Source organism: Rutilus rutilus, assembly GCF_951802725.1.
Source record: "Rutilus rutilus genome assembly, chromosome: 3".
Lineage (NCBI taxonomy): Eukaryota > Metazoa > Chordata > Actinopteri > Cypriniformes > Leuciscidae > Rutilus > Rutilus rutilus.
Window position 1 is genome coordinate 25,530,899 of NC_140211.1, and position 144,179 is coordinate 25,675,077.

General features: G+C 38.7%; 2 protein-coding genes across 16 annotated transcripts; both read left to right on the forward strand.

Annotated features, from left to right (window-relative positions):
• Positions 1-1,337: 1,337 nt before the first annotated feature.
• aktip (akt interacting protein) lies at positions 1,338-14,652 on the forward strand. 8 transcript variants are annotated; one of them, XM_084405192.1, is made up of 11 exons: positions 1,353-1,473; positions 2,874-2,977; positions 4,027-4,102; positions 4,597-4,805; positions 5,800-5,864; positions 7,411-7,511; positions 9,694-9,782; positions 10,130-10,228; positions 10,628-10,735; positions 13,342-13,402; positions 13,644-14,652. In XM_084405192.1, exons 3-11 carry the CDS (start codon positions 4,088-4,090, stop codon positions 13,749-13,751), a joined length of 855 nt encoding a protein of 284 aa, XP_084261318.1. In that variant the 5' UTR covers positions 1,353-1,473; positions 2,874-2,977; positions 4,027-4,087; the 3' UTR covers positions 13,752-14,652. The 8 variants fall into 8 exon arrangements, with proteins under 8 accessions (XP_084261316.1, XP_084261318.1, XP_084261319.1 ...); XM_084405196.1 differs by having other exon boundaries at positions 1,391-1,473; positions 13,342-13,442; positions 13,644-14,651; XM_084405195.1 differs by lacking the exon at positions 1,353-1,473 and adding an exon at positions 1,860-2,019 and having other exon boundaries at positions 13,342-13,442; positions 13,644-14,651.
• Positions 14,653-15,841: 1,189 nt separating this feature from the next.
• Positions 15,842-85,750, forward strand: chd9 (chromodomain helicase DNA binding protein 9). Of its 8 annotated transcripts, none has more exons than XM_084405724.1 (39): positions 15,842-16,139; positions 25,958-27,647; positions 44,421-44,836; positions 55,234-55,342; positions 57,335-57,481; positions 57,812-57,880; positions 59,483-59,538; positions 59,735-59,852; positions 60,036-60,122; positions 60,216-60,353; positions 61,998-62,119; positions 62,759-63,002; positions 63,644-63,820; positions 63,920-64,063; positions 64,165-64,420; positions 64,514-64,721; positions 66,123-66,318; positions 66,408-66,581; positions 67,759-67,944; positions 68,766-68,876; positions 69,274-69,470; positions 69,734-69,933; positions 70,043-70,202; positions 72,589-72,678; positions 73,450-73,553; positions 73,633-73,750; positions 73,869-73,926; positions 74,451-74,499; positions 74,614-74,866; positions 75,653-75,858; positions 75,973-76,842; positions 77,390-77,550; positions 77,795-78,025; positions 80,207-80,384; positions 80,504-80,643; positions 80,764-80,985; positions 81,219-81,356; positions 81,448-81,552; positions 84,486-85,750. In XM_084405724.1, the coding sequence occupies exons 2-39, from the start codon at positions 26,091-26,093 to the stop codon at positions 85,371-85,373; spliced, it is 8,883 nt and encodes a 2,960-aa protein (XP_084261850.1). In that variant the 5' UTR covers positions 15,842-16,139; positions 25,958-26,090; the 3' UTR covers positions 85,374-85,750. The 8 variants fall into 8 exon arrangements, with proteins under 8 accessions (XP_084261850.1, XP_084261853.1, XP_084261852.1 ...); XM_084405727.1 differs by having other exon boundaries at positions 80,764-80,967; XM_084405726.1 differs by having other exon boundaries at positions 80,210-80,384.
• Positions 85,751-144,179: the final 58,429 nt, after the last annotated feature.

The window sequence follows — 144,179 nt, forward strand, 5'->3', positions numbered from 1 at the left end:
AAAGCATTTTAAACAGGTATTTCTACTCATGATAAGGTCTAAATGGAAGCACAAAAAGACAAAATAACATCTATGTGCTGAATTTTTGCTCTGTTGACCTCTCTCTGACAGACCTCATTATAGTTGAGCTCAGACATTACAACCCATGAGAGATAGTACCACACAAGTATTAAACTATTTCATAGCAGAATATATTAAAAAATGCATGAAGTTTGAAATCAGATTGTGCCAAATTATGTCATTGTCTAGGCTGTTAACATTATTAACACTTCCAGGTCAGGTAGGCCAGAGGGTATTAGCATTTGAGGCTGAGTGAAATCACCTTTTTCATGTCCAACATTTACATTTTAGAAATGCCACTGGGATCCAGTCAAAATCATTCTGTCAGTGAGTCAGTGACCTTGCTTTGTTTACTGGGCTGGCTGCATCAAGAAACCACAGGCCAATTACTTATATTAACAGACTGTGTTGAAAAACAAAATGGAATCAGATAATGAAACAATAATTAAGTCAATAATTAACTTCCATTTTCAGTCCAGGACAATGTAATTTCCCTCAATTAGGTAAATCGGTGAAGCGGTAAATTACTTTTTTCTTTTTTTCCTCTATGTTCCTCATAAATTATTATTAGGCATATCCCTCAAGAAATCAATCAATCAATCAAGCAGGTGCCAAATTTTACAGTGCAATTACTCCAGAAGTAAACAGGAAAACTCATAAGTTACTGCAGTAGGCCACCATGAAATTGTCTATAAAAAAATTGTGACCATGTAATGACAGAATCAATGACAGTTTTGCCAGAAGGACACGACTACTTTTCAAAGTAAAAGCCTAGTATGTGCCTATTTAGAGAGGACTAAATTAGGCAGTTATTTGGGGAGATTGTTGATTTACTTTAATTCTGAGTATTTGACTCCCTCTGTTGTCCTAAAGGGGGCATTGCAAAACCAGTCACATCTCTTGCCAACACCAATGTATGCTGAACATGTATCCTTCTTTGCTTTATTCTAAAACCCTGGATGTGGAAACTTTCTTATTTTTTTAGTAAGATAACTGATATTTCACCTGCAAAAGACGTGTAAAAGCGCAGGAATATTTGAAGTATAGTTTTATAAAACTAATATAAAGAAAACTATTAGACATCCTATAATTATAACAAGTAATGTATATTAAATGAAAGTAATGGTTAACTTTAAAAGGTTCACTGAGGCTCGTAATTAATTGACCTCTTATTATGTATTAATAAAGATACCCAGGGATATGTTTTATAAATTCACATTAAACCACGATTAAAGGGACCAATCCTAGCTTACTACCTTGGTCTGATATGATATACAGGGAAAAGCACCAATAGAATCTACCGTGCGTCTCTATAAGTCAATGACAACGCGAATCCATTCCGTGCAGTCAACTGGGAGGAGGGAGGATACTACGTGTTTTAAAAACGTGTGAAATGTCCTGAGTTTAAGCACGGTAAGTTTCTCAGAGTCCATTGTAAATGTAGAAATGTTTATGGAAGTTTAACGGAGATACGCAATGTATATACTGTAAGATCAATTTACAAATCGCGTCCGTTCATGCGCTCAGCTCACAACTCGAGGTAACAACACCGGAGGTATTTTGTCAGCTGATTTAAAACAACTTTCCGACACTTTGCGGCAGATGCTATTCCTAGACTTTAAATGATCTAAAATGATCGGTATGTACCTAATATTTGCTGTCTAAACGTTAACCTGGAGACATTTAACCTTGTGGATATCTGTATTTAATATTTGATAGGGTGAAGAGCTTGTCAATCACAATGAAATCCAATCACTGCCCCTCAGTTGTGTTTATGTCCCGCCTTTTCCTGTCAAGTTAGTTAGAGGTGTGTTCAGTATTTGTCGGAGATTATTCGCATAACAGTGTCGTCGGTGATCTGGTTAACGGTGCGGCATTAAAAAACACTCTCAAACTATTTCACATCTAGACAAGTTACTGTGTGAGATGTCTTCAACCAGGTGACAGTATTTGTCGCAGGTAAGTGGAAGCCCGTTTGTTACGGAGGTTTTGCTAAATGAAGGCTAGTCTAGTCCAGTTACCGTGTCAGTACCTTAAACCCTGCTTTAAAAACTGTGTTCTCACATAGAGAACACTTTATTAAACGTTAAAGTGTACATGTCATGAAACAAAGCTGTCTGCAGTGGGTGTCAGGTAAACATGAAGGCAATTGTCTTATGAGTCAGAGCTCTTGTTTCTAGTTAAGGCGGTTCTTCCTGTGTGCCAGGCGTTGACATCTGTCATGTTACAACTGAAATTTCACTCACCTTGGTTATAATTGTATATGTATTTTTAGTTTAGGTTAATGTTTGTTTCTTAAGACCCTGCTAGATCTGGCTCTAAGTCATAAGTGAAATAAGTAAACATTGTTTAATAAGAATAAATAAATACAACATTAAGTAATAAGTCTTAAAGTACTATAGGGAGTAAAAAAATGAGTAATGTAATTCTCTAAAGAATGTTTTACTCACATTTCTAATATTAATTGTTCACGGTATAAATTGGGTCATTATATCGCTGACTGTTAGGATGCTGGTCCCTTGCATGAGGATGATCATATTTGGGGGTCCATGGCATCTGATCTAAAAGATTGAAAACCCCCGCATTATACTGTAGCTCACTGAAGTTCTCACTAGCACCGGCAATAACATGGTTATTGGGGATTGGATTGCCACCAGCTGCCATACAGCATCAGGTTGCCCATTGTGTTCTTCAAATATTCAGGCTCTCATCAGCACTTTCTCTCTCTCTCTCTCTCTCTCTCTCTCTCTCTCTCTCTCTCTCTCTCTCTCTCTCTCTCTCTCTCTCTCTTTCTCTTTCTCTTTCTCTCACAGCGAATTCTTCGGATGCCACCAAAAAGTGGACAAGCATACACCCATCAAGAGCTCAATGAGTAATGAACCCATTCTGGAGCATGTCGACAAACGCTGGTCGTAAGGTAAAGTATGGCAGTCCTAAAAGTCTGAACAGGCTTTAAATTTAAGCCAGAACCTGGCCCGTACCTGAGAACGCTTGACTTGATCCTGCCTGACCCGACCGGTGCTGTTAAATTTGAGGCCTGAATCCGGCCCAAACCTGTCTGCCGTGTTGTGACCGAGAGAGTGCGTTTTAGTTTCATTTTTTCAAACCTGAACTGACCCAAAAATTTTACGTTTTTCGGGACCCGTCGATTTCGGGTCTTGTAGCAGAACTCTAGGCAGTCCACCTCTATGTCTTGTAAATGCCAGTACTTTTTACATGTGATGCAAATATATGAATTTAGTGGGCATATATATAAATATTTTATATATAAATATATTATTTCTTTTTTATAAATCTTGAGGTACTGCCTGACATTGTTATGCAGCATATCCCAATGTCCTTTACCTGAAGTTTATTGCACAGACTAAGAGGAATGGACTGGTTTACAACAGGTGACTTCAATAAGGAACTCACGTGGGAGGCTCAGGGTTTAAAGGTGATTTCACACAGATCAGCCTCTCTAAAGTCACAAGCTTTTGTGGTGGAGGAGGGTGTTTTTAGGCTAGTGGCTCACTCTCCTAAAAAAACATTGATTAGTTTTGAAGTTATGGTTGTTTTAAACTCTTGCTGAAGTCTGAGAATTGCAGTCAATTAATGCTTTTAACTTAGACAAGAAGTAACAGTTTGTTTGTTGCAAACTACAGAGGTGTTGTCGTCCTAACTTTGGTGTGGCGTGGCGTCGCAGCTGTCATAAAGACGTTAAATTCAGCTGTTTCTTAATAGATGCTGACTCATGACCCAACTGCTTTGTCTCATTGATTTATGGTAGACACTTAGACTAGCTGTTTGTAACTTCTTTGAGAGGTGTATTTTGACTGTATTCTATGATTATTCAGCTGTAACTTGTTGTCGTTGGCTTTATTAGAGGCTATGTGCTGTATCCGTTTGCTGTGTTAGTTTCCATTTAGCCCCTACTGCTTGTGAATTTCTGGTGTCTGATATTTACTTTCGTCTCTTGAATTATAGTGAGGCCCAGATGGAGTCTGCAGGGTTTTTTTTCTCTCTGTGCTAAGAGAAATTCTGCATAATGGATTCAAATAAGGTAAAATGTATTAGGCGAGTCTAACAGTGCTAGATCATGCTTATGGTAGATTAACGCATAATCATTAAGAAAAAAGAAAAATTAAGAAAAAAGAAACAAACTTTCAGAGGGTTCTCCAATTCTGAGTTCTGTGATATAGATTTATAGTGGGTGAATAGCATGACTTGACTTATCAAGATCACATTTCACTCAAATTCCAAAGAAAATTAAATATGATATTGTCTTTTTTTGTTGTTATAAAGCTCATTCTCTGATTCTAGTAACTGTTTTACAGTTAAAAAGTATAACTGCTTGTTTCATTAACTAGAACATTTACTGCAATGAAAATTGATGTCTTTGAAGAAATGGTCTAGAACAGTAGCGTTATTAGGCAGGTTGAGTACTAGAGAAATTTGCCCCTGGGAATTCCAAATGTTTAAAACATTAACACTTGCAAACAAAAGGAAAGAGTAAAAAAAACTATAAGTTTCATTTGTTGGTGCATGTGTGTGCAGAGATCTGACGCTGAAGAGCAGAGTGGTCCAGGGGAGCAGAGAGCCAGTCCAGCTCGTCCTTCGTTTGGTAAGAAACAGCTTCCCTCCATCCCGAAGAATGCCATCCCCATCACTAAAGCTGCCTCTCCGGCCTCCTCAACACAGTCTGCCAATGGCACCCACGCCTCGTACGGCCCTTTCTACCTGGAGTACTCGCTGCTTGCTGAGTTGTGAGTGATGCCCCGTTCTTATTCATTGACTTTCGTTGATAATTGTACATGACAAAGTTGTCACACCACAGCTCCATAAATAGAAAAATAAATTATTGCTTGTTCTCACCAAAAGTGACCTTCATTGGACAGACTTGCAGTACCTTTCAAAAGTTTGGAAACGTTACTTTTTTAAAAACGTTTTGGAAAGAAGTCTCTTATGCTCACCAAGGCTGCATTTATTTAATAAAAAATACAGTAAAAACAGTAATACTGAGAGAACAATTACTTTAAGTTGTAATAATATTTCAATTTGAATACATTTAAAAATGTCATTTGTTCCTATGATGACAAAGTTGAATTTCCAGCGTCATTACTCCAGTCTTTAGTGTCACATGATCCTTCAAAAATGTTTTTCAATGTTTTCAACGTTGATTGTAAAAATAATAATACGAAATGTTACTTGAGCACCAAATCAGCATGTTAGAAGGATTTCTGAAGGATCATGTGACACTGAAGACTGGAGTAATGATGCTGAAAATTCTGCTTTAACATTACAAGAATAAATTTCATTTTAAAATATATTCAAATAGGAAAGTTTATTTCTATTTTTATTTGTAATAATATTTTGCAATATTACTGTTTTTACTGTATTTTTGATGAAACCCTCGTTGAGGTTTTTGCCTGCTGGATGTGCACACTTTTTGTCTTCCAATTGTACAGGAGATCAGATCCACAGGCTTCCACTGGGTTTTGGGCAGTAATAGTTGTGACTTCTTAGTAGTGTTGATTTAAATGAAGCTGTGACTATAAAACATCCCAAAACATACCCAAGATAGAACAAGATTTTATGTTAATGTAACCTAACCATCTAAGAATATGCATCACACCGGTTATTCACATTTGTTATTCTGATTTTCCCTGGAGTTGTGTAGCAACATCTTTAGGTTATGCAATATTTAGATTTTTAGGTGTATTGTTGAAATGGACAATTGTGACCATGTCTCTGTTGCAGCACATTGGTGATCAAGCAGAAGCTCCCTGGTATCTATGTACAGCCTTCATACAGATCAGCACTGAGTAAGAATGTCTTCCTCCACTCTCACGCAGAATGCTGCATTCCATTCAACTCCAAAAGAATTTCCAACTTCCTGCCTGGAAAAGTGCAACAGAATGTGCAGTCAGTTAACTTCTACTTAGAACCTTGTGTGGAATTCTACAACTATGTCATGATGAGGATGCATTGACACGTGAATATGCTGGCGTGATTAATGATAAATGCACACATTCAAGGAAATAAAATGCAATATGTTCTCACGTGCAAAAAAAAAGCTAGGATTGGTGGAAATTTGTTTTTGAATGGAATGCAGAAAAAAAAAAAAGCTAGGATTGGTGGAAATTTGTTTTTGAATCTAAATGCAGTGTAAGTCATTGTGTTTTTTTATTTTATTTTTATTGCAGTTTTTGTATCAAATGGATAATGTGTGGAATAGGGATGTAAATTTTCACAAATTCCCATGATCGATCGTCATTTAAATTAACGATCAATTAATCGATTAATCGTTAGCCGTAATACTGCGATATGCGTCTACTGCAGTGGCTATGGCCAACAGCATGACAGAGTCTGCAAATGCTGCTCAAAACACTATGTTCCTCACCAAATCAATGAGACTGGTTATAAATATAAATAAAGGGCTAGTAGGATTGTAAAATGTTTCGATGTGATTGCTAATTAAATTAATTATTCAAATATAACTACTAATACAACGTGTCACCAACGCCTCGTATGCGCTTAGAATGTGTGACAGTTGTGGACGCGCTCTTCCTGGAACAACTGCATGCGCTGAATGAATCTGCTACCGTTAAACTGGAGCACTTTGCTAGCACATTATTTATCTAAAAGAAACGTATCCTATATGAGATTAATCAGATATATTCAAAATAAACATAATATTACAAATTATATCTGCACAAAATGACGCAAATTCATGCACAAGTGAAAGTTACGTGCCATTCATTCAGAACTACTCATGTTGTGGACGTACTGCTCTTCCTGGAGCAACGCGACACGGCAACTAAACCCAAATAATTCACAATGTTTTATTACAATAGTGTTCTCTTTATAATGTTATGTAATATTACAGTCCCAATAGTCATTATTAGTCGTGCACTGCCGTTTGAGCTGCGCGCGCTGAAGCTGACGATTTACTACAGAGTTAATTCTTAACCGAATGCATCCAATGCGAGATAAATCAGATATAGATAGGCATACACAAAATAAACAGTATTACAACTTACATTTGCACAAAACAAAAGGCTGCGAATGCACACGCAAACTTATAGTCATCATGAAGGTGTAAAATGGTCCCAAACATAAGTCCGGCGCGCTCGCTTTACATGTTTCGCGGTTGAGCAGCGCGCACGCGCATGAAGACCTGCTTAATCGATGATCGATAAGTTGTATCGATTAAATGTATTATCGACAATTAATCGATCGTCGATTAATCGTTGACATCCCTAGTGTGGAATTATTAATGTCCAATAACTGAGCTGAAGAGTTAAATTGATTGCTGTATTGCTGATTGGCTCTGTCAGATATACATCAATGTCTATTTTTTTGTTGCAGTGTGGTTTGGTGTGATTTTCATTCGACATGGCTTGTACCAAGATGGTGTTTTTAAGTTCACCGTCTACATTCCTGATAACTACCCAGATGGAGACTGTCCTGTAAGTACAGTATACACTTTACTATTTTTACTCTTTCCGCTGAATTTTTTGCCGTAACATGACCAGTGCACTGCTACTTGTGTTCATTCAATCCATGACTTGTTGTGATGTAGAGATGAAATGGTATGAAAATTACATATCATGGTTATAGTGATCAAAATGATCAATATTATGTGCTGGAAATGTTTAAAAAGTACTGATACACACAGTGAAATCATTTCACCAGGTTTTATATCAAAAGCTGACACACAACAAATAAAATTGGCAGCGCTGTGCACTTTATTTTCTTTTTTCTTTTTTAGATAAACATTAAAATATTAACATTACCAATGACAGACAGGTTTTAAGTTTACGAAAACATGTTTGTTGGTGACTTGTATCATAACATGTTGTCTACCAACATGTACTACATGTTTAAATAAAGTTTTGACAAAGTTTCATAAAATGATAAACCTCACATTTCAAACCATATATATATATATATTTTTTTTTTTTAAGAAAAGAGAAGATTAATTAGTTAATGATAAATGATTTTAGGCATTTCATCTGCTCTGTGAATAATTCTAGTTACCTTATACTGATTGTTTACATTTAAAATGCACATTAGATTATTTTCCATCAGCTGGTTACAATTTACAACATTTGCAATGTTATGTTTGTCATGTATAGGTCTGTAAAAACAACAACAACAACAACAACAAAAAACGTGGTGATAAACAGCTTTTCTATATAGTTTGGTTTCTAGAAAGACACCAGATTCCACCTCTGCAGGCTAATTTATTGCCTAAGCTAACCATAGTAAAGTCAGACCTTGCTGTAGTCTTTATTCATTGTTTTAATGGCAAATGGAATGTTGAAATGCTTCAATCTTAATTCTGTAACTGATGATGTGATGACATCAGGGTGTGTCTAGGAACAGAACATTACTGGCTGCCTTGGCTCTGAACAGGTTCAAGGAATGAAAACAAAAAACAGAAACAAACACAATTTTTACAGGAACAAACAAAAACAAAATCAAGTTTAACTGTTCTGAACAATTTAAAATTACTATTAACAACATAATGTTATTTCATCGTTCTGTTTAATATTTTAATTTGGCAGTCAACCAATCTTGAATTCAAATAGTACGACCTATGCAAATGTAACGTTGATACATCCAATGCGAGTGAAATGCCCTCGCTCAGCTGTCAAGTCATCTAAGGTAAGTCGCAGTAACAGTGTGCTAGCATTAGCTTTTGAATCTCGGTAGTTTTGAAAATGAATGGCAGGTAAAATCCAATGTGGTTGTGTGTGTTTTAAACCAGCAAAAATTGCAGGTTAGTGTTGAACCGCTACTATTCAGGAAATAAATACAAAAAAACTATTTTTTATTTATTTATTAAAGTTAGTAGCGTGGCTTTATGTATGGTCAGAAACTTGCGTGTTATATTATCAATATTTTCCAGCGAATGTTGGAGATTTGTTTTGTTGAGGCAGTAAGTGGATCGCATTACATTTATCAAGTTTATTGTAGCTATGTGGGCACTCCTGTCGTTTTTCCTGTCGTTTAATACACTTAGCCAAAATGTTGTGTTATAAAAGATGACGTGCTATGCACAGGCTGAATTGGATATGACTAGATGGCAAATACCAGACTAAGACCCTCTGCTCCTCAAATACATAAAACATTAGCCTTTACAAGCATCGTGTTTTTTTTAATAAAGAAAATGCTGTACTATTTAAAGAACAAAATGTGTGCAGCACTTAATTCACGATTGAGCCTGGTGGAGCTACTCTGAGGTTTTCCAGAGAGTTTGAGGATCCACTAGAGTTAGTAGTGTTGTGTCCCCCAGCCCCTTTTAGCCCTGCCCAACTTTATCAAGTCAGCAGAGGTGTGTTTTTTATTTATGTTTCAATTTCAATTTCTTCAATTTATTTATGTTTCTTATTCCAGGTTTGAAAAAGTCATATAAATGAATAAATACTTAAGTCATGGAAAGTCTATTGGATATAACAGAATATAGATAAGCTTATTCAGTAATCATGAATGTCGGGAAAAAATGATCCAGAGGGTTCCGAAACCTTTTGAACAATTAATTTTGGAGTTTTCACTATGGCCATATCTATTTGTCCTCTCAGTTTGCAGTCATCAGAAGAGCTAATATATTTTTCTTTTCTGTTGCATTTATGTGTGTTCTTTCAGAGGGTTGTCTTCGACACCCCAGTTTTCCACCCACTAGTGGACCCGGTCTCTGGCGAGCTGGATGTGAGAAGAGCTTTCACCAAATGGAGGTCTGTTTAAAAGGAAATGAAGCCCTGCTGTCATTTTCAATTGTTTAAAGTACTTCATTGGCATGATTGTCTACATATAAAATTTCTAAAGCATTATAGACAAAATAAGTAACGACAAGGAAAAAAAAAAACGAATTAACTAACTAATAAAATTTGTAATAAAATTAAAGTAAGGTGCTTACTTAGTAATGAATAAAAATAAGGTGAAAATTATATTTATATAGACATTTATCATTTTTGCCTTCATGGAGATGCCATAGTCTAAAGGGGCTCAAGGTTATTTGGGCAATTTTTTTTGTGACTATGGGGAAAGGATTTTATTTATGTATATTTCTCTGATTTTGCAGACGAAACCACAACCATATCTGGCAGGTTCTTATGTACGCCCGCACAATCTTCTATAAGATCAACACCATGGATCCGCTCAACCCAGAGGCTGCTGTGCTGTGAGTGGTGGATTCTGTATCATTTTTGTAGTCCCCACAGTTTGAACACTTCAGAGCACTAACACTTGTGACAGTCACTAGATAAGAGTGTCAGCCACTGAATTTGGTTCTGCTTTACAGTGAAATGAAGTTACCACAATCTCTCTTTCTTTCGTGTTTGGGCATTGCCTATGTTAGTCTGAGCTTATTTTGACTTCCTGTGCATCTGAAGACATATGGTGTTTACAAGCTTAGTCCAACCTCAGACTTGGCTTCACACTTCAAGATGAAAGCTTGTTTAGCTTTTTTCCCCCCTGCATTCATTTCCTCTTAGCTGTGCCTCCCAGTAGTTATAAGATTGTTTTGAAGTCCTGTACTTTTGACTGCTTTTACTTACTAATATCAATGCTGTCTGTGCAGGTATGAAAAAGACATCCAGCTCTACAAAAGCAAGGTGGTAGACAGTGTCAAGCTATGCAATAGTCACCTGTTCGATCAGCCCAAGATCGATGACCCTTATGCAATAAGGCAAGTACAACACTCAGATGTTGTGTTGTGGAGTTTTCCTCCATAATGATGGTCTCTTAGGCTATGTTTTTATTATTTGAGACAGATTTGATATTGTTGCGCACATATAAACAAAAAAATCTGCACAAGATATTTCACATCCGTTCAGAGCCTCTGTCAAATGTGGTTTCGGATGCATATCTGATATCTGGACATCTGACCTATGTCTAAATTGGAACTCCAAGCTACCACAAGGTGAGGGACAAAGCGAGGCTTTTCTTTGTTGTATTATGCAGCCAGCGTTCCTGTATGCGCTCGTTAAAACTCACTTGTTTTGAGGTGAAAACGTTATATACTCACCTAAAGGATTATTAGGAACACCATACTAATACTGTGTTTGACCCCCTTTCGCCTTCAGAACTGCCTTAATTCTACGTAGCATTGATTCAACAAGGTGCTGAAAGCATTCTTTAGAAATGTTGGCCCATATTGATAGGATAGCATCTGGAGATTTGTGGGATGCACATCCAGGGCATGAAGCTCCCGTTCCACCACATTCCAAAGATGCTCTATTGGGTTGAGATCTGGTGACTGTGGGGGCCATTTTAGTACAGTGAACTCATTGTCATGTTCAAGAAACCAATTTGAAATGATTCGAGCTTTGTGACATGGTGTATTATCCTGCTGGAAGTAGCCATCAGAGGATGGGTACATGGTGGTCATAAAGGGATGGACATGGTCAGAAACAATGCTCAGGTAGGCCGTGGCATTTAAACGATGCCCAATTGGCACTAAGGGGCCTAAAGTGTGCCAAGAAAACATCCCCCACACCATTACACCACCACTAACAGCCTGCACAGTGGTAACAAGGCATGATGGATCCATGTTCTCATTCTGTTTACGCCAAATTCTGACTCTACCATCTGAATGTCTCAAGAGAAATCGAGACTCATCAGACCAGGCAACATTTTTCCAGTCTTCAACTGTCCAATTTTGGTGAGCTCGTGCAAATTGTAGCCTCTTTTTCCTATTTGTAGTGGAGATGAGTGGTACCCGGTGGGGTCTTCTGCTGTTGTAGCCCATCCGCCTCAAGGTTGTGCGTGTTGTGGCTTCACAAATGCTTTGCTGCATACCTCGGTTGTAACGAGTGGTTATTTCAGTCAAAGTTGCTCTTCTATCAGCTTGAATCAGTCGGCCCATTCTCCTCTGACCTCTAGCATCAACAAGGCATTTTCGCCCACAGGACTGCCGCATACTGGATGTTTTTCCCTTTTCACACCATTCTTTGTAAAGCCTAGAAATGGTTGTGCGTGAAAATCCCAGTAACTGAGCAGATTATGAAATACTCAGACCGGCCCGTCTGGCACCAACAACCATGCCACGCTCAAAATTGCTTAAATCACCTTTCTTTCCCATTCTGACATTCAGTTTGGAGTTCAGGAGATTGTCTTGACCAGGACCACACCCCTAAATGCATTGAAGCAACTGCCATGTGATTGGTTGATTAGATAATTGCATTAATGAGAAATTGAACAGGTGTTCCTAATAATCCTTTAGGTGAGTGTATATATATAGGCAAGATATTGCGCACACACAGAAACTTGTTGTGAGACTCTGGCCCATGAATTTTTATACATAAAATAGCTTTGCTACTGAAAGCTAAATTATATTTTTCAGCAACAAGGTGATAACGTTTTTGATAGGGGTGACACCAGCTCAATTTTTTTTAGTTGACTAGTAGTCATTCATTTAAGCCATTAGTCAACTAATCACATGTTTATATTAATTTAACTATTTTAATATATACTGGGGGGCGAAATATATGCCTCGCACTCAAGCACACATAAAAGCTTGCCGCAAAGCACTGGCAAAATCAATGATTATGAATGTGTTGGTGAAAAAATAGCAAGGAGACATTTTAATTCTTTATTAATAAACTACTGTTTTCTGAGTCTGTGTCGGCTGCAAAGATTAAGTTGACGATGCTGACTCGCCATCTCCGCATTATAGTGAACCCATATTTCATATGGATTACATAATCAGAGAGTTTCTTTTTGATTTGAATGGTTTCATTTAAAAGTAGGCATTTCAAGCTTCCTATAAAAATATTTCTCACTCTAGTAGCCTATACGCTGAGTGTCGGTTAATTTTTGACGTACTCCAGTTCACGGAGAGCGAGACGGCAGAAATCGCATCCGGTGTTTTCTTTTTTTCGACTAGCCAACTAATACAAATTTGGTTGACTACGCCTCTTCTCGTCGACTAACGTTTAGTTGACTAATAGTGGGCAGCCCAAGATTTTGAAGCAATTAAACTCACAGCTGAAAAAAACTAAAGCGATCACTACCAATGGAATTTATTCTAGTTTGTACAGGGATTCATGTAAAAGCAGATATCAGATATGAGTCATGTCTTAAGTGAGTGTAAAAAGGGCTAGACATTTTTTTGGGGATATGGTCAAAAGATCTAATAAGCCTTGCAGTGCAATTGCAGCCGTACTGTTTGAAACCTGAAGTCATTCGTGAAAGTTTGTGTTCAGTGAGGTTAAAAGTTCAGCATTGAGTCATCAGACTGGACCTCATCTCATTTGTTTTTCTGTATCTAATATTTGCGTTTTCTCTCTGCAGCTTCTCTCCGTGGAATCCAGCGGTGCATGAAGAGGCAAAAGAGAAGATGTTTGCACATAAAGTGAGTGTGTGACGCTCCCCTGACTGCTCCTCACAACCAAGTAAAAGCTGGCTTCTTCCTGGTATCTAATGCATGCCTCATTTTAATTCAGTAGCTTGTGTGTGTGTGGAACACTATATCCGCTCATATATCCTGTTGTCTTGTTCTACGTACTAGTGGATTGGTTAAAATGTGAATTATTGTGAAAATATGAATTACAGCCTCTGTGTTTGTGACCAATGGCCTTTTCTTGTTGTTATAGCGGCGACCAGATGATTATAACAAAGGATTGCCGGTGTCTGGGCTGTCTTGGGTGAAGCCTGGTTCCACTCAGCCTTTCAGCAAAGAAGACAACCCCCTTCAGACGTGAATCTTCAGTGCTTCTGTCTGTCCACCAGGAGGGGCGCTATGCTACTGTGGCTGCGCCGAACCACATGTATAGAATTCTGATGCAGTTCTATGAACTTCATCTTCATTTGCAAAACCCTTGCTCAGCTTTAAAAGAAAATCATTTTAAACTGCTTTAATGGGTTCAGAACTATAGACATGTTCCCAGTATAGAACTAAAGACCCCACTCGTTCATTTCAATGCTGAGGCTTGAACGCACAGATGGCACAGAGATGGTTCTAGCCAATAATGTTACTTGCACATGTTTTCAGGCACAACAAACCACCTCACTTATTTGTGTAGGTGATGATCTTCTAAATGATGAACTTGGTTTTCTAACAAATAATTTGATAGATTTGATAGTTTCCTTTGGTTTTCCTTTCCCCACAAACTTGGTTAGTCTTAATGTGAAACGTACACTAGCAGACTGGGACAGAATGCTTTTTTCTCTTTTTTTGCGTCTTGATGTATTTGGGTTGAGGGTTTTTTTGTGTGTGTGTAATATCCTGTGTATGAAACGGTTTTAATGTAAAATACAGAGCAAGACTATTCAGTAAGACTAAGTTAATCCCTTTTTTTTTTTTTTTTGTAATTCACTTTTATTGTGTCCTAATGGTTTGATCTAAATGGGTTTGATGTGTAAATAGTGGAGCAGTTCAATTAAATGAATGGCCTCAATAACAGAGTCCATAGCTCATTTATTTATCTAGAAATTTACGATGGTTGACATTTTTTAGATGATTATTATTTTTATTTTTTGGCTGTTTTACAATGCTTTTCTTTCTTTTTTGTCTATTTTGGGCAGTTTCAGTAAGAATACTGATGTAAATTTTTTTTTTTTTTTTTTTTATCTGTTAAAAGCCAATAAATGCATTAAGAATGAAACTGGTCTGATGTTGTATTTAGTGGGAATACATTTTAGTGTTGATATTTGCAATAAAATTTCCTCCATTTATGGAGAATACATTATAAATCAAGATAATATAATTTAGTTCTGCATGGATCACACATTTGCTGTTTGGCATTTTGTGGAGATAGCACTGCTTTATTATTGGATTTGCATGCACACACACACACACACATATATATATATATAGTCACGTTGATTTTCTGATCCTATTTTTTTTCCAGGCACATTTTACCAATTCCAAAACACATTAATCGTAATAACTACGGTTACATTTTTTTTAACGCCTTCTATTCAGGTGTGCATAATTATTAGGCACGTTTTCTTTTACAGATAAAATAAGCCAAAAAAGAGATTTAACTCAGACTTAAAAGTCAAAAATGATTAAATCCCCATGAGAAGGATGCAATACTAATTCAACACAAATTGCAGTTAAGGCATGACCATTGGAAAGTGAAATACTCATTGGGTCAGCAGGGTCAGAAACAGGTGGAGAAGAAAAGACACATGTTAACTGCAAAATAATTAAGAATTAAGGTGAAGAATTAAGTGAAACCATCAGGAACCCTTAAGTCTCCAGCGCCACCAATTTTACAGAACTGCAACCTACCTGGAGTCTCCAGAAGTGCAAGGTGTTAGGGTCTCAGAGACTTAGGTAGAGAATCCTAAAAAATGACCCCCACTTAATAAGAATCACAAGCTGAAGTGTAAGTAAATAACATGAAGGCTGTTTTTGTATAGGCTTTATAGACAGACAGATTGAGAGTGACTCTTATATATGTAGGTCTATATATAATGTGTGTGTCTATATATAGGCTTATATATTCTATTTTGATGTGAAAAGTGAACTGTGGTACCTCAAACTTTCTGTGATAAACTGGCGCTGGGTAAAAAGAGTCATTTTGATTATACTCCTTTTGCATTTGACATGCTCCAGTTTCTGCTGTATTTGTCATGTCAGAGTGTTTACAAGAGACAGTTCCCAAAAGATCCACCAGAGGTGATCAAATATCAGAGGGACCGACAGCAACTTTTCTCCGCTTCTCTCCTCCCACTGCTTCCACTACCATAGGCTGATTCACAATCGATGTAAAACCATCTCTGATTGGCTGACTTCCCGGCACGGCCATCTTGTTGTTTCAACTCTCTTACTTCCTGTTTTGGTACTGTACAATCATGTTATAGATTACGAGTAACATTTTAAGGACATTATATTGACCTTTGCTAAAACTCAACCCGAGGACTCAAAACGGACGTCCCAGTTATTCCAAAGAAATGAATTCAACGCTAACCAATCACAGAGGACTTAACACATATGCAAATTAACGTTTTATCATCATCCTACGTCAGCAACGCTGGAACCGCTGAGGTCGCCCAGCCGCGATATTAACTACGCCAAAACTTCGCTATTTTATTCCTCCGTAAATGATCGCGCTGTCGCCGGAGGATTTGGTTTCGTTTGGGTAAGTTCGTTTATTTGTTTCCTCTCCTAGACTAAAGATAATGTAGATGGTTATAGAGTGCGACAGTGCTGAAACTCAGGTGGCTGTCAGTTCGGATGAGAGAGAGAGAGAGAGAGAGAGAGAGAGAGAGAGAGAGAGAGAGAGAGAGAGAGAGAGAGACAGCTGCCTGAAGGGAATCCCAGTCTGGATGGAAACACCCGTAGCACCTGAACTTAGGTAGACTGTCACGATATGAGCTCCACGTGAAAAGCACGACACGGACAGGCAGCAAACGGTGGTTCTGAACTAACAGCGACCGAGCACACTCCAGAAAGTAGACCAATTGCTGTCTCCCGACGAACGTAACAGGAAAAAGAACAGTTTGTAACGTTATATCACGGATTATCATGTTCCTTCGCTGTCTTGACAAACTTGAAGAGGACACCCGTTTAAAATTGGAAATGCTCCGGTGACAAGGCTGAAACGCGCGTTCCAGGTGATGTTCTGGATGGTAGCCTACACTGATTTCATCTGTAATGGAGTGTAGATTCATACAGGTAGGCTAATCTGCGAAGACAGAGGTGGGATTACAGGCTCGACCATTAGAATATAATATCAGTAATATTAAGAGTTTTCTGACCTACGCTCAAAGTAGCCTACTGTATTGAGTGATTCTTCAGTTAGAGTCACTTTTGACAGCTTTTTTAATCATATTCAAAATTTCTTTTGATGCATTTTTACTGGAGTAACGTTAAAGATTTGATCATGACGGTGATCAACCTTCAAGTGAATTTTGGTTGGCTATATTTGATGGTGTGGATTTTTATTGATTTCTTTTTTATGATGGTGATTTCAACAGTTGATAACAGCAACTTGTGTTAGAGATGGATGGTTCATTTTGATCTAATAAAAACAAAATGGTTTCTTTATGAATTCAAATTCTCAAATACTGACTGATTTTGTAATGGCAGATCATAATGTAAAAATTGTAAAATAACAAATAAAAAACATCCTTAATTGGAGCTATAATGACATTGTTTTAAAAAGTAGCCTCGTTTTTTAAGGGGAGGTAGAGGGTGGGAGTAAATAAACATGTATTAAAGCTCTAATAATATATTCCCCTAATTGAAGGATCCATATTCATGCACATGTATAGAAAACCTGGTTGTACTATTGCACTTTTTTTGTGTTTATGGGACCTCCAGAGCTCAGTTAGATAGCCTATTCTTCTCTCCAACACTTTGTTTATTTCTGCCACATGCTTTTAGTCTATATAACTCACCTTAGTTATAGAGGCAGCGATCAAAGTCTGCAAATATTCATTATTAGTTTCAGCTCTATATTTTCGAATCAGAGACCTCGTCACTAGTACAGTGAGGTCTCTGCTCGGTCGTTAGTAAAAGGTAATGAAATCTGAACCGAGATGCTGCTGGCACTCTGTGGCTGGTTACAACTTAGTCTAGTTTTGACGTATAGGGTCACCAAGTTAAAACTTGTGCACTACTAAATATTTTTGCGTTGTACCATTAAACTTTGATAAAGCTGAACTACTCTACAATTAAGCTAAATATTTACTGAAGCTTCCGATCAGGAGTAATGTATGGAATAAAATAGCAGACTGACTGAACTGCATCAATAGACATTTAGGCTACACTTGCTTACATTTTAAGAGAGAGAGAACATGATGCATGAATAAAATCACTGTTTTAGCGGATCTAAAGCATCCTAAACAGCACACCTCTGTGTGCATTGGTCAATGTTTTGCATGTCAAATGAAATCAGTCATAGTAAATAAATATGATTTCTTATGTTTTTTTTATTTTATTTTTTTATCAGCATTTATTTAATTATTGATCCTCATTAATTTCAAATAAAAGCTTCTGAATGTTATTTACATATAAAATATCTGTTATGTTATTCGTAATATTAGCATCGTATTTATCGTATTTATTTAATGGAAACTCACACATTTAAACGTAACTTCTGCTCATGTATTTAAAATCTGCTATTGGATCATTGAGGGTAAACGTCATATGCGACTACGCATTATCTTACGGAGAGCTTACGACCTACTAGCTACGTTCTGCCTTAAGAACAAATGGTGCAACCAAATATAGTACGACAGAGTTAGTTACAAACTAGCTAGTAATAATTACTAAGCCGCTAGCCTATATTGTGGACTTTCGTTCCAATTTATTTAAGTAAGCTTACAAATGACTGGTACTGGTGTTGCTTCCATTTAGCCTTTAATATGTTCAGATAGACCACCTTGAATGCACTGTAAGGGGTTGCTTACACAGGAAGTAATCTTCCATGTAAAAAAAAAAAAAAAAACTAGAACAGTGTACAATGAAGTGTTGCTTTTGACTTGACACAGCATTTCAAATGCATTGTCTGTCTAGTGCTCTTGATCTAGAAAACAATTCAAAAACCAGATGGACACAAGAAAGTATGCTGTGTGAATGACCCCTAAGTCACTTTGGTGTGTCTGCCCATAAGTGCTCACATAAAAGGAAATATATATATATATATATATATATATATAATATTTCCTATATCAGTGTAAATATATATTATAGTGATGGCAAGGTGGGATTCACAGTAAATAAACAGAGATGTGCTTAAACTCCAAAAACATACCTTGTGCTTGTCCTTGACACCCATCTCCATCTGAAGTACTGTTGAACTTACACCAGGAAGCAAAATGGCGTTCAGTGATGAGTCAATGGAAGCTCCACCAGGGACAGTATAATTTGAGCCCACATACATTTTCCTCTGCTTTAAAAATCATCTCTGAGTATCATGAGTCATGATAGAAGATAACTGAAGTACATTTCCTTTAGTTCTAGAGAAAGTCTTGTTCAGCCAGCTTTACATTCATTGATTCATTTTGTACATCAACTAAGAACTGCAACCGGTGCATTGTCAGTGGTTGGTACATGAGTATACTGTTTAGACTTTTCTGCATCAGAAAATGTGAATTTTATGATAGTATTATTCCCTATGCTGCCATGTTGTGCACCGGCAAGCAGCTGTTTCTTTCTGCTTGTCTTTTAAAGAGTGGCTTTTGTCATTCCACAATTAAAGCTGGTTCATTATTTGTCCAGTCTTACATAAGATTGCACTGGCCCATATTTCTGTTTAGAAATATGCTAAAAATAGAGAAAAGTTTGCTGAACATAATGTAACGATCATGAATTGCATCTGCAAAACCTGAATGGCCATTTGTTTTACATGCAGATTAAGCTTATAATATGTATATATATATATTTTTTTATTTTTATTTTTATTGTATTTTTTTTTATAAATAAAGTTAGTCTAAGACTAGCCTTATTCTCATGCTAGAAGATCTAGGGTACCTGAAGTTTTTCACTTAAATTGTTTTTTTTATTTATTAACTAGCTATTAACTAGTATTTAATGGACCCTTTTCACAGACACTGATAATGCGTTTATTAACTTTATAAATATTGTATTTTTCATATATATTTACTTTTCAAAATTTAATGAACATTTATAACACCCTTTGTGTTATATTACCTTGGCATTAAATAAATAGGCCTAAATACCAATTAACTGCTACGAGGGTGTTTCTAATACGACTGAGAGAGTGATGGTAAATTCGATATGTTTTGATAATCAATCTCTCTATATATATTTTTTTTTGCAATTGGAGCAAACGGGAAAGCTAAAATCATAATTACTGTAGTCTTCCATTCACCAACATGCACTTAAACTTAAAAACACTATTTAATAACAGTTAAATGTAATCTTTAGCAAATTGCATAATAAATATCCATTTTTCATACTATACAATATAATGTTGTAATGCTTCAATTAACTTGTAGCATTTAATTTTTTTTTTCACAATTTACCGTCTGTCAGCCATAACAAGCCGTTTAGCAGCTTGATCATATCAGTCAATATTGTTGACTATTGTTGTTCCTACAGGGATCAGGTGCAAGAAATTGCAGAAAAAGACAAAGTCGTAGCTTCCTCCAGTTCCACTTTTGATGTGGAAGTCGTTGAAACTTCACTCGCCACCTGTCATGTTGGTTAAAGCATGCTGTGCTGTGGGAAAATGAATCACTAAAAAAAGAGGTTACTTGATAGGGGTGGTCCAGGATCAGCTTCGCTCATCCAGAAAAACCCCTGACCATAGTCAAATACAGCTCTGAAACTGGTCTCGGGTCTCTTGCACCAGGCAACCTCTACAATACCTGCTCTTTAGATGAGTCACAATTCAGCATATATGACTTGGCTGCTGTCACAGGACAATTTCACAACGGAAATTGTGCTGTCCAAGACCAGCAGCGCTGACGCTCAACCTTGCCTCATCTTGTTGAAGTCACACTCTCTCACTGACACTACAAAAGCCAGTGGATTCGCTTTTTTAAATGCATTGCATCACATCATTGACTCATGTTAGTGACTTTTTCATGAACCAGTGCTGTTAGGCATATTGCAAAAATGTAAATTGAATGGGACATTGTAGGTTACTCTATGAAAGAGACTTGTGTAAGATCTAATCTTTGAAGAGTGTGTGCTGGGGGAGGGGGTCACAGTGTTTTTCAGTAGTAGGAAGTTGCACGTGTTTTTGCTTGTACAGATAGTGCACGGCTAATGGCCTGAGACGGCAGGGCTCTTATCAGTGTGTCTTTCAGCTGTGGACTGATGCTGTTTCCTGAAGACACTTCTTGCCTTTCTTCTCACAAGAAATGTTTCTGGCCTAATGCTTATCCTATGAAGCCAGCGGATATAAATCCGTCCTCACAGCCAAAGAGTCTGATCAAAACTGGTAAGCTATCTGGGCTTGGAAGTTTGACAATGAGTGTTTACAGTACATAAATCTTTTCAGGTCTGTTGTGTCTGTGCCACAATGTTTCATAAGAACCACCGGTAAGCCATTGCTACTCCAGCTGCATGAATAGCCTATTAAAAAAAAGTCACAAATAATAATCTTAATTAATAGAATTTATAATAAAATAAATATTTTCTGTATGGCACTGCATGCAATATTCAATGCAATATGCAGTAATCTACACACCAAAAATGAAATGAGAACCGTGTTCCTGAATAAATAGCCTAGCTATTTTATACATTATATCAATTGTGAAATACTATTACAATTTAAAATATTTCTTTCTATTTTAATATATTTTAAAATGTCATTTATTCCTGTGGTGGCAAAGCTGAATTTTCAGCATCATTACTTCAGTCTTCAGTGCCACATGATCCTTCAGAAATCATTCTAATATGCTGATTTGGTGCTCAAAAATCATTTGTTAATATTATTATTAAGTTGAAAACAATTGGTGCTGCTTAATTTTTGTGGAAAGCATGATTCATTTTTTTCAAGATAGACAGTTCAAAAGAACAGCATTTTTTTAAAACAAATCTTTTGTAACATTATAAATGTATTACTGTCACTTTTGGTCAGTTTAGTGTGTCCTTGATGGATAAAAGTATTAATTCCTTTTAGTACTGGCCTAGGCACTATACGGGGTCAACATACCAGTTTCAATTTTCGCGTATGATATGTAGCCTATTTTTCAAATACCGCCATACCGGTGCGAAGCTGTCTGAAACAATTGCTGCATCTATTCGACAGCCATGAAGAGTGCTATGTAGTGTGCATTGAGAGGAGACCTCTATTAACTGCATACCCTTCTTCTTACTAATGGTAATAACTTTATATCACAATAAACAACCCACTCAACTTACTCTCTTTAACATGGCATATCCCACGTAGAGCCCCGACAGAATCACGGAATCCGGAAACGGAAACAGAGCTGCTCTAAGTTCACTTCACGAGCATTTCACCATTTAATTTGATTAAACTATCATTATATATCATATACACACAGAAACACAAAGGTCTTCTCAACAACCCTTCAAAACAGGTCGGTTACTCGGTTAACTTAACGGTGTTACATGGTGTTCAGCCACACAACGATTACATCACTTGCCCACCGCGGCACTGCCCCCACCATCGGTTTGATTTTTATGGTAATGAAAATAATTTTGTTCAGTTAGAGAACAGACTGTAGCCTACAAAACTGAACGTGTCTGCTCAAAGCAGTCTGAGCCGAACACAATCGCAGAACAGATCAGCAGAAATAGTGAGGTGAGCTGACTGACAAGACGATGCTGGTTAAATACAGATTTGGTTTAAAAACTAAATGTAAAAGAGATTATGCAAACATTAATGAGGCAATCTGTAAACTTTGCATGATGAAGGTGGCAGCATCCAGAGGTAACACTTCTAATTTAAACATACACCTTCAAGTGCACAACAATGCATGGTGTATGCCGTGCTTATTCGTTTTTAAGTCGTCTTATTCGTTTTGTTAATAAAAGTTCGGTTTAATATAAGCGAGTGTGTCATTGTACTGTTTTGTTGTTGTTTTTCATTAAGAATAATAATCAACCTACCATTCAAGCAATTGCCGCCCCTGAATTGCTGCTAATTTGAAACCGAAAGTAAAATGCGCACGGCCACACGGGCATTCATAAGCGACTTAAAAGTGAGGTGGAAAAGATGGAAAAACTCTACGCCTTATTATTACATTTTCATTTGAATAGGCCTATGTTTTAAAACATTAACTACAATTGTTAGTTTGATAAATTGATTTAATTACCACCATTTATGAAAGTAAATTTGTATTTGACTGTACAATGTTTTTATATTCTTTGTACTCCTGATAGTAAAATAAGCCACCAAAAAACCTAGCAAAATCAAGAAAATAGCAAAATACATATATTGGGATATATTGTTAAAGTGAAAAGAAAAAAAAATCTTATTGTGAAATAGGTTTTTAGTCACATCGCCCACTCCTAAACGACAGGTTAATAAATGTGATAGATAATATAATAAGCCTATATAATGCTCATGCCCTCAAATGAGTGCAAATTATTTTGTGACAAGCAAACTTTTTTTTTTTTTTTTTTTTTTGATGAGGCAGTTGCGGGCAGTAATAACTTAAATTTGACTTGATCCTTTTATCAATGTTTCGAACACCTCAATCTCATCTTGTTTAAATTAATAAATAAAACAAAGAATTTTAAGTTGCATGTTCTGTCATCTATTATTCAATTACTTTTCCTGTTGTTTTAGGTTTTCGACTGTGGTATCAGCTCTGTATTGGTATTGAGATATTTAGTCATGTTTTGTAGAAAACGTATTTCGATTTCGTGACAACTCTAGGAGGCAAGCAATGTGGTAATACTCTAAATCCATTGTAATAACTGAGCTGAGACTCATTGCATGTTTACACAGTCTCATTGTTTGAGCCTTGAATTTCAGCGCAAGTCAACTGATGATCAATATTTTATGTTAAACACAATCCACTAAATATATACACCTTTATTATAGAGAACAAAAAACAAAAACAAATAAGCAGCAGCAAACATATTTCTAGAAAAAAAATATTTGGTGCACAGTAATTTTATAAAATCTAAACATTTTAGCAGTTTTAAACATTGTTAACAGTAACAACCATGCGTATGCATATGTGCATATGGATTTGGATCGGTTTCATCTGACCGATACCCGATCCAGCAAAAATTTCAGTATCAGACCCGATACTGATACTGAATATCAGATCTGTGTATCCATAGTTGCAATGATAATTGTAAATTGCCACTGATTCTTTACACTTTGGTTCTAAACATATTGTAAATTTAAAACTGCGGTAGATTTAAATAGAATTGTGTAATCAACACTTTTCACAATTCCTTAATCAAGGCAGCAGTAATCATACTGTAATTTTTCCAGTCCCATCCTTATACTCCAGACTTAAATATTTAAGAAACAAAGTGATTTATGTAGGCGCCTCTCTTATGTAATATGATATAGTCTGATATCGTATCAGTTTCTCCCAGATGACTTGAAAAGACAGTAAGCCTTAATTACAATGTTCCTGCCCAAATGCTTCCTGGTTTGAGACAGGTGTGTACTACTTGCAAAGCAGTTCACTAAAGCCAGCCCTAGATAATGGGAGGTGCCTTGTAATTTTGAACACTGGTGACAGACGCAGATGCGGCTGCATTTATGATTGAAAATCCCTACACAGAGCTGTGAGTTTTTGGTTGATATGAGATAAGACTCATGTTTGAGCTGCTTTTTTCTTCTTTGAAATCTACCACCCATAGGACTGGCCCTCCATGTGTTTTCTGCCTTGCTTTTAAAAAAATTAAAATCAATATAAAATAGCTGTTACAGTCTATTTCAGATGGCAAAAATATATATCATAGTCAAGATGTGGAGCGACACTTTAAAGTGTTATGCTTCCCTATGTTTCGACTAAATAATTATTGTAGGTATATTGGGATAAAGGATGAAACCACAAAATGGTATTGTAGTTCTGGACCATGTCTTGGTTTCTGTGCACTGCCATTTTGTTTATCTGTGTGTGTTGTGAGTCATCAGGTCGTGACTGACCTCCTCCACAGCCGGTGTTGGTCAGGACAGCCTGTTTCTCTCTCACCCTCTCTGTCCGGTTGTGTGTGTGTGTGTGTGTGTGTGTGTGTGTGTGTGCATGCGTGCATGAAATGGAATGAGCTGTCTGTATGTCCCACACAGCTCCTGCCGCTCTCCTGACCAGGGCTTGACAAAGAATTATGCAGTTCCCACTCACTCTCTTTCATCCATAACTGAGGGAAGTCTGAGGGGAGTGTGAAGCACCTGGTTTTTGTCTGGTGTTGAAAGCTCTTCAGCTGCTGTGCTTGTTGTAATGCCTGTTTCCGAGCTCCACTAATGGTGCCAAATGTTCCCTAGACATTCCTTCCCCTTTCACCTCTCTCAGGCCTCAGGGTGTTCTGGAAGAGTTTATTGCCAGAGTCTTACTTAAGGACATGGGCATTTTAGAAGAGCATTAATGCGGTACTGTATCTTGTTATGGAGTGATGTAACAACGGATTTGTATTTAAAGTATATGCTCATTGCTCAGTGCTACTGCTAAAGGTCCATCTTCCTGCTAAGTTTATGGTGCATTCCATTACATTTCGGCAGTTTGGAATTATATGTTTCTTACTTGGGTAAATTCAATAGAACACCACTTGATGGGAAACTTCCTACTTGGAAAGTCTGACTATGCTGAGATGTGGGTGTATTACGTCATACGATCGTTGTGGCACCCAAGGAGATATAATGATAAATCATCACTTAAGCAAATAAAACTGATCAGTGTGTAAACATTCTTATATAAATGATGACAAAAAAAGTATACAATACAGTACATTATAATATTCTGTGTTGATAATCGTACTTGTCCCAAAAACAAATGCTAGCATTCACAGTGCCATTTTGTTTTTGCATACGTCGCCTGACCATATAGTTATCTGTTATATGGCTAGAGGACATCAGACATGTCAATCTGACTTGTCTTAGAATTACTGCATTCCATTTAAACAACACATTTGAACTAGCTTAATCAAGGTCTTTGTTTTTTGAAGAATGCCATTACCTGTTGAATTTCTTTGAATTTCAGTTCAGTTCATTCCATTCCACTTCCTGTCATTCCAATTCAACTGGACTGTGTGGCAAATTCAGTTTTGCCAATCCTGTTTTGAACTGAACTCTGTGTTTGTATGTTAAAAGCAGTAATACCTGAAGTCTTGCGTTCTGAATACAGTATGTCAAATTCGACTTATATTAGCCAAGCTCAGAGAACTGTGATACAATTATGTGGTACCAATGATGTTTTTGGATTCAAAACCTCTTTTAAAATGTGCTCAATTAATGATTTTGTAGAAGGTTATTGAATTTATTGAAGGTTCTGAATTCCATATTAAGTGTTTTGCATCTAAAGTTGTGTAATTTTGTTTATCTTTTTCTAGACTGTTGCCCTTCTTGGTGATGGACACACAGTGGTTCAACAAACTCTGACAGTCTTTAGCTCCCTGTTGCATTCAGCAGTCCTGTCGTAGGGGCCGCTGAGGGGGCAGACACTTCATGCACTGAACTCATACAATGACTGATCCCATCATGGACTTCTTTGATGACCCTAACATATTTGGGGGAGGGCTTGACAGCCTAGTCCAGGATGATCCAGGGTTTACCCCTGGGTCAGTGTCCTTGGATGATGAACTTCACCTGGGTCCTAGTTTGGATAATCTTCAGGTGGATGCAGGGTCCAGATCTTCTACCATCCAACACGGGATACCCTACAGTCAACCTGTGGGGCATTTTGACACTGTGAAGGCACAGACCTCAATGGAACAGTCCTTTCCTGGTCCAGAAGTAGGGAGCAATGATGGAAGAGCATTTTTGCCACAGCAGCAACCATTTCAAGGGCATACTATGAACCAAGTGCCCCAGACCAATGGACTGTTTCTTCACAACAGCCCCATGTGGGGAAACCATGATCAAAAAGGGAATAACTACCATCAGCACCATCAACACCACCAACAACTTCATCAACAACTTCAACATAAACAATTTCAACAGCAACAACAGTTTCAGCAGCATCAAGCTCAGCATCAGCAGTACAGTCATCAACATCTTCAGCAGAGACAGCACAGTCTCAATCAACACCCAATCTCAAACCAGCTGCAGCTTCCACACCAACATACCCATCAGGGCTTGCACGAAATTCCCAAGACCTATCAGGAACATCTCAATTTTTACTATGAGGGCAGTGTCCCCCAAAATCATTCCCAGCAGCGCCACCATAACTCGCTCAGTGTAGAGGGTAGTCCCTTTCACCCTACAGTTGCCCCGAGTGGTCATTCACAGTCCAAACAGTATCTTGATGCCTCAATGAGGCCTGTGTCTTCTCAACACAGTGGCTTTCAGGTGGCACAAGGGGTCCAAGGTTTTACTACAGGTCCAAGGTTGGAAGACAATGACCTGGCCTTCCCTGTCCAGTCTTCCCCTGCAACCCATTCTTTCCCAACTGACTCGGTTAGCCATGCTTCGTCCTATCCCACTGCTCGTTACGTTCCCCCTGTAGTAAATGAAACCCAGTCTTACTCCTCTGCCCCAGTATCTATTACAACCTCTTCTATGGTCATCTCATCATCAGCTTCAGACCTGTTGGATACTGGTTGTCCTTTCTTGTCTAATTCCGGAATGGAACATCAGCAGCAACAAGTCCGAATACCGGGCAGTCCAGCACAACAGTGCCCCTTACGTAGCTCTAAATCAGAGCAGAATCCCTTCAGCTCCTCTGAGGTATTCTCAGATGGCCTGAACTCATTCTCTGCAAACCGTCCGTTCTCTACGGCAGAGCGAAGGACCTGTGATGTGCCTGGATCTTTGGTTGCGAACCAGAGCGTAAGCAGCATTAATGGGCTTCAGGCTCTGGAGGAGGTCTTGCTTGGAGAGCAACCTGATCAAAGACTTGACAATCTGGGTGAAGCTTCTGACCTTATGGGCGATGAGCTGTTGCCCCAGCTGGAGGCACTAGACCAGGAAGAGAACTCCAATCACTCTTGGATAAATGTAGGACTAGGGAATGACCGAGAAGAGGAAGTGAAGGAGCAGGAAGGCATGGAGGATGTGCCAATGGCATACAACAATGTACAGGTGAGAGAAGCAGTTCTCAGCTCTTTCCCAAATGTATCTTATTTTGTTTGATGGCTTTAAAGGTTCAGTGCTGGGATGATGGAGTGTGTCAGAGATTACAGCTATGAGCTCTCAGTTTCAGTTATCAGCTCTGCTTGGCTTATTTTGAGCGGATGTGAATGATTTGCAACAGGGTATTTGTAGTTGTTGTTGGTGTTTATCAACACAGGGACTATACAAGTTAATGATATAGATGAGAGATAAATGAAATTATTGCTGGAATGTTGCCAAGCAGACAATGGCTTACTTTGACAACAGGCTACATTGTAGTGTTCAACTGTACAGGAAGAGAAAGGTCAAGACAGACTGCCTCCATTAAATAATAATTCACCACTCCTCCTGTCAAGGGCCTTTAGACAGGTACTGTAGCAGCCGATTAAGAGTTGCAGTGGTGTTTAGGACTTACTGGGGCTAAGCGTACTTAAGGCTATAACAAGATGTGGGTCAGGCCAACCATAGGATAGTGGGAGGTGCACTCTGACTGACTAGAGTGGGTCTGGCTTGTGGTTTTTCTGAATGTGTGTGTTGATGTGAGATTAGTGTTTGTGTGTGAGTGCAGGCAGAAGGGAGATGTTGATAATGAGGTTTCCTGAGGGAAATGGAGAATGAGAGAGAGAGAGAAAAGAGCAGGAGTACTGTCTAGACTGTGATCGCAAGCAGCAGGCAGTTCTTTCAGCAATACTGCCTGGCAGTGTCAACTCTTTCTCTCTCTCTCTCACTATCTGTCTGTCTCTTTTTCTGTCTCACTCTCTCTGTTGTGATGCATGAGCATCAGTCTTTCCCCCCTCAGCTCTTTGCTGCTGACACAGGGAGTTGAGGCTCAGTGATTCAGCTGCCACACTCTCTCACACACACACACACACACACACACACACACACACACACACACACACACACACACACACACACACACACACACACACACACACACACACACACACACACACACACACACACATATCATGAACTCTCTCCACCAGTTCTACCAGGCACATGGAGTGCTCTCGCAGTCAGACTTGCACTCACAAATACGCATACCCAAATACAGATTTGCCAGTGCTCTTGTTTTTCCATGAGGAGAAATGCAAACTGGAGTCTCCTCTTTGTTTGTCAATAGAGAGATGGATTGTAGTTCATTGTACCATATTGATTATTGGCCAGTATGATCGTTTTTATCAGTATTGTTAATGTTTCATGTAGGGCTGGGCGATATGGCCAAAAAAATTATCATGAGAATAATCGATAATTATCACAATAAATGTCAAATATGTATTTCTTTCTAATTTAAAGGCAGATTTTTGCTCCTGAGTGGAAGTTGTAGAAACCAGACAGTTAGGCTAATTGTGGTTTTATCATCAGTACATAAAAAAAGTGCCAAACAGGTGAACCTTTCACAAATTAATATTAGCCTACATGTTTTGTCTCTTAGAAATGCACATTTAACAGTAGCCTGAGTGGAGTGACAGTAGCAGTGCCTTAAGTTGGGATGCGGATGTAAATTTATGTTCATTAACAAAAACAGTAGCATCTGTAAAAAATTTAACAACCTCATTTTAAAGGTAAAATTTGATCGTCCATAGTATTTGTGTATTGGGCTTTACGTGCAATAAAGCAATCAGAGTCTCATCTCCCATTCCCTTTAAATGCCAGTTGCACTCGCACCATGGCGGATTCGCCATTTACATGGCGGAATTTGATAGTGGAAAGACTGAACATGTCTCCAGAGGAAACGGATCTGCTCGTGTACGAGGTTAAAGCATTGAGGTTAAAGCGAGGTTTTACATTGTAATCCTTTTATTTTTTTATATTTGGCCAGTTTGTGTGCTGCTGTGCGTCCCTGTGTGTGTAATAAGCAGAATGTACGCGCGTTGTGGACCCGCCTATAGGCGCACATTCCTAACGCGCTCTTTAAATAACAAAAAAAATATTGCACCATTGACTTTTAGTTGATTTTATTGCACCATTGGACGTGAAAATGATAACTGCGTCGGGCTGAAACTAGCAAAAAACATTTGCGTCGCACCTGGCGCCACATTGCACCGGGTGTATGATTCTGTAGAGGAAAATTATATTGTGATAATTATCGTTATAGTTTTATCGCCCAGCACTAGTTGGATTTGCAGACTAGCCTAATAGCCTATATTTAATTGTGCATTCTATTTACCATTTTTACAGTTAGATTACCTTTGCTGTCAATCACTTACACGTAACCTTTAAAAATGCTAATTAATAACACTCTGCTAAATTTTGATGTATTTAGACAAAATATTATTACATTTTAATATTGGCCTTTTATGGTTATCGGCCATAACATAAAAACAATTATAATGTATTGGTGCATCAATCTACTGTTTTAGAATATGTTACAAATTAACTAGACTTTATAAAGGTACTGAAAGCAAAGTCAGTCAAGATGGATTGTTATGTTCCCCTTTAGTCAATCTGCCTGTCCTCGCAGATCCTTAATTAAAGCAGAGGCAGGATGTGGATCAGAGTTCATATCGTGTGACTTCCTGTAGTGAGTGTGTCCTGTAGACACATTTGTGTGTGTGTCAGAGAGAGAGAGAGAGAGAGAGAGAGAGAGAGAGAGAGAAAGAGAGAAAGAGAGAAAGATGAGCCATTCATGTGCACTGGGCTGTGGAAAGCCAACAGATGTATAATGTGAGGCAGTCCCAGGGTAAAAGAGAGAGATGCACTCAACCTTCTCTCTCCCTGAGGGTCTCGAGTTTGTGCTTTAATGTCCTGAGTCTCTGGACCACGAGAGTTTGGTGTTTCAGTATTGAAACTTGCCTTCACCTAGGATGTCAGTTTAGTTGCAGTAGAGGGGAATGTTTTTTTTTTTTTTTTGTGTGGTTTACTTTTTTGTAGAAAATACAAGATCATGTATTTCACATCAGTCTATGGGAAATGTCATATCATACCTTCTCATTCTAATGAACCCCTCTTGTGATATGAAAGCAGCTTTGTTGATCAGGATTGAAAATGATTGAGATTTAATGTTTGAATGAAATAAATTACCATTTGATCTGACAGTTTAGGAATCAACAAAAATGGTTTGGAATGAGTGACAGGGTAGAGCAGCAGCGGCCACAGTGTTACAGGGTGGTGTGATAGTGTGAGGGCCCGAGAGAGCGAGCGAGACCGGCTGACGGCATGAACAGAGCCCCTTTGTGCTGCTGCTTTGTGCAGAATGAACATTCAGCAACATAGATGCAAATACCAATCCACATCACTCACATGCACACACAAACCCCCCAACCTACTGTCTGGATGGGATCCAGATGATGGATCCGCTTTTTTAAGGTGTCTTTTTGCCATTATCATTTTTTTTATTCTTTCTCTGACTCTTGAAATTAAATTTTCTGTTTTTACTGTACTTTTGTGGTTTTATCTAAATGCCTTCTTCGCATTTTAAATGAGTATTAACATAGCCCATTTAGCCCCTGCTGGTAGATGCTGTAACTGTTTAATCTGGCTATGTAGAGGATCTTTCTCCACTGATGGCAGAAATATTTGTCTGTTTATTTGTGTAGGGATAGTTCACCCAAAATTTTTAATTCTGTCATCATTTACTCACCCTCAACTTGTTCCAATCCTGTATGAATTTCTTTCTTCTGCTGAGCACAAAAGAAGATATATGAAGAATGTTGGTAATCGAAAACAGTTGATTGATCCCATTGACTTCTTTGACATACTATGGAAGTCAATGGGGTCCATCAATAGAATTATCCCTTTAATACGGATGTCCCGATAATTTTTTTTGTGTGCCCAATCAGATCCGAGTGATTAAATATTGAGTCTCAATCTAATACTTGTATTTTCCTATTCCTATTTCCCAAACAGTTAATATGTGGTAAAGATCCGAACGAGCTAGCTTCTTAGTCATGGACTGATGACCCGACAATTCTTCCTTCTATTTCTTATCCGGACATAGGGTACGTTCAGACTGTCAGTCCAAATCCTATTTTTGTCCATATCCGATTGAAATCTGATCAGAATTAGCTAACGTGAACAGAAAAAAAGACTTTCTCGTGCCACGCAAAATGTGAACGTCAGACGTTTTTATAAGAAACATGCTGAAAGTCACCGCCGAAACAAGGCTGTGTTGTTGCAAAGTGTCAGACGAGCAGAAAATGATTATTTTTTTATTTTGAAACCGGCGGAGACAAGAGCGCGGAAAAAAGCTGTGCATGCCAGCCTCCTACAGTTCTGCAGCAGGACATCATTTTTGATCAGATTCCAATCGGATACAAAAATATTCGGATTTGGACTGACAGTGTGAACGTAGCCATAGTGAACTATTTTACGTCAACATTTTAGCCATAGTCAACGCTTCATTTACACATGTGGTTGATGAGCTGATACTGTGCCTCTCTCAACCACAAACGCCTTCTTTCCTCAGTTTTTTGCACTCTTCTCTTTAACTTTTGACAGTCTATAGATCTCCAAATGTTTTTCCCGGTGCGGCCGATTAGTACAGACCAAAACACGACCATTTTTCAGCAGCAATAATAAGCCAAATTTGCGAGTCCGTTCAGTTCAGTGGCATTGTTTGCGTTCAGTGCCTCCAATATGGCCGACTTCCGGATTGATGACGTGTTGTGAAAACCCTCTATATGCAATTTACAGTACATGTTTTTTTTTATGTAAGTGTTGATTATTATATCTAATAATAAATAGCAACTAAAATTAATAATTTGGGCTCTGTTGTTAATTGTAAGCTTTAACATTATAATGTGTAATTAAGGGCTCCCCATATAGTTTACAGCATTAGCTAAGCTAGTTTTTTTTCCTTAAGAACATTTTAATTATAATAGAATTTATTTATGCACATATACACATTTGTAAAAAAAAAAAAAAAAAAAAGTTTAATTAAAAAAAGAAAAAACAAGAAGCAATTTTGTCTTTAGTTTCCTTCCCCTGCTGTACTGAACCCTTACCGAACTGTGACTTCAAAACCGAGACGTACCGAACCATCATGTTTGTACATGTTTGGACCGTTACATCCCTATTCAGCAATGATTCATTCAATTGTGTGTTTGAAAAGATTGTTGGCAGTTATCTATACATGATGACTACTGCTCTCTCTGGGTCAGCGGCAGCATGACCGCAGATTTGAAGGTTTAATAGACATAGCCGAATCACTGTCATTTAGAGAATATATATTTGACATAAATGTATTTATTTAAAGGTATGGCATTCACTTGGTATTTGTACTCTGTTTCTGTATGTTTAAGAGGAAAAATAAGTAAAAGATGCAGGTGTCTTAATGCCTGAATGAAAATGGTTCAAGTTTGTGAAGTAAGGTGTGTATATGTTTGCTTGCTTGTCGGCTTTCTACCATGTGCTTCGTGAATGCGCTGTGTGAGTAAAACCGGTCTCTGTGTGTGTGTGTGTGTGCGCATCCGCCTCTTTGTGTGAGTGCATGCCTGTGTGTGGCCAACTTGCTTTGTTGCTTCCTGACTCTGCATCTGTGAGGTTTATATAACTGGGCCGGTCTGTCAGGCAGAGTCTCCAACCAGCACAGTAACCTGATACCTGATTACCTCCCACTGCATGTCTGTGTGTTTGTGCTCCCCATCTGTGTGTATAAGTGGTTCATGCACATGCACATGCATGTGCATTCGGTTTTGTAAGTCTGCCACCAGCCGACTCAGACAGACAGACATTTGCTCATTCAACCAGTCTGACAGCTCTGTTTCTCCCTCAAGCTCTAATCTAGGGTCAGAATCAAATGACGAATGACGTCAGGAGAAAAGCCGTGAGGTTCACAGATCTGGGGAGGGACATGAGGGGTTAAAGGTAAACAGGAAGGGTTTCTGGTAGCATTTCTATAGATAGGCGGTCTTTGCTGCACAGCGGAAGGGGAGGGAGGACAGAAAAGGAAGGACGTTGAGAAGAGGGAGGGGTTAGTCGAGTCATAAGGGGAAAAAAGCATGTGGGAAGTTTGCCAGGCCAAACTACACAGTAGGTCTCAATCTCTCAAGCCCTCTTTTACTTTACTTTACTTCCTCACTATGCATGTGTTTGTAGGTGTGTGGTGTGTATGCAGAGTTCACTTCAGTCTACTGAAAATTAGCACGCTTAGACTTTGGTATGTGTGTGTGTGTGTGTGTGTGTCTGTGAGCTAGCCGGCCATTTTCTCAGCTCTCGCGAGGGGGGGTTAGAGGAATGTCAGGAGTTCAGGGCAATGACACTGTCTGATCTCCTGCCTGAGCAGTTTAACCCTTCACACACACACACACACACACACACACACGCTCACATGACATGCAGGGAGCTTAACAGGTGTGGGACGTCGTCTTTGAGTTGGAAAATGTTCGTTTCAGCTTTCTACAGCTGCACTGTTTGCTGTTTGGAGGAGAAGTGTTTGATTTGGTTACTGTTGGTTTATTTGTTTTTGGTCTGGAGATGGCCATTGATTTGCGAGTTTCTGATTGGCCGAGAATTGCAGGGCTGCAGGTTTATGATTGGTCAATAGATGAAAAGGAGCCTCAGGTAGAAGTTAAGGCAGTTCATCAGTTTTTTCTCATTAAAAAGTGCTGTTACCTCTGTGATAGATTTTTTTTTTTTTTTTGTATCTGCATAATACATTTTCTCTAATCGTTTGCTCTATTTTGCTGTGCTTTTCAGCACAGTTTCCTCATGTTAATGTCTTACTGTTGTGAAATAAAATTAAGTTTAATTTTAGTTTTTTGTTTAGACATGCTTTTTGATTATTAACATTTAAACCATTAAATAGGAAGGAATCCAGAAAATGTAAAGGATTCATTGTGCATATTTTATGATTATAGCAAGACTAAAGTGACATCAGCTTCATTTATTATAAAGGGAGTGTTCCTTTGCTTTGCTGGTTGGAATTTCATTTAATACTAATATATTTTTTTTTTTATACAAATTTAATTAAACCAATAAATGGCAATACACAGAATTTGGGGAAAATAAAACTGATTTCAAAGGGCCCTATTTCAGTGATTGGAAATCATTCGATGATGGTAAATATGAATTATAAATTGCATAAAAATATGTAGGGGTCTATAAAGATACGTAGAATTCACGTTCAATTCAATTCACATTTATTTGTTTAGCGCTTTTCACAATACATATCGTTTCAAAGCAGCTTTACAGAAAATGCATGCGTCTACATTACAATTTATGGTGTTCAGTGTGTTTTGAGTGATGTTTGCATCTGTGTCTGATGGTGTGTTTTGTTTTCTCAGTCTTTCCCTTTTGCTCTAAATAATGAAAGAAGTGTAAAGGTCTAGTGGAGGCTACCCGCTGTGTGCTCTCTTTCTCTTCCCCCCATGGCATGTATCTCTTTTCCTGGGTTCCTCATGGCCTACAAAACTTACGATTCATTCCCTGTCTGTCTGTCTATCTATCTATCTATCTATCTATCTATCTATCTATCTATCTATCTATCTATCTATCTATCTATCTATCTATCTATCTATCTATCTATCTATCTATCTATCTATCTATCTATCTATCTATCTATCTATCTGTCTGTCTGTCTGTCTGTCTGTCTGTCTCTCTGTCTGTCTGTCTAATGTATATTGATCTGTTTTCTTTCTTTCTTTCTTTCTTTCTTTCTTTCTTTCTTTCTTTCTTTCTTTCTTTCTTTCTTTCTTTCTTTCTTTCTTTCTTTCTTTCTTTCTTTCTTTCTTTCTTTCTTTCTTTCTTTCTTTCTTTCTTTCTTTCTTTCTGTTCTGTTCTGTTGAACCCTATAGTGAGTTAGGGTGTAGACTGAGGCTGGGGTTGATAGTAATCCTCTGAGACAGATTAGGTCACCCAACCAAACTCTGAATTAGTGTTGTCATGATACCAAAATTTTGTAGTTGGTACCAATACCAGTAAAATGTCATGGTACTCGGTTCTAACTTTGGTACCATAGCAAAATTTTATCTATTTTATTATGTTTTTTTTATTATTATTTGAAAATAAAAATTGTAAATAAATGAATTACTTACACTATCAATAATTATAAGTAAATAAAACATTAAAACATTAGTATGTAGCCTTCAAATATTGTTTAATTAAATAATTGCATTAAAAAGATCAAGTGAAAAGTTAGTAATAAAATGAAAAACAAAGAAACATTACAGGTAACAGAACAATTGGCTGTTTTTTTGTTGTTGTTTTTTGTCCTATCTGATGCTATATCACAATGTCAAACATTGCAGTTTCAGATTGAGTATGCAAAACTTTGCAGTGTTTACTTAAAATAAAAATAAAATGTATTCAAATTTGCAATAGGTTATTTACAGTAAGCGAGCAAAGTTATATGAAACAAAGAACCAATGAAGCTGATATCACTTCAGTTCACGCTCAATGACTGAGTGAAAAGTAAGCGTGCAGGCATCATGCAGAACACACTGTGGCGTATTGAGCGTATTCTGACTAACTTACATTTCTGATTGCCCATTGCGGTCACACGTGCAACAAACATGTCTGCAAATGGCTACAATAATCAATGTTGCAAAAACATGTTGTATATTGGCCAAAATGCTTTGTACCTCAGTTATTGTTTGGTTTTGGTATCATAGATTTTACTTCTTTAGCTCAAATCACTATAAAAAAAACTGAAATTTGAAGTGCATTTTCAGATTTGAGTGCATGGCCTGCTTGATATGTTGTGATATAGTTATCGTTCATATTAAAATCTATTTTGCAAAAAAAAAAAAAAAAAAATTCATTGGTTACAGATTTACATGGGTAAAGAATTTTGATAGATTTGTTTGCATGTGGCCATTATGTCTTTGATACTATTTATGCTCTGAAGAACGTGTGAAAGCATATACGTGTAGGAAATGTGTGTCTCTCTCTCTCTCTCTCTCTCTCTCTCTCTCTCTCTCTCTCTCTCTCTCTCTCTCTCTGTGTGTGTGTGTTTTAGAGGGGGGTTGTGGTGTGTTCTGTGTGGGTCATTAATAGCCGTCGTGTTTAATGGGTTCAGGAAACCAATGCTACACATCAGGCCTTCCCTCATTAATCCTCTCTTTCCCTCCTTCCCTCCAGCTCTATCCGCTGTACTCCACATTAGTCTGCAGGTCTAGTCCTAATTATGGACTCTAAACTCTCTCTCTGGTCCTGACAGTGTAATTCATTTTCACCTAAGCAGGACACAGATTTTAGGTTATGGGCAGGGATATCATTACAGTGTTAGACTGTTATAAAAGCTCAGATCAAAGTGAGAGAACTTTGATATGGCATAAGTGTGTGAAAATGTGATATCTAAGTAAGGTTTTTATAAAAGTGCTTTTGTTAAACTTAAGAGGGAGTTCATTAACAGCAGGAAAAGGAACTGACTTAAACATAGATTTTTACATTATTCTTGACTGTGCAAATGTTACTTACCTCCATGATGCGGGTGTTTTGTGGGTGGTTGTCAGTGTGTTTCTATATAGATGCCAAGGTGTTCTGAGTATTTGTAGGATGTTGCCATCTGGGTTTGAGGGTGTTCTGGGTGGTTGCTTATTGGCCTAATTTAAAAGGACCCACTCCACTCAAGTCTATGATATTTTCATGGTTAGGCTTTGGAGCTTTGAAGGTCCGTTCAATGTTTAGTGTTCAAGTTCAATGTACTCTGTGAGTTTGGGGTCAGTAAGATATATTTTTTTAAATAATTGAATTACTTTGTTCAGCAAGGATTAACTTTCTCAACTGTTCACTTATGACATAACCAAGAGAATACTTGCTGAGACAGGTATTTTAACATAATTCTGTGTGTATGTGTCCGTTCAAGCACAAGTAAATGTGAAAGAGGAATCAATTCCAGCGCTGTGTGAAACTTGTCTCTTTCTCTCTCTTTGCGTGCGGCAGTACGCACAGATAACAGCGCGCCAGTCCCGATTTTCGCCTCTTTTTTTGGTTTAAAATCATATGAATGTGTAAATTGGCAAGACAAAATGATAAACTTTCACTCTATGATGGTTAAAAAAAAAATTTGTTTGGTTAAAACAGTTTTTTTTTTTTAAGAACGTCGGAAGGAATTTTGCTGACAGCTGACAGATAACTACATTTTTATTGGTATCTAAGATGTAATTTAATTATACATCATGTTTAATAAACACACATGAAAGGCAGCCTTCTACATGCACTGATTCCATGTTGGCCTGCCTTATAAGAGTATGAAATTTGAGTCTTTACATGACTTTTATACATCTGGGGCCATATGTATAAAACTTCACAATGCTCTTAAGAATAGGCTTCAGTTTTGACTTAACTGTCAACATTCTTATTAAAAAGTAGGACTTGTTTAAGAGTAGGAGCTATTTATAAAGAAGCTAAGCAACTTTCAGCAAAGTCTAAGATGGACTCTTTGGTGCTAACTGAGGTGGCACATAAAGCCCAAACTATACTTGCTAGACAAAGTCCACTAGATAGTGCGCACACACCAAACTCGTCTTTTTCCGCTCTCACGGCCAAAGGAGTAGGCTATAATTTGAAAGGCTTGCGTGCTCAACTGTGCATGAGACGGAGCGGAATGGGGAAAATTAGGCTAACTATACCCAGGCCTTAAGTGTTGCGAACTAAGGACTACAATGATGATGTCAAACCAAAAATGTCCGCCCTCAACCGAATTAGCCAATAGTGAGCCTGGAAGGGTAGTCATGGCAGCATGACTATTAATAGGCTAACTAAAATTAAAAACATAAATATTAATAACTGATTATGTTGTAGTCAGTGTATGCTTTTCCTGTTTATTTTTGCATAGTAAAATATAACCCGTAGTTATGTTTGGCCAAATAATTGGCCAAACATATATTTTTTTTAAATATATAAAACATTTTGTAGAATTTTTGTAGAATAAAACATATTTTGATGGTTTAATCAAACTTGTAGGGTCATTAAAAACAGATTTACCCTCCAGACATCACTTTTGGCCACTACTGTATGTTTGGTGTGGTCAGTACCACAATAGTGCTAATGCAGAGTCGCAGACCCTACTTACTGTGGGCTTATGGGTCCAAGTCATCACTGGTGCACTGCTGCAGTTTTCCAGGTTTCAAAAAATGTCATTATTACTGCAGTTAGAGCATTGATTTGTAGAGAGGGAGAAGTTACATTTTTTACTAGGTCAGTTACAAAAAGAATACCTAGACAATCAAGCTTGTATTCTTTCATTAACTCGGTTATTATGTAACTCTTTCTCTTTCTCTCTCCCTCTCTTTCTTTCTCTGTGGAGCTGAACTCCTCCCATTATCTTGGTGATGCTATTTCATCTTATTTACATATTAACCATTTGGTTGCCATGGTGTAGAGGTGGTTTGTGCCATGTGACCTTCAGAACATGTGCATATCTCCCTTTTTCCTCCCTACAGTACATACAAGCACACTCTTTTTTTGCTTTCTTCATCTTCTAAGTTATTCTTTCTTGGCTCCCTGTACAAATACAGGTTGCACATAAAATTAAGTACCAAACACATCCTATAAATCTTTTAGAAATGTAGAAATAACATTTTCACATTACCACATCCTCTGCACAGATTGCAGGCATATTTAACTATATGATTTATTTTATTATTTCTATTTATTCATTTCATTTTATTTTTTGCATGTAAGTAGATGATCGCATGAACTGTGTATTGAAGCATTCGTTTGAATTGTTTTCACAAGTCCAAACTTCAAGGCCTTGTTATCTCTCTCTCTGTTTTGTTATCTCTCTCTGTCACACAAAGCCTGTTACAGAACATTGTATTTTACGGAGCCCTTAAAGGCACATGGTGGTAGAAGAAAAATATGAGTGAAGGAAAAAAGCATGAGATGGAAGAAATTATTTGTCAATGCTTTTGCGTTCTCTCGTTAACGGTTTGCGTTCCCCCGAGAAACTTTGAGTTTCCTCACAAAACCTTTTGAATTCTAAACATTTTGTTCAAACAAACAAAGTTTATCGGGGTAACGCAAAACATTTGCGAGAGAACGCAAAAGCGTTGACTTTTTCCTCCCATCTCATATTTTTCTTCTACCACCATGTGCCTTTAAGGGCTCCATAGTATTGTACCTAGTAGGCAATACTGCCAGAGGCGAAATCTGCACATGCCGCAGCTATGTGCCACCTAGTGAGAAGGAGTGTTTTTAAATGACTTTCAGGTCTCTTGTATTGCGTTTACTTTATTTAACCTTGTAAAAGTTGATCTTACTCCAGTCCCAAGGCTAGGCCTAGCCAAAGCTAATCTCTCTGCTACCCTGTAAGATTCTTATGCTAAGCTGCCCCACTTCTGTGTGTGATTTCAGATTGGGGTGGGGGCATAAACACTCATTTTACTCCTCTCTATTTTTTCATAGTGCAAACACTTGCTTTCATTTTTGCTGTGTGTGTATGTGTGGGCACAAGTGGTTTTTTTGCAGTGCATGTGCACAGTTGCACATGGCCAATCTATTACACTTAGGGAAAGTGAGGACACGACCTCATTTCCCTTTGAGTATCTGTTGTCACTTCCTGTTAGTCAATCCAGCAGCACATGAAGTCATGCCACCTGCCTGTGTGTGTAAATCTGATGATTGTAGTGCTGACATGATTATGATGCATTTCAAATTATAATTGTTACTTGTTTGGATCAAAACAAAGCTGTTTTGACACAAATGATCTGTTGAATGTATGTGTAGGTGTATACATTTTCTTGAACACTTGCTGTTGTTCATTTTTTTTTATGCCTGGTTGGATTCAGCAAGTAAAGAAATTCAGTATTTTTAGGGTTAAGTTGTGAAAGTTAATGTAATAACAGCTAGCACCCTCTGCTGGACCTCCTGTTTCACAATGAGCTAAAGAGGGAGAGAGAGAGAGTGAGCGAGCAAGGGAGAGAGAGTGAAAAACGAGTCCGGATTTTAACGACATCTCTAATATTCATGCTGATGCGTTTTGCTGCTTTGTGCTTTCATTTCTCGCCGCTGCGTCTGCGTCTCCTGCTCGCCGCACACACCCCAGCCTGAGACAGGGGAGGGGAACAAGGGAAAAGGAAGGAAAGAAAACAAGTGGAAATAAGGAAAACAAGCTACGGAGCGTCCAACTGAGCCAGTACAAAAAACCTTTTGTGTTAGCAATCCTACCTTCGTCTGGTATGTGAAAGGAGAAAGAGGAACGAGAAGTCTTGTCGGTCTATGCGTGTGTGTGAACGCAAGAGAGTGGACGAGAAAACGACGGCCGGGAGAGATCGAGTGCAGTTGTTCTAGGACGGACAGTTGGAGGGAATCGATGAGAAAGAGAGAGCAAGAGAGGGAGGGAAAAGAATAGACAGAGCCCAGCTGAGCACAGCAGAATGAGAGAATCCCGGACCAGCGTGGCTGCTTCATCAGTCTCTTCCTCATTCCCTCGTTTTCCGTGAAGCGCGGCTCCATGCAGCCCGGCCAGGGGAGGAGGAGGAGGTGAACAGGGCTTCTTCAGCCACGGACCTGCTGGGGGAGGAAGGGAGAGAGGGAAAGTGAGCGAGAGAGAGAGAGAGAGAGAGAGAGAGAAGGGAGGAGGGAGCGTGCAAGAGAGAGAGAGAGAGAGAGAGAAAAAACGGCGAAAGGGCAAGGCTTTTGTTGGCGATTGGAGAGAGGGAAGAGGGGGGAAAGAAGAAAAGAAAAAAACATGTCTACGGTGAAGAGACCGAGAGGACGGGTGAGTGAGTGAGTGAGTGAGTGAGAGAGCGAGCATGTGTTTGTGTATGGGGTGGAGGAGGAGGGGGAGGGAAGGGTGGAGGTGGGGGAGGGGGCCAGCAGGAACTGAACAGCTACAGGCTCATGCGGCAGGCTACACAATCGCCGCCATCTTGTGCTAACTGCTTCTCTCCATTTCTTATTTTCTAGCTTGCATGCTAACAGGGTATGCTATGTTAGCTAGCTTTCGGTGCCTTGTCTGCTCTTCTTCCTGTTTCGTTTTCAGTGCCGTGGGATGTGCCACATACGTGTGCGCATCAGGCTTTGTGTGGCAGCGCCGCATGCACATTTCTGTTTCAATATGGTTTCATTATAAGCGGAGACGTTGATGACCTGAGCGAGGAGAGAGATTGAAATTGCTGCAGCGCTGGCAGCCTGTAATTTCAGTTATTTATAGATGTGTAACATAGCTGCAGTGCTCATGGCTTGCTGCATTTTCCCCTCACTCGCTCTCTCTCTCTCTTGCTCGCTCACGTCATATTCTCTCTATTACTCATTTTCTCACATACGCCCTCCCGCCTTTCCCCTATAGCTTTTCTCCTTGTCTCCATTCCTGTTGATTTACCCCTTCATGCCTCGAATGGATTAGTGTGAATATTTCAGGAGAGCTCAGTCTCTCTCACTCTGCTCTCCGGCTCATGTTTAGCCACCGAATGAGTTAGTGTTTATAACCCTCCCCCACTCTTTTCTTTTGTTTCACTCTTTCCAGATAATTCCCTTTTATTTAGCCATCAGGAAAGCGCAGGCCGGGTGATCCCATTTTATGTATCTCTTTTTTTGAGAGTCAACAAAGCTTTATTGGCATGACTGGAACATTGCTTTGGACGTGTCATGTTTATAAAGAGCAAGTGTGCAAAATAAAACCTAATAAAGTAAAAGATAAGATCTTGTTCTCCTTCTTTATGGGGTTCAAACTCACTTTATCTGCTTTCCTGGTGAGAAAAAGTGTGAGAATTTAAGGAATTAGAGAGTCGGCGAAATGGGCATGAATAGTAAAAGTTGGCATGTCTCGGCCTGTTATATGATCGTGCGGTGAATTATACATGTCTGTCTTTTTATTTCATGGGGTGAGGGTGGATAGTGTGAAAAAACTCACTCACGTCTCTCAGGTTGACCATTTACATTTTTGACCTTTGATAAGTGGGTGATGCCGTTCTGATGAACTGTGACTTATTAACACCTCTATTCTGAATGTTTACAAATAATATCTATCATATAGATAGATAAATAGATCATATAAAGTTATAAATACGTGCATGAGTGTGCAGTCTCCGTGGTGTTCTGCTTTTGCCTGTGCAGTTGTCCAAATCTTTCCTTTATCTTCCTCTATAGCTGGTTGGCCACGTGATTGGAGAGCAGTGAATATTATGAAACCCAGGCTTTAGGAACAATGATGATGCAGCAGTTCAAAGATGGAGGATTTCCCATGTTGTCATCCAGTATGTGTGGGTGGACTCAGGCTTACCATGCTGCATTGCTTCAGCTACAATCAGATTGAGAAAGGATCTCCAAGGATTTTTATCTCTTATGTTTAGTCTGCTGGCGAGGTCATGAAATGCCTGTAGTGTGCTTATTAAATTCTCAACCTATATTGAGCTGGGTAAAGAAAGACCCCAAACTCTTGAACGGTATTTGAGCTGTAAGCACATAAAGTGCCTCTACTACCTGACAGGCCTCACTGTAAAAGGTGTAGTGAGAAATCACACCTGTCTCAGTAACAGCCCTAGACACTAACTGCAGAAAAGAATCAGGGGAGCGAGACATGTTTTAGCAATCAGTAAACTACCCAATCAGAAATGTTATTAGCCTGTCAACAAGGTATGAAATTAATTTTTTTGCCCTCCAGGCACAAAGGCTGGTGAAATTCCCAGTTCAAAAATATATGACATATAGGCCTATATAAAATGTGCAAAACAATTTTTTTTTTTTTTTTGGACTAATACAATCCCTGGTTTCTTTTAATTTAATTAAAATTAGCATGAAATGGAAATTCATGTTATTAATCTTATTTTGAATGAAATGCATACATTTCATTTTCATTTTTCCTTTTTTTTTTTTTGAGCCTATAATTTTTAATCAAAACATCATAACTGGATCTTCCAGTGAAACTACAGACTTTTCTCTTGTGACGTATGCTGGACTTCTCCAATCATTTAGCCTGCTTAAACCCCAGCCCTTTCTTACAGTCAACTGCAAGCTCGCATTCAGATCCTGCCTCCATTCAATCAACAACTGATGAATAGAATCAAGTCCCTGCCCAACATTTTTTTTTCTTTTTTGATAATCCGCTGCACACAGATGTACGTCACAATATGAAAAAAAAAAGAAAAGATTTGTCTCTACTTTCATTACATTGCGACTTTAAGATCTCAGTTCACTTTTCATTGACACTGTTATTATATTTTTTGTTTTGACTCCAATTTTTTAAATCAGACATTATCAAAAGGAACCTGTAGAGCTTTGCCTTCACAGTATATATTATAAACGAACAAGCGTACAATAGCAAAATTACTTACCACTTTCTGTAAAACTACTAGCATTTGGCTGGTAGGTCGTTAATTTAATACAATGCTTGTGAATGATTTTTGTCTGGCATCTCTTTGGAGGTCTGGGTTTTGGAGAGAGGTTGTGTGCTTGAAGTTAACATAATGGTGGAAGTTAGCGAAACATCTTAAATCACTTACAGAACCTTTAATCTTACGTGCAGAGTAGCTGTTTCACTGTACTGACTTTGTCCCCCTTAATAAGAAACCTATTAAAGTATTTACATCCGCTCGAGTCCAAGTTTTCTAGGTCATGACTAGAGGAGTAATGTTATGGCTGTTCATGGAACTCAGCTCATCATCCCGTTTCATGTCGAATAGCGCTCTCAAATTGACCGGCAGACTAGTCTACATGGCATCATGGTATCTTAAATAGTGTATTGTTCATCATGGGTTTAGCATATGGAATTACAGAATACTGAAATAGAAACTTATCTATTGATTTCCTGTACAGTCCTGCCTACACAACAATTCTAGACAAAGCTAGTCTCATGGAGAACATTAATATCATGGTTGGATGGTAACATCTTTTTTTTCCTCTCTTTTCTCACAGCCTCCTAAGAACACTAATGGTCCCAGCAGCCAGCCACGGGTACTCAGCCCTCCAGTGAAAAACAGCTCCTCTTCTTCCTCTTCGTCATCCTCGTACGTATCCGTGTCTGAGAAGAGGGTGCTGAAGCATCAGCAACAGCAGCAGCAGCAGCAGCAGCAGCAGCAGCAGATGGAGTCATCTCTTTCGGACGATAAACAACAGAAGGCCAATCGAATTATCTCGGAGGCCATCGCCAAAGCACGAGAGAGGGGAGAGAAAAATATTCCGCGCGTCATGAGTCCCGAATGCTTTCCGTCTTCGTCGTCGCAGCACCGCAGTCACAGGGCAGGTTCCTCCAAATCCAGAGGCAAGAATAAGAGTTCCAAGAAGGCCCGGATTGTGGCGTCATCCAAGCCCAAACAAAAGGCTAAAATTGGGTAAGACCACTGTGACATCCTCCCACATTTTCATTCATTTGTTTCTTTGTCTGGGAGCGGGAGGGGAAATGTCATACAGATGTGTCCGGCATGATTTGTGATGACTTCTTCAATTCATCCAAGAACATCTCTGTAACTTCACCTGCGTGTTGTTAGCCATGCAGCTAATTACTGCAAGTTAAAGAGGTTTTACTGCTTACTTAAGTTGTTTTTGTGTGCCAAGTCTAAAACATGAGAGTCAAGCTCTCTTAAAGATGCAGCGCTTTATCAGAGTGTGAGGAGCATTGAATGTCATGTTAAATGCTGTTAGCTGTTTAATTAAGCACTAAGGAAGGGGTCGGCAACCTATTGCGCGCATGCCAACACTGGCACGCGGAGGGTTAATCGCTGCATAATTTCTGAGATATTCAACCAAGTATACGGAGTCCTTATTAAACATTCCACACACATTGAAATAACTGTGATGCATGTGGAAACTCTGTTCATGCTTACCTGGTCACTTCTCGTGTTTTCTCTGATCGGATAGCCATCCAATCATGAAAAGACCGAAAGAGAAGGGGGTGTTGTGGCACAGTGATTAACTTGGAAACTTAAAAATGGCACTTCATGACAAAAAGGTTGGCCGACCCTTGCAAGGCATGAGAAGCTGTGCAATATTGTGAATAGGGGTGTAACGATACACGTATTCGTATTGAACCGTTCGGTACGAGGCTTTCGGTTCGGTACACATTACTAACCGAACGATTCGTTGGACCATTTTTCCTGCCGGTGCGACTAAATTTTTGTTAGCACAACGTTGCCCAACATCAAATGGCAAACGTAATGAAAGCGGACCAAAACTGCCCTACTTATTTGTGCTTCACGGACCGTTTATGAGTTTGGACCAATGGCAGTGCAGCGCGAGCCGATCTTGATCAAGCCACACTGTTACTACAGTGCTAAGAAATTGAGTAAAGAAAGCATTTGAATTCACCACTGAACTAATAACATTGCTGCGAGATCTAGTGAGAAGCATTCAAATGTCTCTGCTATTAACCGTAGATCAAACGCCAACATCACCCCAGTGTGTCAATAACTGGAACTAGACGAAAACAAGGAGAAACACACACGCTACAAATTATCCCCACAACATTTAGTGGACACTCATCTTTCTGAAGAAAAAAACTTAAAAATTGAGTAAAAACACTGAGAACTGAGTTCCATATAAAAACAAAATTGTTATTTTCTTTGTATTTGTTTATAACTACTACACTGTTACATACATTTTTTATATAAGGAGCTGTTTTTGTTTTATATGATGCTGAGACAACACCCCAGAAGATGGGTCATAGCTCCATCATTGTTCAAAGTAAAAAAAAAAATCATACTTTATGATGTTAGTTTTAATAAATAAATAAAAAATTTAAATTAAAGAAATTTCTCTGGCATTTCTTTCTTTTTGCTGTATCGAAAACGTACCGAACCGTGACACCACTGTGTCGTATCAAACCGAACTGTGAATTTTGTGAACCGTTACACCCCTAATTGTGAATGTAGTTAAGAGTAAAGGGCATTGATGTTTCTCAGTTTTAAGAGCATTTGTTAACATTTGACTAAAGCAGAGACGCCTGAACGGTTTACTATGAAGGGCCAAAAAGCTTATATTTCATTCTATCCAACTATATTCAAATTAAGAAAAAAATAAAAAAAATAAATCTAATTTACTTATATTCTACACTGAACAAAATTATAAACACAACACTTTTGGTTTTGCCCCCATTTTTCATGAGATGAACTAAGACTTTTTCTATGTACACAAAAGGCCTATTTCTCTCAAATATTGTTCACAAATTTGTCTGAATCTGTGTTAGTGAGCACTTCTCCTTTGCCGAGATAATCCATCCACCTCACAGGTGTGGCATGTCAAGATGATGATTAGATAGCATGATTATTGCACAGTTGTGCCTTAGGCTGGTCACAATAAAAGGCCACTCTAAAATGTGCAGTTTTATCACACAGCACAATGCCACAGATGTCGCAAGTTTTGAGGGAGCGTGTAATTGGCATGCTGACTGCAGGAATGTCCACCAGAGCTGTTGCCCATGAATTGAAGTTCATTTCTCTACCATAAGCCGTCTCCAAAGGTGTTTCAGAGAATTTGGCAGTACATCCAACCGGCCTCACAACCGCAGACCACGTGTAACCACACCAGCCCAGGACCTCCACGTCCAGCATCTTCACCTCCAAGATCGTCTGAGACCAGCCACCCGGACTGCTGCTGCAACAATCGGTTTGCATAACCAAAGAATTTCTGCACAAACTGTCAGAAACCGTCTCAGGGAAGCTCATCTGCATGCTCGTCGTCCTCATCAAGCTCTCGACCACGACTGTTCGTCATCATAACCGACTTGAGTGGGCAAATGCTCACATTCGATGGCATCTGGCACTTTGGAGAGGTGTTCTCTTCACGGATGAATCCTGGTTTTCACTGTACAGGGCAGATGGCAGACAGCGTGTATGGCGTCGTGTGGGTGAGCGGTTTGCTGATGTCAACGTTGTGGATCGAGTGGCCCATGGTGGCGGTGGGGTTATGGTATGGGCAGGCGTATGTTATGGACAACGAACACAGGTGCATTTTATTGATGGCATTTTGAATGCACAGAGATACCGTGACGAGATCCTGAGGCCCATTGTTGTGCCATTCATCCACGACCATCACCTCATGTTGCAGCATGATAATGCACGGCCCCATGTTGCAAGGATCTGTATACAATTCCTGGAAGCTGAAAACATCCCAGTTCTTGCATGGCCAGCATACTCACCGGACATGTCACCCATTGAGCATGTTTGGGATGCTCTGGATCGGTGTATACGACAGCGTGTTCCAGGTCCTGCCAATATCCAGCAACTTCGCACAGCCATTGAAGAGGAGTGGACCAACATTCCACAGGCCACAATCAACAACCTGATCAACTCTATGCGAAGGAGATGTGTTGCACTGCGTGAGGCAAATGGTGGTCACACCAGATACTGACTGGTTTTCGGACCCCCCCAATACAGTAAAACTGCACATTTTAGAGTGGCCTTTTATTGTGACCAGCCTAAGGCACACCTGTCCAATAATCATGCTGTCTAATCAGCATCTTGATATGCCACACCTGTGAGGTGGATGGATTATCTCGGCAAAGGAGAAGTGCTCACTAACACAGATTTAGACAGATTTGTGAACAATATTTGAGAGGGGCCATCTCTTGACTAAAAGCAATTCAAAATATTCACTCCTCCTATGCCATGTTTTGAGAAAGTGTGAAAACATGCCTAAGTCGTCAAAACATGTAATTTGCATGTCAGCCATTTCTTTCACCTTAATGTGCCCTTCCACTTGTGCAAAACTAGAAAAAATCCACCTCAGGCTAACGCATAGACTTTTATGCAAATGTTGAGAGTTAATGCGCATATCAAGCATTTCCTGTCAGGTTTTTTTGAGCACAACTTTAGCTGGAAACCCAACAATAGTCTCTGGCGGGTACAAAATTCTAGCACTGCAAAGATGGCAAGCGCAGCAAAATGCTCTGTAAAATTGTAACTCTGTAAGTTCAAGAAAATTGAGTCTAACAAAAGTGCCAACGTTGCATTAGATGTTTACAGATATATTTTATTATAATGTCATGCTAAAGGCAGAATAGCTGTTAGGAAGTATTTGGACCTAGAAGCTCAGATCATGCATGGAGAGTGTTCGTTTTAACCATACAGTTAAAGTACAGTCTGTAACACCAGTTACAGAACCTTCTAGCAAACTATTTTGAACCAAGGACCCCTTTCAATAACCCCAAACTGTATGAGAAATGAGATTCTGCCCTAGCAGTTCTTCCGAGACTAATATATTATAATAATAATATTTTTTTATAGTAAATAATTGGCATTCATGTTGTAATTGTACCAAAGCCTCAATAAATGGTTATATTTTTATCTGAAAAATATTCATTCAAAATAATAATGTTTTTTTGTCTTAATCAAACCCCCTTGTACCCCTTTGATGCCACCTCAGGGGGTCCACGGGCCCCAGTTTGGGTTGCATGAAAAATGTTTGTAACCCACAAATATGGCAAAGGAACAAACATGTGCTAAACATATAGTCCCATTTTTGTTGTGGTTAATGATTCCTTTACAAAATGTACCTCACACGTAATAGCAGTGCTCACACAGACAGCCTCTTCTGGAGAGAATAGATCATAAGTCTGAACTGAATATGCAGAGCTTTATGACATCATGATGTCATCTGATCTGCATTAATGGAGGACTGAATGGAAGAACGTGACATGAGATTTCTAGGTCATGTGCATTATGTGAAGGCCTCTGCAAACTATGTTCCACCATATTGTTTGGCTTTTCCAGCTCTAAGGTTCAGTCTAGATGCTGCTTTGTTCTTAGGAAGGCCACATGCTCTATTATGGTCCATTGCTGAGATTACAAATCTAGTGTGAAAATGTTGAAACACACATTCCTGCTGTGCTTGTAAAAGTGGTATGTTGAATTTCTTCTATGACTTGTTCATCGTGCTTAATGGATTAGCAGTCTGACTGACCCAAATACTTCAGCAGTAAAGGCAAGACAAACCGGACATATGTATGTTCAGACTCAACCCCTCACTGGGTAATTTCTTTGCTTGTTTAACACAGTTTCTTGGCTCAGTCACCTCTGTTACAGATTACATTATTTACCACACCTGACAGAGGGAAGCAGATGTTTATGGGCGGTTTGCAGATACTCCAAAATGAGAGGGGCAGTTTTATATATTGAATTGCTAATAGACTAAGTGGTCGTCTTCTACCTGTCCAGTACTCAAAGTTACCTCTCTGGTTTGGCAAGCTTTTATTAAGCTTGGTTTGCAGCACAAGTGTGAACGGGATGTTGTAATCTAGCATTATTCTGCTGACAGGCTATATTTCATTTCTAGAAGCCGGGCTAAAAGAGCAAGCACAGTTACTGCATTTAGATATCAAATACAGACATTAGAAAATACATGAAAAGAACATTTCAGTAATCACACTGGTAACTTCTATAACAAAGTAAAATCTCATAAGCCTAGAGAAGTCATTCAACTCAAGTGATGTTTAGAAGGAAAAATATTGATTAATAACTTCATCATAATCACTTATTACATATACATTGAAGCAGCAGTGAATTCCAAAATCCACCTCTGTGCAGTTTTCTTAACTGAAGAGATTTGTAGCAAGTGGATGCTGGATATTTATTGTCAAATTAATGTGGAGACATGGAGGCAGAGGTGGGTCTTAGATCTTGGCTTCGTAAATAGCAGAGTTGGTGTCTTTGAGCCTGGTGGAGAGAAAAGCCAGAAACATACTGACCTCCTTTGCACCAAACTGCACACTACAGCCATTAATGCAGACCATGTGATCTCAGACTCTTAAGGAGAGACTGCAGTCAGTCACACAACCATATTTATAACTGAACAGTCTGCAGGTTATGGCTGTGTTGATATACAGTCATACATTGTATTTTCCCCCTCATGCTATTGCTTCAGTACTTTTATTGTTATATGTGTGTGTATATATATATATATATATATATATATATATATATATATATATATACTGTATATATATATACATAAAACGATAACAATAAATACAGTGATATAATTTTCCTTGATACAATTATAACAAAATTCAATAAATGTTTGATGTAATGCTTATGCACCAAAAGCAGAACGAAACAGCACTACTCATTTGAACCGTGCCACACGGACCATTATAAATGTTTCGAATATTCTGTTGATAAAACCACAATTAATGGTCTGGTTTCTAAAACTTTCACTCAGGAGAAATAAATCTGCGTCTAAACTTGAAAGAAATAAAGATTTTACATTAATCATGATAATTATCGATATTGACTGATCGACTTTTATTTTGATAATATTTTTGGCCATATAACCCAGTCCTATATCTATGTGTTCATTGGTTCAATGAAGGAAGAAGCAGGTTGTTAATATCTTTTCAAACTCACTTTTCTAAGTGGAGTTAGCGATGCAGTATTGGATAAAAGTAAAGTGAACCATGCAAGAAAGATTGAAACTGATACCGCAAATTCACTCTTTCCCTGTCTCGCTGAGATTCTCTCTCACACGTTCAGTGCCGTTTTAATCCAATTATAGTACTGTGATTCATTGCAAATTAATTGTGATGTAAGGAGACTAGTTGTTTCGTAACATGCTGAGCGTGTGATGGAGATGAACAGATACTGGATGTTTACATTATACATATATTGAAATAAAGGTCACAATATATAAATATCAAAATATTTTTCAGGCACAAGGATGATTTTAATCTCATTTTATTGGGTATGCTTGTGCAACCATTTGTTGGTAGGAGTTTTTAGGGAAAAGAATAAGTGTGTGTGTGTATATGTAGCCTAGGTTACAACCCTGAAATATTAATGCAGCCTTCTGTGTTTGGTGCCAAAGACCTTCCGCTTTTGTCCGTCGAGCAGGTGTGTATGTATGTATATGTGTTTGCTTCTGATTTATATAGATTTTAAAAACTGATGCATCATAAGAAATAAGAGAGAAACATACACAAATCTCCATGTTCTTTATGACTTACCAAACCACCCAGTTGTCAAACATGCAGTGGCAACCACAGTCAATAAAAATTCATTATATTTACTTTTCACCATCATTGTGTGTGTGTGTGCAGGTGTTTGCGTGTGTATGTGTGTGCTTGTGTGTGTTTGTGTAGATGTTGTTTTTATGCTGATATTTTCAAAGTGCTTGTAAAGTGACAAAGTACAGGCATTAAAATAAAAGGTGATTTCAATTCTAAGTTCCTTTAAGAGAAAGATGGCAGAGATGTATTAATGTGAAATCATCAATCAAATTATTGAATCAATAGTTTACTCCAATTAGCAGGAAGTGCAGAGGGTTGTTCTGTCGTGTTTTTTTTATATAAAAAGTTTGTGGTTGATTTTGGACCCTGTGTGTGCATGTGTATTTTTGGGTCCCTCGACAAAGGAGAGCAAAAGAAAGATGTTTAGGTTGTTAAACCTTCTTACCTCTTGATTTCACATGCTCTGTCCACACACACACACACACACACACACACACACACATAGAAGAGCAGAGCGCAGTAAAGACCAGCTCTCAGTCTCATTTCACAGCTGCTGAGTGGAGCTTGTGTGTCACTCAGAGGATACAGCATTACTGCTTCCACCCACGCCGCGAGCTTCACTCTGATCAGGTCGCTAGGCAACCAGGAAGTCACGTTGTCCCGGAGACTAGTGAAGTGTAACATCATCCAGAGAGGAGGACCCAGAATGAGAACAGGAGTGAAAGAGCAAATGATGCACAGAGCTTATGTCCTGAGAATCATTTCCTGTTTATCAGGGCTGTGTGCCCAGCACTGAGGAGAGATTACAGATGTGTAACCGTTATTAGTGCCTAGCATAAGAATTAGAATTCTGTACAATTAGTGCTGGGCGGAATACTGGTTTCAATTTCTCGTGCGTAATGTATGTTTTCAAATTCTGCCATACTGGTGCGTAGCTGAAACAGTCTGTCCAATGACCATGAAGAACGATATTTCGAGTGTTGAGAGGAGACCTCTATTAACTGCATACACTACTTCTTACTAATGGTTATAACCTTATAAAACAACAATAAATAACCCACGCAACTAAGTCTCTTTAACATGGCAAATACCAAGCTTTATGATTTCCATGATGCCGAAAACGCGGACAGAATCACGGAATCCAGTCACAAGCTGAACTTAATGTATAAAGCGGAATTTAACAGAATTTTTGGATGAATAAAAGTAGGGCTGTAAAATTAATCAAATCTCGATAGGGACTAGTATCTGTAAATATTAAAGCTCAATAAGATTAGGTATTGATGATAAGCTACTGAAGTCTGCATGTTCTTCATGGCTGTGTAAATGAGCGCTACTACACTCATACTGAAGCAAGCATGACGCTCATGGTGTTTTCAGGAAGGAGGATCTGCAGAGCTGCTTTAAGTTCACTTCACGAGCATTTCACCATTTCATTTGATTAAACTATTATATATCATATACACACAGAAACACAAAGGTCTTCACGACAACCCTTCAAGATAAAAGTTTGGTTTAACTTGAAGAAATTATAACAGAGCTATAGGTGGTTTGCAGTCACGTGATTGTGATGACGCGCGAAATTCAGATGGAGGGCAGGAAGTGAAGAGCGGAATGGACGAGATGGCGGAAAGTCCGTACTGGACTACTTTTGACGCTATTACAAGAGAAATATACAACAAAAAATCGAAACATATGTTGGACGTGATCCTTACGTTATAAAGAGAAGCGATTTTTCAACTGAATTGAAAGATTTTGCCTGTAACGTTACGAGTTTGTCTTCAGTTACAGGGGTAACTTACAAACTCAAAGAAAAGAAGAAACAATTACTTTGACTTTACAAAGTTCAGAAACTGGTACATTACACAAACATAGCCACATAAGTTAATTCACCTTTGACAAAGTGATCACTGCACACACAGGCATTTTCCGACGTAGGTTTGCAAGCCATTTTTTTCCGGCGTTTTTCGGTCAATTTCTTGCCTTTTTCCCCCTTATGAACACCAACTTTTGGTACTCGATTAAAAACTCCTCGTGGTTTCATCGATTTGAGCAACCATAAACGACGCAAAACATAGGCATTTTGAGTTTGTTATAGTGGTTCTAAATGTAGCAAATCACTTCCTGCCCTCCATCTGCATTTCGCGCCATGGCAACGCAGTGAGGTGATGTCATATGCAAACAAGCTATTGCACAGTAGAGTGTACTTGTTCAATTAATCATTTTAATTATAATATTATTATTATTAATAATAATATAGTTTATTAAAACACACAGAAACTCAAATGTCTTCATTACAACCTGCCAAAATAAAAGTTCAGTCTAACTTAAAGAAATTATGAAATAAATATATTACTATTGCACAGTAGAATGTACTTCTTTTAAAGTAATAATAATAATAATAATAATAATATTTGTTAAAACATTATATTTAAGGTTAATGTAAATTTTATTACATTTGAAAAGGTAAGCTAAATTGTTAGTTTTATAAATTGATTTTATAAATTTTTTGTATAAATTGAATTTTATTGCTTTTAATTTATTATTTAATAACTTATTTAAAAAAAAAAAAAAAAAGTAAATTTGTATTTGACATTACAATGTTTTTATATTTTATGTACTCCTGACAGTGAAATAAGCCACAATAAACCTATGTAAAGGTCAAGTCATGAAAAGAAAACAATACTGTAATATTCCTTAAAACCGCCAGAATCTTTTTTGGCATACCGCCCAGCACTACTGTACAATCATTTGACTGAAAATGTTTGTGTATGCTGAAGTGTTGGCTTTGTTACATGGCATGTACAATGAAGTTATGAGAGACCAGTGTTTGGTATTATTTATATACTATTATAGTATTTATTAGTATTTTAAATGAGCTTTTATTTTAATATTTTCATTTTAGTTTAAGTTTTAGAAATTTGATGTTATTTTGGCATTTCTGTTTGTTTTTTGTAATATTTCTATATAGCTTAATTTTTTTCCGTTTAATAGTGCATAACTTTCAGTTTTACAGCTTCTTGGAAACATTCTGTAGATTACCTCAGGTTTCAGAATAACTGCAGAGCCAAATGATTGAGAGAACAAATGATTACAAATGCCAAAATAGCTTCCTTAAAGCTACACTGTGTAATTTTTTAAGTTGATTCCTAGCAAAAAAAACACTTTGTTCTTTCAAAATGATATGTGCTCATTAATGTGTAATTACTTCTACCAACTAATCAAGTATTCTCGTAAGCGTAGAATCTGCCATTTAGAATACATACGAGCGAGTCGCTCGAATGGCGCCAGCCATGTTGCGCCTCCATCTTGAAAATACATTAGCCAAAGAGGGACATACCGGGAAATTCAAGCTTCGCCTTTCGCGTTTTTACACTCAGTGGCACCGTGACGAATGCGAGGGGGAGATTACTCGCGACTGCCGACAGATTTGAAATAATACGGCCACCGTAGGAGTTAAAACGCCCTCGGAATGGGAGGGGCTAGAAAGTAATATTCAGTTGGTAGTCAAAAACAATTTCACCGCTAGATGGAAGAAAATCCTACACAGTGTAGCTTTAAAGTGACCTTCCCTAACCACTTTGTGGAAGGAAACCTTTGTGAAGGAATATCATATAATATAAACAAGTATTTATGTACATCAAATCTTTTTTTTCATGGATTGATGCGGTCAACAAAGCAGCCATTTTGTGGGTCATTTGTGGGTCAAAGCAGCCAATTTCTTCTAAATGAATTCCAGTGGGTAAACACAAACAGTGTTAAAACAAGTCTCTTTATGTGTTCTCCCCTTTACAGGAAAATCGTTATAAAGTTCGGAAAGAAGAAGCGAAAGAAGACAGATTCCTCAGATGAGCTGTCTGATGATGACAGACCAACTCGACGATCCTCTAAAGATGACGATTCGGTGAGCTTTGGATTTGATCTATTCTTGATACGATTGATGACTCTTTTATGCTGTCTTATATAAACATCTAACAAGAAAAGTATTTGTAAGTGATCATTCTGGAACAGTAGCACAACACATGCATATTGTTGCTGGACTTCCTTTAAACTGCATAATGCAGTGGTGCTTCCTGCAGCATATGTTCAGTACAAAAGCAAGAGAGACTACGATGACTGCCGTACCCTCAATTAATTTACTTATATTTCTTCTGAAATGACGAACCTCTTATTCTCATCCATGATATACCACCCATCCACCCTTGCAGATATAATTATCCTCTTTAAATAAGGATAATTTAAATCCTGTGTTAATTAAAGCAGTGTGATTTTGATGACTCGGTTGTGCTGTTGGAGTTAAAGCTGCAGCCATGTGCATTTTGGGAAACACTGGGGTCTCGTGGCAGAGCGGGTGGCTCTTTATTTGGTCATCCTGAGATATTCTCATCCTATCCATTTACTTTAACTCATACACATTTAGGTCATGTTATATTTGGGAGGACAGACTCTCTTTCTCTCTCTCTCTCCCTCTCTCTCTCTCTCTCCCTCTCTCCCTCTCTCTCTCTCTCTCTCTCTCTCTCTCTCTCTCTCTCTCTCTCCTCTATACTAATTTATTAAAGGGCCCCTGATGGCCATCTCTGAAGTGCATGCGCACTTTTTGTTCACCCAAAATGACATATTTTGAAATCTCAAGAAGCCTCCAGGGGTAAATTCACCCCTAATGACATAAATTCACCCCTAATGACATCAGATTTTTTCAGAATAGGGCAACATGAGAAAAAATCCCCCCCTTAAGAACAATGTGGATTTACCTTTAAACAGTCACATATTTAGATACAAGTTTAGCATGTGCAGGCTGATGATGCATCAGCCAATGTGTCATCAAAGGAAATAAATAGAAACATTTGCTAATTTAGTTATTATAGCACAAAATATTAAAAGAGGGGTACCCCTAAAATTTATATTTATAATACTTATTAAGTGTAATTTATGTAAAATACAAAAAATTTATTGAAAGTGAATGAAATATGAAAGTGATTATTCATGGAAATATTTAATAATAACCCCTTTAATTATAATACATTTTTTAAATAATAACACTAGTAACAACATGCCACTTGTGGCTTTCTGTGCCAAATTAGACCCCAGGGGTCTAATTTTTTCTTTTTACTTCAAAATAAAAACTATAACTTTTACTCCAAAAACATTGATGTTTGCACAAACCCCTCATTAACAAATAGACACAAAAATGTTTGATATTCAACATTATACATTGTCATAGATCACAATTTTCTAGAGACACAAAATTAGATCTCAAAACTGTTTTGACTGACTGAATCTCACAAATGTTGACAAAATCAAAAATAGTTTAGCCATTCATTAAAAGTGCTGAAATGAAAAGAGATTTGTATTTATTTATTTGAAAAAGGTGTAGTTATTCTGAAATTCTTAGTAAATGTATGCATTTTTCGTATAAATGTATGAATTAAGGTAAAATATATGTATACACACACGCACATATATATTTTAAAATGTTTTATTCATCACGAACCAAGACAAAAACCGGATCACAGTTTACACAAAAATATTAAGCAGCACAGCTGTTTTCAACATTGCTATAATAAGAAGAAATGTTTCTTGAGCAAAAAATCAGCATATTAGAATGATTTCTGAAGGACATGTGGCACTGAAGACTGGAGTAATGGCCATGACAGGAATAAATTACATTTTAAAGTATATTTAAATTGTAATAATATTTCACCGTATTTCACAGTACTGGTTTACTGTATTTTTGGTTAAATAAATGCAGTCTTGATGAGCATAAGAGACTTATTTCAAAAACATAAATATCACTGACCCCAAACCTTTGAATGTTATTGTGTATATCACTGATCATTGAGAAAATAATCCAGACATACACTTGAAACAACACTCACTTGCGTATGTGTGTTTACAGAAGCGCCGTTCGAACCGGAAGATCAAGAGGAAGAAGTATGAAGATGATTGTGAGGCTCGACTGTCTGATGAAGAAATGAAGGTCATCGTCAAAGCCAAGAAGAGCAATCCCAACGCTCACAAACAGCCTGCAGTTCAACTGTTTGTGGTGAGAACACTGCAGTTAGCAGAGACTCGTTTCTCATGATGTATCCCAGCATTCTCAAGCAGTTCTCTGATCGTGAACATAATAATATGATATGTTTAGCAGGTGTAAAGCCAGTTCATCCTTTCGTGTGTGTGATAGATAGATAGATAGATAGATAGATAGATAGACAGATAGATAGATAGATAGATAGATAGATAGATAGATAGATAGATAGATAGATAGATAGATAGATAGAGAGAGAGAGAGAGAGAGAGAGAGAAGTTGTATGTTTGAATATATGTATAAAGAAACTTCATGATGAACTTCATGAATCTTAATGTTGGTTTATAGGAGAACCCAAGTGAGGAAGATGCTGCTGTGGTTGATAAAATCATGGCATCTCGTGTGGTGAAAAAAGAGGTAAGAGTTCCACAATCCTCAATCTCTTTTATTTAGTGTGTTTTACTTTTTCAAAACGTCCAAAACGTTTTAAGCTTGTCCACTTGCGACCATTTCCAGAGGGAATCGAAAAACGCATTCGACCGGTTTGCTTTCGTAGTGTAAAGGCTCATGTGGTTGAATGCGTTCCAACAGCCACAAAAGACCCCCTACTCTCCGCCTACTGACTTAATGCATAAACATTATTGGAAGCGCGCTATCCAGGCGGGATTTAAACTTTGTCGGCTGGAGACCCAAATTTTGTTTTAAGACGAAAAACATTCCAAGCACAATGTTCTCTTACCATTCTTGATTTCTAACACACACTCACAGAGTTCGGTGTCGTCTTGTGTCTATTAGAGCAGAAACGAAAGCTGCAGTGTCCCCTGGCGCGTTCATATTTAAATTGCCAGAGCTTATTTTGTCCATTAGATCGAAAGATCTGGAAAAGAAAATGCATTTACCCTTAGTGGTCGACCGATATATCGGCAAGGCCGATATTTGGCATTTTTTACATATATCGGCATCGGCCGATAAGGAGCCATTCACACATAACGCGTTTTTCCAATCCAGTGCTGCGCTACTTTCCATTGTTTTTCTATGTAAACACGCGCTAGACGCGTAGACGGATGTGTATAACCGTTGCGCCCGTGTCTTGTGTCTTTTGCAGCGTCTCACGCATGACACGCCGTTCTAAAAGCATGGTGCTCTAGTTAAAATCAGCTCAACTTTTAAAAAACGCAACTCGAGACCTTGCATTTTTCCTCATTCCACTGTCCTGCGATCTGTGTAAACGAGCCCTTACCTTGTCTTTGTTTGAAAAAATATGATTCCCAGTGCGCACAAATTTACCAGATTACTTACCAGAGTGCCCTGTTGGTTACAATGTTTACATTTTTATTCATATTTTTACCAACAATTTCTTCATTTGTGAAAAATACTGTAATATGATTACAGAATCAAGTAAGTCTGTTTAATTTAGAGTTTTTTTTTAAATTCATTTTCAAATTATTTAAATATGAATTTCAATAAATATAAAGTATATATATTATATATCGGCTTTACATCAGCCATCGGTCGACCACTATTTACCCGCTCATAGACCCTCCCCTCGAAAAAATCAGGACAGAAGTGGACAAAAGTGACAGATTAAAACACCAGGTGTAAAAGGGTATGGTGTCTCCTTCGTCTACTTCTGATCCGACTGACCAAAACGCATTTTAATACCAGGTGTAAACAGGTCCTTAGTTAAGTATCTGTATTAAACTTTAATGATCTATTTATTCATTTAGCAAATGCTTTTATCCCAAGCAAGTTATCTATGTCACTGAAACATGTTCTGTGAAGTCTGCATATGAATTGGACTTTCATGCGCTTAGATGCAGGCGCAATGTAATCACATTCCTTTTCAACTACCTCTAAATGAGCACTGACCACTTTTCATAGGATCACTCGTGATAGATATTAATACCTGGTGTAAATAGGGTCTATATGATTTACACAGACATACAGACACATTTTTAATGTGATTTCAGACATTATATATATGTGTTTGTAATATTATTTTTATTCTTCATTCAACAGGTTTCTCCTGGAGTGATGGTAGAAATTGAAGAGTATTATGTCAAATACAAAAACTAGTAAGTTAATTATGCACTGATTTTGTCAGCTTTTCCAGTTCTCTCTGTTAGCTTTCAAGCTGTAAAAGATTATGTTTTTCATATTGCTAATAGCCAGGAGCAGCTCAGAGAGCAATTTAGTCATGTGTTGATCACGCATAATTTAGCGCGTGTGTAAGGAGCATTCAGTAATTATGTAAACGTGCGTGTGTTCTAGTTCGTATCTTCACTGTGAGTGGGCGACGGAGCAGCAGTTAGAGAAAGACAAGAGGATCCAGCAGAAAATCAAGCGCTTCAAGATCAAACAGGCGCAGAAAGCACACTTCTTTGCTGATGTAAGGATGCCTGTGTTTGTTTGTAACTTCAGCAAACACTCTGTTCTCACTAAAAAATATTTTTTGTATGATGATTTGCAGGTTAAATGCCATGTCATTTAGTCATCTGACAATTATAATCACTGGGGAGACATACAGGATTTATGCGTAATTATTAATGATGTGTATGTGTGTTTGTTTAAGATTGAGGAGGATCCATTCAATCCTGACTATGTAGAAGTGGACCGAGTTCTCGAGGTCTCATACTGTGAGGACAAGGACACCGGAGAGGTAGCGATTGCTTTGTAAATTGTATGTGTGTTTGTTCATCTGGGCAGGCATTTGGTGTAAGTCTCAAACCCTTCTTTTTGTGTGAATGTGTAGCCGGTGGTGTATTACTTGGTGAAATGGTGCTCATTGCCATACGAGGACAGCACATGGGAGCTGAATGAAGACGTGGACCAGAGTAAGATTGAAGAGTTCAAAAAGCTGCAGGCAGCAAAACCACACACCAACAGAGTGGTGAGACCATCTCTCTTTTGCTCTCTCTTATACCATTATTATATTGTGTTATATTATATTAAAATATTTATTTATGCTTGAAGTGCGCTCAACTAGATATATGCTTGATTATAACTCGCTTCTCCATTGTTTGATGAATTACTGTATTAATTGTACACAAACTTCTCTTTTGGGAAGCATCTATAATAAGCAACTTTAATTAATATAGAAAGCAGGGCTGTTACAATATCAGATTTTTCACTATAAGTTTATCATGGCCAAAATAATTCACAATAACGATATATCGTGATATCTATAAAAATCTTGAAGAAATAAATAATGCTATCAGTCAAATAGAAATTATAAAGAAATTATATTATTGTATAGTATTGTATACAGTCTTAACTAAAGGCTATCAATTGTCAATTGGCATTGCATTATAAATATACACTACCCTTATGAACATGCCCAAGATGGCTTGAAGAACACAGATAAACCAAAATGCTGTCACAATGGTGTGTTAATTCTCTTCATGTTTAATCAGTCAAAATGTCTCTATCTGCGTTTTATTCAGCTACAGCAATCACTGGATGTTATTGTCCATATTAGGGATTTTCTGGAACGTCATAAAAGTCATAAACGTCAAAAAGTACCATATTTTGCAAAAAAGTCTTTACGCTTGCATGAGGTGTTTTTTCAGGCAATTCAAAAAAGGAATATTTCGCAAAACTGCAATGGAAACAGTTTTTTTTTCCGCATTTTCAGGTCACTTGGCGTATGTAAAAGTCAATCATTCTTTAAAGAAGGCGTGGTATGTTTGGACAGAAGACCAGACAGAGTTCTTTATTAAACTCATAAAAGACAAAATAATTATGGGAATACTGGATTCTAAACTACAAAGAAATGCCACAATTAATCAAGATCCTGAAGCAGATAGGAGGGAGAAACACCTCATGTACCGCTCCCAAGTATAAGGGGCTTTCCTTGACCTTGGATAACATGTCTACGTCTCCTTCGTTTAAAAATAATGGCTAGTGCAGTGGCTGGGATAAACATAAACCTACCAACATCCGTTGCCATGATTTTTGGAATAACTTATCGCAAGAGGAAAAAATGACCTTTTAGTCACATAACATCAGTTAATGGAAACGCCGTCATTTTGCAATAGTTTTTATTGACTATTAGTAACTATTAAAAACTATTAGTTTTATAGAAAATACAGGTCTCATCTGTCATATCCGACGACATGCTTTTACGCGGCAGTACCAGCTGCGCTTTGTTTTATGACAGGTGGCAACCAGCGTTAAGGTGCAATACCGACACCTACTATACATTGGAATGTCAGCCAGATACTGGTGCTGGATAATTTACATCACATTATCATATGTGTACTATTCGTTTTAAATATTACACGATAATTAGCACAACGATATTTAATTTTTTTAATATCACAGTTATCGTCAATACCAGTATATCGTGACACCAACAATAGAATAGAGATGTGTTTGGGCTAAAAAGAACAATAGTGTCTGTATTTAAGTATGCATGGTGAATTGGTGTACCAAAGCAGATAGCGCTTTGTTGAAGTGTATCACGGGTGGATAGTGAGTAATTTTTGGTGCTAAAATGCTGTTTACTGAATTTTCCTTGCTGTCTTTATCTAAGGAGCGTCCTCCAGCGAGTCACTGGAAGAAGCGGGAGCAATCGCGAGAGTATTGTAATGGAAACTGTCTCAGGGATTATCAGCTGGAGGGGGTTAACTGGCTTCTCTTCAACTGGTACAACAGGTAAGTAAAGCTCAGCCCTGACACACAGATCCTTCTTCTTTAACTTTCCTCATATATGTCAATAAAACTACTGAGTGGAACTTCAGCATATGGTGTACTTTTCATTTGTAGACTTGTGTCTTCATGGCTTTTCTTATGTTATATACTTTGTCTCTATGTTCTTTTGTTTGTTGTGTGTAGATTAGATAACTGAATGGCAGATAGGCAGGATAGCTGTGTTGTGGAAGTCTAGCCTCCCATTCAGACTTTGGACAGCATTTAGACCAGCAATGGCAATGATAAATGAATTAAATGACTTAAAATTGCTTTTGTACAACAGCTACTTACAAACCTAATTTGATAGCCATTTAAGAGTTACTCAAAGATATTACCAGCCTTTTCTGTTTTTAGTCCTTGTTTTTGACATGCTGAAGCTTGCTGTTTGTTTGTGTGTGTGTGTGTGTGTGTGTGTGTGTGCCATAGCACACCATTTCTATCAAGAAGGTCTAATGTTGTGCTTTTTGCAGTTTATTTTCGTTTTATTAAATTTTTTATTACATTTTTCTAATCAATTTGACACATAGTCTTGTTAGCCTGGTATATTGTGTGTGGAAATATAAAAAAAGCAAAAATGTATTAAAAAACTGTCTCAATTTTCAGGCGTAACTGTATTCTGGCGGATGAGATGGGTCTGGGAAAGACCATCCAGTCTATCACGTTTCTGGAAGAGATCTATCGCACAGGGATAAAGACGCCGTTCCTCATCATCGCCCCTCTCTCTACCATCACTAACTGGGAGAGAGAGTTCAGAACCTGGACGCACCTCAATGTCATAGTGTACCATGGCAGTGTGGTCAGCAGACAGATGCTGCAGCAGTATGAGATGTATTTCAGAGACGCGCAGGTGAGATTTCACACACACGCACATGCGCGCACACACACACACACACACAAGGACAGCTCCACATTGATCTAGACCTCTTAACTGTAATTCAAGGCTTTTGAATTGGTTACCTTCTAGTATCATGTTTTGTAAAAGAGAAAGATAGAGGTGGAAAAAGCAAGCCACAACTCAATTATGGTTATTTTATTCCTTTTCAAACTAAATTTTTAAAATTGTATCTCTGAGAACGTCCATGTATAGTAATGCTTGATTACTAAAAAGTAAATGTAAATGTTAGAAATGTGTCAGCTGGTAGAAAATTTAAAACACAATCACATGGTTAATATTATATTATGCAGTTTTGTTAATTTTCCTGCAAAAATAACTGTATCATGATATGTACTGTTTCTATGATATAAAAATACCCAAACCCTGATATATGATTTTGGTCATATCACTTACCCCTAATAATTGTTTAATGGCGTACGGCGTACCATACAAAACCTCAGGGAGCACAAAAAACAACTGTGGAAAATGTTTACAGGCACTTATTATCTCTCCCGTGCTCCCTTTTGCTCTTTCTCTTTCTCTTTCTCTTTCTCTTTCTCTTTCTCTTTCTCTTTCTCTCTCTCTCTCTCTCTCTCTCTCTCTCTCCCCAACAGGGTCGTGTGATAAGAGGTGCATACCGGTTTCAGGCAGTCATTACAACATTTGAGATGATTTTGGGAGGCTGTCCAGAGCTTAATGCAATAGACTGGCGCTGTGTCATCATTGATGAAGCTCATCGGCTCAAAAATAAGAACTGCAAGCTACTGGAGGGCTTCAAACTTATGAGTCTGGTACAAATGAGACAATATTACACCCATATTTACACCTTATGACAGATGTCATTTCCCCCCAATTTTTAACTTGATATCTGTTGACCTCTTGTCCCGTAGGAGCATAAGGTGTTGTTGACGGGCACTCCCCTACAAAACACGGTAGAAGAACTCTTTAGTCTGCTGCACTTCCTGGAGCCAACCCGCTTCCCTTCTGAAAACACCTTCATGCAGGAATTTGGAGACCTAAAGACTGAGGAGCAGGTGCTGCATTTGTATATACTTTATATATTACTGTGTATGAATTAATATGTATGTTCTGTATATATTAACTCTGTTCCATTTGTATATGCGTGTGCATGTAGGTCCAGAAACTCCAGGCCATCCTGAAACCGATGATGCTGCGTCGTCTTAAGGAAGACGTGGAGAAGAAATTAGCCCCTAAAGAGGAGACCATCATCGAAGTGGAGCTCACCAACATCCAGAAGAAATACTACCGCGCCATACTAGAGAAGAACTTCTCATTCCTTGCTAAAGGAGCTGGCCAAGCCAATGTCCCAAACCTGCTCAACACCATGATGGAACTGCGGAAATGCTGCAACCATCCCTACCTCATCAAAGGTACGACCACACAAAACCATACTGCTATCAAAACCAACATGCCTTCAATTGACAAGGTCCTAAGAAGTCTCTCGCTCTCTCTTTTGCTTCCAGGGGCTGAGGAGAAGATCTTGGAGGACTTCAAGGTGTACAGCCCCACAGCAGTAGATTTCCACCTGCAGGCTATGATTCAGTCGGCAGGTAAACTCGTTCTCATTGACAAGCTGCTCCCCAAGATGAAGGCCGGTGGACACAAAGTACTCATCTTCTCTCAGATGGTGCGCTGCCTGGACATCCTGGAAGACTACCTCATCCAGAGAAGGTGGGAATCAAAAACAAGAGAGTTTACATAATCGTAAAGCACAATAAATTTATGGTACTTGTAAGTAGAGGTGTATTTCATTGCTGTGGCTCTCGTTGTGTTCACACAAACTTCATGGGGTTTAACTGCATTTTGTGATGTTCTGCCCTACTGAATTTGTTTTAGATGCTGACAGGGTTATATATGCAGTTTTAACAAGTGGCCTAATCTGCTTTTTTGGCAGGAGTTCAATGCCACAGTTTGCTTACCCCAGTTTGAGTTGTGTTCACGTGTTCCTTATCTCTCTAGGCCTGTATACAGAGCTCTTTGCTGTTGAACCCCTTAGCACCACCGGTATTACGTGACAGTTCAATGCAGTGGCTAGGATTAGTTTATTTCCTAAGGAAAAATGCTCATTAATTTTTCCTCTTGCCTCAGCTTGTCTTTGACAATCTAACAGTGTGTACAGTGTACCATTTGTGAACAAAGTGTTGTGTATGTTGGCCAATGCAGCTAGGGTGCAGCAGGACACAGACACTCCAGGGACCGCACATCAGGCACACAGTCCCAGAGGCACAGCTCTGCCCAATGTGGGTCAGAGAAAGCAGGAAGTTACAGGGAAAAATAGGAGATTGTTACTGTTAATAAAAAGAGAGGAAGAGATCAAGGACATGAGTGGAAAGAATGAAAGAAAGAGTGACTGAAAGGATGACTAGGGATAGGAAAGAGGTTTACGAGTGAGCTAGGGACGTACTGATGCAACATTGTTATTGGATAAACATTATGTCAGAGATGCTGGCGATACAGCTTAACTTGTATTGGACCTGGAATATTCTGTTAACAAATTCAGTTCCTTATGTAAAGACAAAAAAATGTAAGTTGTTTAGGTTATTTTGGATGACACTCAAAATATAGAGGATCATGTGAATGTGTTGATACATATATTTATAGTTGTGTATATGTTCTGTATATTAACCATTTTTTAGAAATTCATATTTTTATTCAGTGGTCATTTATTCAGTGAAACATATCACGGTTTTCACAAAAATATTAATCAGCACAAATGTTTTCAACATTGATAATAATAACAAAATTATTCTTGAGCAGCATCAGAATGATTTCTGAAGAATCATGTGACACTGAAGACTGCTGAAAATTCAACTTTGCCATCACAGGAATAAATTACATTTTAAAACACAAAACTGTTATTTTAAATTGTAATAATGTTTCACAATACTACTGTTTCTACTATATTTGTAAGCCTCGGTAAGCATAAGATTTCAGAAACATTAAAAAACTCTTACCAACCTCAAACTTTTGAATGCTGGTGTATGATTGTATGATTTTTGTGCACCTACTGTGTGGAAGTGCTCAATAAAGTACATTGATCTGTAATTTCTAAGTCAAACTGACCTTTTTCAGATACCTCTATGAGCGGATAGACGGGCGTGTACGTGGGAACCTCCGTCAAGCAGCAATTGACCGCTTCAGTAAGCCGGACTCCGATCGATTCGTCTTCCTGCTGTGTACACGAGCAGGTGGGCTCGGTATTAACCTCACAGCTGCTGACACCTGTATTATCTTTGACTCTGACTGGAACCCACAGAACGACCTGCAGGTACACACACACACACTTAAAAATAAAAAAGCATCGTAGATGTTCCTGTTGGCTCACCTTTCTTTTTTTCCCCCTTGTTTGCTCCACAGGCTCAGGCTCGCTGCCACCGGATTGGTCAGAATAAAGCTGTTAAAGTATATCGACTTATCACACGCAACTCTTATGAGCGAGAGATGTTCGATAGAGCCAGTCTGAAGCTGGGATTGGATAAAGCGGTGCTTCAGAGCATGAGTGGACGGGACAACAGTCTAGGAGGAGGAGGGGTAAGTCATCAAATGTCAACCGATGTGGTTTTCTACATAGAGATTTGCATGATGGATTCTGTGGACCAGTGGTATTCAAATGGCTTGGTTCTATCCGGACCACGGGACGTAATTGCGACATTTTACTGTTTCTACTGATTAAGTGAGCAGCACTTCAAAACAACGGAACAGTTCACACTAAAAGTGTTTAGGGTCGTTTATGGTAATGATCTTTCGCCGCTACGTCTAATATTTTTGCCTAGAGCCAAACGCGATTCATTCAAGCCCTTTCCGTTCATTCAAGCGCCACAAGAGCTGCAGATGATGTGGTTATTTTAACTACAGTGAGCAGCAAACTAGATACTTTTGCTAAAACGCTGCAGAAAACAAGAATGCAGCAAATACTATTATTTTTATCTGTCATACAGATGACTCTGACTGTTTAATTAAACCAGGTTTGTGACAAGTTAAGTTAACAAGTTATTTTTTTATCATTTTTAATCAGCATATAAGATAATTTCATAATATAAAATATAAATTATAATTTGGAAAGTTATTTAGAGATGGCAAGGGAAGACAGAAAACGTGGAAATTACAAGTTAACTTTTTGTCCTCATGATGAGAGTTTTGATTATTACATTATTTACGTTGTTTATTTTTGGTAGTTTATTACTTAGAGCAAAATGGTCATTACTTTTCTTAAGAGGTAAACCCTGCACCCCCAGTGTGTTTTCTCAGTCCCAAGGCCTTCTTTGTGCCATACACAAAGGTGTCTAAATGTAAAAAGAAAAAATAATAACGATGATAATAATAGCCTAATAAAACATCTGATCTAACGGTTTTATATTTATACCCAGTTGGGAGAAATATTTACTTTTTTTGGTAAATATTGGTAACATTTTGTAGACATCACTGCTTTGGCTCTCGGGGCCCAAGATTCTCATCTTTGATTACTATTTTGATTGTTTAGAATTGTTTCTTGAAAAAGTACTACGGCCTCCCCAGTGGAAATGTGTAACTGTTCCAAAACAGTGTCGTCCGGACATCTGCTGGGAAGGAAATATAGAGACATATAGAGGCATCTTTTGGAACTTTAATTTAATTCCCCTGCTGAAGACAATTCTAGTCAGGTTTTTTTTTGTACTAGTCAAATATATATTGTATTGGTCTCATTCTCTTTCCTTCTTCATCTTTATAGCAGATGCAGCAGCAGCTCTCTAAGAAGGAAATTGAGGACCTTCTACGGCGTGGAGCTTACGGTGCCATCATGGATGAGGAAGATGAGGGGGCTAAATTTTGTGAAGAGGACATTGACCAAATCCTGCAACGCAGGACCAAGACCATAACTATTGAATCTGAGGGCCGGGGATCCACCTTTGCCAAGGTCAACTTCCTTCTTTTGTCTTATATTTATTATATGTTTAAAAGTATTTATCTTTTTTTTTTATATATATATACATTTCCTCTTATAAAAGCAATTTTCAGTTGTTAAGGCTGCACAAATTTAACTAAAAAGGACATCTGAAAATGAAGAAATTCAGACAAATATAAGTAGTGTAATTTTACCTTTGTTCTATAAAATATTTTTTTTATTAAATACTCTTTTTATTTTAAGTTACAGTACAATAGTATTATTACAGTAATATATAATATGTATTATTGTGTTTAATATTTTTATTTAATAATACCATAAAACCATAAAAACTATGATTATGTTATATTGAATAGGTCACACAAAACACATCTGTTTAACTTCTGTTTAACATCTGTTTAACTATGCATTTACTGAATGAGCACTGTGCCAATGTTCGTCCGACTGTTTGTACTGTATTTTATTTTGTATTCTTCTAAACTGTTTTAATTATTCTTATTTCTTTTTATTATTCTAATTTCTTCTATGTAAAGCACTTTGAATTGCCATTGTGTATGAAATGTGCTATATAAATAAACTTGCCTTGCCTTGCCTTGCCTAGGTCAATAAAAGTATTCAGAATATATATATATATTTTTTTATGTTTTATTTTCTATGCAGATGCACTCCAGTCAGCCCAAAAGACCAGATTCATTCTAGAATTTTTTTTTATTCAATATTGTGCAGCCTTAATTATTGTGTGCATATGTGCTTATACCTTCCATATCTGCTTTTTTCAACTGCAAGGGTCATTTTAGAGACATTGTTTAACATAATGTTTGCTGTGCCCACAGGCCAGTTTTGTAGCTTCAGGGAACAGAACAGACATCTCTCTGGATGACCCCAACTTCTGGGACAAGTGGGCCAAGAAAGCAGAGATTGACATGGAAACTGTCAATGGCAGAGTAAGTTATACACAGACTCTTCCATATGAATTCAAAGTTTCACAGTAGAGTAGAGGAGCCCACATCCACCAGGCTGATCAGGTCAAAGTGTATATGTATGCAAATTCTCTCCAGTGCCAGAATTACTTTGAAAATGGTTTACCTTGACATCTGTGTTAATAAAAAAATAAGGAATCAAGTAATGGAAAGCTATTTTGGTGTTTAATGTATTGTACTTTGTGAAATAACTTAATCATTGTTTTCTGTGGGCTCTTTTGTGTTTTAGTTGTAAGTGCTGTACTTAAGAGTGCATAATGATTTGGCGGTTGACGTTATTTAAATGCATAGCGCTGCTCTTTGCAAAGGTGGGTCAGTGGTTCTGTTTTCACTTGTGTCTTTTGATGTGGTTTTGCTACAGAACAGTCTGGTGATCGACACCCCTCGGGTCAGGAAACAGACCCGGCCGTTCAGCGCCACTAAGGACGAGCTAGCCGAGCTCTCTGAAGGGGAGAGCAGCGGAGACGACAAACCCAAACTCCGCCGGCCACATGACCGCCTCAACAGCTATGGCCGCACAGAGTGCTTCAGGGTGGAGAAAAATCTGTTGGTTTATGGGTGAGTGATGGCTGGTGGTCTGCTGATATGGGGTTTAGTGATTGTGTATGGCAGTACAATAACTACACTACTGTTCAAAAGTTTGGGGTCTGTAAGATTTTTTAAATGTTATGAAAGAAAGCTCATATGCTCACCAAGGCTGCATTTATTTGATAAAAAAATACAGTAAAAACAGTAATATTGTGAAATATTATTATAAATTAAAAAACAAATGTTTTCTCTTTTAATATATTTTAAAATTGAATTTGTTTCTATGGTCATAGGTGGGGCCGCTGGAAGGACATTCTGACTCACGGCCGCTTTAAGCGACAGCTGAGTGAGCGTGACGTGGAGTGTATATGCAGGGCGCTCCTGGCGTACTGCCTCGTTCATTACCGTGGAGACGACAAAATCAAGAGCTTCATGTGGGATCTGATCGCTCCCACGGAGGACGGCAGGACCAAGGAACTTCAGAACCATTTGGGTATGAGGACTGAAGCGTTGTTATGAATTCAATTCTCTTTTGCATTTTGATCAGGTCAGGAGAATAATGATTCTCTCATCATTTAGAGTTTTGAATGTGACTTGCGCAGGTTTATCGACTCCAGTACCGCGAGGCAGAAAAGGAAAGAAGATGAAGATTCAGTCCAGCTCATTTGACATCCAGAAGGCAGAGTGGATCCGAAAACACAACCCAGAACACATGTTGTCTGATGATGGGTACAAGAAACACCTGAAACACCACTGCAACAAGTGAGTATTGCACAATCTTCAGTGTCACATGATTCTTCAGATATGATTCTAATAAGCTGATTTGGTGCTCATGAAATTAACGTTCCCTATTATTACCAGTGCCAAACACTGCCTCATTTTTTGGTGATAAATATTTTTCAGGATTCTCCTGATAATTTCAAAAGAAGAGCATTTGTCTAATTTCAGTTTAATGCATCCTTGCTGAAAAAAAGTGTTAATTAAAAAAAAGAAATTCTTACTGGCCCCAAACTTTTGAACAGTACTGTAAATGCACTTCTTTGCACAATCTGATGTAATATTCACTGCCATATGGCTGGTGTTAATGGGCACTAACACATACTGCATTGTGCAATGACAAAGCAACCAGAAGTCATTCGTTTTCAATGAAAGTTGCTTTTTTGTTGGCAACTGTTGGTAATGCAATGTGGGCAAGTTGAGAAAAAATGAGCAGTGATGTTCATGATGATAGCACTTCATACCAAAAGGCATGAAGACACTGAAGCTCACAGATCCATCATCTGTGACATACTGTAGTCAAGTGTTGGCAAGACAGAAGGATAATTAATATCACTGTGAGCGATTTCAGTGTTGTATATGGTTAATTTCTGCCCACTTACAGGCATTTTGAATTTAAATAGATGATGCATGAAAAACCATATCAGAAATTGCATTTTGAATGAGTTTGGTTCATGCAGTCATAATCATCCATCTTGTCTATGTCATGATTTATTATGGACTGCTGCAAATTATATTCAAGAACATGTTTAGCAGCAAGATCACTGATTCCTGATTTAATTTTTTTCCATCAGTACATTCCATTTATGATAACATTTTCAAAAGTTATGGCCTTTTTTGCCGCCAACCAATAACATTAGGCTATCTAGCAACAGTAGCGCCCACTTTCAACCACACAGTAACTTCTCTCCTTGTGAAAGCCTGATTAGATGGAAATCTGCTGCTCTGGAGGAAGTGTGTGATGCAGTGATAAAAGGGGACCTCCCATTTAAGCACACACTGACTGGCCCACTCTCACACACTGGTTCAGGGGTTTTTCACCTAGGGAGTGGGAGATAAGGGGGCATTTTCAGGTCACCGTTCTTATTGCTTAAGTTGTTAAACTCATGATCGAAACTGGTGGTAAATCTGTCTGGCTGTGCTAAGTTAACACTTTTTCATTTGTTGCTTGTACAGTAAATTCATGCACTAGAAAGCAGAGGATGTACATCATGTGCACTGTACATCATGTCATGTTATAAATAGGCTGTACAATTTGTGCTTTGATAATTGGACTGTTCTGGACCAGGATGTGTGTGTGGAGGGAGTTTATTACTGTAAGGCTGGTTTTGCATCCAGGGCTTTCTGCCATTGGAGAAAGTTCCCCATTGTTTAGTTCGCTGTCCTGTTTAACACACACACACACACACACACACACACACACACACACACACACACACACACACACACACACACACACACACAGTGTGGTGACCTGGGACACAGCTGTCAGCTTTGCATGCGTCTGCAGTTTCCCTTGGGCCTGGAATGCCACTAATGTTAGGGTGAAAGTGTGAGTTTTAGAATGAGAGAGGATGAATTATATCTCATTTCAATGATTACGTGGACACATATGAATAAGCTTGAATGTAAAGTTCTAAAAAACTAAGTCATGCTGAGTAGTCCACATGAAAGAACAGTTTTTGAACATTTACATTGCCATCATTCACTGTCATTGTCATTCATGTCCTCTGAAAAACAGCAACTTGCATTAAACAGGAATGACTTCTGGTCACTTTGTGTCTGAAAAACACTGTGTTAACACTCATGAACACCAGCCATGGCAGTGCATGTTACACCAGTATGTACACATAAGCACATTTACACTACTGTTCAAAAGTTTGGGATGTGTACGATTTTTTTAATGTTTATGAAACATAGGATTTCAGCGGTACACTTGAGCTAGTGCTGCGCGATTAATCATATCGCAATCGCGATGTCAAGCCTATGCGATTATATGGCGCAAAATGCTGCGCTTTTATTCAATAAATAAATGCATGTGTGGACATGACAACCCATTCTCTCTGAGAGCTGTTTGCCCATTTTCTACACTGCTAATAAGAACAGGTGAAGATGGATGCCGAGCAGACGGACACTGAACCGGTGGCCAGAAAAAAATCGACCTCTGTTATATGGCGATATTTTGGCTATAAGATAACCAACACTGAGCGAGCAGGGCTGCCAACTCTCACTCATTCAGCGTGAGATTCACGCAATTGACAGTTGTATGCATAAGAGAACACTGTATTTACTCGTGAACATGTTGTGGGTTTCTGTGTGCGTGTGTGCACTTTGACCTCAATCTCTCTGTGTCTGTGTCTTTGTCTGGAAGGGTGCTGTTGAGGGTCAGAATGCTGTACTATCTGAAACAAGAGGTGATTGGAGCACAGTGCCAAAAAGTGCTAGATGGGATAGATGCCAGGTAAACATTGCCATGGACCCTTACTTCACTGGTGCGGGGAAAAAAACAGGAGTGTGTTCTGCATTTGTAGTACCAATAGTGGTAAAGTAGCAGTACCAGTAGTTTATTTTTTTGAGAGGGAGTAGAAAAGTGTAAGAAATTCAAATGTTATTAGTCTTTTAATTGTTTTTTTTTTACATGCTGGTAATTTGTATTTCATTTTGAACCATATAAAATGGATCAAAATCTAAAAATGTACAAGGTTTCAGAAGACTTTTACTTGTGCATCTCTTTAGATTTTAGTATTATAAATACCGGTACTGTAGGTGCTCCTTGAACTACTCCAGTATTAGTCAGTTTAAGCCAGTTTGGTCAGTAAGATAAACAATAAAGCGCCATCTGCTGTTTTGCTGAGGAAACTTCAGGAATGTTAGCATGTAATATCAATACCAGCATTTAAAGGAACAGTTCACCAAAAATGAAAACTGTGTCATCATTTACTCACCTCATGGCAATTTAAACCCTTGTGGATCGCAAAAGAAGAAAGTCCAGAATGCTCTTTTAACTATTCAGGACTGAAGCTGTTGAACTGCAACAAAGACACCATAAAGTACCATAAAACATTTTTCGCAAAATATGTATAAAAGCTATGAAATGGGAAGATTTTCTGTGAATGACAATATTAGACTTAAATTTTGGTCTGTTCCAAAATAGAAAAATTAAATAAACAGCTGTAGACTAAAACATACAGCAAAACTACTGGTTGAAAATGTTTCCTTTGCTATCTGTTAGTGAGATCGAGATCTGGGTTCCTGAGCCGGATCATTCAGAGATGCCTGCTCTGTGGTGGGACATGCTCTCGGACAAATGTCTGCTATTAGGAGTGTATAAGCACGGTAAGTCTGATCAGCTCTGATGCGCACAAGGCTTTATGTGTGGATACACACTTTTAACTAATGTCTGTATGTGTTGTAGGTTATGAGAAGTACAACACTATTCGTGCAGATCCAGCACTGTGTTTCTTAGAAAGGGTTGGGCGGCCAGACGAGAAGGCCATCGCTGCTGAACAGAGAGGAAATGACTTTATGGATGGGTAAGAGACACAAACATGTGTTCCATTCATACAGATAGAGGAAGTCTTTTATCAGTTTCTGTCAGCAGTACCTCTCTGAGGTGTTTGTAACTGTATTTGTTTGTGTGTGTGTGTGCAGGGATGTGGACGACCCTGAGTATAAGCCTGCTCCAGCTTTGCTGAAGGACGATATGGAGGTACGCAAGTGGAAGAATGAGAACTGGCCCTGATAAGGCTGTTACACACACAAGCGCACACACAAGCTCATAAATAATATGAACTAGTGTGACATCAGGGAAAAAAGATTTCTCTTTTTTATTTTTTCATATTTTTACATTTTATTTTAGCCATGCAGTATTACAAAATGTTTTCAAATAATGTTATAAACAATTGACATCAATATTTGAATTTGATTTCAAAAAATGTATTGAAAAGAGAATTCAGTTTAATAAATATAATAAAATATAATGCGTAATTCTATTATATATGTAATTATATTATAAATGTCATCTAATGTTTCTGGAAATACCTCACATGCTGTGTATGGTAATACACAGTAATTCATACTGAAACACATACATTTACAGCAGTTATGAATTTCTTATTTAATTTGTTTTTGTTTTAATTTTGGTTAAATTCTGGATTTTTAAAGGGCTTTCAGTGTGTTTCATGTGTGTGTTATAGTATTAAACTATGACTTAACATGTGCTCTTACCTCTAGGACGATGCTTCCTCCCCGGGAGAGCTGGTCATCACTGATACAGGCGGAGGTATAGACAAACTATAGTGTTTCCCATTCACTTTTATTAATAAACCCCTGGTTTGTTTTGAGTTAATATTAAGTTATTGTTAGTCATCAGTGGTGTGTTTGTGTGTTCATGCAGAAGGAGGGTCTGTATTAGATGGTGGAGGTGGGTCTCTGGGTGCTGGCTCAGGGGTGTACTGGCCCTCGCCCTCCACGCTGACGGCCCGACTGCGGCGTCTGATCACCGCATCTCAGCGATTCACCAAGAGCAGACAGATACTTCAAATCCACCAGACACAGCAGGCTACGACCCCAGCCCTCTACGCTCTGCCTCCCACCGCCAGCGACACACTCAATCCCAAAATTGCTGCTAAGATTGAAAGACAACAACGGTGAGAGGCTTTAGAAAACATCCTAATATCATAACATTTTCTGATTGACAACTAACTAAAGTTCATTCTGGTGTTTGAACCAATTAAATTAATGCGAAATATAGGTTGTGATAGTGAGTTATTTAATGGTTAGTCAGAGCCAGTCTGCAGATTTTCGGCAGTTGACAGATTTCACAGAAAAATCATTTACTGTATGATGGGCACAGACTTTTTTTTTGCGTCAGACTTTGATTCCATCTAGTCAGAGGATATCAAACATGTTTGATATTTTGAGCCGACTTTAGAACACGTATTGTTCTCATGCGTTGTGCGGCTCCAGCAACAAGGAGCGTGTTTCCGTGGGAGTTTGTGTCATTTAGTGTATAATGTCCAGTTTTTTTTCTGTAACCATTAACAAAGTCGGCAAGTGTATGATGCTTAATGTTTTAAAATCTGTACAGATTTTTAAAAGTCGTATATGGAATTTCAACCCTTATTCAACTTAAGGATAAGTAATTTTTCTTGCTTTAAAAAAAGAAATGAATGACACTTGAAAAATCAGTTTAAAATTATGTAAACCCACATGAGATTATGTGGCCAAGAACTTTATTTTACATAAAGTGGGTGGCTCCTCGTATAATCAGCTGTTTAACTGAGTTAATCAACAAAAACTTGTGTAAAGGTGTACCGTTAAGAAACTATTTGTAACATACCTCTTTGTAAAATGTATTATCTTTTCTAAAAAAATCTGTTTGTGGGCCAGTAACTCTAAGAATTAATCCTTTTTTTTTTTTCATTTCTCAATAGGTGGACACGGAGGGAGGAGGCCGATTTCTACCGTGTGGTTTCAACATTTGGGGTAGTTTTTGATCCGGATTTGGGCCGTTTTGACTGGACCAAGTTCAGAGCCATGGCTCGACTGCACAAGAAAACTGACGAGAGTCTTCACAAGTACCTGTGTGCCTTTATTGCCATGTGCAGGAGGGTCTGCCGCCTACCAGCTATAGAGGGAGGTGAGTGCCACAAACATCTAAACATGCTCACACACTTGCATTGCTTTTCCACCAGTCTCCCAATGCATTAGCTTGTACTCTTTCATCATCAGTTTGTGTTTTCTCTTCCATCAGATATGGTGGACTCCTCTCTTGCTATTCAACCAATCACAGAGGAGCGTGCGTCTCGTACCCTATACCGCGTGGAGTTGCTGCGGAAGATAAGAGAACAGGTGTTGCGTCACCCGCAGCTTTATGAGCATCTTGCTCTGTGCCAGCCTGGACCGGATCTTCCAGTGTGGTGGGAAACAGGATCACACGATCGAGATCTTCTGCTTGGGGCGGCCAAGCACGGAGTCAGTCGAACAGACTACCACATCCTCCGTGACCCGGAGCTCTGTTTTATGGCGGCCCAGAGGAACTACAGCCAGAACAAGGGAACTGTATCACAAGCCCAAGCCCAGAATCAGACGCATTCGCTGGGACAGTGTCACATCCCGGCCCCCCTCCAACACATTCAGCCTAAAGAGGCTTCTGCTTCACCACTCCTAAACCAAACTGAACTGAAGGAGGAGCTGATGTCAGAGGGAGAAGAAGAGCGTGTAGAGCAAGAGCCCAAGATGGAGATACCCTCTATCAGGCCACCCACACCTTCAGGAGTGGACGAGAAAGATAATGTCAACAAAGCGGGAGAGAGCGAGAGTCGGATGGTGGCGGCCAGAACAAAACCGCTCACGCCGAACTCAGTTACTCGAAAACAGAAGAAGCTGAGTAAGCGGAGCCGCAGGGAGGCCAGGAGGGGGTCGGGATCAGACTCGGATGGCTCCTCGTCCAGCTCTTCGTCAAGTTCTTCATCGAGATCTTCTTCCTCATCCTCGTCTTCATCGCGGTCAGGATCCAGTTCCTCGTCCTCATCTTCCTCCTGTTCTTCGGGCTCCTCGTCTTCATCATCATCCTCATCCTCATCTTCAGAAGACAGTGACAGCGAAGAGGTTCCAAAGAACGGTAAGTGTTCTAATAAACTTAAGTTTTATCCCAGCCTCTGCAGTAACTATAGGACTACTTCAGCACTCCTAACAAGTAAAGCATTTTATTGTGTCTTTGAGTTGTGCTACACTAGTCCAGTCCATGTACGATGCATTTTGTGTCTTAGGTTCAGCTATGCTTGATTGGTGATGAGGTTTCAGGCTCTAGAGATGACTGTAATAAGCACACCAGCTTTAGAGAGCTGGCACATATGTGTCTCCCTTGTGTATCAAATAGTATTCAGGTGTCGCGTCAGCTCACTTACGCATTAAACAGTATGCAGGGCAGTGTGCCCTGGTTGTATATTGCACATTTTGGCAAATGTTGTAGGTTGTCTGGGTATTCTGTTGCAGAGTGTTTGCACAGTATGCATGCTACAAAAATAGAAATAATGATATGAAAGTGTGCAGTTCCAAACATAGCCTTTTGAAACACTTTCATGTGAGTTTTCAAAATGTAAAAATGGATAATGTTTAAAGTGTGTTTGACCTGTATATCATTGATGGGTCTGTCTGTATTCCGGTAGCGTCAGCAGTACCTGGTGTTAAAGGCTTTGACGAAGACAGCATTGCCTCACTCAACACTACACAAGATGACATGCAGGACAGTCATGTGACCAATGGTATATCCAACCCTCCCCACCCCTTCCAGGGCGGATATATGCTTGCTGCCTCCTACTGGCCAAAGGTTAGCAGGCCAAGCCAACATCTTGTGCCAGTTCTGGCTTCACTCTGTCTGTGTTGTATCTTTAGGCTCTTCCGCTGTAAGAATGGTATAATTTCATTAATTAAAAAGTGATAAACCTATATAAACGTTAGTCTACTTTGGAACATAATGTTTGTCTCTACCTCACCATAATCTTACAGTTTTAACCTTATAGTACAGCCCTTGCTTGTGATGTCCTTACAATAATACTGTCCGCTCATTGCAGGACCGGGTCATGATAAACCGGTTGGACAGTATATGTCAGGCAGTGTTGAAGGGGAAATGGCCAGGGGTTCGTCGTGCATATGAAGGCAATGCAGTGACTTCTTTCTACACCACCAAACTCCTGGACAACGCAACCACGCTCACAGAAGACCCCTCAGCCTCCCCTCAGGGTTCAAAGGTGAAGAAGCATGTTGCAGACAGAGAAAAGGAGTTCTCAGTCAAAATCAATAACGTATGTTATTTTAAGTTTTCCCCCACAAATGCCGATCTGCAATGTCATTGCAGTGCTTGGCATGTTTTTATTGTTTTTATTGTTTGGTCTTCCCCCTTTTCTTCCAGTATTTGTTTGCTTCTTTCTTCCTTTCATTTGACTTTGCTTTGAAAATTTTGCAGCTTTGGTTTCATTTTCTGTTTTTGTTCTCAGAAGTTTGCTTTCTATACCTGCCTGGAGACCAATGGTCTATTCCTGTGACTTTCACTGGGGTCAACTCAAATCTACTACACTGAAGTTGCAACATTTTCCCATTTAAACTAAACCCAGTACACAAATCAGTCTTAGCCTCTGTCCTTTGCTTTGAAGGTGAAGTGTGTAATTTCTGCGACACTAGCAAAAGGGAAATTTATCCACATTAATTTCACAGTACCTCAGTACTTCAAGAAGTTTGGCTAAAACAAACATAATAAAGCACCAAGATGTGACCATGCAGTACAGTTATCAGGCCTATAATATGACCATGTTTATTTTTGTATTAACCGAACAGACATTTATCATTAAATGTAAGTTTTTAATTATAACAAATTATTAGTTTTATTATATTCATTATATTATTATATTTAATAATATTACTATACTTTTTATACATATTATATAGGGATGCACCGAAATTTTGGCTACCGAAAATTGTCAGCCGAAACAGCTATTTTCGGTTAAGGGACAAAATCAGTGACCGAAACAGATGTTTAATTAGCGCTTCTCCGATGCCATGTTTTCACTGTGTTCAGAGTCTATCTCGTGCACGGGGATAAGCTACAACAGTTACACATGTCAGCTGTGTAGACACTAGCTCTGGATTGACAATATTAATATCACAATTTTAATCTATTATGATATGGTTTCTTAAATCTTTTATCATGTGCAACTGCAAATTCTAAAATTCTCTCAATTTTCTTACGAAATTCAAACAATAAATGTGGTTTTGGCACTCTTTAATTCGACGTGACGACTGATCACTGTAGCCGCCTCAGTTCAAGTGGTCATCTCATGGGTGAACACCAGAAGGTATGTTGAAAGATTAGATTCACATGAAAGACTACATTGCAACTTACCGAAATGACTGTCTCATGTAATCGCTCAATCAGTGTTTCAACCAGGGAAAGACGTCAATAAAACAGTTTGTAGGCTATACAATGTCCCTTAACGTTACATTTACCTTAAAAAAAAACCTATTCAATGTCCATAAACTCATTAGTTAGCTAGAAAAATAACTATAGAGAAGAGCATTTTGCTAAATATATGCACTGTTTTACATATTCATTATATTTTTTATTTAACCTGTTAGTGATGTCTTCATTATTTAAAGTATGTGACTTGTCTGAATAAATCTGTCAAGAAGACAAGTTATTACAGTTTATTGTCGTTTAAATCTTTGTTAAAAGTGCATCCTGAATTTTCAGTTTCTGCCACAATTTTAATTTCGGTGCATCCCTAATATTGCATTACTTAAAAAAAAAAAATAATAATAGTATATATTTTTTAAATATATATATATACACATGGCTGTATTATTCATTTCTGTTCAAAAGTTTGTGCTCAGTAAGATTTTTGTAAAAGAAATTGATCATTCAGCATAATGTTGTAAAAGATTTCTATTTCAAAGAAATGCTGTCTATTCATCAAAGAATCCTGAAAAAGTTTATCACAGTTTCCACAAAAATATTAAGCAGCACAGCTGTTTTCAAATTTGACAATAAGAAGAAATGTTTCTTGAGAACCAAATCAGCATATTAGTATGATTTTTAAAGGATCATGAGACACTGAAGACTGGAATAATGATGCTGAAAATTCAGCTTTTCATCACAGGAATAAATTACATTTTAAAATAGATTCAACCCATGCATTAAATTACACACATCACCTTTAAGTCCTTTAACTTTTCTGTGTTCCTGTGTTGCCTCAACCCACTAGAGATACAATTATATTACTTACATATTGATTAAAACTACCTGTCTGATGTCGTTTGTCATTTGTCAACTGATGTCATTTGAGTACCTCACATGAGCGTTTTTATCTGTAAAAACGGTTTGTTTATTCAGTAGACCTTCACTGGTCTCATACCAGTATCATAGGCTTCATAGGACACTGCCTGATTAGCAATGTGTCCTTAACCTCTGACCTTTGGCCTGTGACCTGCAGCAGGAGGGCAGCCTTAAACTGACCTTCCAGAAGCAAGGCCTGCCTCTGAAGCGCCCCCTGGAGGGTGAGGAGGGACCTCTCGCCCAACAGCAGTACTTAGCCCGGCTACAAGAGTTGCAGAACGCATCTGATACCAGCCTAGCGGACTACACCAAAACACTGAACAGCTATCCACAAGGTAACATATAACCTAACATACTTGCTCAGATACCTGATTTACCCACAAACCGCATAACACTGTACACAATGTACAACTCTGGAGGACACTAGAAATGCAAGTTCTTTGTGGTATTGCAGTACCGCCAGAGCAAATGCGACTGAATGGAGTGATTGATGGACAGCCTGTGGTGAAGAGGAGGAGAGGACGGCGGAAGAATGTGGAGGGGATGGACCTGCTGTTCATGAACAGAAACAGGCCTTCTGTGATGCCAGAGCAGGTTCGACTTGATTATGACCTCTTTTTTTTTTTTTTTTTTTTTACATTTTAATTCTATATGTAGAAAGCAAGAAATCGTTCTTCAGTATCAATAAGGCAAATGCACCCCCTACTTTTGCAGGTTCCTGCTGGTTGGAGTGGTGGCGTCGCAGGTACATCCGCTCCCCCTGGGCTGAGCACACCTCAGGGGCCCAGTACCCACGATACGGAGAGCCGCGTTCCCGTCATCAGCCTCAAAGATGGGACGCGACTAGCTGGAGAGGATGCTCCGAAACGGAAAGATCTTGACCAGTGGCTGAAGGAGCACCCAGGCTTCGTGGCAGATGTGGGAGCTTTTATCCCTGTAAATACCATATGCGAGATAATTCTCTGGATTTTTTAAAATAATTTAATAAATGTCATAAAATAGGCCAAAAATGTTTTAATTTTTAATGATAATCCCAATTTCTTAAACAATACATATGCCATCATCTCATTTTATGTTAAAATCAAGTTATCCTTTCAAATGCAAAAAAAACAATTGTGTATGTAAGAATATCCATGGATTTAAGTTTCTGATCATTACTTCTTTTGCAGAGTGCAACCAAGCTGCAGTTTCAAGATGGCAGACCAAAACAGAAGAGACATCGCTGCAGAAACCCCAACAAAATTGACATCAACAGCCTGACTGGAGAAGAGCGAGTACAGATTATCAACAGGCGAAATGCTCGCAAGGTGAGTCTATGATGGTTATAGACTTTGTGTGCACATTTTTTGTTTTACTGGGTGTTGTTTGCAATACTTGTTTCCTCTTTCTTTGTTCCAGATTGGTGGTGCATTTGCTCCACCTCTGAAAGATTTAAGCCGGTTCCTGCAAGAGAATCCAGAGTATGGCGTCCCACCAGAGTGGGCTGACGTTGTTAAACAGTCTGTGAGTAAAAAGAGAAACATTTTCTATTCCAAATACAGTGCATTTACAGAAATTAAGCGTGTCACAATATACTGGTATTTCTGTTAACCATGATATTTAAAAAATTTAATATTTATTTATATCATACTACACATGTATAATATTATGTACTACACAAAAGAAAAAGGGCCAGTAACTAGGCCTGCACCTGAAAAAGTTGGGGGAAAATGTGTGATTTTTTGGGGGGATTTCGTAAAAAAAAAAAAAACATGGTGTTAGACACCATAGTCTACTGGAAGTGCTCATCAACAGGGCTGCGTTCAGCCCCGACAAAACGTTGCACAACGTTTTTTAAACAGAAACGGTGATGCGTTGAACACACTGTTCTGATGACGCAAGAGTTGCAACTATGGCAGCTGAGAAGGACATTCTTTGTGTTCTTTGTGAAGAATTTTCTGAGCCTGATGAAGTCGGTATAAATATGTGTTTAATACTACAAAATATGCCCGATGTTACAGTTACTGCACTTGCCGCCCAGAACAAAAGAGAACATCCCAATCGAGTGACGGGATTGCTGAAACTGAAATGGAAGCACACATCTTACCTAATTCATACTAAAACACATCGGGCCTCTGTATAGCCTCACATACTGACTTTATTTGTAGTTCATACTGTTTTAATACCCTGTATTTTCTTTCTCATTTTTAGGAAAAGCACTTAATTACCATTGTTTATTTCTATACCAAATGTCATACACTTGCAATGAAGCTAAAAATATAAACAACTACATCATTATGTTGATATCCTATATTTGTACAATAAAACTTACGACAAACATGTCTTCTAATATCCTCAGTTGTTGCGTATACCGAGCTGCATCGAACACATTTGTAAATGACTTTCCTTGAACCCATTGTGCGAGTTCACTTAATACCGCGTGCTTTATATACATGTTGCTGCTGATTGGACTGCAGTTCTGACACACCCACCAAACAAGAGAAAACGTATCCCAAACACCGGTGCACGCCGTTTCCAGGAAACATGACGTTCAACCCGGAAACCGTAGCAAAACGTTGCACACCGTTTTGAACTTGAACGTGCCCCAGTTCTTCAATAACACAATGTCAATGTTCTTCTTCTTCTTCTTCTTCTTCTTCTTCTTTTTTGTGCTTATTTGGCGGTTTGCATTCTTAAAAAGAGCATTACCGCCATCTACTGTGGGTAATAGATCAGAGACAAGATACACTACTAGATCACCACTACCAGAACAATCAGGACTCGTGCTTTCAATGTTGCTGCGTGTTCAGCTCCTCCATCTACGGCCAAAGTCCATCTCATTCCATAGAGGGATGCTGTTACATTTAAAAAAAAAAAAAAAATACTAATAATAATAATATATATATATATATATACACATACATACACAATGTCAATGTAAAGTGAAGTCAACTTTAAATAGACACAGGTGATCACCTTAATTAGGCACACCCAAGAAATCATGTGACAAATACAAGTCATGTGACAAATCAAGTCATGTATGTCATGTGACAGATACAACTCATGTGACAAATACAAGTTACAAAAAAAATGTTTGAATCACTATAAAAATGGCTTAATATCAAAATCCTCATTCAACCCTAAAGGTGACAAAGTATTTAAGGTATAAATCCAAAAACATTCCCTCTGTAATAATTTCTTCTCATAATCTCCTCCTCTTGAGGGTTTTGTTACCTTTTCTATACCAATATACTGCAAAACGCTGACGTTATGGCCTACTTGTCTAAAATGAGACGCTATAGGACTGCGCATATCTCCAGTTCGAATTTTACTGCGATGTTCACTAATACGAGTGCGTAATTGTCTGAATGTTTTACCCACATATGCAAGACCACAAGGACAACGAATTAGATAAATCACATGAGTCACATAATTATAATTTTACACCTAAAGGAACCTTACTTAATGGAAACCTACGGAAGCCCTGAACCGCAACGTAAAAAAAAAAAAAATCTGCCATTTCGAGATTAAAGTCAACATTTTTCGAGAATAAAGTCGAAATATTTAGAGATTACAGCCGAAACATTACGAGAATAATAAAGTCATAATATTTTGAGAACAAAGTAAAAATTATGAGAAGTCTTCCGTAGATGTGTGTGTGTGTGTGTGTGTGTGTGTGTGTATGTGTAAAGAAATGCGCTCGTGAAGTTGAACTGCTTTTTACTTTTATCTGGGCTTTCAACAAAAGGAAGTTCTACAGGTGCTAATCTAACAACATTGCATTACCATTTGTTTTAGGATGTTACAAAATATATACTGCGGCAAAATATACTTTACAGGCGAAAATACTTTTCAGACTGGATGGAGTTATCCAACTTTATATCTGAGGAAATCGTGGGATCCGGCCAAATGATTGGATACAGAATGATGCACTTAAAATGTATCCAGAAAGGATTTACGGTGAAGAGGGAGTGCAGTTACTGTTAAGTGTTCTCGGCCCAGATGGCGTTGCCTATAGACGAGCACGAAGACACTTAGTCTTCGAGTCAACGTACCACAAAGTTTGGACCAGGATTGTGGTACCTATTTGGGCGGAGTCTTCATGCTCGTCTATAGGCGTCCTAAAACAAATGGTAATGCCATGTTGTTAGATTAGCACCTGTAGAATTTTTTGTTGAAACCCCAGAAAAAAATAAAAAGCTACTATTATATTTAGATCCATCAAAAGCAGTTCTACTTCACGAGCGCATTTTTTTGACAAAAAAAATGTCAAAATAAGACCTTCTACGGAAGACTTTATTCTCGTAACTTCAATCTCGAAATATTTCGTCTTTAATCTCGAAATGCTAGAATTTTTTTACTTTGCGGTTCAGGACTGCCATACCAACTCAATATATTAACTAAAACTTTATAGATGTTTTTACTTAGTTGTATAACAGATGCATTTGTGTTTTCAGGGTTACCTTCCTGAAAGTATGTTCGACCGCATCTTGACTGGCCCCATCGTTCCTGAAGAGGTGAGCCGGCGAGGTCGACGCCCCAAAAACGCTCTGGCTAAAGCAGCCACCATGTCCAGTGCCAGTGCCAATGCCGCCCTGGGGCTCAACCCACTCCTATCCAACGGCCTCCTCACTGGGCTGGACCTGCCTAGTCTTCAAGCTCTTCAGCACAACCTCCAGAGTCTCCAGTCTCTCCAACTCACCTCTGGCCTAATGGGACTGCCTCACGACCCCACCAACATGGCCGCCATGTTTCCAATGATGCTGTCCGGAATGACTGGCCTGCCGAACCTCCTCGGGATGAGCGGTCTCCTCGGAAAGCCCTCGCAGGAAGCGGCGGGTGGATCTTTGACAGGTGAGGAGGACGGAAAAAAGAGGAACGGCGGAGAGTCCGCCACGCACAAAGCGTCGGCTCAGACTTTGATTCCGGATGGTAAAGCGGAAAGGACAGAGGGTCAAAGCTCCAGAGCTACCACCTCGATGGCCACAAACTCGAATCAAACAAGTGCTTCTGTTTCAGGCCACTCACTGGCCCTCAACCCCCTTCTCCTCTCTAGTATGCTCTACCCAGGGATGCTTCTTACTCCAGGCCTTAACCTGCCTGTGGCCAACCAGCCGCAAGCTGCAAACACTCAGCCAACCCCACCGCTGCAACCTGCTGCCTCTGAAGCCACGGCCCAGCGGCCCGGCCGCTCAGAGGACAGAGACAGCGATGAGGGGGAGGAGCCCGATGAAAAGAAGGATACCAGTGGTCCAGAAGGCTCAACGAAGGCGGAGTCGTCCTCCTCCGAGTCCGACAGCTCCTCCTCGTCATCCGAGGATTCTGATTCCAGCGACGAAGACTGAGTCTTTATACATGTATAAATAAATATTATATATTTATATACATCTCTTAGAAATGTATACATATACACACATATAGGAATTATCCTGCATTTACTACATCATGTTTTTTGTTTCCATGTAAATATAATAACTAAAGTGTTGTGTAACGGAGGAAAAAATGGAAAACGGAGATTCTAGAGACACTGAAATGAGATTTCAGTGTTTGTTTAGGTACATTGTCGTTTCGAAGAGACGTTTTGCATGTCGAAAAAAAAACCTTTGTGAAATTGTATTACACCATGATGTACAATTGCAACAGACAAGAAGCAAAAACTAAAAGGCATTATTGTTATAACTATGTCGGGATTTAATTTTATTAAAGAAATGAGGATGCTGTTGCTCATTGCAGAGCTGTATAATTAATATATTTTCTTTTGGGAGAAAAAACACATCGACTGTTTGGGTTTCATTTGTAAATACTTGAGCAGGATCCTGAACACATAGACTTCACAGAGCATACCTACAGATCCACAGCAATAACACACAGGCAGCTTATGAATGTCACTGAAGCTGTAGAGACCCTGCATTTGTTCATTTGTTCATTCATTCATTCATCACACACGTTCTTGTTCATTCACTCCTCTTGCGATTTGTGCATCTGTTTACTGTCCTGGACTCTGCCTCCTGCCCATGGTCTGTCCTTCCTTCCTTCCTTCCTTCCTACCTACTTTTAAATTATTTTCATACAGCTATTTTTACCCAAAGATTTTAGTTTTGTATGTAACACATGGGTGCAGGAAATCCATTTTGCCAACACGCTGTACTCCATTCTTTTAGGGACACATTCCTCCCTGCCTGAAACATGCTTCCAACAAATATTACAGTTTTTATTACAGACCACTTTCTTCACCACCATATATTCATACATTTCTTTTAGCGTTGAGACAGCACTGTGTGTGTGTGTGTGTGTGTGCGTGTGTGTGCGTGTGTGGCGTTCTGTGCTTATGAACACTGTTGCCTCAATTTGCATGAAAATCTATGTGTCCAAGGTCCTGTCGGCCTCACATGCAAACCTTCTCGCGACAGACAGCTGTGCGTATATCCTCTTTTTTCCACAGACTGCTACAGTATTGTCACATTAGTTCATCACTTGCTAAATCACCCATGTTTGTAATCCGTGTAAAAGTATTGAGAGAAATTCAAGTATTTGCAGTAGTATGTCAGTTACTTTATTAGGCACATAAAGTCCTCAGATTTGATAGGAGGGTTAAATACACTATACAGGTCAAAATTACATGTTCCTTTAGTCTGATCAAATATGTCCGCCATTTTTCAGATCCACATAGCCGCCTTGCTGCTGTTAGATGTAAATGACTGATCTAGAAGTGTCCTTATGCCATACTTCAGTGTCTGTCCCTCATAGAACGATTCATTGCAGTCGAGCACCTCGGCCAACACGATGAACCTCATTGGCGTTTTGAATCAGGACGTGTATGTGATTTGTTTTCTGTTACATGTGCTGATGTACCCTTGTTCTAGACTGTTAGGCTCATTTGATTCACGCGAGTCTCTGCTGCGTCACGTTTGTTCATATTCAGGTTTGGCTTCTGAAGTTTTCCATTTGTGATGCAAATTTCTTCGGGATGCACTGCACAATGCAACTCTTTGCCTGTCTCACTAGTGAACACAGTAATATTAATGGGTCTTTCCAAGCATGTATGATTACATTCATCATGGTTTCACTCAGATGCCCTCACTTTTATCTCTCTCAGTGTGATTTTTGCCTCAGTAGATGTTCTGAATGCCCTCTCCTCTCCACTGTGGCATCAGATCTTCCTCTTTCCAGTTAGTTCGTGCTGAGCCACGCACTTTGAAACTGTGTACAGGTATTGCTGCTTTCCACTTCTTCCCAAAACCGCACATGAAACCTATTTAGGTCCTCTTATTATGACATTGCAGCGTTAGCATCTCATTTAACTGAATAATGTTCTGAGAAGAATTGCAGGTTTATTGAGAATTGGACATTTACCTTGGTTTTCTTTCTTTCTTTTTCATGTGTACATTAATTCAGTATTTTGGTTGTATTTCATGTGTTGCATTATGAACCGCTGGACTACTGACCAGAATCAGGGCAAGACTTGCCGTTGTGGCACAAAGACAATGGCATCCACCATGCAACAGCAAATGAAATAGAAATACACTACTGCAAATAAAAGTTTGTTTTCAGTTATGTGAATGATTGAATTGACAAACCGACTCATTTGTTTTCATGGCTTATTCTGTTTCATATTTTTAATATTTTGAAATTAAAGCCCCCCTCTTCTTTTTTTTCTTCTTTTTTTTTGGGTTGGACAGTTGCAATACTTGCAAGTTGTGGCCTGTGTAGTCAAATTAATGCTTCTTGTAGTGCAGGATACATGTCTTAAAAAGTTTGTAATTTATTGAATTACTTTCTATGAAGTTCTATAGAAGAAATTGAGGTTTAATTATTTTTATTAAACATATTCTGACTCTACAGAAAAATCTTGTCTCATGTGAAATTTGTCAAATGTATTTGTTTGTTTTGAGCTGAAGCACCAGTTATTAAAATCTAAAACTGTCTAAAATCAAAACATCTAAAAATGGTTTTATTAATCTGTGATGAAAGTGGGCTGGTTTGATTGCGTTTGTAACTTAAAGGACATCAACTAACATGTTATTGAATATTTTACAGCAAGTGAATTTCATTCAAATACACTTGTTAGGAACAACAGCGCAGAATGGGACTGATATAATCTGTGTTTGAAGTGATGAACTATTATGGGTAACAATTTATTTTACAGTGTCCTTGTTACATGTAGTTACTATAGTAATGACGACTATAAATTATGCATAATTACATAATTACAACTAACCCTAAAGCAAACCAGTACTGTAGGTGTTGTTAATTATTGTTGTTAATTAATATTACTCAGTACTTAAATGTGTAATTACACCGAAACAAGGACAACTTAAAATAAATGATATAGTTAAAGAGCTTCCTATATAACATCTAATCCTATTCAGAAATGTAACGGAAGGTAGTGTTATCTAAAAGTAAAATGTCAACTGACTAGATGTACTTTAATACTTTCAGCAACATGTTACTAATAATTGAGAACAGATGAAAGAGGATTAATATTATATATATATATATTTTTTTTTTTCTGCTTGTTAATTTTAATCAAGCAAAAGTATGCAAATTGTTATATTTCAGAATTTTGGGAGTACATTGAAATAATGTATAACTACAGACTGGGGTGCTTGAAGGGCATAAGCTACTTTCCTGTAGGTGAAACATGGTACAAAGAAAACAAATTAGTGAACAACATGATCAGTCCTGATTTCAGCACTGTTGTCAGTTGTTTCTCTCCCTCAGGATGTTTGTAATCTAGAAAGAGATCTCTACAGCTGAATCTCTGCGAATCCCATCAGAAATCAAACAGCCCATTATGATGATATGCTGAACTATTCAGTGTGTTGTACATCAACTGTAAGGGAAAGCATCAAGTTGTTGATTACTACAGGAAAAATCAGATGTTAAACATTTTCTAATTACTTGATTGTTTTCTTTTTCCCCTTTGCAGCTTCATATCAAATCAACGGTGATGGGAAAGTTACAAGTTACCCTATTTAAAATGTACTAAGTAGTGTAAATACTTTATTAAAGTAATGTAACTGATTACATTTGATTACTTCTAGCGAATGTTTTCAACTGCATCAGAGTATCGCTTTACTAAACTGCCTTCTCATGAGTCAACACTTACAAATAATCAGATAGAATAAAAGGTATACGTATTTGGCATGCCGTTCGAGGGGAGAACTCCGAGCTCAGAATTTTGGCCCGAACCCAGAGTACCTTTGTCTCATTAACTCAGATGTACGTCATTGCTTAGACCACGTTAGACGAGTGCTACTGTCAGATCCCTTGCAGTGTGTTATAATGGAACACCCCGAGCCAGTGGTTTCCAAACTTGGTCCTGGAGGGCCACTTTACAGACTTTAGCTCCAACACACCTGCCTGGAAGTTTCTATTATGCCTAGTAAGACCTTTATTCGCTGGTTCAGGTGTGTTTAATTGGGGTTGGAGACAGTGTCCCTCCAGGAGCAGGATTGGACACCTCTGCCCTAAGCCCTTTATCACTCGGAATCTGCCATGGATTCTGCCGTGCGAGTTGCTGTTGTGGCCTCACAATCGTGTTACATTATGGTCTTTGAATCTGCCTGAAGTGTACATATGAGTAGACTTCGGTCAAAATCCATCGATACAAATAAACTTCCCTCATACACTTGACAAAGTTGAATGCATTTCAAATGGCGACGGGGATTCTCCCGAGGGGATGTGCTAAGGGAAGTTTGCGAGTGGATGTCTAAAAGTGGAGTTAAACTCAGCCTATTTCTCTAATGATGTCCAGTCCTACTACCTAAAGGGGTGTCCTGTTTAGCTCCAACTCCATTTAAACACACCTGAACCAGCTCATCAAGGTCTTAACTTCCAGGCAGGTGTTTTGAGGCAAGCTGGAGCTAAACTCTACAGGACAGTAGCCCACCAAAATTAGGTTTGGACACCCCTGCTCTAGGGCATCTCAACATGAAATAGTGATCAATGAATCACAAACATTTTGACAGGAAGTGTTTCAACACCTCTAAAATTAATCAGTGTTGTCATATTTCGTGTAGATAAGGCTCTGACCCTGTGGACAGAGATGAATGAAAGAGGCTTTTTCCTGCTTATTCAACCTGTCATTCATTTGTTACAATGGACAGACACTGACTGACAACCAGCCCTGCTGTGTTTATCAGTAACCATGTCTTCACACGCCATCAGGTTAAATGTCAACTCGCGTTGCCTGGCAGGTGAAACACAATGTCTGCGGGAATCTAAATCAACAAACCCTACTAATTGTGACCATGCTGAAGTATGTTTGCAGTACCTGCACCAATGCCAACAGGAAGTTCACCGTGTTGTCATAGAAATCAGAGCCCTGACTTCCACAACACTGTTATAGGAGACATACTACTTAGGCAGAGATTGTATATGATGCACTTCTAAGAGCACATTACTGCCTTTGGACAACATCTGCTGAGATACTTCGCTACGTTTTATCGTTGTCTTTTAGCATCAAAATATTCAATACAAGAATATTGGGATATTACAATGGGGTGCAACTCAAGTAAAGGTACTGAGGTTGTGGATTCATCCAAAAAACCTGGAGACAGACCCAAATCAGCCGAATCAGGCGACTCATCGGACAAAGAAGAGGACAATGTCAATGAAATCTCACACACAGAGAATAATGGGGTTGAGACAGACGACAGCTGATACTGTCTTTTAATTTGCTGGCTACCTTCCTCGGGCTTCTATGGTAAGATTCACAAATGTGTTTTGACATGTCAGCTCATTTTATGATGCTGCTTAATAATTTATTTATCTGCTCAAGTGAGAGAACAGCATCAGGAATCGTTGAAACACTCCAAACGTGGGGGTTTTCAAAACAATGCCATAGAAGAACCATTGTTGGTTCCCTAAATAACATTTTAGTGAAAAGTTCTCAAATAAAAGGATCCATGGATGTTAAATGTTCTTCATGGAACCATCGATGCCAATAGATGGACCTTTGTTTTTTAAGAGTATCATACACTTGACATGACTACTTATATGACACATACACTTATATGACTTTTATCTGTTTCAGTTTATTTCCAGTCCAGCTGTGATCAGCTAAGTTTCCAGGAGCGTGTGATGAGATCTACATCCCAGCCTGTTACTTTATATGTTCTCATCTCATCATGTGATCTCTGTCCATTATACATACTTCAATACCTTTCTTCTGTATGGTTCCTTACATGATTAAACTTATGAGGAAAGTATCAAAGATTAAAAAGGTTATAATATCACATTGCTATTGTGATATTACAGCAGAATCCCCTGTTTAAGAATGTAAATAAATATTCTTAAAAAATAATAAATGCATTATAATGTGTTATTTTACACCCCACATTCACATTATGCTAAATTCACTACGGAGTGGAAATATATCTTCAAAGACCAACAGATGGCTCTCTGTCTCTCTTTCTCTATTTAAATTGTATATTATCTATATGAAATACATGCACATTTGACAAAACCTGAACCTTTGTGTATGCAGCACGAGATCAAATGTGATATAATGAGCCGAAAAAATTAGAAATGCTAAGACAGGCCACTTTACAAAGTGGTTTAAAAGAGATTTCTGTCAGAGTGGGGACTTTTTATTGACAGTTATCGTTTTTATACTTAGCTAATGATATTTTCTACCCCCATTCCACTAAACCAAGCCCTCACATTTTAGATTTTCATTAAAAAAAAAAATGAGTAGCCTATGTTTATAAAGATGTTTCCTCTTGAGGATTGTTGGCCTCTTCTCGCAATGCAGGCTATGTGATTTCAAGTGTTACTGTCACATTCTGATAAGCAAATCTTGACCTGACGCACATACAGATGAGCACCACTAGGGGGCAAAAGTACTCTTTATGGAATCAGCATTTTCTGCAGTTGCACCCCTTGCTGAGAGCATTCAATGTGAAATGCATGTTTTAAGATTATTAACACAGAGTGGGTTGAGCTCACAGAAAAGCTATTCTATAAAGCCCAGTTTCACACTCTCATCAGAAAGACAGCAGGAAATTGCTGCAAAATATTATTATTCCACAAATGGATACTGTGAATAAATTAAATGTTTGAAACGATAAATGAAAAGCATTTTTCAAGAAAATGTGGCGCTTAATAGCTTTTTAATTTCAGATGATGCATGAAAAGAAGGACTTACAGTATTTCTCCTGCCACTTCCTCTCAGTATTGATGAGAGCAAACACACCTGCAGAGAGCTGGTGTCTTATCTTCTCTTTATCAGTTAATTAATATGAATGCTTAAAATACCCATTATCTCTGTGGTTACATAAAACCAAATGATCCATTGATGTTAACGCAATGTTATGTTAATACACTCGCTCCTCTGCGGGAGTGTAGTGTAGTGCAAGCCATTGATTGACATCAATTTAATTTAATTGTTGTCACAGACAATTGGCTGGAGAAATATCGCTTCACTGGGTAATTCTGTATGCAGTGTGACCAACATCTGGATCTGAGATGATTCAATTTACACGTCTGAAAAATAAAATCCATTTTCCTCACATATCAGTTTAATAAGGCAAGATGGTGTTGGGTATGACGAGGAATGAGGACGCTGGGATATTTTGGGAGGTTAGAGATATGTGTTACTCTCTCTTCCCCTGGTAGGATTCTTCTTTATTTCTATATACACTCAGTAGCCATTTGATTAGACTTGTTCAGTACATCTGCTTGTTAATACAAATATCTATAATCTAACTACTCTTAATAGCAATAGCATGCATAGCTTGAGTACAGATGGGTTGAGTACATGGCTAATGAGAAAGGTGTGCGGAAATTGATGACCAGACTCACAAATGCTGGACAATATAAATTTTGAATGTAATATGCAAATGAGAGTCAAAATATGACGAAATGTACCCTGCCTTGTAACAACAGAGGGCTGCAGTGATGATATATTTTTGTAGGCCAAACCGAAAGTTAGCATTACCCTAGTTCCCTCGACAAAAACTCAATAGGATCATTCCATACGCTTTTAGATTATTACAGAAAATAAGCTCTGTGACCTACAAAAGTTTATGATTCTAACACGTTTTGTTCATCATGATAATCTTCAAAAATGAACACAACTTTTATGAATTTTTAAGCCTAAATGCAATCTCCAGAATTAAAAAGCTAAACGTTTGCATCATGGCTTCAATGTCACCACCAACAGCTCTTTCAGTCTTTTCACCAGTTCACACTTATATAATTTGTAAGTACTATAATTTGGCCCGAACCCAGAGAAATAATCGAGAGTGAGGAGTTGGGGTGGAGGAGGGATGCTGTCGGCTCCTCTCGCACTGATTGGGTATTATCTAAACGTGCTCCTCCCAAACTTTGTTAATAAAACATCATTTTTTAAATCAATAAAATATAAATTCCGGCATTTAATCAAAAACCCATTAAAAAACACACACAATGGAACCCAAAGTTATTTTTAGGTTTTGGCTAACAACAACAACAACAACTACAAAAAAATGTAATTCCTGCAACACTCTATTCAGATCAGTGGGGGTGTTGTTATGACACATTTTTTATTTTTCTTTAAAAACTTTAAACTTTAAATGTCACATATGCTCGTATTGCTGCTTCAATGTGCATCCATTTACAACACAGTCATCCTCAAATGGCCACATCCATCAGGACAACTCAACCTATCGCAATGCACACTTCATTCCATGCTTGATACACAACAACAACAACAACAACACAATGAGTTCAGTGAACTTAAATGGCCTCCACAGAAAACAGCACCTTTGAATATTCGAAATGCATTTGAATAGCAGAATCTCTTCATTTCAAACACCATGCTGAATCCGTGACATTAAGAATTAAAACTGTAATGTGCAATAATAAAGTGTCTACTGAATGTATACATACATTTACTTTGCTCATTAAGACTGTAAAGTTAAGTTCAACCTATACATTAATAATAATATTAATTCTGCACATACAGTATATTTACAGTAGAGCTAGTTGTGTGTGATTGATCTGTGTCTTGGCTCAAGGTGAGTGAAACTAAGCAGCTGGTTCCATGAATGTGCATCATGTGTGTGTTGACGATACATGTGGAGTGTGTGCTGTGTGATCTGCTCTGTCTCAAGGTGAATGAGAGTAAGAGCAGCGCTCTGGCAGCTGCAGTGTAATTATGTGAAAGCTGCTGGTGTGTGTATATAAAATGCCTGTCTGGCAGGTGTAGCCATTCATCTCCCAGATGAGGTTTTCTTTTTTTCTTTTTTTTTTTGAGCTGAGGCAGGGAGAAGTCTTTTCAGTGAAAATGGAGAAAAATGGGAAAACATATTCTAAATGTCATTCATTCAGCCACCATGTCACTCTGACCTTAAAATATCATCTATCCCTTGTTGTAAAAGTGGACAAGAGAATCCTGTAAAATACCACATTTTGATAAGAGATGAAGCCACATAAAGGGTGTGTGTGTGTGTGCGTGTGTGTGTGTGGTGTGGTGTGTGTGCGTGCGTGCGTGCGTGTGTGTGTGTGTGTGTGTGTGTGTGTGTGTGTGTGTGTGTGTGCTGTGCTGTGCAATCAGTGATGGGGTGAAAAGGTGGCCCTGATGGGGGGCTCACAGCTCCAGGGGGGCCGCATCAATTCCATCTTGTAGCGATCGCTGTTTTTAATTCAATGCATTCTGTCTCACAGTAGAAAATAATGAATCCACAAAATATGCACTGTGTGACAGAGTTATTATTGTAAACTAAAACTAAAATCATAACAAATAAAAAAAATGTTGCTACTTGAAATAAAATGTTAAAAAAACTTTATTTCATAAAAATTTATAAAACTTTTATTTCATCTATAGCTATAGGTGACATTTCTTATTTTCATATGGTTTAATATGAATGTACTTAATGTATTAAAATTACTAAAACTAAAACTGACATAAAAACGATATAGACATACAGTATACAGTGCTATGCATAAGTTTAGACAACTATACTAAAGTTGACTAAAAAGAGGAATAAAAAATCATCTTTTGGAAATTGAACTTAATGCCTTAATTTAAAAAATTAGGAAAAATCCAACCTTTACGGACACCAATTTTCTTTGTGAATGAATAATGCATCGTAAATAAATAAATGTTCTTCCTTAAAATACAGGGTGCATAAGTTTGGACACCCCTATGTTAAATTCCCATAGAGGCAGGCAGATTTTTATTTTTAAAGGCCAGTTACTTCATGGATCCAGGACACTATGCATCCTGATAAAGTTCCCTTGGCTTTTGGAATTAAAATTGCCCCACATCATCACATAGCCTTCACCATACCTAGAGATTGGCATGGTTTTATTTCAGTTAGCCTAATAGCTAGTTTGATTTGCATTGAGAGATGATCTTATGGAAAGTACCCCATGCCAATCTCTAGGTATGGTGAAGGCTATGTGATGATGTGGGGCTATTTTAATTCCAAAGGCCAAGGGAACTTTATCAGGATGCATAGTATCCAAAAAAAAAAAAAAAAAAAAAATTAAAAAAAAAAATCTGCCTGCCTCTATGGGAATTTAACATAGGGGTGTCCAAACTTATGCACCCTGTATTTTAAGGAAGAACATTTATTTATTTACGATACATTATTCATTCACAAAGAAAATTGGTGTCCTTAAAGGTTGGATTTTTCCAAATTTTTTAAATTAAGGCATTAAGTTCAATTTCCAAAAGATGATTTTTTATTCCTCTTTTTAGTCAACTTTAGCATGGGTGTCTAAACTTATGCATAGCACTGTATATATATATATATATATTTTTTTTAAACTAACAAAAGTAAAACTAACAAACTAAATTACTAAAACTATCTAAATTCAAATTAAGTTGGATAATATTAAAATAAACTAATTCATCATAATAATAATAACTCCAATAGTATTTTTAATGATAAAATAACACAGATGTATAATCCAACTTTCTCTTTTAAATTGAATTTCTTTCTTCAAACTTCTCAACAACAAAAAAAAAGTGTGATTCTCTTCTCTGCTGAGGAGACATAATAGAGGCTGATTACTACTGGTGTCAAAATAGGTTAACACAGTTGGTGAGTTATCAGGAAAGAAAGAAAAACATACCAAAGTTAACAAGAACAAGACCAAAAGCATTGGAGGGACACAACAGACACTGCAGCGTGAATCTGATTGCCTAACAAGAAAGTCAAAAGCCAAAAAATGTTTTATAGGCCAAGCACAGCTCTGCACCCATGCAGACTCTTTTGCTTTCATACAATCATTAAACAGATATTTCATTGCATTGTCAAGTAAAGCTTCTGTTCTGTTTTCATCTATTCAGTTGTTTTGCTCATATTAATCAGTGACATTAACTATCCAGAGTTATTTGTAATGATATAGTCTTCCCATTAGGTTCGTTCTTCTTTTACTTACTCGTTGTGAATTATAACCTATAATTCATTTGTAGGCCTATATAATTTATTCATCTTCAGATGTACTGGACTCATATTGCCCTGACCTATGCTTAACTCTATAGCATATTCCTTTAAAAAAAAAAAAAAAAACAGTTTTTTGTTTTGTTTAATTGCTATACAGTTTATACTGTAAAACATAGCTGCGTCCCAATTCAAAGGTTGCATCATTCGAAGACCGCATTTGGAGGCCAATTGCGTCACCCCCGGTACCCTGGAAATCCAGAGTTCTCGCGAGAGCACAAGGTGAATTTGCTCAGGGAGTTACTCTGGCGTCGAGTAATGATGCTCATTAAATATGCCCTTGTTTCCGAGCTGCACCAATCACATCGGGTTATCTGATATAGGCGGGCCAGAGGCGACAAACAGATGACGACAGCACTGTGACGTCGAAGTCATTAGTAAACATTGCAAGATGGCTATGGATGAACACCAGTTGTTTGAAACGATTTTGGCCGCTACAATGACCGAGTTAGACTTGGCTTTTTATCTAAAAGAGGAACAGAAGACGGCGCTCGAATCGTTCTTTTGTAAGAAGTGCGTTTTTGCTGTTTTACGGCAAGAATCTAATCTACCAGTTAGCTCCGCTGATAGCTAAGGTATGGGGCTTACTGTTGTGATTGGTCGTAGTGTTATCCAATTGCGTGCAGTGAGATTTTCAAATGCATGCTTGGTGCCGCACCTCGAGCTGGCCGATTTTCATTAGTCACTGCCAGACCATTAATCTTTCAGATTTAGGTCTGGATTTCCAGGCTATCACCCCGGCACAACGAAGGCTGTCCTACTCTGAAGTGTGCATACGATGGACACATAGGGTGCTTCTCAATTCTTATTTGTGCATCTTCGTTACCTTTCTTCGCGTCTCAGCTCCACCCCCTGTTGGATGCGAGGGAAGGCTGCAAGGAAAGAAAATGAGGACGGAGGAATCGAATGATTTGATCGTCAATATGGTAGCATAGGATACACCTGTGCATCCTCGCTCATAGCTCCTCGATCCTCGCGGTGCAATTAGAGAATTGAGATGTCCTTCAAGATGGCTGAGCTCGATCGGTTTCCGGGCCATAGGATGGAGGATGGAGGACGGAGGAGAGAGGAGAGAGGAGAGAGGAGAGAGGAGAGAGGAGACGAGAAGGGATATTGAGAAGCATCTTTACTATCCCATGAGGCCACAGGAGAGGATTTGTGAATGGCAGTGAAGTGACGCAACTGACGCTACTGGCCTGGGTCACGTGATAATGGCAACATGGCGAATGTAGTTAGTCTGGGTCATGTGCTGAATTCGGAACCGCATACTATACTACTCATGCTACTTTAACCACATCTTTCTACGGCAGAAATAGTAAGAGAAGTATGCTAGTAGGGGAGCGCGGGGCACAACGTAACACGGGGCTAGTTGTAACACACTTGTTTTAAATACTTCCACACATGCTATAGCATGACGAAACTTGGTGTACTTACTAGTTGCCATATCAACACTATTATAGAGAAAAAATTGCGCCAAAATTAAAAAAAAATTGGAAGATATCCGTAGACATTTATTAAACCATAGCAAAAGTAAATTTCTTACTTAAGATAATTTTTCATCTCTATTTTTTGTGTTTATTTAAAATTAGACAAATCTGATATATTATTTTAATCTCCAATATGTTATTTAACAGTTGAGATAGTTCTTTAATTCTTCGCTAACTAGCAGAAGACACTAGCCGGGTTTAAATCCCAGTTGCTCAGGCGGGGCATGTTGTCACACTGCGTTACAATGAGCCCCTATTAGAAATATGCTATTATATTCTATACTTTTATTTATTCTATTGAGAAAACATGAGAAAAAGGTGAATAAAGACTGAGAGTCAATGTTCAGAAATTATTAATTGTTTATTTGTTTTGAACTATGTTGTATAGTTGTGTTTTCCTGTGTTCGTAGTCAAAACTTAAAAATGAGTTTATATTTAATTATTAAAAAATGCCATTATTTTATATGAAAAAGTTAATAATTGTATTTTATTTTAGAAAATATTTTAGCTTGTCTTGTATATTTTTTTATTAGATCAGATAACATTTTAAGCTATCATATGGTCACTTTACAATGTGCCCCTCACATGTTACAATGTACCCCACCTATGGGGCATGTTGTCACATTTCACTTCCATTCTTTCGGGGTATATCAAGATAATTAATTACTTATTAAAAATAAGTGCCCACATAAGAGAGTAGTCAAGGGGATTTCGAATGCAGCCTATCTCTTTTCGCTAATGAAAGCACACAGAACTATTGTCACACGTGACAGTCCTGTAGTTGGCGCCAGAGCCGTTGGTTGGCGCTAGCGCTGGTGCGGGATCGCGCTGTCTGCTCCCGCTCACAAGAAGAAGTGCACTGCCCGTCGTGCCCTATCTTTTATATCAGGTGAGCAAGCTGTTCAGTAGGCCTACATTTAACATTATGTTTTTATGCATACATAGAAAATTATGATTGTTGTTATTTTGAAAGTAATTAAGCTATACATTTACAATGGGTTATTGCTTCAGCTCATTATGAGAGCATATACGAGCAAGCGTTTTTTTAAGTGTGAAACGAGATAAGTAATAACTGTTGTTTTTATTTAGATATTCAGTTGCCTACTCTAAAGAGAGTATGGTTCAGCTAAATTCTATTTTGGTCGGAAATATTGCTGATCCAAAATGGCCTCTGGTATAATAATTTGCTTTGTTCACGCCATAATTATCGCAAACAATTGGCAACACCTGACGCTTTACTTACTGCGGTTGGAGCTGTTTACGTCCTCGATGGCTCTTGCTCTATTAAAGTTCCCATGAAATCAAAATAGATTTTTTTCTGGGCTTTTAGTATGTTGCCCTCACTGTTATCTATAGGCTAGTGTGCCCCAGAAAAAAAATTACAAAATTCGCATTTAGAAGATGAGCAATTTTATGAATCGTCGAGAATACTTTTTGTGCGAAAAACAAAACAAACAAAAAAACGACTTTATTCAACAATTTTTTCTCGTCTGTGTCAGTCTCCTACAATTACGTTGTAAATACAGAATGCAGGCTCACCATTGGCTGATGCTGTGTGAGCACCACGATGCATGCCTGTGATGCTGATGCAGGAGCTGGCCAATAATGAAGGTGAGTAATGACAGAATTTTTAAGGCCCTTATATTCACTCTGACCGCGATTAAACGGCGCGAATGTACAATGCGAGTTTACTGAAAAAAAAATACGCTTGCAACATTTAAAATTTTATATTATCAGTAATAAAATGCGTATTTCAGTAACGTAGATGATGTTAGTATACCAAATTACTAAAATTAAAAACACAGGTGGTAAAGAGAAAGCCACATAATGAATCAAAGTTAATTTTACAATTAGGGCCTAGCTTTTCCACAAGCTGAGTAAATATAGAAGGTGCATGGTGTCGTGTTCACAAATACAAAAAAAAAAAAAGAAAGAAATTCATGATAAAACACTTGACACTAAAATAATACAATAAACATTCATTTAACTACAGTATGTAGCACAAACCCCTAATGCAGGTTTTCTCAAACTCGGTCCTGGAGGGCCACTGTCCTGCACAGTTTAGCTCCAACCCTGATCAAACACACCTAGCTGTGAGTTTCTAGTGATCCTGAAGACACTGATTAGCTTGCTCAGGTGTGTTTGATCAGGGTTGGAGCTAAACTGTGCAGGACAGCGGCCCTCCAGGACCGAGTTTGAGAAACCCTGCCCTAATGTATATAATTGATAAGAAAAACTAGAAGAAACATCAAATATGAGGTGTCACACAGGGTTGTAAGATATAATTGTAAGATGACATTGTTTTTCACTTCAAAAACTGTAATTTAACAGTATTTTACTGTACATTTAAGAAATGTCTGATTATATCTATTAGAGTTTTACACCAATCAAACCAAGTGTGAAAACACCCTGGAAGTCTTTGATTGGATGAAATCAGGGGCACGTTCAAGTTCAAAACGGTGCGCAACGTTTTGCTACGGTTTCCGGGTTGAACGTCATGTTTCCTGGAAACGGCGTGCACCGGTGTGCAACGGGGTTTGAGATAGGCTGTTTCTCAATTCCAAGAACGCAGAGAACGGACTTGTGTTCTCGTGGAGACCGGTCTTGCCAAGCTTCCTTGGAAGAACGAACTCGGAACCGGCCGCAATGACTTCTGGGACACCAGGCGAGTACTAGCTCAAGTCTGCATTCGATGCATCCTCGGTATCAAGAACACATCCGGGTTCTTTCATGCGTCCTCTGTTCTTGCGTTCTTGAGAATTGGGTCTGAACTTCGACGGTCAATGATGACGTAAAACGAGAACACAAGGACGCAAGATCGCTGAAGAACGCATATTGAGAAACACCCATAGTTTTCTCTTGTTTGGTGGGTGTGTCAGAACTGCAGTCCAATCAGCAGCAACATGTATATAAAGCACACGGTATTAAAGTGAACTCGCACAATGGGTTCAAGGAAAGTCATTTACAAATGTGTTCGATGCAGCTCGGTATACGCAACAACTGAGGATATTAGAAGACATGTTTGTCGTAAGTTTTATTGTAAAAATATAGGATATCAACATGATGTAGTTGTTTATATTTTTGCTTCATTGCAAGTGTATGACATTTGGTATAGAAATAAACAATGGTAATTAAGTGCTTTTCCTAAAAATGAGAAAGAAAATACAGGGTATTAAAACAGTATGAACTACAAATAAAGTCAGTATGTGAGGCTATACAGAGGCCCGATGTGTTTTAGTCTGAATTAGGTAAGATGTGTGCTTCCATTTCAGTTTCCACAAATCCCTTCACTCGATTGGGATGTTCTCTTTTTTTCTTTGCGGCAAGTGCAGTAACTGTAACATCGGGCATATTTTGTAGTATTAAACACATATTTATACCGACTTCATCAGGCTCAGAAAATTCTTCACAAAGAACACAAAGAATGTCCTTCTCAGCTGCCATAGTTGCAACTCTTGCGTCATCAGAACAGTGTGTTCAACGCATCACCGTTTCTGTTTAAAAAACGTTGTGCAACGTTTTGTCGGGGCTGAACGCTGCCCTGTTAAAACATTCTTCAGAACATCTTCATTAATAGCAATTAGTAGAAGAAAGAAATTCCCACAGGTTTGGGCAAATGATGACAGAATGCAAATTTTGGATGAACTATTCCTTTAACTGCATGTTTTATTTCATTTCAAGACCGTGTACTTGCTCGTCAACATGCACGATTTTGTGTGCACTTGAATATGAAAGCTAAGTTAATTTTACATTGAGAGGAATGTCATTAATGTGTGTGTTGGTGAGTGGGCGGGTGAGCACCAGCATAGGACAGAGACAGAGCGAGTGAGAGATGGAGAGAGCACTCTACACCGTCATTAGTGCCCTTTCATATTTACATTTTTAATGTAGAGTAACAACATCCATGCTCTTGTCTCAAAGAAATCAAGTACTTGTCCTGCAGGCCAGACACAAGCAATTATGCTAAATGATGCAAAAGCCAGAATATTTTGGGGTTAAATTGCTTGTAGAAAGGCTTTTGACATATGACTGTCTCTCTCATGTCTCTTTGAGAATAGGTGCATTTCAGGGGAGAGAGAGAACCATTAGAGTCCAATCATAAATAACTCTCTCTGTCCTCTGTTTGAGACGAGAGAGGAAGAGAGCAGAGGCCAAACTACCTGTGATTGAATTTGAGGGCATTATAGTTTGGACTCGAGTCAGATTTCCATTATGTCGAACAGCCCTAGTGTATCATATAGCCATGCAATAACACACCCACCTGTTAAATATCAGATTACGCCGAAACAAATGGCATCAGTTAGCATGAGGCATTTAAGATCCTTTCAGTGCTGCAGCTGAAACACTGGCCAAAATTACTCATTCTGTACCGCTGTAACCTAGGATTACATCCTTTAAAACCCTGCACCTCTCTAGAGGCTCCACTGAGGTGGAGGTGGGCTAGAAACTGGAGATCCAGAAGATCAGTTCACTGGAGAATGATGTTAGAAATACCAAACTGTGTGTTATTAACCAGAGCAATTCAAGAGCCAAGATATTATAATTAGAAAAATCAACTGAGACTTCAGCTGTCATGGTTGTCATAATAGCCTTGCTAAAGCAATGCAGAAGAAATATACACAACCGTTCAAAAGTTTGGGGTTGGTAAAAAGTTTTTTTTTAATTTGACCAAGACTGCATTTATTTGACCAAAATATAGTAAAACAGTACTATTGTGAAATGTTATTACAATTTATGGTTTTCTATTTTAATATATAAAAAATTTAATTTATTCCTGTGATGGCATCTGTATTCCGGCAGCCATTACTCCAGTCTTCTGATCCTTCAGAAATCATTCTTATATTTGCTGCTCAAGAAACATTTCTACTTCTTAATTTTTTTTTTGTGGAAATCGTGATATATTTTTAAGGATTCTTTGATGAATACATTTTACATTTATCTGACGCTTTTATCCAAAGCGACTTACAATTGCTATATATGTCAGAGGTAGCACGCCTCTGGAGCAACTAGGGGTTAAGTGTCTTGCTCAGGGAACATTGGTGTCTCACAGTGGATTCGAACCCGGGTCTCTCACACCAAAGGCATGTGTCTTATCCATTGCGCCGCCACCACATATAATAATAGAGTTGTTGTTGCCCATAACACGCTAGCATTCTGCTAATGACGTCAGCATTCTGACGTCATTTACATTTTGAAAGACTTTTTTAAAGCAAATAAGTGAAAAATCTAACACCCAGCAATGTGTAATTTCTTTGCATCTCCTTTCGAATACAACATTCAAATTACTAGACAAAAAATTATATCCTGAGAAAAGTGGACCTCCATTCATTCTGCACTCGTCCTGTGGGCACCCTCATATGGAATCAGAGTGGAACTGCAACCAGTTCAGAAGCCGGAAGTGTAGTGAGAGTGAAACTTCCAGGGGGGAAGTAAGTCGACCGGAAGTTGAAGTCGGCCGCGTGCCGCCATCTTGTAGCAGAACTTCACCTGCAGTTAGCATCCCATTGACTCCCATTCATTTTGGCGTCACTTTGACAGCGAATAACTTTACATCTGAGGCGTTTAAAGACTCCATTTGTCCATTATTTATTTCTAAAGAAACACGACAATGTATAAAATGCTCCATTACCTTGTAGCTTATGTTATGGCCCCGTAGAAGCAGTTTTTGTAAAAGTAGGCTAACGATTGCGTCATAACCACGCGACTCTCTGTCGCACAGTAGAGAGATTACCGTATGGACGGGAGGAGAAGCTCGCGGGCAATCGGGGGGACGTGGAGGCAAAATGACAATATAATTAATCAGAATATCTAGCAAAAGTTGCTCCTGCTCCAAGCTCATGGACAGCTCCTACTCACACTCTCCGTCTCTGCAAGATTCGGAAGGGAATGATTCAGATTTCTCTTGGCACAGCTACTAGAAGACAGACGGGTTGCTCACGTGGTCCGTGTAACGCTTTGCTCGGTTTGAGTCTGCGCGTCAGGAAAGGAAGTGCTAAGAAATCGCTGAAAATGGGCTTCACTTGTCTCAATTGAGTTCCAATGGGGTCGCTGTGTCCATTTCTTTTACTGTCTATGGAAACTTCTCGCCATATTAGACATTCTCTGACTAAACCGAGAATCAATATCAGCGCGGTGTTTTCGAGATGCCGAGAGCTCCCATAGACAGTATATAAACGAGAGCTCCACGTCCGAGACTTCGACAACTCCTACATGTACTTTATTAAACAGGTGAGCACATTTACATAAAACTAATCAATATTATATAGTTCAACAATGATAAAATGTTAGAATATGATCTGTATGTTATTCTAATGTTGATCTAGCTTACTGCTAGTCTCATACAGACAAACTAACGTTAACACATACATTTCAACACATTCAAATGCAGTTTAGAGTGATAGTGTAATGTTAGACCAAGTGAAACAGCGCTGCGTTACCTCACAAGTTTAATTTGTCTAATAAACTGACCTGTGAGTAGTAATTCTGTGTGTAGTTCGGTAGAATGAAATGTCCATATTCCTTTTATATCCGTGGGACTCGCATCGCGTTTGGAGCTGATAGATGTCTCTTATCAATCCCGAACTGCTTCATATCACAGTCATGATAAAAGCATCGATGTATTCAGTCATCCATAAACATTATTAGATCGGCCGGCTTGACGTTGACGACAACATCCATAATTCTTAGCATGTGTAGCGTCATCAAACTACGCCTTTGTTATTGTAAATAGGTTAGCGACCCCTAGTGGCGAAAAATTCCATACTGTGCCTTTAAAGTGTACAGTACAAATATTAAATTCAAAACCTATATAAATATGGACAAAATACACAAATTCATAACATTAAATCCTTCAAGAAATAAACATAACTTTATTAAAAAGTCTACTGTACACTGTAGGCTACATAATATGTATCTTAAGTAAAACTACAAATACATATGTTGACTATTGAACCTAATGATTTTGATCAAAGTTTTTTATGAGACAGAGGTCTTGAAATAGTTTATGTCATAGATGTAAAAAAAAATCTGAAACGTATCCATTGCTTGAAAAAAGCCTGTTGATCAACTACCTCCACACTGAAAATGATTTAAAAAAAACTTGCAAGTTCTCTTTGTCCCCAAGCTTCAAGTCATGTGGATCCTGGCTTGTCTCTCTGTTAAGGTAATGCACCATGTTAGTACCAACCTTAAAAGAATAAATAAAGTTCACTTGGCATGCACTGAGACAACATCAACAGTGTTAAATTATGTAAAAGTTACACCGAAGCAGTGCTGTATACTGAATTAAAATATGGTCCCTCTAATTAGTCATTATAGATCTGTTCTGTATAAGATTTAAAGGGGTGGTAATGCCCTTTTCACAAGATGTAAAATAAGTCTCTTATGTCCTCAGAGTGTGTATGTGAAGTTTTAGCTCAAAATACCCCACAGATATTTTTATACAGCATGTTAAAGTTGTCACTTTTTGAGGTTGAGCAAAAACGCACCATTTTTGTGGCTGTTCCTTTAAATGCAAATGAGCTGCTGCTCCCGGCACAGAGGGCGGAGCTTCAAGAGCTTGTGTCCTTTTACCTTACACAGACATGCACTGAAATTTCTAAAACTTTTTGCATTTTATGTTCAAACCGAAGTCAGAAAGATGGAGAGACTAAAGAAGAAGTGACAACATGTAGAATGCAACAGGACATTTCTGAATGGTTAGTTGGTGAATTTATGAAGCTTGTGTAGTTATCTTCTAGTCATTGATTAGCATATTCTGATTAGCATAAACCGTTCCCGGGGGCGGGTTTATGTGAATTTTAGGGGTAGTGATGTCACTAACCCGGGAGGAATGTCGTGTAGTCCCTACCAGCCGTTTGAAGTCCTTAAAAAGCTATTTTTTAAAAAGAAAATATCTCCCTTTGCTTTGAACTTTGAGCGTTGTAACTTTGCAGATGTTGTTTCTGCTCAGACAGCAACATTACACACTAAACTAAAGTTGGAAAAGTGAAATCATATTCAACCACACCTTTAAAGGGTTAGTTCACCCAAAAATGAAAATTCTGTCAGTAATTACTCACCCTCATGTTGTTCCAACCGCGTAAGACCTTCGTTCATCTTCGGAACACAAATTAAGATATTTTTGATGAAATCTGAGCCATGTCTCACTCCTCCGTAGGCTGCTATGTGACCGAAACTTGCTGGCCCAGAAAAGTTATTAAAGAGATCGTTAATATAGTCCAAGTGACTCCAGTGGCTCAATCTTAAGTATATCAAGCGACGAGAATACTTTTTGTGCGCAAAAACAAACAAAAATAACGACTTTATTCCACTATTCATTTCCTTCTCTCTGGACCTCTAGTTGGTTTGCGTAGTGTTTTTGCGCAGCGCGTCTGTGTTACACGTCACCACGTAGGCTCACTATTGGCCGATGCTGGTCATGTGTGTGATGCGTGATGACGTGCAACACAGACGCGCAGCGCTAAAAACACTACGAGGCCCAGAGAGAAGGAAATGAATAGTGGAATAAAGTCGTTATTTTTGTTTGTTTTTGCGCACAAAAAGTATTCTTGTCGCTTGATATACTTAAGATTGAGCCACTGGAGTTACTTGGACTATATTAACGATCTCTTTAATAACTTTTCTGGGCCAGCAAGTTTCGGTCACATAGCAGCCTACGGAGGAGTGAGACATGGCTCAGATTTCATCAAAAATATCTTGATTTGTGTTCCGAAGATGAACGAAGGTCTTACGGGGTTGGAACAACATGAGGGTGAGTAATTACTGACAGAATTTTCATTTTTGGGTGAACTAACCCTTTAAGTTTCTTTGAGGCTCAAGTCTTTTCAAACATTGGATCATAATAGGAAATTTTTCTCTCTATCTTGCTCCTATCTATGCTTCATATTTTCTGCAGCTAAAACATGCTTTAAATCTTAATCTCTCCATTGATTAATTTCAGCTACGTGGGAGAGCTGAGAGTGTTGTAACACCATCAGTTTAACCAATTAGAAATGAGCTACAAGGGTGAATTCACTATCATACATGACCACCATCCTCCTGAGGTGACAGTAGAAGTTGTACATGAAAAGCTAATGGGAGAATAATGTGTTTAAAAAAGATCTAAATATCTCTGAGCAGATGGTGAGAGTTATATAACACACTTTGTGAATTGTGAGAGTGACTTAGATGTTTCGGTTTCCTTTTTTAATTAAAAGGTAGAGTTGCACTATTTGGACATTAATTGATGGAGTTTAGATTTTTTAAACGACAAATTTGAAGCAGATAAAAATTTGAATATTATTAAAATAACAGACACGTACTGAAAAATGAGACATGAGAACAATGTGTTTTAGTACATTCTTTTGTATTTAAAAGCCCCAATTAAATTTCACACAAGCAATTTGGAGTGTTTGTACAGAAAATATTTATTGATAAATTTATAAGTTTTATATGCAGGTTTATGTGTGCCTGCAAGGTATTTTAGATGTTCTCTCTTCTTTTCTGCTTATTCCAAAAGGATGCTCAGTGAGTTATCACTAGCACAATGAATCACTTCTTTGTTCAATATATTGTCCTGAGATTTCAGATAAAACATATTTGTTTGCTTTAATTATCAGTGGTCAGTCTTCATCAGATCTCATAGAAAACTCTTTAGGCATTTTACCAGTATCTCTGACAGGAGCAGTTGATCCTGAGCTTTTTAGCATCTTTAACAATAGAACATTGAAATTATCAATCTTAATAAAAACTAGATTAAAAAGTTCGTCGAGACAAACTTTAAGTTGGCTGGAGAAAGTTTGAAGTTTAACCCTCAGAGAGTCTTCGGTCACTTCTGACCGAATAATTTTCTGTTTTGAATTTTTAAAAATCACAGCTTCATCGGAAGGTTATGATACTTGGTGACTTTTATGGCATTAGGTATGTGAATAAAAAAAAAATTGAAGTCATGATCCGAGCATGCTAAGTGGTCGTAAAAAAAATAGTCACACTCAGTGTCTTCGGTCAAAAATGACCGACCCATAGGAAATGAATGGGAAATTTACAAAAACACAAAAATTCTCTGAATTTTTGTCTGTACAATCTACAAATCGACCACGATTCTAAAAAAAAGTACACCGCAGTAAAGGGGTGACACTCTACAATATCAAGAGTGCAAAAAATTCACACCCACCCACACACACACACATACAAACACACTTTTATACACATACACACCAATAAATTCAGATTACAAAATATCTGTTTTGAATTTTTAAAAATCACAGCTTCATCGGAATGTTACGAAACTTGGTGACTTTTCTGGCATTAGGTATGTGAGTACAAAAAAAAATTTAGTTCATGATCCGAGTATGCTAAGTGGTCATAAAAAAAATAGTCACACTCGTGGTCTTCGGTCAAAAATGACCCCCATAGGAAATGAATGGGAAATTGACAAAAACACAAAAATTCTCTACAAATCGGCCACGATGCAGAAAAAAAGTGCTCAGCAATGAAGGGGTGAAACTCTAAAACATCAAGAGTGAAAAACATAACATAATTAATAATTATAATTAATATATATATATATATATATAATTAATATAATAATTATTAAAATAATAATTAATAAAATGTTATAAACCTTGGCAAAAAGTATTATTTGAGAATTTCTAAAAAAATACATTCAATCCACATCTTAAAAGTAAGTAATTTGGTCCAAAAACAACTAGAATTCACAAGCATCTCCATTTAGAGCTATACAGGCATCTAGTGGTAAACCCATGCAATAATTTTTATAATTTAATAATTTTATTAAATTATAAAAAATTATAATTATATTAAATTTATATTATATTATAATTCAATAATTTATTTTTTTATTTTTCTGAAAGCCTAGTCTCTATTTTAACCGAAAATACTGTATAAAAAAAAATTTTTTGAAAAAATTGAAAAAAAAAAAATGTATCATTATTTTCAATGGCAAAAAATGGACTATAAATAATGCATAAATATTAATAAGTTCAATCAAATTGTCTCAAAATACTAAATTAAAAAGAATAAATATTATAGAACAAAAATAAATTGCATTGGTTTTTACTGGGATGGAGGAAGTTTCATTTTTAGGTGTCCGGTCACTTCTGACCGGGAAGGCACTGAGTGTGACTGCTAAACGAAGACTCTCTTAAAGTAGTTTGAAGTTTAATTTAGTTTAAAGTAGTTAGAAGTTTCAAGTAGTTTCAAGTTTCAAGTAGTTTAAAGTTAAAAAGTTGCTAGGTGGTTGCTAGGGTGTTTTGGGTGGTTGCTATGTTGTTGCTGGGTGGTTGCTAGGGTGTTCTGGGTGGTTGCTAGGTGGTTGCTATGGTGTTAGTAAGCGGTTGCTAGGAGGTTGCTATGGTATTTTGGATGGTTTCTAGGGTGTTCTGGGTGGTTGCTAGGCGGTTGCTATGGTGTTCCGGGTGGTTGATATGGTGTTAAAAAGCGGTTACTAGGTGGTTGCTATGGTATTTTGGGTGGTTGCTAGGGTGTTCTGGGTGGTTGTTATGGTGTTTCTAGGCGGTTGCTAGGGTATTCTGAGTGGTTGCTAGGGTGTTCTGGATGGTTGCTAGGTGGTTACTATGGTGTTCTGGGTGGTTGCTATGGTGTTACTAAGCGGTTGCTAGACGGGTGCTATAGTATTTTGGGTGGTTGCTAGGCAGTTGCTAGGGTGTTCTGGGTGGTTGCTAGGGTGTTTGCTAGGGTGTTCTGGGTGGTTGCTAGGGTTTTCTGGGTGGTTACTATGGTGTTGCTAGGCAATTGCTAGGGTACTTTGTGTGGTTGCTAGGGCGTTTATAAGGGGTTGCTAGGCTGTTCAGGGCGGTTGCTATGGTGTTACTAGGTGGTTGGTAGTTGTCACAGATGGTTACTATGGAGTTTTTATAGAGTTCTTAGCATGATCTTGGCATTATTTAGCACTTAACTAATCGTTATTAGCATGTAGCTATTCACTGCTAGCATGTGTAGCATGTTGGAAGTGATGTTTGCTAGCATGAGTCAAAAGAGCCAAACCTCATCGCTATACGATGTTCTGATACAGAGATATAAGTCTTGCAAAACGGTTGCTAGGGTACTCAAGTTTGGTTGCTATGGAGTTGCTTGGGAGCTGGAAGCTTTAAACTTAAGAAGTTGAAAGTGGTTTGAAGTTTAAAGTAGTTTAAATTAGTTTGAAGTTTATGATAGATAGATAGATAGATAGATAGATAGATAGATAGATAGATAGATACACTCACTCAGACACACACACACGCTCAGAATTTATGAATTTAGAGTTTATAAGTGTATAAATTGATGAAAGTTAATGGCCAAACGGATCTTTATAAAAGTCCACATTGTTATTGCAGATGAAATATAACAAATTAAATTATAAAATTAAATAAATATATATATATTTTTTATCAGGTTAAACTTTGATTAGTCACTCAAACCTTTATCTAACCTCTCACCGTGGGTCACGCATATCCGCCATGTTTTGTAGTTTAACACTTTTTACCCGTGCTTGTAGTTCCTCCTCCAAAGCGCAATGGGTTGTGAGCAATATTAGCCTTTAGAGCAGCCTTTAAATGCCTTTTTTGCTGCAAAAAATGCAACAAAAATGTGCATTTTTTGCAGTGTTTCAAAAACTAGCATCACAACTTTATACAAAAAAGCAAGTATTTCAAAGACCAGCATCACATTAAAGGTATAGTGGAGGATTTTCTTTTTCCGGCTGGATCATCAAGACTATTGGTCCTCCTAGTTGTCCCTAGGTAGTTTTCGCTTTCTGCGCATGCACACTTTCAGGCGTATATGTACGCACACATCACCCCCATTCTCCACCAACTCCACTGGCTACCAGTTCCGTCCCGGATCAAATACAAAGTACTACTACTCACCTTCAAAGCACTCCACAACCTTGCTCCCCCCTACATCCGCGACCTCCTGACCCCTTACACTCCTTCCCGCTCACTCAGATCCTCTGACCAAAATCTCTTGGCTATCCCCCGCTCCAGACTTTCCACCCTGGGTGGCAGGTCCTTCAGTGCCTTGGCCCCCAAACTCTGGAACCGCCTCCCACAACCTCTTTGTGACTGTCCTTCTCTTCCCTTCTTTAAAGCACATCTCAAGACCTTTTTGTTTAATGATCACTTCTCCACACCCAACTCATAGCTTCATACAGATAACTTGTCTTTGTTGTATTGTTTTGGTTGTTTGTTGTTATGTTTCCTTGCCTTCCTACTATGTAAAGCGACCTTGGGTTTGAGAAAGGCACTATATAAAATAAACTTATTAGGGGTTCAAGCATGAAATGCTGAAACCCTATTGTAATTGTAAGGATTCGTAAAACGCATCGTGCAGGACAAACCGTAAGGCCTAGAGACTTGAAACCTGGCCAGATGGTAGGCCTCAATTTGGGGACAACCTATCAGAGTATGACCCCGAATGGCCCATAGGTGGCGCTACAGCAACCAAAAGTTCAAAATCGCTCATAACTCTTAGACCGCTTGTCCCAGGATCAAGTGTCTTATATCGTTGGAATCCTTGGCTCAAGGCGGACAAAATGGCTATCTCCGATTTGGATGTAGGCAGGGGAAATTTTCTGCTATGTCGGATTTTGTCCAAAACCTACTTTTGCGAACTAGTCCCTGGTTTTTCGCCCGATCGGAACCAAACCAGTCTAGGACAATTCTCTGGACTCTCTAGATCAATAATTATCGAAAAAAAGTTCAACTTTTGCATTTGGGTGGCTGTAACAGGGTCATTTAGAAAAGGGGCGTGGCAAAATACACTAAAAAGCCTATAAATCCCAAATGAAAACTCAGAACTTCACCAAAATTGATGAGCATATGTGTCAGAACATGGTGAGGAAGCATGCAGAGTTTCATGGAGATCGGACCACAGGTGGCGCTATAACTGGCAAAAAGCCTTCATTCTTATTAGGGGTTCAAGCATGAAATGCTGAAACCCTATTGTAATTGTAAGGATTCGTAAAACGCATCGTGCAGGACAAACCGTAAGGCCTAGAGACTTGAAACCTGGCCAGATGGTAGGCCTCAATTTGGGGACAACCTATCAGAGTATGACCCCGAATGGCCCATAGGTGGCGCTACAGCAACCAAAAGTTCAAAATCGCTCATAACTCTTAGACCGCTTGTCCCAGGATCAAGTGTCTTATATCGTTGGAATCCTTGGCTCAAGGCGGACAAAATGGCTATCTCCGATTTGGATGTAGGCAGGGGAAATTTTCTGCTATGTCGGATTTTGTCCAAAACCTACTTTTGCGAACTAGTCCCTGGTTTTTCGCCCGATCGGAACCAAACCAGTCTAGGACAATTCTCTGGACTCTCTAGATCAATAATTATCGAAAAAAAGTTCAACTTTTGCATTTGGGTGGCTGTAACAGGGTCATTTAGAAAAGGGGCGTGGCAAAATACACTAAAAAGCCTATAAATCCCAAATGAAAACTCAGAACTTCACCAAAATTGATGAGCATATGTGTCAGAACATGGTGAGGAAGCATGCAGAGTTTCATGGAGATCGGACCACAGGTGGCGCTATAACTGGCAAAAAGCCTTCATTCTTATTAGGGGTTCAAGCATGAAATGCTGAAACCCTATTGTAATTGTAAGGATTCGTAAAACGCATCGTGCAGGACAAACCGTAAGGCCTAGAGACTTGAAACCTGGCCAGATGGTAGGCCTCAATTTGGGGACAACCTATCAGAGTATGACCCCGAATGGCCCATAGGTGGCGCTACAGCAACCAAAAGTTCAAAATCGCTCATAACTCTTAGACCGCTTGTCCCAGGATCAAGTGTCTTATATCGTTGGAATCCTTGGCTCAAGGCGGACAAAATGGCTATCTCCGATTTGGATGTAGGCAGGGGAAATTTTCTGCTATGTCGGATTTTGTCCAAAACCTACTTTTGCGAACTAGTCCCTGGTTTTTCGCCCGATCGGAACCAAACCAGTCTAGGACAATTCTCTGGACTCTCTAGATCAATAATTATCGAAAAAAAGTTCAACTTTTGCATTTGGGTGGCTGTAACAGGGTCATTTAGAAAAGGGGCGTGGCAAAATACACTAAAAAGCCTATAAATCCCAAATGAAAACTCAGAACTTCACCAAAATTGATGAGCATATGTGTCAGAACATGGTGAGGAAGCATGCAGAGTTTCATGGAGATCGGACCACAGGTGGCGCTATAACTGGCAAAAAGCCTTCATTCTTATTAGGGGTTCAAGCATGAAATGCTGAAACCCTATTGTAATTGTAAGGATTCGTAAAACGCATCGTGCAGGACAAACCGTAAGGCCTAGAGACTTGAAACCTGGCCAGATGGTAGGCCTCAATTTGGGGACAACCTATCAGAGTATGACCCCGAATGGCCCATAGGTGGCGCTACAGCAACCAAAAGTTCAAAATCGCTCATAACTCTTAGACCGCTTGTCCCAGGATCAAGTGTCTTATATCGTTGGAATCCTTGGCTCAAGGCGGACAAAATGGCTATCTCCGATTTGGATGTAGGCAGGGGAAATTTTCTGCTATGTCGGATTTTGTCCAAAACCTACTTTTGCGAACTAGTCCCTGGTTTTTCGCCCGATCGGAACCAAACCAGTCTAGGACAATTCTCTGGACTCTCTAGATCAATAATTATCGAAAAAAAGTTCAACTTTTGCATTTGGGTGGCTGTAACAGGGTCATTTAGAAAAGGGGCGTGGCAAAATACACTAAAAAGCCTATAAATCCCAAATGAAAACTCAGAACTTCACCAAAATTGATGAGCATATGTGTCAGAACATGGTGAGGAAGCATGCAGAGTTTCATGGAGATCGGACCACAGGTGGCGCTATAACTGGCAAAAAGCCTTCATTCTTATTAGGGGTTCAAGCATGAAATGCTGAAACCCTATTGTAATTGTAAGGATTCGTAAAACGCATCGTGCAGGACAAACCGTAAGGCCTAGAGACTTGAAACCTGGCCAGATGGTAGGCCTCAATTTGGGGACAACCTATCAGAGTATGACCCCGAATGGCCCATAGGTGGCGCTACAGCAACCAAAAGTTCAAAATCGCTCATAACTCTTAGACCGCTTGTCCCAGGATCAAGTGTCTTATATCGTTGGAATCCTTGGCTCAAGGCGGACAAAATGGCTATCTCCGATTTGGATGTAGGCAGGGGAAATTTTCTGCTATGTCGGATTTTGTCCAAAACCTACTTTTGCGAACTAGTCCCTGGTTTTTCGCCCGATCGGAACCAAACCAGTCTAGGACAATTCTCTGGACTCTCTAGATCAATAATTATCGAAAAAAAGTTCAACTTTTGCATTTGGGTGGCTGTAACAGGGTCATTTAGAAAAGGGGCGTGGCAAAATACACTAAAAAGCCTATAAATCCCAAATGAAAACTCAGAACTTCACCAAAATTGATGAGCATATGTGTCAGAACATGGTGAGGAAGCATGCAGAGTTTCATGGAGATCGGACCACAGGTGGCGCTATAACTGGCAAAAAGCCTTCATTCTTATTAGGGGTTCAAGCATGAAATGCTGAAACCCTATTGTAATTGTAAGGATTCGTAAAACGCATCGTGCAGGACAAACCGTAAGGCCTAGAGACTTGAAACCTGGCCAGATGGTAGGCCTCAATTTGGGGACAACCTATCAGAGTATGACCCCGAATGGCCCATAGGTGGCGCTACAGCAACCAAAAGTTCAAAATCGCTCATAACTCTTAGACCGCTTGTCCCAGGATCAAGTGTCTTATATCGTTGGAATCCTTGGCTCAAGGCGGACAAAATGGCTATCTCCGATTTGGATGTAGGCAGGGGAAATTTTCTGCTATGTCGGATTTTGTCCAAAACCTACTTTTGCGAACTAGTCCCTGGTTTTTCGCCCGATCGGAACCAAACCAGTCTAGGACAATTCTCTGGACTCTCTAGATCAATAATTATCGAAAAAAAGTTCAACTTTTGCATTTGGGTGGCTGTAACAGGGTCATTTAGAAAAGGGGCGTGGCAAAATACACTAAAAAGCCTATAAATCCCAAATGAAAACTCAGAACTTCACCAAAATTGATGAGCATATGTGTCAGAACATGGTGAGGAAGCATGCAGAGTTTCATGGAGATCGGACCACAGGTGGCGCTATAACTGGCAAAAAGCCTTCATTCTTATTAGGGGTTCAAGCATGAAATGCTGAAACCCTATTGTAATTGTAAGGATTCGTAAAACGCATCGTGCAGGACAAACCGTAAGGCCTAGAGACTTGAAACCTGGCCAGATGGTAGGCCTCAATTTGGGGACAACCTATCAGAGTATGACCCCGAATGGCCCATAGGTGGCGCTACAGCAACCAAAAGTTCAAAATCGCTCATAACTCTTAGACCGCTTGTCCCAGGATCAAGTGTCTTATATCGTTGGAATCCTTGGCTCAAGGCGGACAAAATGGCTATCTCCGATTTGGATGTAGGCAGGGGAAATTTTCTGCTATGTCGGATTTTGTCCAAAACCTACTTTTGCGAACTAGTCCCTGGTTTTTCGCCCGATCGGAACCAAACCAGTCTAGGACAATTCTCTGGACTCTCTAGATCAATAATTATCGAAAAAAAGTTCAACTTTTGCATTTGGGTGGCTGTAACAGGGTCATTTAGAAAAGGGGCGTGGCAAAATACACTAAAAAGCCTATAAATCCCAAATGAAAACTCAGAACTTCACCAAAATTGATGAGCATATGTGTCAGAACATGGTGAGGAAGCATGCAGAGTTTCATGGAGATCGGACCACAGGTGGCGCTATAACTGGCAAAAAGCCTTCATTCTTATTAGGGGTTCAAGCATGAAATGCTGAAACCCTATTGTAATTGTAAGGATTCGTAAAACGCATCGTGCAGGACAAACCGTAAGGCCTAGAGACTTGAAACCTGGCCAGATGGTAGGCCTCAATTTGGGGACAACCTATCAGAGTATGACCCCGAATGGCCCATAGGTGGCGCTACAGCAACCAAAAGTTCAAAATCGCTCATAACTCTTAGACCGCTTGTCCCAGGATCAAGTGTCTTATATCGTTGGAATCCTTGGCTCAAGGCGGACAAAATGGCTATCTCCGATTTGGATGTAGGCAGGGGAAATTTTCTGCTATGTCGGATTTTGTCCAAAACCTACTTTTGCGAACTAGTCCCTGGTTTTTCGCCCGATCGGAACCAAACCAGTCTAGGACAATTCTCTGGACTCTCTAGATCAATAATTATCGAAAAAAAGTTCAACTTTTGCATTTGGGTGGCTGTAACAGGGTCATTTAGAAAAGGGGCGTGGCAAAATACACTAAAAAGCCTATAAATCCCAAATGAAAACTCAGAACTTCACCAAAATTGATGAGCATATGTGTCAGAACATGGTGAGGAAGCATGCAGAGTTTCATGGAGATCGGACCACAGGTGGCGCTATAACTGGCAAAAAGCCTTCATTCTTATTAGGGGTTCAAGCATGAAATGCTGAAACCCTATTGTAATTGTAAGGATTCGTAAAACGCATCGTGCAGGACAAACCGTAAGGCCTAGAGACTTGAAACCTGGCCAGATGGTAGGCCTCAATTTGGGGACAACCTATCAGAGTATGACCCCGAATGGCCCATAGGTGGCGCTACAGCAACCAAAAGTTCAAAATCGCTCATAACTCTTAGACCGCTTGTCCCAGGATCAAGTGTCTTATATCGTTGGAATCCTTGGCTCAAGGCGGACAAAATGGCTATCTCCGATTTGGATGTAGGCAGGGGAAATTTTCTGCTATGTCGGATTTTGTCCAAAACCTACTTTTGCGAACTAGTCCCTGGTTTTTCGCCCGATCGGAACCAAACCAGTCTAGGACAATTCTCTGGACTCTCTAGATCAATAATTATCGAAAAAAAGTTCAACTTTTGCATTTGGGTGGCTGTAACAGGGTCATTTAGAAAAGGGGCGTGGCAAAATACACTAAAAAGCCTATAAATCCCAAATGAAAACTCAGAACTTCACCAAAATTGATGAGCATATGTGTCAGAACATGGTGAGGAAGCATGCAGAGTTTCATGGAGATCGGACCACAGGTGGCGCTATAACTGGCAAAAAGCCTTCATTCTTATTAGGGGTTCAAGCATGAAATGCTGAAACCCTATTGTAATTGTAAGGATTCGTAAAACGCATCGTGCAGGACAAACCGTAAGGCCTAGAGACTTGAAACCTGGCCAGATGGTAGGCCTCAATTTGGGGACAACCTATCAGAGTATGACCCCGAATGGCCCATAGGTGGCGCTACAGCAACCAAAAGTTCAAAATCGCTCATAACTCTTAGACCGCTTGTCCCAGGATCAAGTGTCTTATATCGTTGGAATCCTTGGCTCAAGGCGGACAAAATGGCTATCTCCGATTTGGATGTAGGCAGGGGAAATTTTCTGCTATGTCGGATTTTGTCCAAAACCTACTTTTGCGAACTAGTCCCTGGTTTTTCGCCCGATCGGAACCAAACCAGTCTAGGACAATTCTCTGGACTCTCTAGATCAATAATTATCGAAAAAAAGTTCAACTTTTGCATTTGGGTGGCTGTAACAGGGTCATTTAGAAAAGGGGCGTGGCAAAATACACTAAAAAGCCTATAAATCCCAAATGAAAACTCAGAACTTCACCAAAATTGATGAGCATATGTGTCAGAACATGGTGAGGAAGCATGCAGAGTTTCATGGAGATCGGACCACAGGTGGCGCTATAACTGGCAAAAAGCCTTCATTCTTATTAGGGGTTCAAGCATGAAATGCTGAAACCCTATTGTAATTGTAAGGATTCGTAAAACGCATCGTGCAGGACAAACCGTAAGGCCTAGAGACTTGAAACCTGGCCAGATGGTAGGCCTCAATTTGGGGACAACCTATCAGAGTATGACCCCGAATGGCCCATAGGTGGCGCTACAGCAACCAAAAGTTCAAAATCGCTCATAACTCTTAGACCGCTTGTCCCAGGATCAAGTGTCTTATATCGTTGGAATCCTTGGCTCAAGGCGGACAAAATGGCTATCTCCGATTTGGATGTAGGCAGGGGAAATTTTCTGCTATGTCGGATTTTGTCCAAAACCTACTTTTGCGAACTAGTCCCTGGTTTTTCGCCCGATCGGAACCAAACCAGTCTAGGACAATTCTCTGGACTCTCTAGATCAATAATTATCGAAAAAAAGTTCAACTTTTGCATTTGGGTGGCTGTAACAGGGTCATTTAGAAAAGGGGCGTGGCAAAATACACTAAAAAGCCTATAAATCCCAAATGAAAACTCAGAACTTCACCAAAATTGATGAGCATATGTGTCAGAACATGGTGAGGAAGCATGCAGAGTTTCATGGAGATCGGACCACAGGTGGCGCTATAACTGGCAAAAAGCCTTCATTCTTATTAGGGGTTCAAGCATGAAATGCTGAAACCCTATTGTAATTGTAAGGATTCGTAAAACGCATCGTGCAGGACAAACCGTAAGGCCTAGAGACTTGAAACCTGGCCAGATGGTAGGCCTCAATTTGGGGACAACCTATCAGAGTATGACCCCGAATGGCCCATAGGTGGCGCTACAGCAACCAAAAGTTCAAAATCGCTCATAACTCTTAGACCGCTTGTCCCAGGATCAAGTGTCTTATATCGTTGGAATCCTTGGCTCAAGGCGGACAAAATGGCTATCTCCGATTTGGATGTAGGCAGGGGAAATTTTCTGCTATGTCGGATTTTGTCCAAAACCTACTTTTGCGAACTAGTCCCTGGTTTTTCGCCCGATCGGAACCAAACCAGTCTAGGACAATTCTCTGGACTCTCTAGATCAATAATTATCGAAAAAAAGTTCAACTTTTGCATTTGGGTGGCTGTAACAGGGTCATTTAGAAAAGGGGCGTGGCAAAATACACTAAAAAGCCTATAAATCCCAAATGAAAACTCAGAACTTCACCAAAATTGATGAGCATATGTGTCAGAACATGGTGAGGAAGCATGCAGAGTTTCATGGAGATCGGACCACAGGTGGCGCTATAACTGGCAAAAAGCCTTCATTCTTATTAGGGGTTCAAGCATGAAATGCTGAAACCCTATTGTAATTGTAAGGATTCGTAAAACGCATCGTGCAGGACAAACCGTAAGGCCTAGAGACTTGAAACCTGGCCAGATGGTAGGCCTCAATTTGGGGACAACCTATCAGAGTATGACCCCGAATGGCCCATAGGTGGCGCTACAGCAACCAAAAGTTCAAAATCGCTCATAACTCTTAGACCGCTTGTCCCAGGATCAAGTGTCTTATATCGTTGGAATCCTTGGCTCAAGGCGGACAAAATGGCTATCTCCGATTTGGATGTAGGCAGGGGAAATTTTCTGCTATGTCGGATTTTGTCCAAAACCTACTTTTGCGAACTAGTCCCTGGTTTTTCGCCCGATCGGAACCAAACCAGTCTAGGACAATTCTCTGGACTCTCTAGATCAATAATTATCGAAAAAAAGTTCAACTTTTGCATTTGGGTGGCTGTAACAGGGTCATTTAGAAAAGGGGCGTGGCAAAATACACTAAAAAGCCTATAAATCCCAAATGAAAACTCAGAACTTCACCAAAATTGATGAGCATATGTGTCAGAACATGGTGAGGAAGCATGCAGAGTTTCATGGAGATCGGACCACAGGTGGCGCTATAACTGGCAAAAAGCCTTCATTCTTATTAGGGGTTCAAGCATGAAATGCTGAAACCCTATTGTAATTGTAAGGATTCGTAAAACGCATCGTGCAGGACAAACCGTAAGGCCTAGAGACTTGAAACCTGGCCAGATGGTAGGCCTCAATTTGGGGACAACCTATCAGAGTATGACCCCGAATGGCCCATAGGTGGCGCTACAGCAACCAAAAGTTCAAAATCGCTCATAACTCTTAGACCGCTTGTCCCAGGATCAAGTGTCTTATATCGTTGGAATCCTTGGCTCAAGGCGGACAAAATGGCTATCTCCGATTTGGATGTAGGCAGGGGAAATTTTCTGCTATGTCGGATTTTGTCCAAAACCTACTTTTGCGAACTAGTCCCTGGTTTTTCGCCCGATCGGAACCAAACCAGTCTAGGACAATTCTCTGGACTCTCTAGATCAATAATTATCGAAAAAAAGTTCAACTTTTGCATTTGGGTGGCTGTAACAGGGTCATTTAGAAAAGGGGCGTGGCAAAATACACTAAAAAGCCTATAAATCCCAAATGAAAACTCAGAACTTCACCAAAATTGATGAGCATATGTGTCAGAACATGGTGAGGAAGCATGCAGAGTTTCATGGAGATCGGACCACAGGTGGCGCTATAACTGGCAAAAAGCCTTCATTCTTATTAGGGGTTCAAGCATGAAATGCTGAAACCCTATTGTAATTGTAAGGATTCGTAAAACGCATCGTGCAGGACAAACCGTAAGGCCTAGAGACTTGAAACCTGGCCAGATGGTAGGCCTCAATTTGGGGACAACCTATCAGAGTATGAGCCCGAATGGCCCATAGGTGGCGCTACAGCAACCAAAAGTTCAAAATCGCTCATAACTCTTAGACCGCTTGTCCCAGGATCAAGTGTCTTATATCGTTGGAATCCTTGGCTCAAGGCGGACAAAATGGCTATCTCCGATTTGGATGTAGGCAGGGGAAATTTTCTGCTATGTCGGATTTTGTCCAAAACCTACTTTTGCGAACTAGTCCCTGGTTTTTCGCCCGATCGGAACCAAACCAGTCTAGGACAATTCTCTGGACTCTCTAGATCAATAATTATCGAAAAAAGTTCAACTTTTGCATTTGGGTGGCTGTAACAGGGTCATTTAGAAAAGGGGCGTGGCAAAATACACTAAAAAGCCTATAAATCCCAAATGAAAACTCAGAACTTCACCAAAATTGATGAGCATATGTGTCAGAACATGGTGAGGAAGCATGCAGAGTTTCATGGAGATCGGACCACAGGTGGCGCTATAACTGGCAAAAAGCCTTCATTCTTATTAGGGGTTCAAGCATGAAATGCTGAAACCCTATTGTAATTGTAAGGATTCGTAAAACGCATCGTGCAGGACAAACCGTAAGGCCTAGAGACTTGAAACCTGGCCAGATGGTAGGCCTCAATTTGGGGACAACCTATCAGAGTATGACCCCGAATGGCCCATAGGTGGCGCTACAGCAACCAAAAGTTCAAAATCGCTCATAACTCTTAGACCGCTTGTCCCAGGATCAAGTGTCTTATATCGTTGGAATCCTTGGCTCAAGGCGGACAAAATGGCTATCTCCGATTTGCTTGCCCTTCAGGCGCCAATTTTGAGTAAATTGCATTTTTTTGAAAAACCTATTTTTGCTAACTTCTCCTAGGTTTTTAGCCCGATCGGAACCAAACCACTGCAAGAATATTCTCTGGAGTCTGACAATCAATAATCATCCAAAAAATTCAAAATTTCAATTAACGGTCGATAAGGGGAACCAAAATATTTGATGGCACCAGGGCCACTTTTACTGAAACGGTTATAAATTGTGAACGGAAAGAGATTTTTTTGCTGAACTTGGGATACATCTTCCTGAGCTCAATCTGAGATCACTTGAAAAAATCGCAACAATTGGCCACTTGGTGGCACTATAAAATGGTTATAACTTGTGAACGGAAAGAGATATTTTCACAAAACTTGGGACACATGTTCATGAGCTCATTCTGAGGTCATGTGAAAAAAAATCATGACAATTGGCCACTTGGTGGCACTATAAAATGGTTATAACTTGTGAGCGGAAAGAGACATTTTCGCTAAACTTGGGACACATGTTCATAAGCTCAATCTGAGTTGACATGAAAAAAATCGTGACAATTGGCCACTTGGTGGCGCTATAACAGTGAAAAAAATCATAAAAATAGCTATAAGCGCACCCAACTGTTAGTCAACTGAAAATTGGCACGCAGTGTCTTTGTCCAGGGTGCCATGATAGTCTATGAGAACATTGGTGTATCTCAAAAAACTCAGTATACGTCATTGGCACAATGCCTTGAAGGAGCCTTAGAAGTTTCAAGCCAGTGTTTTTTCACAGGTGTGACCTCCTAAGTCTCCTGAATCCTTGCCGAGTCCAACAATACCAAACATGCCAGGTTTCACCTTATGGTTTTTGTAAGTGTCATTTAGAGCTTTAAAAATTTGTGTTTATCTTCAAAGCCGTTAGTCCGATCGAGACAACAACAAAAAAACAAAGGAAATTTGAAAACATAGGTAAATAGCTAAACAATAATGCCAAAATGTTAAAATTATGATAGGAACTGACAAAAAAATTAATTAAATCCAACCAATTTCACCCATGGATCATTTTGATGCTCTCACATGTTTGAAACGAACAATGATGGGTTGTGGTAAAATTTGTTTTGAATTGGGACTGGCGAATCCCCGTCCATACTGTCAATGACCATTCGCAAAGACCCGCCCACTTTAGTTACTGTTGCTATGTCTGACAAGCGACGCCACTCTCACACCACACCAAGTTCTCACGCAGTGAAAAATACATGGAAATACATGCGGATCAGAGAGGAGACTGCGCGCTGTCAGACAAGTACTTTTGATATGAAACAAATGGCGCTTTTCCACTACACAGTACCAGCTCGCCTCGACTCGACTCGACTTTGTTTGGTTTTCCACTGTGTAAAAGTTGTACCTGTACCTGCTTCCAGGTACTTTTTTTCGTACCACCTCCGGCGAGGTTCTAAGCGAGTTGAGACGATACTAAAATGTGACGTGAAAACACGGCAGACTGCTGATTGGTCAGAGATAATCATCACTATTCACTGCGTCATCATTGCACACGCCAGACGGAGTATCCTGAATAAAAAACAGCAAAAACAAAAACATCCAAAAACAGCATACACTCGATTTCCTCCATTGTCCTGTGTGTGTGGCAGCGGATGTATCTCGCTTAGAAGATTAAGTCACGGCAGTTTCCTGTGGCGTCACTATGACGATCAGGTACTATTGTGGAGGTACTATCTGCAATGGAAAACGGAGCGAAAAGCGAGCCGAGTCGAGTCGAGTTGAGCTGGTACTGGTAATGGAAAAGCACCAAAAGTCTCACCTTTCAAATGTAGTCATTTTTTAGAGATATTTAAACAATAAAAACCGTTTTGTGACTCTTTAATGTGTCTGACAGATCGCTGTAGACTCGACCCATACACAAAAGAAATGTATTTGAAATATATTTTCTGAATATATTTTTGGAATATATGCAAATATTTGAAATTGGCCCAATAAATATATTTTAGTTAAATATATGTAAATATATTTAGAAATTTTAAAAGTCAACATTTTCACAAACAAACAACACATTTTCAATTTATTTTTTAGATAGACCACTTCAGCCATGGATGTGGGCATGGGAGAGCAGTGCTCAACTTCACCCACCCACATTATTCCTACTGGTCGGTGATCGAACCGGCAACCCTTCGATTATAAGCCCAAAGCCCTAACCAGTAGGCCACAGCTGCCCCTTTACTGACTTTATTGGCCTAAAATGACAATTTTATGTAGGAAACAACACACAGAATGCAGAGGGTTTTTTTTACCTATTTTTACAGAATTGAATACAGATATTTAATAGTGTGTGCATGCAGTGTTAGACACTGAGTTCTATCTATTGTTTAAGTGCACTTCACTGTTGGAGTATCATTGTTATACTTGCATCATAAATATTGTGCATATTTTCAATATTTAAATGACTTCAGGAAAGATGTCAATAAAACAACAATAAATCTAATAATTGCAGTTAGTTTTAGGTACGTGCCACCTAATATGGCCTAATAGTCCTAGGAAAGCAACTATCTGTCATTTTACATTGCAGTCATTTAAAAGTAAGTACAGTATTTATTATAGCTGTGTGTCATAATACAGTAGTGAAATATGGTAGCCTACTGTTGTGTATTGGGGAAAAGGTAGAGGAATTACTATGATCAAAATACATTTTCGACCCTTCTTTAGCAAGCTAAACATTTTATGACCATATATTTTGTCATATATTTTACATTACATGTTATAAATGTAAATATATTTCACACTTAACATCATATATTTTTGTTATATTTCAGAATATATTTCAAAATGATAAATATAAGTGGACAACGTCAATGTATTTGGAATATATGCCACATATATTTTTGACACTTTAAAATATATTTACATTTATTTCTTTTGTGTATGGGGAGGCTCAGTTAAAGCTGCTCGTGAACCGATCATCTCTTCCTTCTAGTTAATTTATAGCATTAAAATAAACATGAATGAACATAAAAGGAATGTTGTTTTAAAGTGCTAAGACGTCAGCACACTTTGGTTTTCAAATTTAAATCCTCCAATGTTAATCTACTAACTCTCCTGACTGCTTTGTGGGACAAAATGGCGGATTATGATTAGTCAGATCGCCTGTCAATCAAACTCCCTGCGAAGGGTCAATTGAGAATGCCCGTGCGCACAATCCTGATCTAATCGACAACTTTGCAGTTGCACATAGGAAAGCCCGGAAAATCCCGCTATAATGTAAGAGAGCATCTTTTTTATGTATTTGGACCTAGGCCTAACAATGTGTTATGGTGCGCTGTCACCAGTGGGTTTTTTGGGGTTTTTTTTTTGGTGAGCGTAGGCTCCTCCTGATTTTGTTAATCATCTCATCTCTTATATGCTGTGTATGATCATATCCTGTCCTATTCATGGTAGACTACTCGCGGACATTGCGTCATCAAGGGGCCCGCCTTGATAATCCTACTTAAGGGCCCAGTGTTGGCTAGTTACGCCACTGAATATAATTGTCTAAACTCCTAATCAAAATTACATATTTACAACAAATTTGACACATATATATGGGCACACTTTGAGTACTACTAATAAAAGTGGTGGAGATCAGGCAAGACTATAAGAAGACTCAGGCAAAAGGTGCTATAACTGTAAAAACGCTTTAAAACCATATATTTCCTATGGTAAACTGCCTGTATTGGCTGTAAATTGACTTTTTCATCTATTACGGCAGTTGTTAAATGTTTGCTAAATAAAACGTAATGTCTTTTGATGCTTATGTGCTTCAAGGCCTTAAAGGCCTTAACTGCTTGAACCCCGATAAATGCTGCTTGCAGCTTTAATTATTATTATTATTATTATTATAATATGTGTGGTGAGCTACGGTTTCAGCCATTCATTGAAGCTCGCCGTTCTCACCGAGTTTTTTGAAAATGTCTGAGGGTCGCAAGAGAAAAAATGTCTACGAATTGTATGACAAGAAGAGAAAGGCCTCTGAAGAAAGAAACAAGACCAGAGTGTTTTTGGGAGAATATTTCACACGCTGGTGTGCGCTAAAAGCACAGGTTGGGCTTCCCACTGATGCCTCAGTCGCGAAGTTTCTACTCGACAGGTAAAGTTTGGCATGCTATTTGGAGAAATCCATTTAAAATCACTGCTAGTAAAAGTTAATGTAAGCTATGATTAGCGATGCTAGCCCTGGCACAAGTCACGCACCGACAGCAGCTTGTAAACAGAGCGTGCACGAGGAGAACTAGGCTCGTGCACACGTTTAATAGGCGTTCCCTCTCGGGAGCAGGTAGAGTGTTGCGCATGTGCATTTTTTCAAAAAGTGGAGAGGGCGGTTCTTTTCTAAAATTCGGGAAAATCCTCCACTATACCTTTAACTATATATAAAAAAGCAATAAATGCCCCCAGTGTTGTTCGTTTGATTGTTTTACCTGAGTTTTTTATTTCTTTTTCAGAGTTCTTAAGAACTAGTATGATCAACTAGAAGTTAGTTAGGGGTAATCAGTCTTACTGTTCGGTGTCAAATTAGACCAATCTACGTTTTTATGTTACTGACTTAAAAAAGTTATTAACAGTTTTAAAGAATAAAATTGGATGACTAACTTGTAAGACTAGTCTTAACAGTTTATGCAACTGGACTCAGGTTGAATATCTGAGGTGGATATTCGAAGGACAGCACACAAGTGATCATCACTGAGAGAGGATCTGTGTCTGGATTTGTTCAACTTCATCACTGAGAATTTGTTCACAAATGTAGGTAGATCCAAAGAGAACCAAGAACCTCTGAGCATGCCTCCTTATGTGTGGAAAGTTTTACTCTTTGAGAGAAGGATAAAAATGCAGCAGTGATACTGACTTAAAGTGCTCTGCCAATAGTTTATCAGACTGCAGATCAATGAGTTCAAGCTGAACATCAATGGGTGCATTATCCACACTGCAAATGAAGGGAGAAGAAATCATGTGCATTTCACCCTCAACTGTTTTGAGGTCTTCAAATTGCCTTAAACTCACTATGCAGTGCCCCTAACATGGATGAGTACCTGCGGAGGTGATCAGCTGATGGTGTTACTTTTTTTTCAGTGTTGGCATGCGAGTAAGAACGTTGCCCTCCAATTGGCTTGAAAGAAACTTCAACTTTCTCATGAAAGCCGTCACTATTTAGTTCATTCATTAATGCAGTCACATCAACAGCAAAAGCCAGATCTGCCATCCAGTCTGCATCTGAGAGGTCTGGGGTGTCCCTGCATTTCATCTCACAAACTACTGAATTTCTGCTTTGATATAGATTTGGACAACCATCGGTTGTAACACCTGTCAGTTTGTCCCATTTTAGTCCCAGTTTGTCCTTGGATAAATTTACCTCTGTGAACAAATCACTCCCCGTTGTAGTCCCTTTCATTGACCGCATGGCTGCCAGCTCCTCCGTCATCTCAAAGTCTTTCGTTATCCCACGTACAAAGATAAGTAACTGGGCTGTGTCGCAAACATCACAGCTCTCGTCCAGAGCCAAGGAGAAAAAAAAAATTCTGCTTTGTTTTGCAGCTGAAGCTCCAGATTTCACGCGATGTCCTCGACTTGTCTCATTACGGTTCGCCTGGAGAGGGACACATTCGTAAATGCGTCTTTTTTCTCAGGACGTATTAGCGCTGCAGAGTCCACTAAACATTATTTTGATAAACTCCCCATCAGAGAATGGTTTACTGTTTTTTTAGATTTTGTGGAATATCACAAAGCTGGTCTTGACTGCTGCATCCCTGGATCCGTGAAGCTTGGTAAAAAGTCCTTGCTGCTTTGGCTGCTTAGCTAGCAACGCGTCAGATGTCCGTGCCCGCTCTGCATCCGTCAAATTCTTGTATTTCTCTGCATGTTTAGTCTCGTACAGCGATTCAAATTGTAATCTTAGAGCACAGCTATCTGTTCTTTACAAACTAAACACACAGCTTTACCTTTGACTTCAGTATATAAATACTTCGAAGTCCATGCCTTGTTAAAAACTCTATGTTCTGCATCAATCTTTTTTTTAACGTTAGCTAACATTTTTAAGGGCTAACGGCAAACTCACATCTCTTAAAAGCTGTCCTGCATGATCGCGAATACATTTGAGTGAAGGTGCATACAGTCACGTACACTGTGTGACTATCATATGTAAAGAAATTATTTATAAAAAATCAGTTGCCTTGACTTTTAAAGCAACGGTCCATGACTTTTGGCACTCTAGCGGTTAATAAACAGAACTGCAGCCGGAGCTACTTCTCTCATGTCTATGACGAGTCACACAGGCACTGGGCTACTCTGCAGCGGTTAACCCGACCGGCCTAAAATAGTCTGAATATAAACACTGATTATAGGTGTACCATAGTGATTCAGGATAAGACAAAAACACGGTTTGGAAAATTGATTCATGATGTACTCGCTCAATATATAATTTTTGTAAATTTTGAACACACAAAAAAGTTATGGACTCCAGCTCTAATTTACCAAATATCTCATGCGGGACACTGGACGGGCGGTCTCGGCGGGACGAGACTCTGGACGGGCGGTCTCAGTGGAATGAGACTCTGGACGGGCGGTCTCGGTGGGACAAGACTCTGGAACGGGGACTGGAACAGGTCTGGGAAAATGGACAGTCCTTGGGGCAGGAACAGGTATAGGAACAGAACGGGGAACAGGAACCGGCATGACGGCTGCCATCCTGGCTGAGGGATCAGGTGCCGAGGCGGTGGCCATCTTGGCTGAGGGCCCTGGCAGCTGGCGATACGTCCGCGATTTTAATGCGATATGGCTCAGCTTGTCAGTTAACTACGGCTCTTTGTAGTAAATGCCGCTCCATCTGAAAGCAGGTGATGGCGATTTACTACTAATCAAGGAGCCGGCTTTACTGACGAGATGCGCATAACAATCTCACGATTTAAATCGCCCAGCCCTATTGGACCCTAAACTAAAGTGTTACATATAATATAATATAATACAGTCTGATTAAACCCACAAACTTTTTTATTTCATATGAAGGAAGACATTGGCTTTGACTCTCTTTATGTACTGTCAACGCTGATTGCAAACAATATGAAATAAAATGCAGAATTTAGTCGCGTCAGTCTTTCTTTAACAAAAACTCTCTTGATTCTTAAGGCCCGTTCACACCAAGGACGATAACTATAAAGACAACGATAAAGATATAGTTCTAAAAATCGTTCTCCATATTAAAGAATAGCTGAGTTCACACCACAACTATAACGATAAAGATATGAGGAACAATATCGTTGGGATCACTTTCGGAAAGATTTTTTTCCAGCTGTTGAACGATAAAACTCTGACAGCCAATCAGAATCCACTTGAATTTAAACAAAGGTCTCACGCATTTAAAATTTCAGACGACATTGCGGAGAAGTTAATCGCAGAGGTCCAGAAAAATCCACCACTGTTTGACAAGTCAAGCGCCTTTTCAAGAAAAAGGAAATGGAAAACAATCGTTCATAGCCTCTGAATAAATGGTGAGAAGTATTACCTCAGGTATCCAGCGCTCGTTTCGACAACACTGTCTTGCTGCCTTTGAAGTTGCAGTGAAAAAGACCAAGTGTTATTATTTCACTATATTGACAACGTCAGCTAAGTTCACAGTTAGATTATTAGATTGATTACACTAGCTTTACTCAAAACATAGGATGCTGAGGACGTCTGCTGGTTAAAGCCGTGTAAATGCAACAAGAAAAAAAAGAAAGAAATAAAAACAGCTAAAACATATTCAATGACTTTGTACACGCTTTGAAACCGCAGCGCGCACCTTAGATTAAACAGACCGTTATCGTTCGTTGGTGTGGACGCAAATTTAGTTATTGTTATAGTTATCTTTATAGTTATCGTGCTTGGTGTGAACGGCCTTTTAGGATCAAAACTAGAACAACAACCAACTAAATCCGATGAGAAAGGACAAGGAACTGGGCAAAACCAAGGCTATAAATACGCAGGTGAACAAATCAACAAAATTAACAACAGGTGTAAACATAACCAAGTCAATGAGAAACCATGGAAACAAACCGTTGAATTTGAGACGTACTGTAACTGTATTAAGCAGAACAGGTATTGGTGTAGATAAACCATTATTAATAAGAACATGTTGCTCTGACAGTGCTTTAATTTTATAGTGTGTAGTTCATCTGATTTCCCTCTGGATCTGAGCTGACAACTGAGAACATCTGCCTTGTTTCTCACACACACAGAGAGAGAGTTAAATGTAACACTGAATCACAGATAAAGTGTGTGTGAGAGAGTGAACAAGCTCCATTCAGATATCTTGCTCATTCTGTTGAGTGTTGACCCTGAGGCCTTGACAGTTCAAAAACCCATTAAATGTGTAGCGGTTACCAGAGCTAAAATGAGAAGCCAGAGGCTATTCTGGATAAGGTGAAGTGAGAAAGAAAACGCAGGTAGGAAAATGTCATAATACAACACTAGAGGTGATGCTACATCAACTTCTGTTTACTACATCATATGCACATGAATGTAATAAAGGCAATACTGTGTATTAATCAGCCACACCAACAACATTCATTGAGCATGTTGTGTCCTAAAAGCCATGAAAACAGTGCTTTTCTTTGAGCTTGTTTTGATGAAATGTGATTGTGTCGTTTGCACGTTGGCCATGAGCACAGTTGAAACATTAGAGACTGGAGAAATCTATTCACCACTCATTATTCACAGTAATACATATTTCCCCCATCTGTGGCACAATTGCATTTGCAGTGTTTATTATCTTTTTGATTGTGTTCATTGATAGCTCTATCTCCATGGCTTCATTTGTTATCTGTGTTTTGTTTGGAGCTGTGTGCGTTCTGCTCGGGAGCAGAGCACAAGTCATTTGGAGCATCCTGTCAGTTCTGCTGTGCTTTAAATGAGATGGAGAGACTGCATGAGAGTTAGTAGTAATGGAAGTGGGAGGCAATAGACTGTGAAATAAAAACCAATGCATTTCAATACCAGGCTCATTGTGACCTTTTCCACAAAATCGCCAAACAAACTCTCACTGGAGAACTATTCAGGTGAAATCGCCCACTTACCGATACATTCTTCTCATCTTTGTTTGGTTGATCTGTTCTGTAGTTTTTTTGTAGTCGAGGTTTCTTTTCCCAAAATCATAGTTAACTTAAGAAAAATCAATGGTTTCTACAGTGTACTTGGGCTTAGGGTGATGACACTTTGTTTCTTTTTAGAAGTAACAAAGCACAGAGATAGTTGCGATTATTGGATGACAGGCGCACTACAAATAATGTTTAGTATAGGGAAAAACTGCATATCTGGCAACTCTGGCTTGAACTACATGTGATTTATCGGGTCAAATAGAGCCTGCATTTATGTAGCTGGTTTTAGCTGTTAATGCATTTATTCTCGCATTAACTTGCCCTAAATTCAACACAAGAGATTTTCTTCACTTACCCACTTAGATTTGCAGTCAGACAAGTTTTTCCGCACCCTTTTGATTGACAGGATATAATCGGCCCTGATCATCATCTATTTTTAAACAATCGATGGTATAAAATAATAGCTTTTATCGTCCGATACCGATAATTGGCCGATACATCGGTGCATCTCTAAATAGAACATCAGAGTTATGCAGCATAGCCCTTCAACCAACTAGGCTTCCGAACATCACGATTAGGTCTAGTGGCATGAGTGTGTGTAGTGAGCAGTGTGGGAAGCATTCCATGTCTTTCCATCGCTGAATATATGTACCCACCCCAAGTCTTTTGGCAACCAGGGTATTCAATCATTATTTGGAAACAGGCACTCTTGTACCCAGGGTTTTAAATTAACTTTTTTACTCACCAGCCAATTTGGCTACAAACTTTTTAAGTTGCCAGCCATTCTGAACTTCTACTAGCCAAAAACAAAAGAAACGAAAAAAGAAAAAAACAGATTAACTATGTCACATCTTTTATTTATATATATATATATATACCCGAGTAAAAAGTGGCCTACTTTATTTTAAATATATCTAGTCAGTGAAAGACTGCAAGCATATTCATCTAAAATAATTCTGTTTTCAGCTTCAGAATCATGAATATTTTTATTCTAATATTGTCCTGTGCATTGGGATACTAGCACCCAATCCAAGCCTATTCATTTACACCCACATTGTAATACCAAATTTAGCATTTTAATCAACAGTACATTTTTTATTAACCTTTTACCATGTCTTGGAGTATAGCAATAATATCGTATCGTAAGTTCAGTATCGTGATATGTATCGAATCATGACATGAGGGTATCGTTACACCCCTAATATATATATATATATATATATATATATATATATATATATATATATATATAAATTTGGATTTCATATAGGAGTGTGCGATTATCATGATTTTTGATCGTGGACGTTTAAAATGTCTCCATGATCTGCTTTTGAAGAAATATCCTAGTTTCGTGCTACAGTGCATTCTATCAGTTGCAATTCTGGCGCCTCCGTTCCAACATACTGCACTACGCGACGTACATTCACAACACATGTGAACGCAGAGATCAAGTTACACTGACGGGATACTGCAATTCACAAAAGTTCATTATTTGCATGTGCTTTAAAGCCTTGCCGGTTAAACATTTGTCCATGTTTGTGTGTCCGCGCCGCTTTGCCATCACAGGAATAAATTACATTTTTAGGTTACACTTTATTTTAAGGTGTCATTGTTACAATGTAATTATACATTTAACTAATTTTAGGCATAATTTACTGTTATTACTATGGTAAGTACATATAACATATGTAACAAGGACACTGGAAAATAAAGTGTTACCCATTTTTACATTATATAAATATATTAAAATAGAAAACAGTTGATTTAATTTGTAATAATATTGCAACATTTAGTTTTGGGTTTTGTTTCATGGTCATGTGTCATGTCTATTATTTTTTTAAATTCTCATAGTCATGTTTCCTGTTTGTCATGTATTTCCCTTGCGATCATGTGATTATGTCTTTTGCTTCCCTAGTCGTATGTGTAATTTTCTTATTGGTTGACTGTCTTGATTGTTCACAGGTGCTTCTTGTTAGTTATTAGTCTATCTAGGTGTTGTAATGACTGAGACAATCAGACACATAACTCTTTGTTACATTTAACAAATAAGCTTTAAAGCCCACTCTTGGTAATGAAACATCCCCCCAAAAGAGACAAGAGAGCAGAAAAGGCCTCAGTCACCAGGGCGACGATCAGATAAGATGGTTTTATTGCTGTGAAAAATGTGGTCATGTGGTAAAACAGAGGCCATAGGAAAGCCTTAAACAGACCTTCCTGCATTAATTTATCAATTAATAAAGACAAATTGATCTATAAATGAACATGCATCCCAGGACATTGTGTGTTTGATATGATTATGTCTTATACTGTCTCTTTCATTTGTATTTATTTCACGCATGCGTAATGAGAGAACTACTAGTTAATGTAACCTCACCTATACCATGTTTGGTCTCTTTAAATTGGTACTTTGAAGATCGAAATGACTGTGTATATGATATGTGGATAGCTGCTCAACATACATGGTTCCAGACTAACTTTTTTTACTAGGAGCGCTGTAGCTCCTGACTGAAATTTGTAGGAGCGAAAGCAGAAAATTTAGGGGCACAACTTAAATCAGCTTGCAATTATTAAAATGTTGCCCCACAAAAACTGTATTACTGACACATGCTTTGATGATAAATAGACTTAACGTACAGAAATTACAATGTGCAGTTTTATTTTAAGTTCATAGGGCTCCAGACTAACATTTGAGGGCAGTAGCACCAGAGTTCTACTGAAAGTGGTAGCACTGTGGGACTGACAATAAAGCACTGAGCTTAAGGCTGAATCCCAATTCTCTGTCTTACCCCTTCCCCTTACCCCTTCCCCTTAGTTTTGCACGTTCACGTGAGAGTAAGGGCTATCCCAATTCTCATTTTGATCAAGGGGTAGGGCTAAGGGGAAGGGATAGATACCCCTTAAAACCAAGAATTTTCGCGAGCTTACTTGAAACCAAGGGGTACCCAGAATGCACTGCGCAACCGGCAACAAAGGCGGGCATACCATCAAGAAAGTCTCATTTTCGGCTTAAATGTTTGATTGAAAAATTATGACAGTCGTGTTTTGTACTCTACACAGTCATGTACATATATATTTGCAACCATGTTGTTAACTGAAACGTTTTTAAACGTTTTTAAAAATAGCTGGTCTGCTACGCTAGGCTATGCTAACGATACATTGCTGGTTTGCACAATCAGTCCCGCATTTCTCTGACTAATGTCCGGGATTCGGCTTTTGTTTTCTACAGTCGCCATTCATTATGTGTAACGTTTCATTATTTGACACTGACACGTATGTGCCAGCTTTGCAGGTCATGTATTCAGCTTCAAACGGATCCCGACTGATACGAAAACACAGGAATTTAAGCAATGCTAAAACGCACATAAACCGATCACTTGTTTAGCGTTCATGTACGTTAAACACTACATTCAGATTCACCGATTTGAATGAATTCAGTCCGGTTGAAACAACACTCTGTGCATAATGAATAGTGACGGCAGAAAGCAAAAGCCGAATCCCGGACATTTTGGGTGATCCCGAAATCCAGGCGACATGTCCAGGAAAAAGATACGTGCTTTACATATTGTAACGCGTTGTGTTAGTAGGGAAACAAAATAAGGATAGCTCGCAGCTGAAGTATTAGGCCAGACAGACTCACGGATGCGATTATTCACTCGCAATTTATTGACAAATCAAACCCCTGCAAGTGCAACTGTCTGCCACACGCTCCACCTTGACTTCCACAGCGTCACTCAATAAAACAAAGCAAGAATAATGAGCATCAACACAGAAATGACCCACATACATGGGGTTGTTCGAGTCGCACGGCACAATACCATTACAGCCCGTTCAACAGAGAGCGCGCAGCTCTTAAAGGGGCCATACTTATTTCCACTCGTTACAATGCTGTCCTGTATCACACAGGGACTCCGGAGTATTATGTATGATGACGTAACCAAGTGGCGTCTCATTTCATAGGGGTATGTTTTCAACCCTAGCACTTACCACTCGGTTTCGAGGGACAAGGGCTAGGGGTAAGACGAAGGGGTAGGGGTAGGGGAAGGGGTAAGACAGAGAATTGGGATTCAGCCTTATTTGAGGTGTAGATAAAATTAACTTTAATTAGTATCATTCAAAACAAGTGAAAAAATAGATATTAGGGAGTGAAAATAACCAATAAGCGTCTGCAGCTACCTACTGTTTACAGTGGTAATTCAATAGAGTTTTCCTACATCTTCTACATTATTGTTTTATAAATGAGTTTTATAAATGGGGACAATCTTTGAAGGATGAAGAACATTTATTTTTGGTCATTACATTAAAAACATTTAAATATGATATTATAGTTTTGAAGTGCTGGAAAAAGATGTGTAGTAGCCTACTTGTAAGCATTTTACTATTTCTGTCACAATACCATAGCTAACATGGCTCCTCTGTCCCAACATACTGTACAATGTGATGTACATTCACATCACATGTTAACGCAGAGGTTGAGTTACAATCATGGGATACTGCAATTTTCAAAAGTTCATTATTTGCAGCTTTAAACTTTAAAGGGATAGTTCACTTTGAAATTAATTTTTGATATGTTTTAGCTTACCTCAAGGGCATCCAAGATGTAGGTGTCTTTGTTTCCGCAGTAGTTTCAATTTTGATATTTTTAGGTCAAAACGTTCTTGTCTGTCAGTCATATAATGCAGGTCTATGGTCACTGGCTCAAAACACAAGCACAGAGTCCAAATTAAAACAATTCCCCATCGTCCAAATGAAACAATTCCCCATCATAAGTACACATTGATGGCCTAAGACACGAAACGAGCGGTTTGTGTGAGAAAACGAACAGTATCGTGTTATCTCTTGAAAACAGCACACGTCCAAATGATCTGACGGCGCGGGCGGGTATAGATATATACACTAGATGTCGCCTTCGCTACTGCAGTTCATTGGAACGAAACCGTAGCCAATGCGACATCTATGTATATATCTATACCCGCCCGCGCCGTCAGATCATTTGGACGTGTGCTGTTTTCAAGAGATAACAACGATATAAATACTGTTCGTTTTCTCACACAAACCGCTCGTTTCGTGTCTTAGGCCATCAATGTGTACTTATGATGTGGAATTGTTTCATTTGGACGATGGGGAATTGTTTTAATTTGGAGTCTGTGCTTGTGTTTTGAGCCAGTGACCATCGACCTGCATTATATGACTGACCTAAAAATATCAAAATTGAAACTACTGCGGAAACAAAGACACCTACATCTTGGATGCCCTTGAGGTAAGCTAAAACATATCAAAAATTAATTTCAAAGTGAACTATCCCTTTAAAGCCTTGCCAGTTAAACATTTGTCCGTGTCTTTGCCAGTGTCCGTGCCGCTTTGCTATCACAGGAATAAATGAGATTTTTACATTATATAAATATATTAAAATAGAAAACAGTTATTTTAATAATATTGTCACATTTTATTGTATGAGTCGCACCAAGTCAAATTCACATTTTTTTGTCATGTCATGTTCGTGTCCGTCTTTGTGTTGGTGTATGTAAATGATCACAATTAATGATCACCTTTAATGTTAATAAAACAAAATACAAAGAGAAAATCACTTAATGCATAATTTATACAGTGAAGTCTATGTAGTGTTTTATTTTTATATTTGTTAATTTAATATCTTTCTTGAATGCTCCTTATACTGTAAATACACACTGTAACTGAAAAAATAAAGCACTGTTTATTTAATTTGTATATTGTATGTTGTGTATATGTTATGTGTGTCTTTGTTCTTATGATTTAAGATTTTTTATCTTCACCACTTTGGCCTAAATGTCTGCCATTCTTTTTAATTTGATATTTTGTTACCTTGTAAGGCTTTGTTTATAAAATAGGGACATTAGTTTGGCTGTAATGCTCAGTCACTGACCAACATGAAAAAGAATTGTGATAAAATCATGAATCATGATTTTCCTGAAAAAATCGTGATATGATATCTTTTGCCATATCGCCCACCCCTAATTTCATACATTCATTTCTTATTCAAACTAAATTCTTTCATCCAGCCTAGCCATCTTCTCCCTTCCTCTTTCAAAAATAGTTTGTTTTGTGTTTTCCCAAAGCGTATGTCCTGCAGTCCTCACAATACATTACATTGTTTGTTGAGTCAAAGATGAGCCACTCGCGCCCAACTTGCCACTTAATATTAAAACTTCTAATTTTCTTTTCTTGGTTTCCTTCGTTGCTTGGTGGGTCTTTACTTTTTCACTGAGGTCGGTTACCCCAGGCAAGTATCGCCACATTATTATGTTTTTTAATCTTCGCTTTTGCTTCAATGCAAATGAACAAGCGCGCCGTTATTTGTTGTGTAGTGACGTGTATGTTCAAGTAAGCCAGATATGCACAGATTCTGCACATTTAATATATCATGGTGACTCATGAGTTGAGTATTTACACTAAATTTGTGCAGATTTGGCTTACAAGAACTTCCCCAGCAAAGTGAGTAAACATGACAAGTAACCCTCCATATTGGCTACTGATTTGACAGCATTACCCGCCACAGTGGATTTTTACCCGCATTTGGCGGGTTGGTGGGTGTTCATTTCAAACCCTGCTTGTGCCACAGAAAATATCTGTTTAAATATGAGCCAGGTAAGTACAGATCAGATTCATGGTCTCATATTAGAGGAGGTCTGTGAGCTGAAAAGCTCTAAACTCAAACCAACAGCTCTTTTAAACCAGCCCCATCTGTGTCCTAACAGGTCAGTAGTGTTAGCCTGTGTAGTTGGACAAATTATAGTTGGTTTTCTCTGAGCACTCTAAGAAATTTGTAGGACCCTTTCTCAGGACCCTGAGGTCTAAAATTAAAATGCACTCATATTATGACCATCTCAGTCCTCTCATTCCTTAATGCAGTACTGAAAGATGTTAGTAATAAGATGCTAAAGACTCAAACTATTAGAAAATGAACGCTTTTACTTGGTTTCCTGAGTAATTGTAAAGTCAAAACTCAAGACTAAAGATTCAAACTAGTTTTAAATGTTATTTTTATTACATTAAAGTCAAATAATGTTATTATTTTATGACTGTACTACATCATGAGCTGTCCTTTGTTATTATTTGGAATGGATGTTGTGTCTCTGGGGCACCGGGGATCTTTCGTCGAGCCTTGATGTCAAATGTAGTTTTGAGGGTTGGACAAACACTGGGCAGACATCCACTCTCTGTTTGCGATCTTCCGATATGGTGGTCCTGTCCGGAGTGTTTTGATCACAGTGACCTGATTAGTGCCCTTGACCAGAAGGACACTTGTCATCAAGACTCTCGTTGATCGAGTTGGTCTGTACGTGTACAGAAGTCAGTCTGTGGCCCCCCGGGCTCAGAGACAACATTACCCCCGTCTCCTCAGATAAACTCACAGAGCGTGAACCATGTGTTGCCGCTCAGGAGAAACGAGGACAATGGCACATGAGCATAATGCAAGCAGATATAACAGAATACAGCAGTGCAACACGAACGAACAACACACCTGTTATGTCTGTTACAGTTTGTGCACTCTCTCCACCGTTTATTCTCCATCCCTGATGACTCCATGGCAACAAGCTGGACTGAATCCAGTATGTGTGTGTGTTTGTGATGAAGTCTGAATGTCTGAGGTCTGTAATGAGAGATAATGTGTTTATATTTGTGTAATGTTGTACTGATTGCTGTCTCACTGGACCCCGGCTAAATAAGAGCATCTCTTCGACTCTGTTCACTGGCTCAAAATAATTACACAGTGAATTATTACATTACGACTCACTTTGTTATGACTGAAATTATTCCCATCTAGATATGCAGAGCAATTTGATGGACTTGTAATGACCCTTGATGGCTTTTTGTGATGTTTAATTCTGTAATTCAGATCATTATTAGCTTAATGTTTGACTTCTGCCTGTTTTGTTTGTGAGTTATGTATGTTATAATGTGTGTTTATTTATTTATTTATTTATTTATTTATTTATTTATTTAAATAACCTGTATTTAATTTTAAATATGTGAACCAATGATTGTCTGCTTGTTTTTTTTCTAGTTCTATCAGAGTTGTGGTGGATTTGTATACTATTGTTCTACGGTATTGTGGTCTTGTTGCTGTATAGAATATTTTGAATATTGGGTTGTATTTTAAACATCTTATTTGTGTACACTACTGTTCCAGTTTTGTGTCACATTTTCGATCCAAAAATACAGTAAAACATATACTGTAAAATATTAGCATAATTTAAATAAATTAAAATAACTTTTCTACTTAATATATTTTAAATGTAATTTTGGTCACACTTTAGATTAGGGTCCAATTCTCTCTATTAAAGGTGCAGTCTGTAAGAATGACAGCTAGTGGTCGAAATAGTTACTGCAGTCCAAATTCAAAATATTGGAGATCGTTGTTTCCCCCGCCCCCTCCTCCTCAGATTCGACGCTCACACGGGTTGCCAGTTTGAGGACACACAACAGCAACGTGCTTAATTGATAATGAAAGCCGAGAAGACTTACTCATACGCTGTAAGTTGATGAGCTGATTTATCCGCGTTTTAATATGCTCTAGCTCATAGAGATTTTTAGATGGATACCGAGGCTTTTTAGGTTGGGTAGAATCTGCAGTCTCTGATCCAGTTTGTTCACTGGCTGCAATATGCTGTGTTTCCTGCCAACTGGCATCCCGGGGTGTCGAAATACTATTGGGTGAACTGGCAGTGGGCGAGATCACACAGACCAAAACAAAAACAGACATTACAACACGGAACGCACATTTCAAAGTAAAACAACTGGCTGTAGAAGTGTTTTTTAGAGAAACGAGTATGTGAACTTAGCATGTTTCCTAAATATCTGCAAACATATTAAGGTATTTTTATGCTTTAGTAGAGGAAAAAAAGTTACATACAGCACCTTTAACTAACTATTAAAGGGGTCCTATAATGCCCTTTTCACAAGATGTAAAATAGCCTAAGTCTCTGATGTCCCCAGAGTGTGTGTATGTGAAGTTTTAGCTCAAAATACCCCACAGATTTTTTTTTTTATACCACTTTAAAATTGTCACTTTGAGAGTGAGCAAAAGCGCGTGTGTGTCCCTTGATCATTTTTTTCAGGGTTCTTTGAGTAAAAAGTTGAGAAGAACAGCCTTTATTTGCAATGGAACACTTTTGTTACATTTTACATGTTTTTACAGTTAATGTTTAAGTACAACTCCAAATCAGAAAAAGTTGGGACACTGTACAAATTGTGAATAAAAACAGAATGCAATGATGTGGAAGTTTCAAATTTCAATATTTTATTCAAAATACAACATAGATGACATATCAAATGTTTACACTGAGAAAATGTATCATTTTAAGGGAAAAATAAGTTGATTTTAAATTTCATGGCATCAACATCTCAAAAAAGTTGGGACAAGGCCATGTTTACCACTGTGTGGCATCCCCTCTTCTTTTTATAACAGTCTGCAAACGTCTGGGGACTGAGGAGACAAGTTGCTCAAGTTTAGGAATAGGAATGTTGTCCCATTCTTGTCTAATACAGGCTTCTAGTTGCTCAACTGTCTTAGGTCTTCTTTGTTGCATCTTCCTCTTTATGATGCACCAAATGTTTTCTATGGGTGAAAGATCTGGACTGCAGGCTGGCCATTTCAGTACCCGGATCCTTCTACGCAGCCATGATATTGTAGTTGATGCAGTCTTCCCTGAAAGAGACGACGTCTGGATGGGAGCATATGTTGTTCTAGAACTTGGATATACCTTTCAGCGTTGATGGTGCCTTTCCAGATGTGTAAGCTGCCCATGCCACACGCACTCATGCAACCCCATACCATCAGAGATGCAGGCTTCTGAACTGAGCACTGATAACAACTTGGGTTGTCCTTGTCCTCTTTAGTCTGGAAGAACTTAAAATTTTTATTCGTCTGACCACAGAACAGTTTTCCACTTTGCCACAGTCCATTTTTAATGAGCCTTGGCCCAGAGAAAACACCTGCACTTCTGGATCCTGTTTAGATATGGCTTTTTTGACCTATAGAGTTTTAGCTGGCAACGGCGAATGGCACGGTGGATTGTGTTCACCGGCAATGTTTTCTGGAAGTATTCCTGAGCCCATGTTGTGATTTCCATTACAGTAGCATTCCTGTATGTGATGCAGTGCCGTCTAAGGGCCCGAAGATCACGGGCATCCAGTATGGTTTTCCGGCCTTGACCTTACGCACAGAGATTGTTCCAGATTCTCTGAATCTTTGGATGATATTATGCACTGTAGATGATGATAACTTCAAACTCTTTGCAATTTTTCTCTGAGAAACTCCTTTCTGATATTGCTCCACTATTTTTCGCCACAGCATTGGGGGAATTGGTGATCCTCTGCCCATCTTGACTTCTGAGAGACACTGCCACTCTGAGAGGCTCTTTTATACCCAATCATGTTGCCAATTGACCTAATAAGTTGCAAATTGGTCCTCCAGCTGTTCCTTATATGTACATTTAACTTTTCCGGCCTCTTATTGCTACCTGTCCCAACTTTTTTGGAATGTGTAGCTCTCATGAAATCCAAAATGAGCCAATATTTGGCATGACATTTCAAAATGTCTCACTTTAAACATTTGATATGTTATCTATATTCTATTGTGAATAAAATATAAGTTTATGAGATTTGTAAATTATTCCATTCCTTTTTTTACTCACAATTTGTACAGTGTCCCAACTTTTTCTGATTTGGGGTTGTAATTTAATGTGTTCTTGAATAAAAGTATTAATTAACTTTTGGATTGTAGTTTACATTTCTGGTAAACATTTTAAAATAGATGAGTTGCATGCTTTGTAAAGCTTGAACTTGAATATAGAGTTGTTTTATGTTGTTCTAACATAGGATATACATATTGCAGATGAGCAAATGACATCCATCATCCAGACTAAAATGAGGATGTAACATAGATATATTACATATAGCATTAGCAATAAATTGTGAACTGCTGTCAAAACCAGACTATGGAGTAAACAAAATATTACAGTAAACAGTGGAATGATTTTTGATAATCAGTTGTCAGCGCTAACTTATTTGGCATTTTTCTAACATCCATCTAATATTCACCACTATATATCTCTCTGTCTTGCTTTTTTATATTCAGCCTCACAATTCCCCTACAATGTTTCTTTTTAGGGTCCTGATATGGCCATAGGTTAACATGCTTATTCATTGGCTATCTAGAGGGGAAAAATCAACATCTGTAGTCTGTATCCATTATTAGAGCTGTCAGAGCTTTGTGATTGAAGCATGGCTACATGCTGTGGTAGCTAGTGTAGAATGCTAATGCTAGCTGTCAGCCAAAGCAGAATTGGTTGGGATAGATGGAAGCAATCTGGCCATGAAGAATGACTGCGCTGAAAAGGTATGCCAGTGAGACCACAATCAACTCTTTTTCTGTAACAATATCTGCTGAAATAAGCTTCAGAGGCTGAGGAATTTAGTAGAGATGTTCTGATAGGGATTTCTGATGTATGAATTTGAAACTTAAAGCTTTTCTCATAATGCAGGCTGTTTACTTGAAAATGTTGACATGCCGTACATAGGCTATTGCAGATGGCCTCTTCAACACACAAACAAAGTCGTATTTACTGTCAGAGGAAATTAAGCTTGATATTATAAAGACATCATGTTGTTTCTTCTATTAAATAATTGGCTTCGCTTTCAAGTGGATCTCCATGCTGCGTCATGATGTTGTGACGCTATGGGAACACACCTGCGTGAGCCGATGTCTAAAACACTTGTGGGAAACGAATGAAAAAATACATTTTAAAAGGTCTCCTTTTGTATGTGCCCACTTTCAATCAAAACAAAACATTTTGCTTTTGTAAAAATAAAGAATTGCTCTCCGTCTCCGTGAACTTTTTTTTCTGGAACACATCTCTAAACTGAAACAAAACTCAGCCAAGACTTGTCACACAGACATGAGCAATATATCTTTATAAGCCTTTAAGTGTCTACTTTTAAATTATCTAATTCAAAACGAAAACAAATATTCTCTGTTTAAGTAATACTTTAAGTAATTCTCTGTTTAAGTAATCCGTATGAAATCAACGAGAGGTCCAGTTTCTCAAGTGAGTGCTCATTATTTCTAATATGACCACACCCACGCGCACAAAAGCTATTCACATGCAAATCGTCCACGTGAAGGAACTGTAACCGCATTAGGTATTGAACATTAGCTCAAATGATCTATAGGGAATTTTAATAATCAATCAGGAATATGATTAATATATATCGCATATTACAGTTACATTAAATTATCGAAGCTGAAAATAGATCGATCGTATATATGAATGATTACCACAAGGGTTATGGTTCATCATTAATATATCAATAGTCTTATTTCAGATCGAGTTTATGAGATAACTTTAAGGTAATTAATTTAGTTATCAAACAATCTGTTTGTCCAGCAAACGGCCGTAAGATTAACTGATCAACTTCTCAATAAAGTTATCACTTCGTATAATTTCAGGAAACTAGTTTCTGGCCATGGAAAACTATTCTCCTGTCCTTATAAAATTTAGGTTACTGAACTAGTAGCCAATCATAAAACTTTGTAGCTAGGATCAACAAATCATTGACTTTGTAATACGAGCATTTAGACAGAAGCAATCAGGAATATATTGGATTTTAATACATGCAAAACTAAGGAATACAAAATACTACAATTTACACGAGTATGCATACACAAAATACAGAACACATACACAATACAAGATACGAATAACGAATGAGAGAGGGAGATCAGAAAATGAGAGAGGTGAGAGAGAGATGAGCTAGAGAAAGTGAAAGCAAAATAGGGAGAGATCACAGTATGGCAAAAATCACAGACAAAATGAACCTTGAGAGACACTAAGGAATCAAATCACCTTGAAAAAGGGAATAGACAACCTTAAACAGCATTTCAATTTCGATACTTGCATGTGGCTTCGTTGTGACTGCGAAAGACAAGCGTGCGTGTGTCCGTTTGAGTGGAGGCGTGCTTTCTCGTCTCTTCCGGCGCGAGCGCGGTCTTTGCGGGAAATTCAAGGTCCTTTGAAAGCGAAGTTACTAAAGAAATAATTCTTATTATTATTATATAGGAAATAACTCTTCCTCTCATTTCGACCAGATGATCCCACAGTAGCTGCACGGGTCTCGAGCTGTCTGGCAGACATCTCCACATGGATGAAGGAACATCACCTGCAGCTCAACCTGGCAAAGACTGAGCTGCTCGTCCTCCCTGCCAATCCGTCTTTACAGCACGACTTCACCATCCAGCTTGATTCATCATCAATCACACCATCAAGGTCGGTCAGAAATCTGGGAGTAACGTTTGATGACCAGCTGACCTTCACAGATCACATTTCAAAGACAGCTCGATCATGCAGGTTTGCGCTGCACAACATCAGGAAGATCAGGCCTTTCCTAACTGAGCACGCAACACAACTCCTCGTCCAGGCCCTGGTCATTTCTAGGCTTGACTACTGCAATGCTCTTCTGGCCGGACTTCCAGCATGTGCTACCAAACCTCTTCAGATGATCCAGAATGCTGCAGCTCGTCTTGTCTTCAACGAGCCCAAGAGGGCCCACGTCACCCCTCTGTTAATCTCTCTGCACTGGCTACCTCTCGCTGCTCGCATCAAGTTCAAGGCATTGACGCTTGCTTACAGATCTATCACAGGCTCAGCTCCCTCCTACCTTCACTCACTCCTACGAGCCTACATCCCCACCAGACGCCTACGATCAATCAACAAGCGACGTCTCGTGGTTCCATCACAGAAAGCCACAAGATCACTTTCCAGATCATTCTCATTCACAGTTCCATGCTGGTGGAACACTCTCCCCACCCTCATCCGGAATGCTGAATCCCTGACAACATTCAAA

What these genes read in the sequence shown, in the direction of transcription:
- aktip (XM_084405190.1), top strand. Translation starts at nt 2,936, where the DNA reads ATGAACCCATTCTGGAGCATGTCGACAAACGCTGGTCGTAAG. An exon ending in GATGACCCTTATGCAATAAG is followed by an intron (nt 10,736 to 13,341) that starts GCAAGTACAACA and finishes TTCTCTCTGCAG; the next exon opens with CTTCTCTCCGTGGAATCCAG. An exon ending in AGAAGATGTTTGCACATAAA is followed by an intron (nt 13,403 to 13,643) that starts GTGAGTGTGTGA and finishes TTGTTGTTATAG; the next exon opens with CGGCGACCAGATGATTATAA.
- chd9 (XM_084405724.1), top strand. Translation starts at nt 26,091, where the DNA reads ATGACTGATCCCATCATGGACTTCTTTGATGACCCTAACATATTTGGG. An exon ending in TGTATTTCAGAGACGCGCAG is followed by an intron (nt 63,003 to 63,643) that starts GTGAGATTTCAC and finishes TCTCCCCAACAG; the next exon opens with GGTCGTGTGATAAGAGGTGC. An exon ending in CATCACTGATACAGGCGGAG is followed by an intron (nt 74,500 to 74,613) that starts GTATAGACAAAC and finishes GTGTTCATGCAG; the next exon opens with AAGGAGGGTCTGTATTAGAT.